Here is a 144,179-nt window from a genome sequence, read left to right as displayed (position 1 = left end):
GACGAATGGAAAGTGAGCCGCCTGGTGCCAATATTGAAGCAGGGCAAATCCCCACTAGAGCTCAGCTCTTACCGCCCGATAGCGTTGGCCAGCTGTGTAGGAAAGATAATGGAACGGATGATCCTTGGCCGCCTGGAATGGTACCTTGAACACTACAAGATTTATCCGAGTTCCATGGCTGGTTTCCGACGTGACCGCTCTTCCATCGACAATGTAGTTGATCTCGTTTCATATGTCCAGCACGAAAGGTCCCGTAAACGTTTATCTGCAGCTTTATTCTTAGATGTGAAAGGGGCATACGATAACGTATTGCATGAGGCTATTCTCGACGCTCTTGTGACGGTTGGCCTAGGTGGCCGAGTATTTTTATGGATTGCAAGTTACCTATCTGCAAGATCATTCTATGTATTAACTGACGATGGCCCAACTACGCGACGCTATACCAGCAAGGGCGTTCCTCAAGGCGGTGCTCTCAGCCCGACGCTATTCAACCTCGCTCTTATTGGGCTTGCTGAACACTTGCCAACTACCACCAAAATTTCAGTATACGCAGACGACATCTGTCTCTGGACTTCGGCAGTCACACGTCCTCAGATACGTGCACGGCTTCAGAGAGCGGCTACTTTGACAGCGAGCTACTTGTGTGAACAAGGTCTCAGCATATCGCCAGAAAAATGCGCCCTAGTGGCGTTTACTCGCAAACCAATGACGCCTTATGTCATCTCAATCAACGGGCGGACCATTTCCTATGTCAGAACCTACAGATTTCTAGGCGTAATTATCGACCGAGACCTCTGTTGGAGCCCGCACGTGGCTTACATGAAACGACGCCTAACAGCAACCTCCCAGTTGTTTAAATACCTGACAGGAAAGACGTGGGGGATGTCAGCAGACGCAATGCTGAGACTCTACAGAGCTCTCTTTCTCGGTTTTTTAAGATACAGTCTACCTGTACTGAACAACACCTGCAAGACAAATATTCGTGTTCTGCAAGCAGCGCAAGCTCAAGCACTCAGAGTTTGTCTTGGTTTGCCGAGATGCACGTCAACTGAGGCAACTATTGCGATTGCTCGGGACCATCCAATGCAGACTCACATCACGGTGGAAACCCTCAGAACGCATATCAGACATTTGGCACGGGCCCCCTATCACCACCTTGCAACACTACCTTCAGACAGGCACCAAGCATCATTCTCAAAAACTATTGTCAAGTACAACGACAAACTTCCCTCGGGCTTCACCGCTGCATGTAAACCATCGATGCCCCCTTGGTGCCTTGTCAGCCCCACAGTCCATCTCAACGTGCCAGGAATCGGGAAAAAGTCTGAGCTGTCGTCGCCTGTGCTGAAACAACTGTCTCTGCTTCTTCTGCACGAGAGGTACGCAGACAGTGCACATATTTATACTGACGGTTCCACAAACATCCAGTGTTCGTCCGGTGCTGCAGTCGTCCCAGAAAGAGGTATTACCATCAGCTTTAGGACTGACCACCCAACGACATCTACATCTGCGGAACTAGCTGCTCTTCGAGCTGCACTTTGTTTTGTCAATCGGGAACCACCTCGACAATGGTCAATTTTCAGCGACTCAAAGGCAGCCCTACAATCTGTACTATCAGCTCTGCGTCGCGGGCCATCTGAACAGCTCGTATTCGATATTAGATGCCTACTTCATACATCACATGAGAAAGGACATCACGTGACGTTTCAGTGGCTGCCAAGTCACTGCGGCGTCATCGGAAATGAAGACGCCGATAAAGCCGCTCGGACAGCTCTTGAAGACACACAGGAAGAGGCCATACCACTTTCACGTTCCGACGCAGCCAGCAGACTTCAAGTGCTTGCACAGGAGATCACGCTCTCTCTATGGAGCACACCAAGCAGCCAGACCAACCGCAGCGATCATCAACACGACCTGCCCTCCTTGATGCATCTCTGTATGCCAACCGGACTCCGCCGAAGTGAGGCCACCCTGCTTTATCGCTTATGGCTAGGGGTGGCCTTCACGAAATCTTACTCGTTTCGCATTGGAATGGCCGACAACGCTCTCTGCAATGCCTGTCTTTGCGAGGAGACGCTGGAACACATTCTGTGCGACTGTCCTGAATATAATGTTCAGAGACAGTCCATGGCGTCCGTTCTAGCGCACCTTGACAGTAGACCATTGTCAGTTGCAACCATTTTCACATATCGCCGACTGAAGACATCGCAGCTGAAGGCGACGAAGGGACTACTTCGGTTTATGAAGGATACGGGCTTGGACAAGCGACTGTGACAGTGATGTCACGTACCACACAAGAGTGACAGACTGTAACCAACGATGTGTGTGCCGTGTTATGTGCCCTCTATCTCTTCTCCCCATCTTTCATCCCCCCCATCCCCCTCCCATGTGTAGGGTAGCAAACCGGTTAGGCAAAACTGGTTAACCTCCCTGCCTTCCTTCTCCACTTTTTCCTTCCTTCCTTAATGCACACAGCAACCTATGGGGTGACTCTCATAGCGATGTGCGAGGTCGACTGATTGAACAGTTTCTCTTTTCATCTGGTGCATGCCTTTTGAATAGTAAGGCACCTACATATTATAATACTGCACATAAGACCTATTCCTCTATAGACCTCAGTATTGCATCTCCCACCCTTTTACCTGATCTTAAATGGAACGTTATTAGAAATCCATACGGGAGCGACCATTTCCCGATAGTATTGTCTACACCGAAGACGAATGAATGTCCCCCACAGTTTCCTCGGTGGAAAACTGATTCAGCCGACTTGGAACAGTTCCGAAAAATTACACTCATATCGTGGGCTGACGTTTCTGCGCTAAGCCTGGAAGCTGCGGTTGAATACTTCACCTTTTTTCTGATTGATGCCGCGTCCAAATGTATCCCAGAAACAAAGGGGTCACCTAACAAGCGCCGTGTTCCATGGTGGAACGAGGAATGTCGTAACGCGCGTAAAAAGCAGAACAAAGCATGGGGGCTGCTCCGCGATTCTCCGACTGCAGAAAACCTTGTTAATTTCAAGCATGTCAAATCACAGGGAAGGAGAACGCGCCGACAAGCTAGAAGAGAGAGCTGGCAAAAATATATATCAGGAATTAACTCTTACACGGATGAGACGAAGGTCTGGAATGGAGTGCACAGAATAAACGGCCGACAACCTTACTCGCTACCCTTAGTAAATACACAGGGAGATAGTATGGAAGACCAGGCGAACAATCTAGGCGCACATTTTGAACGCATAGCCAGTTCGTCACACTATTCTGACTCATTTCAAAGACATAAAATACGAATAGAACGGCAGCCATTAGTACGAAAAAGTGCAAAATGTGAGGCATACAATAGACCATTTGGTATAGCAGAGCTTCAAGCAGCACTAAACGGCTGCAACAAATCTGCCCCAGGCTCTGACCGCATAATATATGAAATGTTAAAGCACCTGCCATCTGAAACACAAAGAACCCTTCTTTTTCTTTACAATGGTATATGGTCTTCCGGCCCGATTCCCTCTGTCTGGAAAGAGGCCATTATAATTCCCATTTTGAAACAGGGTAAGGATCCTTCCTTGGCAAACAGTTATAGACCGATAGCGTTGACAAGCTGCCTATGCAAACTTTTTGAAAAGATGGTGAACAAACGCATGCTCCACTATCTTGAAACCAACAAAATATTGGACCCATACCAATGCGGTTTCAGGGAAGGCAGGTCGACGACAGATCAGCTGGTCCGAATGGAAATGTACATTCGTGAAGCCTTTATCCACAAACAGTTTGTCGTATCTGTATTCCTAGATGTGGAAAAGGCATATGACACTACGTGGCGCTTCGGGATCCTTCGGGATCTTTCTGGAATGGGTATACGCGGCAACTTGCTGACCATTATTGAGAGCTACTTGTCTGACAGAACATCTCGCGTTAGAATTGGCAATGTGCAGTCTCGATCATTCTCACAGGAGACAGGTGTACCGCAGGGTGGAGTGCTGAGCTGTACACTCTTTATTGTGAAAATGAACTCCTTGCATACCATCATACCTCGCACACTCTTTCACTCGGTTTATGTGGACGATGTACAGATAGCTTTTAGGTCGTGCAATCTCAGCATCTGTGAGAGACAGCTACAGCTTGGCCTGAACAAACTCTCAAAGTGGTCAGAAGAAAATGGTTTTAAATTTAACCCTCAAAAAAGCACATGTGTTCTCTTCACAAACAAGAGAGGCATGTCACCGGAACCCGCCATTGACCTTAACGGAGAACGACTATCGGTCAGTCTTGAACATAAATTTTTAGGTATTATTTTGGACAGAAAACTTAATTTCATTCCCCACTTGAAATACCTTAAAGCTAAGTGCCTCAAGACTATGAACCTGCTGAAGCTACTTTCTCGAACAAACTGGGGCAGTGACAGGAGGTGTCTGCTTAGCCTGTATAAAAGCCTTGTACGATCACGCCTCGACTACGGAGCCGTGGTGTACCAATCCGCTTCGGACAGTGCTCTGAAAATTCTCGACCCGGTCCACAATCTAGGTATACGGCTGGCAACAGGAGCATTTAGGACAAGCCCTGTGGAAAGTCTGTATGTTGAAGCGAACGAATGCTCCCTACACCTACGCAGAACATATCTAAACTTTTGCTACTTTTTAAAATGCAAATCGAATGACGAACATCCGTGTTACTCAACTGTACTTGACTTATCTTCTGCAAGACTTTACCGTAACCGCCCATCCGTTCGAGCTCCTCTGTCTGTGCGCTTAGAACAGCTGGCTAATGAAACCGGTATTCAACATCAAGAAACAGTCCTAATGACTCCCACTAACCTTGCACCACCTTGGGAATGGCAGTCTATCCAGTGTGATATGTCTTTCGTCGCAATAACAAAACATGCGCCTGAGGTGCATATACATTCACACTTCCTCGAACTCCAGGCGAAGTACTCCTGCGCAGAGTTTTATACAGACGCTTCAAAGTCTACTCATGGTGTAGCTTATGCAGCGCTCGGACCTTCATTTTCAACGTCCGGTGCATTAAATCCAAACACCAGCATTTTCACAGCGGAGGCATACGCGATCCTCTCTGCTGTGAAACATATAAAACAAACAGGTATAACAAAGGCTGTCATATTCACAGACTCATTAAGCGTTGTTAGTTGCATATCAAGTCTACGAAAACACAAAAACCCCATCCTTAATGAAGTGTATAACCTTCTATGTTCAGCATACATGTCTAACCAAATGATTGTTCTTTGTTGGGTGCCTGGCCATAGAGGCCTAGAGGGCAACGTAGCTGCTGACGAAAGGGCTACATCCGTACCTTTTTCTGATGAAAACATTAATATACCTGTACCCTACACAGACCTTAAGCCATTTTTACAGCATAAACTATGGAAATATTGGCAACGGCAATGGGACACTCAGGTATTCAACAAACTGCACCTAATCAAACCGAAAATAGGAAACTGGATCTCTGAGAAAACTACGAGACAACAGGAAGTACTGCTCTGTAGGGTAAGAATTGGGCACACCTATGGCACTCACTCGTATATTCTAACTGGAACTAACCCTCCGACATGCACTAGGTGTGGAAGCAGACTTACAGTCCTTCATGTTTTCGTTCAGTGCCCATTATTAGAAATAGAGAGAAAAAAGTTCTTCCCTTCCTTATACAGTCATAATATACCTCTGCACCCAGTCTTCTTTTTAGGCAATGACCCTCTATTTAATTTTAAATCAGTGCTCAAGTTCTTAGAAGAAACTAATACCATAGAAATCATTTGGCCAGGCTATTTGTAGCACAGCCTCTGCTTAGAGGCTGTAGCTGCAATGAAATCACTTACACAGCACATGCCTCGCAGCCCTTGCACTGAAGGGCTCTGCAGAGGCACTGGTGCTGCTATAAATTAACATGTTTTAGTATCTTATCGTTCTCAACGTAATTTAACAACCATAGGACTCACTTTTCATTGACCTTATTTTAATAGATACATATTTTACGACATTTACAGCGAATATTTTAGGCCAATATACAGCCATATTCATCGATACTCATTGCCATTCATCACCAAATGTCATGGCGCTCTTTGGCCATTTCTGGCCCTTGCGCCAAGAAACAATATCCATCAATCAATGAAAAACTCGCGGATACGACGCACTTGCACTGTGTTCTACGGTTATATCCACGCATCGCAGCAAACTTATAACTTTTCTTTTTGTACTCGATAGGTTTGTCATTATGGGTGGCTAACCTCGGTGTTACACCGTCGCACGTCAGTGATGTCTGTCGCAATGCAGCAGTTGACAGCTCAAGGCATAAAGTTTTACTTTGTTTCTCACTCGCTACTTGTATCGCAATCGTTAAGTTAAAGAGAATGTCATATCCAGAAAATACTTTCTTAAGGCTGTACTGTTTCATCAGTTCGAAAAGAAAGTATAAGGCAGTATTCACACTGACGATCAGAGGTAAAGTGAACGTTGGCGTGGGAGGGGTAGGGAGGGTTAATCGGGGATATTAAACATAAGAACGTCCACTCGGCAAACTTACTCTGGAGGTGGGTAGTATACCAAATAGCACAAAAGTGACGCAACTCAACCTATACCTATACAGTTACACTGATTAACCGTTGCGTGAAGATGGCTACATTCAACGGTGAATCGCTTCCGTCACATGTTATGGGGGGCCATTTTTGGTGTGTAGTTCGTCCTGTCATACGAATACCACTCCAGTGAAGGAAGTGCATAAAGCTGGGACATGCGAGAAGTGCATGCACAAACGCGATGGAAAGCTGCCGCTGCACCAAGCCTCACAGCACTGGCCCCTGCAAGTCCACCGCTTTGAAGTTCTCTGTCTCAGTCCCTAAGATGGCTCTTCCAAAGAGTGTTCTCTCATTCAGAAGGAAATGGTCACCCTAAAAAATATAAAACGGTGAGGGACCCCTCGGTTCACCGAGAAGCTGATGGTATTGTAAGAAACTCACGGCGACGGCACTCCCAATGCCGACGTTCATCGAGGGCCACTAAAGCTTCTATGACCCGCATGCTATGTCCGTCATAGCCACCTCCTTCACCACCCAGGCCAAGCAGACTTGCCTGTATGGAAGAGGAACGCATCAAAGACAAGGACGCTGCGGAGAGCACTACTGCTGCTTCTTGGCCTGCACTTCTAAGGCGCAATCCGCTCATCCTCCGACTTGCAAGGTTCAGCAACAGCATCGAGCACCTCATCTGTTCTCGTTAAATCGCCAGAACCAGCAGGTTGTTGTCATGCTGTAATCACTGGTCGATGCTCTTTGCATACGCTTAACTAGTCTGCAGACACCATCAGCTCGAGGTGTCTTACAAGTACTGGATGTCCTGCATCTAGCGCTTGCAAGCCTTCGCTTGGCACCGTGGCTCGCCAGTTTTCATTATTTTGGATAGAAATGGAAAGAACATTAATGTTAGCGTATAATGCTAGAGACCTCTGGTCTCGTATATTATCTTTACGCCCGCACACTTTCACAGATCGGTTTCAAACTGAACCTATAAACTTCCGTTAGCTGTGGCTACGAATCCATCAACTCTTCAAAGTGCGGCGAGAGAGAGGTCATAAGGGAATGACAGAGAAGTTAACGAGGCTGAGCCCGGTAAGCTGACCCGAAGTGCAGCGAACGCAGGCAAGCGGTCATATTTATTCGCACGGAACTCACGTGTATTCCTCATGCTGCGCAGCCCATAACGGAAAATATGTCAAGAAGAGAAAGCGACACACAAACTGGTGCGTGCCATTCGAAAAGTTGACATACCTCAGCGACCAACTGTACTCGACGTGTACCTCCTATTACAGCAGCACCCTCACTTTTCTCTCTCCTTGCTTCCTTTGCATTCCTTAACCCCCTTCCCCCTGCATAGCGTAGCAAACCGGACTGGCGTCTGGTTTTTCTCCCGGCATTTCCCTTCGATCCCCTCTCTCTGATTAACAAGAAAGCAGCCACTGAAGAAAAATTGAAGGCAATTAACAACGCGCCTAAAGCGAAATTGCGCCAGGCTCGTGGGGGCTCCACTCAGCACACAAGAACCCGAAGGAAGTAGGCGTGGGGAAAGAAAGCCAAGGGAACTTGTCGAAACCTGAGCTGCGCCGATCGAGAAACCAAAGTCGGATTTAACATACACGGCGACGCCCGTCCATATGTGGGTGTAGCTTCACGTTGATGCCACCAGAAAAACCCACCACGAATGCCCACTCGCAGATTTGGAGCCACTTGGAAGAGAAACCTACATTGCCAACATCTGGACATATATTCTCAGTCTCCCAGAGGTTCAGCTGTTCTTAAAGCATCGCCGAACCGGAATTTCAGGTTACATGACGAGCGGGCGATAGGGAATGGGAAGAGGGAACGGCAGCACCTGTTGCGTATGGTGATCATCTTAATTAAATGCTTTAATTAATAACACCGAACCGCTGAGGGCATATCCATCTCCGTAGCCTTTTGGAGATTGTGTAAGACACTGTGCTCATTTTGTTGCGAGAGAACAGTGCTTTGCCACTTCGTTATCTTTTTCAGAAATCTGCGTCAGTTTGCAGGCTTATGAAGATTGTATAAGTGACCAATTGTGGATTATTTACCGACCACTAGCAAGGATGTTATGTGGGTGTGTATCTTGCGCACAATTTGCCTTTTCTCTCTATCGTTACCCTCAGGCTGGCGGGGTGCTCCGTTTTAAAGTTTCGAAGTAACAGCCGAAATCACGAATGAAACCCGCATAATCGTGCTAACAAGCATAGCGTTGGCTGTGTTTTTGTTACTAAGCGATGGGCAAGCAACCGCTTAGTGAATCATCAGTAAAAACGAGTCACTGGTACACGCTGGCGAGTTATTGATACCGGCCGCCTATAGCGATGTCACAAAGGCAAATCACACGCTCAGATCGTATAGTGACCAGTGTTCAACAGCGGTCCTGCCATCTCGCGAGGCTACAGCAAACTATACGAAGTAACTTCACAGAACTAGCGTGGACAGAAACATCAAGGTGCGCTCGCTTTCAGAACGAACTAGAACTTTCTCTGCATTCTAGTCACAAGTAAACGCATCTTCATTCTTCTACAGTGACAAAAAAACATAAGCGAGCGGTCGTTGTGTCAGCAACCCCTTCAAGGATACTTTCTCGGCCATCAGGCCCACAAAGTGTGTGCGCGTTTTGGAGATGGTGATGGTAGGCTGCATTGAAAGCAAGAACGTAACTCCGCGGCCTCACGAAACTCCAATGCACGTTCGGCCCGTCGGCCTTGGCGAATAGAAAAGCGCTTCTTATTTTCAACTCCGCGGCAGAGAAGTCGTGTTCGGACTGACCGCGCAAAAGAAGAAGAAGAAAAAAAAAAGCGAAACTCCGACCGGCTCAAAAGGAGAGTACATGTGGCACACATTTGACTGCCCTTTCAAGTTGCAGTCACAGCAGCACTTCGGAAGACCACCGAGTAGGCTGGCAGAGGCGCTCGGCCGAGCTACATTTCCCCGAAAAACACAAAAGCTCCCAGAGCGTACCTCCACTGCATTCTATAGCGCGGCAGCGAGAAATTTCGTTTCTTCGCTGCCCAGAGCGTTTCCCCGTGGTGCATATGAAGCCGCGGTCCGACGCGTGCTCTCTTAACAGGCAAGGAACTGCCGCTTCTCTGCCATCCGCGCCCCCGTCGGCTTCAGCGGGATGGCTCACAGGTGCAGTACGAACCTCTCCCTGCCTTCGACGCGTACGGCCGCTCTGCGGTATTTTTAGAGCACGGCGGCACCGGTCAGTCTCCGGGAATGCCGCTGCAACGTTTAGCCTGAGCGACCGGGTCAGTCAACGGCGATTAGCGAGATTAGCGGCGACCTTGAGGTGGGGGAGGCAGGACGGCGAGCCGATCACTCTTCCTGTTCAACCTCCTCGCACGTGTGCCGGGAGAGAATACGGGAGAAAATAAGTAGTTTTCTTTTTTTTTTTGTGTGTGTGTGTGCGGGTGCGTGTGTGCGTGCGTGTGCGCACTGCCACGAAGGTCGGACCGCTTGTTGCGGGTCAGCCACCTGCAGCGGCATCCCATCCCGCTTCAACCCCGCGTTCTAAGCGCGTGCCAGGTGAAAGCGTGAGCGGCACATCCCTGCAGCGGTTCGTGACGCCGCCGCCGAGTCCGCGTACACTTCCTACACACATGCCGATCCTTTTGCCTCGTCTTCTGCTTCTGAGTCAAACGTTGCAGGAAAGGAAGCGCACTCTGCTTCTTCGCTCGACGCAGGCCGCGTTGACACGGGAATAATGGCGGCTGACAGCTGAATGCCGCATGACTGCGCGGCCTTTTAAAGTTCGTCTTCGAACGCAGGATGACATGCTGACTTCGGCGATGCCGGCGCCGTGGCATGGACCGCCGCGGTTCCCCGCTCGAACGATGCCTTTCCTGTCTCCTTTGTTGTTTATTCGCTTCCGAGGTCATAAGTTGGGTAAAAATAGTTGGCAGACACGCGCATGAGGAGAACAAGCAAGCCCAGACGCATAACGGACGCAGAGAAAGAGGGCAAAAAAAAAAACTGTCGCTTCCGTTGCATTTATTTTCTCCTTTCTTTCTGTTTCCTTGAGTGAGTTCGCATTTATCTGTCGTTGCTCTCCGGTATAGCGCTCGTTGAGTCACCCGCTTGTCTCGCTGCAATCCGCACGGAAGACCCTTTGAGTTGCATGATCTACGCATGACATCGAGTTTGCGTGGTTCTCCTAAAAGCACATAAGAGAGTCGAAGGGGGAAACCCGATATCCATATTTCTCCTCTACAAGCGGTCGCTTACGCATGCGTAATAAATGGACCTCCGCTACATAAAACCTGTCTGTCGAGGATATCTCGTTGCACGATCGAGTCAAAATCAACAGCCTCCTTGGGCCCCCACAAGCCGCTCCAAGCGCGAACGGCTGTCACTTGCGTCATCAAAATACCATCTCATTTCCCGCTGTCTTTTACAACACGCAACTGGCTTGCGGCAACATGTCGGCTCGTATACAGAGTTTCGAGAAGAAAGCAATGTTAGCAGAGAAACGTGTTTCGTTCTGTAAACATGTGTGTCTGTCTCTGTTGTTAACGTTGTGTTTTCGAGTGGGCGCGTCCTCAAGCTCAATAATTCGAAAAGAAAGGCTTCCGCAACTTTCAGCAGCCGTTATAGAGATCTAACAGCTGTTACATCCCGCTGGCTGACAATAATTCGGTGATTAATATTTGCATATTTGCGCTTATTTATTTCTAGGTATGAAAAATCGACTGCACTGCATTTACATATGTTAAATAACAATGAAGTTCTTTCCGCTGTATAACTCAGAGGGAAGAATGAAGAAATTTCTTTTGCACAGTGTTGTTGGCATCGATAACGGCTATGCGACACGCGCGAAAGAAACGCTATTCATTTCCTACTGCTTAGACGCTAAGTATATCTGTTAAACCGTAAGGAAAGAAAGTAGCTTCAGCTATGGAATTAACGAACTATGTTTCGCGCCACGTAGAGCGAGGAACGCTCAACCAATTGAAAGACACGATCATAAAGAGTTTTTCCGTGCACTTGTGAGGTGACGTGAGCCCACTCGTTTCTGGGGCGTGAAGCGAGAAATAGAAATCGATAGCAGTCATCCACGTGCCTAATTTCAAACAGATATTTTGATGTCAACCGAGCAATGCGCAGAAATGTCGCTCTAAGAAAATAAAGGGAAGGAGGGTGGATTTGAGTGAAGCAGATGAAAGGAGCGTCAAACCGAAGCAAGTGACAGGCAGTAGTTCACCGCGTTTCGCGTTTTCTATTCTTTTCTATTCGGCTTCTTGTCATTCTTTGTTTTCTCTCTCTCTCTCTATTTCCTTTTGGACGACATGTAGCCTCGCTCCCGCGGACTTCGCGATAAAAAAGCGCGGTGCCTTATATCTTTGCGTGTCAGAGCAAGCACGAAGCAAGAAACAATACAATTCCGCAGCCTCGTTGTCATAGTGAGGGCCAGCCGCCTTTTCCGGAGCTTCGCGTACACTCGATTCGGAGTCGAGAGCGACCGTGGGAATTGGCGGCGCGGGGAAGACCGACCGACTGCGCGCGTCTTTCCGGCCCGGATCGGTGGAAAACGACGCAGCGTTGTCCTCCATCGCTGTCAGACGCAGCCGACCGGGTTCTGGGTGACGCGGCCGCTATAGCCAGCTCCTTTACACGACAATGGACCCCATACGACGTCACCGCGAAGGCACCAGCCTCGCAGGAACCGATCTCGTTTCGGCGATCCGGAACGAATCGCGCAGCTTTCTGTCCACGCTGCTGGCCGAGGCCAGCTTCGTGTTGGAAGTTTCTTCCGGAATGGCCGAGGGAACCGTTCGCCTGCAAAGTGAGCAGCGCGTCGATGAACTTATAAGCTGCCATGAAGATGGGCACTCTTTTCCTGTGTTGGACCCTGAACCTTCTTTTCTTTTCTCTCTATTTCTTACGTGATTTACTGACTTGCTTTGTTAGTGATACTTTTTTTGTTATAGAATTGTTATGACTGCTTCGTAACGTATTTTTTTCCTTGTTGTGTTTATTAGCTAATATATTCGGACAAGTGGTCCTTTCTGTAGCCAAACTTTCCATATTTCTCAACTAATGGAGAAAGAAAAGAAGGTATAAAGAGATCCGAGCTATTCTCGGTTGACTAGCTCACGATCGATTCAGAATGATCGCGTGCTTTTTGTCAGCAACAAGAATAATGTAAAAATGCCCCAGCGGCTCTAGCATACGTATCTTCTTACAGGATGTCGAATATTCGCGCTCCTAGCTCATTGTTTTTAAAAACAAAAACTCTAATGCCAATCAATATGCACGTGTCTGCGGCAGCTTTCAGCGCGTTCAAGATACCAGTATTTCGTGGAGCACAGCAGCACTTCCTAAGCACCTGTCTTAAATTCCTGATGTACAACGCCGGCCTGTGCGGGATAAATCGAGCTCGAGTCTCAAAGCTCGGCACCTTCCAAACTGCACACACGACAGGACTGACGCGTGCGTACCATATGGAGAGTATCGGCGAGAACCCCACCCCACGCCAACGCCACGTGCCTTTCTCGTCACATATTAGGTTCCTTTAGAAGTGACCTAACAACGTTTCTTCTGTGTTTCAATCAGGCACTGTACGTTCGTCCACGTTCCCTTTGTCTTTCTTTCTTTCTTTCTTTCTTTCTTTCTTTCTTTCTTTCTTTCTTTCTTCCTTTCTTTCTTTCTTTCTTCCTTTCTTTCTTTCTTTCTTTCTTTCTTTGTCTCTTTCTTTCTTTCTTTCTTTTTCAACGCGAGCAAGCAACAAAATACGGCTAGACGAACTGCACGAGGGGCGCTTTGTCTCGGAAGTTTATCCACATAAACAAGGAGGTGCTCTCGTCGCCGTTTGTTTGTTGTACAGACACATGAGGAAAACAGTCTGCGGAGAAACGTGCCGGTCTGCGCGTGCTACGGTACCGCAGACGGCAACGAGCGAGTGTCGTCGTTTTTTTTCCTCTCGTCCGGGCGGAGCGCCCACGGCTAGCTGCAGGCGCAGGAAGCGGCAGCGCGTATGCCGCGTTGCAAACGACAGCTACGGAGTCTCGACGTCGTCATCGTGGCTCCGGCGTTTTCGGGGGCACGACAGAAAGCGTGCGCTCACGCGGTGACACTCCTTTCCTCCGGACGCGGATCGCTAGCCCCCTGCAGCGCTCGTAGTATACCTGTCATTGGCGCGTTACGGGAGTGCAAATACGGAGCGTTCGGGCGCGTCAAACCCGCGCAACGGCCCAGAAGAGAAGCAAGCCGTGAGCTCCGACAGCAGCCGCAGCAGCGGTGATCGTCGCTCGACTGGGCGCCTCATGAGCCTCGCAAACCCCTTTTCCCCAACGGTTCATCTCTTCGCGCTCCGGAAAAGACGCTCCTCCCAGCCATCCCAGCCGCAGCGGCAGCGAACCCGGGCGACCGGTGATGGCTTACGCCCTGCGCCAGATCACAGTGATTACGCCGTCTCCCTCCTCTTTCATCCTCTCTCACTCTCTTCTTTCTCTGGGGCTCGTATACGTCGTCGCGTGCGCGCGTGTGTTGCGCGCGGGTAAATAAATCTTCATTGGGCCGTGCGTCCCAAAAACAATGGAACGGTGCGACGACCGGCGCGCGGTTTGCCGGAGCGGACAGAATTGGGCGCTTCGCGTCGGCCGGGGGCAAAGAGGGACCCGGACCGACCGACTTCTGGTGGTTCTTTGTTATCTCGCGCCATCTTTTGCTCTCGTTGCGTCTCGGTGCGGGAGGATCGTGGTGGTCTGCTCGTATAACGAGGGACAGGAGCAAATGTTACGTGGCCTGGGCAATCATCTTTTTCTTCTGTAGTTGATTGCTTCCATTCCTTTTTCGTGACGAGGCTAACGACGGAAGGAGGGCCTATGCGGGGACGCCGTTTGTGTGTGTGTATGCTCGCCCCACTCTCCTACGAAACTGCCGGAGCCCCCCTGTATAGAACGACATAAAGTCTTCGGCGAGCGAACAATGTTCGAGGGCATCTTCTGGTTGTCTTGCTCGTTTTGCTTTACTTGCCGGAGAGGCCGGTCAGTGCCGTTTCTTCATATAACGATATGTTCATGAACGTGGCATGACATCTTAAAGTGCAACAACAGTGCTTGGCCAGAAGTATACGTGGGATTTCTGGCACGGAATGGAAGGTTTTTAAAGGTAAAAGAACTAGCCTGATGCAGCTCCAACTTGCTTCAAACACCCGAAAAATTGCCAGGTGAATCGCTGACAGCGACAGCAAGGTTTAGCTTTGCGTTTGAACACCTCGGAGGTTGTTATAAATATACACGGGTGCGACTAAAATATGTGCCCCACGTAGCCTGTGCCAAAGTAAAAATGTGTGTCACGTAGCTGAACAGAAGCAAGGTAATGTTTTCCGTCGCTCGGAGAAAGTCAGGCTATGCTTTCGTATTTCGCTTAATTACATGTTTAGATATTAATTAATGTACTGCTCGAGTGTTATACTCAGCGCAAAAGTGTCAGCGACGAAATTGTAGACCATCCCAAAAAATTTTCGATCCAGTTTTCTGTTGCTTGATTCGCGCTACATAAAAGTTGTTTAGTTTTTTCCGAAGCCTGAAAGAAATTCCGTGAAACGCAAGAAAATTCGCGCGGCTACGAACTCGAGGCACTTTTTGTCGCACGTGAATTCGCGCCGATTGCGCCACACAGGCCAGATGCATTCAAGAAGCACAGAAAGTGCCTTCAAAGCCTTGTGGGCCGACAAGCGGCGAAGACGGCGTTCCAGCAGCGCCTTCGTGGACAGCGTCCGATCGTCCAGTCGTCGCAATGAGCTGGAGAGTGTTTGTCTATGTGCTTGTTATTGAGGACAGTGGCACACCAAATGCTCGATGTTCTCTTCACTTTCGCAGACGCCGCATGCCGCACTGCCGATCATTCCAAATAACAGTGCATAGCGTTCAATTCACGCAATGCATAGCAATGCAATTCACGCCTTGAAGAAGACAAGTCCACTTGTCCAAACGTTGGCTCCTGCTTTCACCTTGTTCTCGTGTTGCTCATCGTCTTGAATTTCCATCTCCCGCGTTCCCCGTGTTTTCCCTGGAATGCATAGCGTAGGCCTTCGCGAAGGCAGTTGCCAACCACAGCCGACACAAAAGCATGCCTCACGTCGATGAAGTCCGGGCGAAGGTCGGATAATCTGGTGCGCGCTATATTTGGGTTGTTCCACTCCGCTAACGAGTGTGTGCGCGTCAAGTGGCGAAGCTACCTTGCAACGTCTGTCCTGAAAATTGGGTCTTGTTTATGTGACGTTCCAGCAGATTAGTCTGCTCCGTGTTACCGAAAGCACGACATAGCGTTTGTCGGCAAAATTTGTTCAGGAGGAAGTCTGATGACGTAAGATTGCTTCTTCCAGTTCCCGCGTAATGTCTACCCGCCGTGGTTGCGTAGTCGCTTCGGCGTTGCCTTGTTATAGGCCCGAGGGCGCGGGGCCACACCCCGGCCGCGGCGGTCGATGGGGGCGAAATGCCAAAACGTATGCATTACGCGCACGTTAAAGAGCCCCAGGTGGCCGAAATTAATCCAGAGTACCCTCTTTAGGCGTGCCTCATAATCATATCGCGGTTTTGGCACGCAAAACTCCAGAATTTAATTTTCGATCACGCGATGTCTACCATGAGAAAACTCACTATAAGAGCCAGGTCACAAACTTTCACACTTACGCAGTGATCTGCTTTCTGTTTTGGATCTTGACATTCGACATGCACCTGTTACGGAGCTCGGGAAGTGAATGGAAGAACCTGCATGATACCACGAATACCAGCCAATAAAAATGGCCTGCACAAGTTCCTATACATTTCGCGAGCAGCGACCTTCCTTTCGATCTCTCTCTTCGCCGCTAACTCGATGATCAGCATGACCCCAGTACTTGAGGAAACGTTGGATTTAAGCCTGTACACCTAAAGATCAAGAGGCTTTATATACGCCAAGGCAAGATACAAGTGACTTCCGCATAACGAATACGTTATGAAGAAGCAATGGTAAATAAAAACTGTTAGTTTTCATGGTTTTATTTAGTATCGTCTTCTCATATTGGAATTTCCGAAAGCTGAGCAGGTCTATTTTTTATGTAAACATAACGGGAGCACAGAAATGCAGCTTCAGCTGCTTGCTCAAAGATGCATGTCGTAGCTTTTCCGAATACTAGTATTTGCAGTAGAGCTCCTAATAAGAGTGGACACCTTCAGTGCTAAAATTCGAAAGCAGAGTTAAGAGGATGAACGCATAGAGTTCCTGCACTATATAAATGCCTTTTTTTTTTTCGTATGGTTTTGTGCATGCATCTCGGTGCATTACACACGACGGTGACTTTGAACGATTACGTTGATGCCTCCATATGTACATAAACAACCGAAGCAATCATAGCTCCTTCTTGGAGTACTATCACTGCTTTGTGCGCTTCGCAGTGCACACAGAATTGCCTTTCTTTTTCTTCTGATCTTCTATTTTAGGGTTGGCGTCCATCTGCGCGTGCATGCTGGTTGCCTTGGCATGCGTCTAGCAATCTCCGAAGGCACTAATAAAGGAGCCCTTAATGAGCATCCGGATGAAAATGTCCCAACGTCCATTTCTGGCCCCCAAGCGCGTGTCAGTCATCAGCGCCAGATTAAAATTCGGGCAACCCGAAAAGAAAAGAAAAAAGAATCGGGAGAAAAGCGAGTCACTTGTCAAGATAAGATAAAGCTGCCACTCTCTGTCACCTTTGCTTCATGCGCGCCACCCGCGTTCTTACACATCGCCGGCCTTTGCTTCGCGCACACGAGAGAGTTCCCTCTAACTCATCCGAAGCAGCCAACATTCGCAGGCGTAATAAGCCAGCGCGCGCCGGCTCAGCTCGAAAGATAGCATAAACCAGCAGCGGCGGCAGCGCGCAGCGGCCTTTTTCTCGTTCTATCATCCTGGCAGTATCTCTATCCCGACAGCGAGAAAGGCAAAGCAGTACGACATCGCGTACGCTGCCTTTACGAGGCGAAGAAAGAGAGGTCGAAAGGAGGGGACCCAAGGAAGGCAAGCAACAAGCGCGCGGGTTCCTTTTATGCTCAAGAACAGATGCGAGAAACGGGGAGCCGCCCCCCCCCCCCCCCCCCCTCCCCCGTCTTTTCTGCCTTTCGTGTGCACTCGTGTCCAAAAAGATCAATAGCGAGTGTCATTACGTCGACCTCCTTCCTTCCTCCGGCGTTATTATACTGCTCCTCGTCGTCGTCGGCGGCTCGGGCTCGGGCTGAGCCGCCTCCGCGAGCTGAGCCTCCCGACCTCCCTGCAGCGGTGGCTCACTTTTTGTTTCTCGACGGCGCGCCCGTTACCGTGCGAGCGAGGACGATGGCCGTGTGTGTGTGTGCGTGCGTGCGTGCGTGCGTGTGTGTGTGTGTGTGTGTGTGTGTGTGTGTGTGTGTGTGTGTGTGTGTGTGTGTGTGTGTGTGTGTGTGTGCGTGTGCGTGTGCGTGTGTGTGTGTGTGTGTGTGTGTGTGTGTGTGTGTGTGTGTGTGTGTGTGTCATTACTGTGTTATTTTTTGGTTGTTTCGATTTGCTTTCAAGACAAAAGAGCGTCAGTGACGTCGCTGCGCCGTTGTAGTGTGCCAAAAAATCTGAGTGTTTCGGTGTGATAGAGAGTCGCGGCCAGCGTGCTGCGTGAGTAGGCGGTGCACTCTACGAATGTGAATTTTCTGAATAATCGCGAGACCTTTCCCGAACTTCTGAAAGCAGCAGAGCAGCTCCGGTCGTCATTACAGGTGGAGAGGTTTAGGGGAAGGGATTCAAAAGTCCCAGTGCGCACGTCGCGTCAGAGGACACTTCAGCTGAAAACGGTTTGGTCACGTAACTGTCGTTATGACGAGGTAACGAGAGAGATAGCAAAGGAAAAACGGAAAGGCAGCTCCTGTCTTCGATACCCTGTGTGACCGCTATCCAATGATATTTTGTAACCGAGAATAATCTTGAGTCCCGGGCGCGTATTCACAAGAACCTCTTATGCTAGAATTGTTCGTAAGAGCAAGTTCCAGCCAATCCTGTTTCTGGACATACTACTAACGAAGACGACTAGCCAATGACAAAGAGCCCTTAAGAACGAAAAATATTTATGAATTCGGTCCCGATGGTTTATTGTGGTACGCAGATGAAAGCGCTAGTCGTCATATAGCTGGTACAGACGCAAAGGATGCGTTCTATAGACTCCTCACGGGTGCTACTGTCGCAGTATCAAGATGACCAAAACGCTGAGCACCCACTCCAGTTAACATCGCTAACAACCATACCGGAGTTGTGTTCCGTGGCACAGAGAAGCCGCACCTAGCTTGGGGCAGCAAGTGATGCGTCACCGGGTCCATTGAGTGGGAGCCTAACAGTTTGTTTTTCTTCGTGTTATTAATGACAACATTCCCAGCATTGTTCACCGATAAATACACGAAATGAAGCAGACAATAAAAGCCGATTTACATGGCAATGCCGCTGTGTAGAGGGAGCCGCTGAGTAGAGATGAGCAAATAACCACCCTGGTGCCATTCTTTGATAAGAAAGTGCACGTCCTCGCGGTGCCAGAATGTTCAGATTATCCACATTTAACTTGAACTGGGAAATGATTGTATATCCGGCCCATTCATGAGGGGCCGAATTCACACATCTTTTCTTTTGTACGTGTTTTTTGACATATTCAACCAGTCGCATTTGCTAATACTATGTCCAGTGTCAGGACTGACTGGAATTTTTTCTTCTCTTAAGAAACAATTCTACTTCAAGTGCTTTTAGTGAATACGAGCCCAGATGCCTCCTTCACAGATCTACTCCACCTGTTCCTGGCTCTGCCGAAACAAGTGAGTGAAAGAACCTTCAACGACGAAGAAGATGTCCGCAATTTTTATTACTTTCGTGAAACAAAAGCAACATCTTACTTTCTAGGGGGCTATATCAAAGACGTCCTCATACGTTGGGAGAGCATCGCGAACAAGCGGACGAAATGTGTAGATGAATCATTCCGTGAAATAAATTATTCCGTCGCAGTCTATATAAAGATGAACGGAGCCTGCGCCCAAGCACTCCCAGTATTTTCTAATCTTGTGTTGTACCAGACTTTTCTACTCAATAATTAATCTAGAGCCTGTTATAGTGAGATAATTAAAAGCACAAACCGGGCAGCCAACCTAACTACATCTGGTTAACCTTCCCGCTTTTCCTTACCTTCTTTCTTTCTCTCTCTATACTCCTCCTTCGAACGAACAAGCACTGCTCTAGTAGATCTTACACGGCGTGATGCGATTCTCGAGCCTCCGAACAGACGACGTGAGTGAAGTTGAATGGACATAAAGCGTAAGAGCGCGGCGCCATTCGCATGATTGTACTACTTATTGGCTGACGCCACCAGCACATTTCACCCCAGTACTCGACATGAAGCCAATGGCAGTGACGCAAACTTGCGCCCAGTAGATTCCGTTAAGTCGTCGCGCTGCATGGTTTTGTTCAGCTGCCGAACTCTACAGGGGGTATGCACTGACATCACTGAAGTCACCATATTGTTTTACGGGCATCACAGTGAAAAGCTGCGCTCTATTTCGATCCGCTTATCTTCAGTAACTCTACCGAAGCTGTAAACAGAGGCCCTATAATGTAAAACTATTCCAATCTGTTTTTATTCCAATGTCCTGACGTCAAATTTACGTAACCACCGACGCAAGCTTTGAGCGGTGACCCGTAGCATTGCTTAATCAGACCATGCAAACACTTTCCTCGTTTGTAAGAGGTAACTTTCGTTTGCTTTCAGTCCGAATAGCATTGCCTACCTTCACAGGCCTTCCTTATCTAATTGGATTACAAGAGGCTAGGAGCACACTGAAGTAGAGAAGGCTTCGGTGAGGCCGGGCTTGCGTAGTGAAAGCATACGAGCTTGTAGATAAGCAGATGAGGATGGTGGTGCCGGCGTCGGGGATTGGCCCTCATCTCCTTGCTTAACATTTGGTGGCTGGTAGAAAATTGAGGCGGCGAGCAACGGAAGGGTAATAATGCCGCTAAGATGGACCCTCAGCGAAGAATAGTTGGCAAAGTGATCTCATATGCATGCCGAAAGGGTTCGACAACGTTATGCTGCCACACAAAAATTTTTGTGATGTGCGCATAAATCCATTCTCCCCGGCAGCTCCGAGTAACAAGTGCCAGAGTGATCGAAGGGCAGCTTCGGAACTGGGCAGTCTCCGGCTATCCCGAAAAAAAAATGTCCGGCTTATTATTTCACTCTTTAGGCGGACACGTCATTTTGACGTAATGAGTTTTCGTGGTTTCGTGACATCGCTTGACAGACAGGCGAAGTGTATGCAGCTCTCTCTCTCTCTCTCTCTCTCTCTCTCTCTCTCTCTCTCTATATATATATATATATATATATATATATATATATATATATATATATATATATATATATATATATATATATATATATATATAGACGAGAAGAAAGGGGGTTAATGCGAAGGTTGTGGGTTCGGTTCCCACCTGCGGCAAGTTGTTTTTTTCATCCACTTTAATTTCCATTAACTTATCGTTTCTTTATTTCACTTATTAAGCACAAGTAATTTCCCCTATGTTGTCCTTGGTGTCAGTGTTTCTTGACTTCGTATGATATGACTATATATATATATATATATATATATATATATATATATATATATATATATATATATATATATATATATATATATATATATATATATATTGGGGGGCACCCCCACTTCGCTTGTCTTATCGTTCGGCCGAATCATGCATAATCAGTGTGTAAACATCATGTCAGATGAGTTTTCGGGGTTTTTCTGACGTCGCTGACAGACAAGCGAAACGAGGGGTGGCCCAAAAATTTTTTTACCAATCATGGAGGGCTGATTGCAGAAATGTAATAGAAAAGTTTGCAATAGCCTTGCGTTATAGCGCCCCAGGACTACAAAACAGCGTACGGTGACGTCACACGAATACTCCCTCATTCTTCTGTTTCCGAAGTAAGATAAATAAGCGATGCTCGTGGCAATATTGTCACGGCACTGTAGAGAGATGTTTTCGGTCGACCGACGACGCCCTGGACGAATTGGTCAAAGGCTGCAGGCGAACTTGGTATCTCTGTAATACATTTATGAACGCCACTTGATTCTTGGATGATCCCCCTCAGAGGCTATGCGCCACTACCTTTGCGGTCGTCATTAATTGTTGCGTATGGCTGCTATTACCTCGTAAATAATTCAAATGCGCGTTGTGCCCGCAACGTCTGCGATGGAGACAGGGGGTACATGATCCCATAATCCTCGACGTCCAAGACATCAAAGCCACAAAAGGTTCCTATAGGTCCCTTGAGTGCGAAAGGATGGCAGAAGCCATGGTGACTGCTTCGACGTCGTAGCTGCGTTGGTCATCACGAAAAAGGCAGGACAGCGACAGGTTCCGTGTTTTGCTGACAGAGCGGGCAAGCAGGACAGGTAAACAGTACGGTCTGCGTGCAGTGCCGAATTTATTTTCAGCCTGGAAAGGGACCTTACTGTCCAAAACTACGTAAAAATGAGCTAGGACGATGAAATATATGGGCCCCCTCGTCAATAGCGGTAAGCAATTCACACGTTGTGTCTGCATCCAAATCTCGGAAGACTCGTGACACGCGAAGCCGCGTTTGATCACTCGAGACACTCGTGCTCCCGGAAGCTTCATTGAGGCCCACTCAGGCAACCTTTGCGCGCCCATTTACATCGACAGCGATCGCCCGAGGGCGACGCCTGACTCGACTTTTCCTTCCGTTTTGCCCACAAACGCCGTTGACGAGCCCCTCCCTTCGCGTTGTGCAGCTTCTTCTCTCCTCACCTGGCTAGGGCGGCGGACCCAAACAAGCCTCCGATGCGTGATCGCCGCTGTCTACACGAGGAAAGGTCACAAGTCCTGTTCCGTGTACACGAAATATGCAATCACGTACCCGATGTTTATACGCAGACTGCCGCGCGAAGGTATAAGTATAGACACCGCAAACGCACGCACCGGAGCGCGTAAAATGCACGTAAATACAAACCACACGCACGCACGAAAGCACGCGCACTGACACACGCATGCGGGAGACCGAATTAAACGCCTCACATCCTATAGGACCACCGGTGCGGACGCAGTGGCGAACCACTTTCACCCGCCTTCCAACGCACCCGCGACCTCCTGGTTGACCCCCGGCTCGCCTCCTGGCCTGTTCCCCCCGCTTCCAAACACCACCAACGGGCCCTCCCGCGACACCGCATCTCTCCCCCCTCTCTCATCCACCTTCCACTTCCTCGTCCGATGCGGTTGCGGAGATTTCTCCGTCAGCGGCGGAGAGATGAGACGGAGAGGAGGGAGCGTGGAGGGCTACCGCTGCTGACCCGAATCGCGGCTCCTATAAGAGCTCGGCGCGGCCGTGAAAGTGCCCGCGGAGAGCGTGGACAAGCGCATAGAGAGATCAGCGAAAGCGCGCGGAAGAAGCCAAGGGATCTTTACGCGTACACACATGGCTAGAGACGGCGAACACGTGAGTAGCGGCTTGCGCAAGCATCACTTGTCCATTCACTAGTGTAGGCTTCGTTCTCTGATGAAGAGAAGAAAAAAAAGAAAGATGGAAACAAGGTTTGCGTGAAAAGCTCGACAGAACACGGATGCCTCATAATACAGGAAAATTGTAACAGGACTGTAGGGAACGTTCTTTATTCAAGGGATCCGCTAACTCTGCGCTTATGTTGCAGTGAGAGTCAAACAAAAGACAAGAAGCTGCCGACGGCACGGTCTTAACGAGTCGTTTCAGTCCTTCGATCCTATACTCACGGTTTACACTTTGGATAATAAGCTCGCATCGCAGGCTGCAAATCAATACGACAATCACGAATGTACAATGTACTGGAGCAGGCCATGTAAAGGCGTATCAAGTTAGATGGCTGTAAACTGCACTGACAGGAGACTCGTAAAATTGAACTGAGCCACTCCCCCGAGAAAGAAAGAGGGCTCGCTATAAAATCTGCCCTTTCAGTGCGTGCATTAGACATTGTGTTTAACGATTTGGGTTAAGCCTGTTTACAGCAGTAAAGAGATTAAAACAGAACATGCGGCGAGCCCTGAGGCTGGGAATATTTTTTTTCGCGGACACCAAAAATGATGATCCGCAAACCGTGTGTGCGGACGCGCGTCTGTGCTGAGACATCGGCACGCGGGAGGCGCTGAGTGAATGCGGCTGCCACGCCAGTCACACCATGATCTGCAATGCAACTGAAGTAAGGTCACGCATATTGTAATGAAATGATATTATCGGGTTTTACGTGCCAAAACCACGATCTGATTTGAGGCACGCACGTAGTGAGGGACTCCGAAAATTTGGGCCACCTGGGGTTTTCTGACGTGCACCGAAGTACACGCGTGTTTTCGCCCCCACCGAAATGCACCCGCCATGGCCGGGATTCGATCCCGCGACCTCGTGCTTAGCAGCGGAACGCCATAGCCATTATGCAAGCACAGCGATTGTCGCGCAAACTGTAACGACTGTGTAAAGAAATCGCGAAGACAGAATCGTAGTTCAGTGTGGTCCTTTGCATGGGGAACCAACACTTGCCGGGAAGCGCTACGACAGTTTTAGTGGGCAACTAAGATACGCTAACACCGTCCGGCAGGGAGGCTATACGAATATGGCACGACATATTTAACGATGACAGACGCGCGCCTGCATTATGAGTAAAGGCTTTGCCGTTATGTGTAACCCGTACCAACTAGCCCAAGAATCAGCCTCGTTGAATCAGCCTGTATCGACGTTCGCTTCGGTCCGTTGCACGCAGCCAAGTTCTGTCCATGGCCATGCGCGCTGCGTTTGGCGCGTGCGATGCTAAGTCCTGCAGCACGTCGGTCCCCTGTCATGTGAGGAGCCGTGAAAAGTGCGTCTCGAGATCATCGCTGAATTTGCTGACACATAATCACAGTACGTGCTATACTGAAAATTGTGTCCACCGCTCGCTGGGCTGTGTGTCACAGCGACGTTGCAGTTGGCGCGCGAAGCTTCAGCGCTGGTTGCCCATACACAGAGCTTTCAGTTATTGTTTATCTGCACTTCTTTTTTTTACATTAAACGGTCATAGAAGCTTTCATAAGTTGTACAAATCAAAGGTTTAGTTCCCTCACCTTTTACTACACACCCACAAGTAACGGCTTGTTCTATCAGCGGCCCCTGTTTGCTGCCTCGCTTACATATTCGCGCCACTATTGTGTGTCCCCGTAGAACTGACCCGTGAATCAGGCGCCTTTACCCACACGGGCTGTTGGAATCGCACCGCTGGCCCGAGTTGTTGGGGTCTCGGTGCTGACGCCCGTTATTGCCAATGGGTCGCAAGCCCCAAGGGTAGCGTTGGCCTGGCGGCCTGGGGCACTGGAAGCATCCGAAGGTCCCGGCAAAGCATGAGAAGACTGGTAACAGAACAACTGGTTTATTCTAACATAGCAAAAGAGCGGCCGGTCAGGTCGACCGGAGTGGAGAGACGGGAGAGCACGTAACTCAACAGTACAAATCGGAGCCTCTCTCTTGGCGTCCGGGGGCAGCTGCTCTTATACTCCCGGCGTCGCGGTCCAAAAGGGAAGGAGGGAAGGTCACGGGATGAAGGTCACGGGACGGCGCAGCAGGAGCCCACGACGGCGCGAACTGTCGGGCCGAGAGACCTGCTGAACCGAGTGTAGTGACGCATCGCCAACCTTCACCCACACGACGGCGTGAACAGTTGAGCCGAGAGACGTCCAGGCTCCTCATTCGGGGAACTCCGCTCCCCGGCTGCCGCGCTTTGACAAGCGAGGGCACACACACACACACGCACACACGAAGACACGTGGCACTGAAACACGCCGGGACACGCTTGGCGGGTAGGCGTTGCGGCGGCGTCGAACAGGCCAAAATGTCCGCCGTTTTGAACAAAGCCCCGGCGTCCGTTGCATCCGCGCCGGCATTACCGCGCGTTGTAGGCGAAACGTAACAGACCGCCCCGCCGGGGGAAGGAGATCCCGATGGTCAGGGGACTGCATCCGCTGTCCGGAGGGATGTCGCTCGATGATGCTCATAACCGAAGTTGGGCGTCCCTGGGCGTTTCTTGAGCGCAGCGCACAGAGAAGGCCTCGTTCTCACGTTCAGGTGCACACAGGACACTGCAAAGTGACTTCGGGAGAGTTGACATTTTTGTTCTCGTTTCCGGCAAGCGTTAGAACCACGCCAAAAGTCAACCGCTCAGTCAGCAAGCACGGCACAACTCTCACTAAGCCCTGCCAGGCTCTTTCCCCTTTTATACTGCTGCCTAGTTCCTTACAGTAGTTTAGCAGCACTCAGAACGTGTCCACAAATCGGAAAAATTGCACTAAAAAGCACATCATCACTTTGAAACACTACACAAAAGCAATAGGTTAAAAATCCTGCCTCAGGAAGAAAAACATCAGTAACAAGCAATTTTGAGGCTGATTCCCACGTTAGGGGCTTCGACTTAAGCCATCGGCGTTACCGTTGAGACTCCCCTTTTTGTAACGCACCTCAAAGGAATATTGTTGCAAAGCGAGGCTCCAGCGCAGGAGGCGGCCATTTTTGGGAGAGATGGTCTGCAGCCATTGGAGAGGGCAGTGATCCGTTTCAATGATAAACCTCGAGCCGGCTAGGTAACATGACAATTTCTGAACGGCCCACACGATACACGCACACTCTTTCTCGGTGGCGCTATACGCCTGCTCACGACTCGTCAGCTTACGACTAGCATACAGGACGGGGTGTTCTACTTCTCCATTTTCCCGTTGGCACAGTACAACGCCCATGCCTCGCTCACTAGCATCACACTGAACAACGAACCCTTTTGTGTAGTCGGGCGATCGTAGCACAGGCTGGCTTGTTAGGGCGCTCTTTAGGGCGCTAAAAGCTCTTTCCTTCGTCTCATCCCAGACGACTGTTTGCGGCTCTGTCTTTCTTAGAGCATCCGTCCAGGGAGCCGCGATATCAGAGTACCTGGGGATGTACCTCTGATAGTAGCCGGCGACACCTAAGAACGACCGAATATCGGTCTTCGTGCGCGGTTGCGGGAAGTCTCGCACAGCGGCCACCTTTATTTCAGAGGGGCGGCGACGACCCCGACCAATCACGTGTCCGAGGTAGACAACCTCGGCCTGTGCTAACTGGCACTTGGGAGCCTTGACTGTCAAGCCCGCATCGCGCAGGCGGGTTAGCACTGCCCGCAAGTGCGCCATATGCTCAGGCCAGGATGCGGAGAATATCGCTACGTCGTCTAGATACGGTAAAGCGAATTCTTGCTGTCCCCGCAACACTTTATCCATGAGGCTTGAAAAGCAGTATGGCGCGTTCTTCAAACCAAAACTCAAAACTTTAGGACGGAATGTCCCCATTGGTGAAATGAACGCCGCATACCTACTAGCCTCTTCTGTAAGTGGAACCTGCCAATAACCCCTGACAAGATCTAGGGTGGAAATAAACTGAGCGCTACTCACTCTCTCAAGGCGCTCCTCGATGTTAGGGATCGGATAAATTTGATCCTTAGTGATGGAATTAAGCCTGCGGTAGTCGACGCAAGGACGAGGTTCCTTGCCCGGTACCTCAACTAAAATCAAAGGGGAGGTATAATCACTCTCACCCGCTTCAATAACACCGAGCTGTAGCATTTTCTTTACCTCAGCCTCCATAATATCGCTCTGGCGGGGTGACACCCGGTACGCCTTGGATCGTACTGGCTCTGGGGAGGTAAGTTCTATGTCATGAGTAAGGACAGAAGTCCTACCAGGCCTCTCAGAGAACAGACCTTGAAACTCTTGTAAGAGCTGGTGTAGTTCGGTTTTCTGCTCAGGCGACAGCGATGCTTTACTTATTAAGTCACTAATGACTTGATCGGTGTCTTTCCTGTTTGTCACTGAGCCTAGTCCCGGAAGCTCGACCGGAAGCTCTTCTAACTTTCCCGCATCGGGAATTTCCTCTCCAGTATCTGGTGCCTTTAACGCTACAGGCTCAATTTTATCCCGTTCGGGCGTGCTCTGAATACTAGCTTGCTGCGCCTCTGACCCTTTCTCATCGTTCAACAACGTCGGCCCCGCAACTACCGCCTTTGCAGCGAGCTCCCGAACCTTCGATCTGGTTAAGGCCTGAACGCTAGCCTCACCAAACAAAAGCCCCTTCTCGCGCAGGAGGTGATCGGACCTGTTCGAAAATAGGTACGGGTACTGGGGGGGCAGCATAGATGACACTGCGGCCTCCGTCTCAAGTGCTCCGAAAGGTCCTTCAATAAGCACTTTTGCTACCGGCAGACACACGCTATGAGCTTCCACTGCTTGCTTGATCCATGCGCACTCGCCCGTGAACATATCGGGTTCTACGTAAGAGGGGTGAACTACATCCATTGTAGCTGCGGAATCGCGAAGCACTCGGCACTCTTTCCCGTTCACGAGGAGGTCTCGCATGTAAGGCTCGAGAAGCTTGATGTTCTCGTCAGTGCTGCCTAATGAAAAAAACACGACTTTTGGTTTTGTTTCTGGGCACTGCGCCGAAAAGTGACCCGGCTTCTGGCACGTATAACACAGGCGCGCTTGCCTCGCCTCGAACCGCTTTCTGCGTTCGGCTTCGGCTGCCGCCGTCTCCTTACGTTCGGTCGGACACTGTGCCGAAAAGTGACCCGGCTTCTGGCACGTATAACAAACGCGCGCTTGCCTCATCTCGAACCGCTTTCTGCGTTCGGCTTCGGTTGCCGCCGTCTCCGTACGTTCGGTCGGACTGCTTTCACTCGCATCCGAACTACGTGTGTCCCCCTTTGCTCTCATGGGCGTGAACTTTGGCCTCTCAAACTTGGAGCCAAATTCACCCTTTTGACCGTCCTTAGCTCCACGAGCCCGACGCGTCACAAACTCCTCGGCTAACTCAGCGGCTCTAGCCACCGTACTAACGTCTGGCCTATCCAAGACCCAGTACCGCACGTTCTCAGGTAACCGACTATAAAACTGTTCTAGCCCGAAACACTGCAGAACTTTCTCGTGGTCACCAAACGCTTTCTCTTCTTTGAGCCACTCCTGCATGTTTGACATAAGCCTGTACGCAAACTCTGTATATGACTCACTTCTGCCTTTCTCATTTTCCCGAAACTTCCGACGGAACGCCTCCGCTGACAGCCGGTACTTTTTTAGCAGACTCGATTTCACTTTGTCGAAATCCTCTGCCTCCTCTCTCTCCAAGCGAGCGACTACGTCGGCCGCCTCGCCGGGTAGCAAAGTGAGCAAGCGCTGTGGCCACGTTTCCCGAGAGAACCCCTGCTTCTCGCACGTTCGCTCAAAGTTAACCAGGAACAAACCAATGTCCTCTCCAAGCTTAAACGGCCGCATCAGGTCAGTCATTTTGAACAATACTCGTTCTCCTGCACCGTGTGCCTGACTTCCATTACGAGCGCGTTCCATCTCTAACTCGAGACGCTTCATTTCCAAAGCGTGTTCGCGCTCTTCTTTTTCTTTCTGTTCTTTTCGTTCACGCTCATCTTTCTCTTTCTGTTCTTTAAGTTCGCGCTCCTGTTTCTCTTTTTGCTCTTTAAGTTCGCGCTCCTGTCTTTTTGCCGTCTCCCTCTCCTCAATGGTCTCAAGGCATTCCGACAGCTCGTCATCCTCAGCTTCTAACTCAAGAATAGCCCTTAGCAGTTCTGGTTTTCTGAGTTTGTCTGAGACATCCAGACCCAACTCTCTCGCAAGCTCCAGCAATTTCGGTTTGCGCAACGACTTCAAATCCATGGCTGCTCTGAATGCTGCTTTCTCTACTGCCTACTATTGTCTTGCCGCAAACTAACCCGGTAGCAACGACAACCACAATTACCAGCTCTGTTTCTAACACTAACAAAAGCCTGGCAAAACTCAGAAGAAGAAAGTCCCGCACTCACCAAACCTTGCAGCCAAGAATTCCGCGCAGTCGTTCCGCTGCAGGCAACCAGTCATCACACAGGGCTCGTTGCACTGCTCCCGGATGGTCGTTGTGCTGCTCAGCATACAGTCAACCGCATCTCTTCGCTGCTGGCCTCCGTTGTCGCGATCTCACCGCTGGCAACCAGATGTTGGAATCGCACCGCTGGCCCGAGTTGTTGGGGTCTCGGTGCTGACGCCCGTTATTGCCAATGGGTCGCAAGCCCCAAGGGTAGCGTTGGCCTGGCGGCCTGGGGCACTGGAAGCATCCGAAGGTCCCGGCAAAGCATGAGAAGACTGGTAACAGAACAACTGGTTTATTCTAACATAGCAAAAGAGCGGCCGGTCAGGTCGACCGGAGTGGAGAGACGGGAGAGCACGTAACTCAACAGTACAAATCGGAGCCTCTCTCTTGGCGTCCGGGGGCAGCTGCTCTTATACTCCCGGCGTCGCGGTCCAAAAGGGAAGGAGGGAAGGTCACGGGATGAAGGTCACGGGACGGCGCAGCAGGAGCCCACGACGGCGCGAACTGTCGGGCCGAGAGACCTGCTGAACCGAGTGTAGTGACGCATCGCCAACCTTCACCCACACGACGGCGTGAACAGTTGAGCCGAGAGACGTCCAGGCTCCTCATTCGGGGAACTCCGCTCCCCGGCTGCCGCGCTTTGACAAGCGAGGGCACACACACACACACGCACACACGAAGACACGTGGCACTGAAACACGCCGGGACACGCTTGGCGGGTAGGCGTTGCGGCGGCGTCGAACAGGCCAAAATGTCCGCCGTTTTGAACAAAGCCCCGGCGTCCGTTGCATCCGCGCCGGCATTACCGCGCGTTGTAGGCGAAACGTAACAGGGCACACGATAAAGACGTGCGCCACTGTTCGTCGAAAGAACTAAGAATAAAATTAACTAGTAGTTGCAGTTTCCGGCACACCGTAAACTGTAAATACGCCGAGTCTCCATACTGCTGCGGCGGCAAAGCTAATTCGCTCAACGTCGAACAACCTTTATAGGTCCGCTGATAGTTGCATGTGTGTGTGTAATATATATACTGGAGATGTGGAGTCTCTACATGCAAGAGTCAGAGAGTCGCAGAAGGAAGTTGATCATTTGGCCGAAGTTTCCCGAAGAACCGGAAAAAAGCAGACGATGAGCGAGTACTGTATACAAGGAAACCGTAGCCAACTTGAAGAGGAGCTGTCAAAAAGCCCAAAATATGAAGAATTGCGAGAGGCTGAGTTGAGTTGTGCCGCCGTCTCAAGAAAGTGCCTGGTACTTGATTCCACCCTTCGCTCAGCACGAGAGAGGAACCGACACGTTGTGAGAACGTCAGATTCAGCGGTTGAATCTCTCAAAGAGGAGTTGAGCACGGCAAAATCTGAACTGGAGGCCACCAAGGTGGAATTTGAAAACCACAAGGTGCGATTTCACTCGGTGCTCAAGTGCAGCAGAAGGAAAACACAGTTGGCACAAATAGTGACGCGGCAATATATATATATATATATATATATATATATATATATATGTGTGTGTGTGTGTGTGTGTGTGTGTGTGTACCCCGTCCCCCGTCATTTATCCACCACCCGTCCACCCCCCGTCATTTATCATGCACTGTCGGAAAAGATGACGCCAGCTCTTGTTTTACGAGATGTTCATAGACACCGCCGATAGCAAACTTAGCAGCACGCCACGTCGCATACATTTCTCGTTCATTTCTTTTTTTTTTCTTGCCGATGTTGAATCAGAGGTAATTGAGCAACCTGAAATGTCATCGCGTTAACTTCATGCTCTCATTAGCGTGAGCCTGCCCTCCGCTACGACGTATATTGTATATGCGTGTGTGTCCATACGTTTGCTATCCTTTCTTCAGCGCTTTGTTTATCATATGCGTCCTTTTTTTTTATTTCTATCATTTAGACTGGCGCCTATCGATCGGCCCGAAAGCTCAGAACACCGATTTGTTTTACGAGTTAGCTCCCATGTTTTAACTGCCCTCGTCGTATTGGGTGGTGGGGGGATGTTTTTTACGGCAATTATTTCTCTAGGCACCACGAAAACGCGGCTCGTCCGATAAGCGTTTACCGCCTTTTTACCCGCCTTCCTCCGAGCTTTCGTGCAATCGCGTCTGCGGCTATCTCGGCGACCCACCTTGAAATTGGCTATTAAAATGTTTATGTTCTTCACTAACTGCGATAGCCTTCTTCACACGAAGTTCGTAGATAACTATACAGTATGTGCGATTAGCTAAATTCTCGGACTTTATGTGCTAAAACCACCATATGATGACATGACCGACGCCGTAGTGTGGGACTCCGGTTTCATTTTGACCACCTGGGATTCTTTACGGTACGCGGGCGTTCTTGCATTTCGCCCCCATCGAAATGCAGCCGCCGCCGCAGCAGCATTTGGGCAGCGCCTACGCCGAAGCCACAACGCAATCACGGCGGGTATGCGCGATTCGATCGGCCCATCAGCTCGAAAAGTTAGAGGGGTCGTGGAACGCCCCTATATATAAACCCTCTGCCATTATCCATTATCCATTACCCTTATCATTATCATTATAACCATTATCCCTTTTGACTCTTACGCCTCCTAAGGGGTGCACGGAACGTTCTGTGGTACTGGCCAGCCCGTCTCAACACGCAACGTTTTATTTTCAACCACCTGAAGCTAACCTCCTTGCACCTAGCAGTTGTATTGCTGCTACTGTTATTATTGTGTTACATTTCTAATAATATTGTGCTTGTTATTATTGTCCTGGTGCAGTGTTATCCTTAATAATGTTGCGGTACACTTGTATTATAATTGGTGTTTTCTTTGCTGATATCTTGCACTGTGGTTTTACACGAAAAAATGATTTGTGCCATATTTATTTTTGTTAATATTTGTGTAGTGTGGCAGACGTGTTCGCCCTCCCCCCTCCCTCTGTAATTCTGAAAGGCCCTGAGGGTAAAAATAAATGAAATGAAATATATAGTCATCTAAACATCCGACACGTGCATCAAAATTACTAAATTATCCTAAAGATAATCAAATACCGCTTTTATAATAGATTTTAATGTCGAACATTTTGTAGCCAACCTATATGAGAGTAATGTAGCTACAGTACGTCGTCCAGTACATGCAAAAGAAAGAGAAGGAGATAATTTGTGTACAGAAAAGCAGAGTGGTTGGCCTGACGCAGCGTGTTCCAACCATGCTACTATTATATGTACATTGATCGAGGGAGAAAGAAACGAGTGGAAAGAAATGATGTCGAAGGAAAGGGGAGAGGGAGGGGATTATGTACTATATACACTTAGCGTTACGGCATTGTTACAGCATAGTAAGCCTTCACCACGCAGGGTCAGGTAGAAACCTTTAAGTGGTCCTCATAGTCAATGCTACACAGATTATGTGAAGACATTCGCTCAGAGTGAAGTCCCCATCATGACCCTACCAGCGTTATCTTCCTCATTCATTGATCGTGCGGGCAGCTCGTTATGAAAATGGCGTAACGTTTGTTGTTTCATCGATATTTACGCAGTGATATGCGTGTTCTTTGTATATGTCCTCGCCGTTCGCGTAGTCTACGGGATGCAAGCTCCGTGTTTGCTTTATTCGTCCTTGATGTGTGCTGCTTACTCAAGCGCGACACTTTCGTGCTTAGGACGCGTCCTCAATGTTGACTGCAGGACGTATGTCACAAGTTAACTTCGCGCAATCGCTTCCTTTCCAACAACCAAGGAGTTCAACGTGGCGTCTACCCGCCACAAGCTCAACAGGAAGCGCTCGCTTTTCGATATAATCCCATTCTGAGTGACACCTCTTGCCTTCACACCTTTTGAAAATGCAGACTATAGGCACCTGCGCGCCTTCAGCTAACAGCGGGGCTCCCTGGCGGCGCGCTTCCCCGTATTTTCCTAAAGCCACTCAACCTTTAAGGGATGTTACATGTGTATCTTTTTATTATTATTATTTATTATTATTATTAGGTTGTAAAATATTTGCCCACGTTATATTTTCCATCCATGAGTAAATAGTTCAAAACTGATAGTCCGTTTGTCAAGTATTCCTTTATGGCTATACTATACAGAAGTTTGTCCTTCTGCTTCATTTTTCGTTATTTTGACGCCGGCCTGCAAGTCCGACGCGTTCAATCACCGAATACAAATCTGCATGAGCGCTCACACAGAGGGACTGGTCAAGCGCGCGCTCCATTTGTATGCTGACATCTGACTCGCAAGAACGAACCGTTTCACAAAGCCTGCCTGTCAGGACGGCGTTTTCTTGCCGTAAAGAAAATGGAAATTTAAGACTAAAGGAAACCATTTCACCCGTCAGCCACGTGACGGCTACTGTTCGATCAAGTGCTCGTAGAATGGAAAAAAAAGAAAGAGAATAATGAAATAAAGCACGTACATAGGCGACATCACTTGAAGCTCCCGTGTTCCCGAACAGTATAGAGCAAAGCTGTCAAGAAACTGCATGCCGCTCGCTCCCAGCGCTATACGTTTCGTGATCATCAATTTCTCACTTCGAACTGCGTGTCAAAAAAGTCGGGGACGTCCCAAAAAAAGGAGCAGCAGTCTCTATTTATTTTTCCTCTGTCGTTTTTGTTTTCTGTTCTCGAGGAGAAGGGGAACATTTTCAGGCGAGAATACAGACACAAGAGGCGCTGTTTGTACAAGACGTAGCCTGTCAAGTCCATCTAAAAGAGAAACCGGCGGGGCACGAAATGTAGCCTCCTCCCAGCAAACTTGGCTGACGGGCCGCGCAGCGACGCGGTAGGCCCGCTCGGGCGTCAGCCTTCGAAAGCAAAAGCCATGCGGCTGTCTCTCGTCCCCACGTCGTTTCTTTCTTTCTCTTTTTGGCGCGAGACCCAATTCCCCCACTTTCGCCGAACGGCGTACTGTACTCGCTTTTAACGGGCAGCTGCCGATTCATAATGAAGCCTCTCCCTTTCTTTCTTTCTCTTCTTCTCTGTGTTCTTCTTCGGTGAGATGTCGAACCTGTGCACTGTGTGCGCCACTAAGCAAACTCATGAAGAACAACACGCGTGCTCGTTCCTCCTTCACCCACCAACGAGCGCGCGCAAGGCAAAGAGCGAGTCCTTATTGCGTTTCGCCCGATTCACCCTGAAAGGGGAGAGACGGACGTAAAGGAAACAAGGAAGACGTGTGACGAGATCGTCGAGAGATAGGTGGAGGGCGGAGAAACGAAACCCCATTGACCACTGCTGCGTTTGCCGTCCCGCCCACTTGTAGCTTCTTTACGAACGTGCTTATACTTACTGCGGCAGTACTGGAAGGGAAAAAATAAAATAAAGACGCATATAAGGGCCAGAAGCAGGAGAGACAAAAAAACGCAACAAAAATAAATTTATGCCACTCAGTTCAGGAAAGAAAGGCACCGATGAACACAGAAAAAGAGAAAATAATTCAAGCCGGTTTTAATGCAAGCGCTGTGCGCCTTCTAGTTTTCTCACTTTCGGTATACCTATTTACATGGAGTAATAGCTTCAGAAAGCCTATTTCGCGCCTGCAACGTCCGTTGAATGGCTTCTCACATGACAGAATTTCGAAGAGGTGATTTCAAGGTGTTTACGGTACCTCGAGACAGCGAATGGGAAGTTGCGGAAGCGCACCAAGCCTCTCCCTTGCCCCCTTCTGCCCCATACGCGAAATTTATTTCCGTCGCTATAGAAGTTAAGAGACGGCAGATACCAGGTTCGGATCTGATAGCAGTACTGGGTGCCAGCGTCTCAAAGCCTGGTCGCATGTGCGCACAACAGTTACAATAGATCAGCGCGAAAAGTCCCGGCTTGCTGCTTCCTTGACATGAGCGCCATTCAGAATGAGTGAAGGAAAACGCAAGAAAAAAAGAAGAAAGGAAAACAGTAGGAAACGAGGGGTGGGGGGTGCTAATTCTAAGAGCGAATGTAAGGAATCGCACTTACTTTGCTACCTATGGGCGCCGAACTTGAGAGCCTTCGTGACTGGCCTCGCGAGAATCGTTAATTCGCTCTGCTACAGACACTTCTAAAAGGCTGGAGTAACCAGCATCAGACAGGCGCTTGTTCTTGACGTCAAAACTGGAAACTGAAAATGACGAGGAAACGTCATGGCATACAAATTCACCTAGAACCACCACCCTTGTGAATGGTTTGCTGCGTTCCGGCCGGGCGCTTTTCTAGTTCACTTTCTTCCTCTTTCCATATACTCTATCTCTATCTCTCTCTCGCACACACACACACATACACTAATGAGGAATCAGTCTGGAAGCAACGGCACACGAGATGGCATTCCACGTTGCGTGAGCAGAAGACGCTTTGACGAGGAAAGGCACACGGCTCGCTCGGGAACGTGTGTCGCATGATCAGGCTCTTTGCAGTGGCTGACACAGCAGCTACGGCTTCCACTCTGGGCATGGGAATGCAGAACGGACGAATGCCACGTGACAGTTTAATCGAGTGAGTTGGCTCGACGGCTGCCTGTCCAAAAAGGCAAGCAGCTTTTAATGCAGCGATATCTAGGTGTGAGAATACATGTCGTAGTAAGCGCTTTAAACTTCGCTACCTTCCAACTAACTTTCCGTTGATCACTTGGTGCTGTTCGGCCCTTCGAAAAGACGATGCGCGGCGTCTGCATCTCAGTTTAGGTGCGAGAAAGTGTGGCTCGTTGCAGACTTCGTTTCTCCTCAACGTTGCAGTCAGCGCATGCGCTTTGTACCTTATCTTGCGAGTCCGGAGAGCAGGCGAGACCCTGTCCCACGAGGCAAATAAGTGTCGTCGCACTTGAAATTCTAGGCGTGCTTCTCGCCTAGTGAAGTAGTTGCCAACGAAACTGGTGACATTAAGGCACCCTGCAGGCTTCAGATAGTTTGAGCTTATCTTACTTTTTAAGATTATACTTTTCGCTCTTCGCTTGTGGAGATCTCTCGCGTGGCGCTGCGATTTCACACGGCCAGCAGCAGATTCGAGCGAAACGTGTTCCTACAGTCTCTAGAGTAATTTTTTATTTATTTATTTATTTGTTTCTTAAGTTTTCCCGTCGCCTTAAACGAAGCGATGCTTGCTATTCAAGGCAGGCACATCAGCGCGTAAAGCCTTTCGTTGATCGTTGAAATGAGGGTGCTTAAAGTACCATCCACGTGAAATCCCGACTCCGGAACCTTAAGCCCGAGAATCCCGCCCGAAAAGTGAGTGCGAAGTGAGAGTGTTACGGAGTCCTCAGCGCATTTCTGTGAGCACCTTTACATCGAGTACACGCCAGCCTTTAGGCCCCCAAGACTGAGCCTACGTTCAGCATTCAGCAGAAACCACCACGTAAATAGCAAAAGCGTAACAGTTAGATCCTGCTGTATGCCATAGAAGAGCCTCGCCACTTCAGAAAGCAACTTCCCAAACCTTTCGTCTTCTTTCTTCGGGCAGAACGACTGCGAGGACGCAATATATAGGCGTATACGTGAAGCAGTTTGGGACAGCTTCGGAAACAGAGAGCATATTGATCAATGGATCACCCTTCGAAATCACTTTCAGGTCACACCGAACGACAAAAGCTTCAAAACAAAAAACAAGAAAAAAGCTGGAAATGGCGCAAGTGAACAAGGAAAGAAATCCTGTCCTGCGGTGCGCGTTCTTTGTCCTTGTTGCGCTATTTTCAGCTTTCCTTGAGGATGAGATAACTTGCCCTTAACAAGATTAAAAGACACCTGTGGGCGGTGTTGTTCCGATTGCTTACCGTCAGCGTTACTTTCCCACAGCAGAAGCGTTGTGGCCCCACGGGAAGCATTTTGCCAAAGTGAAGCGAACCGGAGCTGGTTGCCACGTTTTATGGAAGTGAAAATGTCGCCAACGCTGAGTGATTGACAATGCAGCTCCTCAAACGGGGCGACATCTTGAAGCGAACTTTTCGGCGGTTAATTCCGTTGTTCCCGCTTTCCTTGTGCAGCGCACACACTCCCAGACAAAGGCACACCCTTTGGATTGTATATCTGCCACACAACAATAATCATTATCTGCCTTGCTTGCGTTTCCTTTCTTGAAAACGCCGTGCCCGCTACTTTTCTGTCGGGAATGCTAGGTCATACTGATAACGCGCACGCCGTTCGTTACTGAGAAGTACCGGGCTCGCAGCGCTAAAGAAAGAAAATGCGGACAATACAGATGAAGTTTATCATTGTGTGGCAAGATACAACCCAAAAGGTGTAATTTCGTTTTATAGTGCATGATTGGACTGCGGTGTACGACTGTCGATGAATACCTGTATACTCCAGAGGCTGCACGTCCCGAAGCGACTAGGCTCATCGCGCCCTTGGCACCCTCCTCAATTTTCTAAAGGATAGTGACTTGGATTCCCGTCTTTTCCTTTTCTTTGTTAGTGAGTGACGAGACCTCACACATTATTTCGTACATTTCTTAACATTCTTTTACTAGCGCGACCGGCTATCATTTAATGCAGTCATTCTTTTCTGTTCCTACTATTCTTTGTCATTGTTTTGTCATTTGTTGTGATTATGACCTGTCATGTTGTTCTTTCTTTCCTCTTTCCTTCCATTTTTCATATCTGCCGTTTTCTATGTCGTTTCCTCTCATCCCCGATGAGTAGGTAGGCGTTGTGTCGCTTCATGTGGCAGTTATCAGCCTGCTCCTTGCCTAACTCTTTTTAGCTTTTTCAATTGTGTATTCAAACCAGATAATAATAACAGTAATAAATAAATAAATAAATAAATAAATAAATAAATAAATAAATGTTTATTATAGCGGCCAGGAACAGCTACGAAGCCGTAGCACTGGTGCACTTAGAAAGAAATACGCAAGACGAAATGTACAAAGAATACATATGTGGTAGGCAAAACAATGCAAGATGGAGAAACAAACAGGGTAACAGAAAACGATGAGGCAGGCGTAAAAGGGAGTTAATCATGCAACATTATTATCTACATTTATACAAAACACAGAAAATTAACTCTGAACTATATAAATACAGGCAGAATACTTATTACGTGTTCTTTGAAGCTGAGTCATAGAACAGTCTTTGATAGAACAAGCTCGGGCAGAAAATGTGGAATGTTGCCTGGCATACTTTTGCGGCATGGAAAATTGCACATGGTTAAGAAGCTTTCAGCAATGTATAATGCCATGGACCACCTTATAGAGGAACAAAAGGCCTGACTTATTACGTCTTGATTTCAGAGGAGTGAGTTGAGGTATATTTGAGAGATCTGGACTATGGTCGCCATGACGGCTAAAGGCATTGCAGGAAAATAGATATCAATTTATTCTGGGCACTTCCAATGAGGTCGGAATTAGATTTGCACTTTCCGCCACAAACTACAGATGAAGACTCTAATAGTGGAAGGCACACAGTAGAATACAACTTCAGAAAGGCAACAGGGGAGTGGAAGTCACGCAATATTTAAAGTGTGTCCTCTATATACTGGCTAAAACATCAGTACAACTTCTCGAAAGAAACGGCTTCACTGGAAACTGCTGTGATTCTGCAAGGTTGCACGAGTGTGCTGCCTTTCTTTCTTTTTTCTTTTTCTTTCGTAAAAGAAAAGAACGGCTACTAGCCCAACTGACATACACTGTTAGCGGAGCTTTCAGTTATAGTAATAATCAAGTCAGCCGTGACTGTAGCGATATCTCTTAGACTTCTAGCCCGCGCGCATTCGCTTCTAATGCAAGCCAGTTCGATCTGCTTCCCGTGACGCACAGTGCAGGAGACATAGTGGGTGGTTGCGAAAGCATTACCACACACATTGGGTGCAGGAAGTCCAAAGTTGGTCGAAACGGGGACCAGAATCGTATCGTGGTGTCCGCGGCCTCTCGGGAATATGCAGCCGGGACAAATAACAGCTCAATACAAGCCGTAAACGGAAGGCATTACCATGGAGACATCCTTGTTCTTTGCTTTCCCGATTTAGCGGTTGCCTAGCGATAAGTGTTGAAAAGCAGCTTTTAAACATGGACAGAAAAGAGTATTCAGGAAGGAAATAATTAAGTTATTTGATGAGTTAAAACACCAAAATATCCACAGAAAGAGAGAAAGCTCTTTAATGAAATGCAGGGAATGCTGACAGCGTATATGTAAGCGCCTACATGCTAGACTGCATAGGGAAGGGGATCGGGGACAGTAAGGCAGTAGGGGAGGAAAAGGGGAACAAAGGCAAGAAACTATATTACTATGGTATGTATAATCATCACAAGCCAACGAACACTGACACCAAGGACAACATAGGGGAAATAACTTGTGCTTAATAAATGAAATAAAGAACTCGCTCTTCTCGTTTATGGTATGTATAAGTAGGATAATGGCGATGGCATTGATGTAAATCGGTTAGAGCTCTTCAATCAGGCCTATGTCTTGAAGAAATGAAAAAAAAATTTAAAGCTTGTCCTTGCTTTGAAGGAGAAGGCATAAGACCTAGTACGGGGGGGGGGGGGGGGGGGGGGCTTTCCTAGATCTAGTAAATTTTGGGAAGCAGGCTCCATTCTACTAAGATAACGTGTTATTTCGTCTCTGTAACCTGGGCATTCCCACAAAGTGAGTTTAACGCCTTTTTTTTTATGCGCCACAGTTACCATAATAAGGGTTGGTGGTCAGTCCAAAGTGACACAGCTGCATTTAAAAGATCCAGAGCTGTGCATGTTGACTGCGAGCAACACTGCATCAGCTTTATCTACGTAGATTTCATTCGTGCTTATTCACTAAGATCATGCTTAACTTTGGCTGAAGCACACTGCATATGAGTGGCGCATCCAGAGGAGGGTCCTGCCCCTCCTTCTCTTTTCCTGCGTGCTTTAAAAGGCGCACCCCCCCCCCCCCCACACACACACACATACACACTTAAGGCTAAGATGGATCCGCTCCTGCTGTTTTCGTTAACGCGATTCCACGTTATTGCGCTTTGAATGTCCTGTTGTCCTGCTAAGAACGTCGAAGAGTGGGCTTTATAACCATAGATTCAAGGTTAGCTTTACAGAATTAGTAAAGGCAAGGCGCAGAAGACCAGGACTCAAGAAGAACACAAACGACAAAACCGGGCGCCTGTCTTTACAGGTACATAGCCTTACAGATACATCATTAAGTTGAGTGAGCTAGTAACTAGCCGATAGAACATTTCTTTTTTTTTTTTTTAAGGCGAAAGCCCTTCCAGGCTCATGGTGAAGTTAGTGTCAGCAGACCTGACCGCCGGAGTGTCCGCCGAAGCGTCATCACGCCATATGAAGACAGAATAAAGACAGATTAGAGAATGAAAATGATTGAGAGTGACAGTTAGTGAATGATAACGTTATAATAGAGATTGGTAGAGGTTAATAATGACTAGTACACTACTAATGACTCCGAAATGACCAATATGTCTAACAACGGCTCGTAATGAGCACAATTTATTACAAATCACTAAGAATGCTTACTAGTGAGCAGTAATAAATAATCATGACTGAAATGACTTGCAATGACTAGTTATGAGTATGAATGGCCAATATGTCTAACGACAACTTGTAACGACTACAATTGATTAGAAATGACTAAATATGCTTAGTAATGACCAGTATGACTAATAATGACTGAAATGACCTGTAATGACTAATGACTACGAAATGACCAATATGTCCAACGATGAATTGTAACGACTACAATGGAGTAGGAATGACTAAGTGTGCTTAGTACTGACCAGTAATGACTAATAATGACTGAAACGACTTGTAACGACTACTGATAACTATGATATCACCAACATGTCTAACGACGGCTTGTAATGACCACACTTGATTACAAATGACTAAAAATGCTTAGTAGTGAGCAGTAATGACTAAAAGAAAGAAGAGAGAAAGAGGAGATGCAAAGAGAAAGGCGAATGATAAGAGGAAAGAGTAGGCTTTCGCCGTTCACCTCTTAAGAGAGATCTTAAGATACCCTGCTTTTTCGTTCAACGAGTAAAACTTTAGTAACCGACGCCTTGGTCAGGTACGCCGCAAAAAGTGGAGATGGTTGCTCCGAATTGTTATATCGAGAAAGAAAGAAAGAAAGAAAGGAAGAAAGTAAGAAAGAAAGAAAGAAAGAAAGGAAGAAAGAAAGAAAGAAAGAAAGAAAGAAAGAAAGAAAGAAAGAAAGAAAGAAAGATGCGCATGTGCGCAAGCATACTATAGGGCCACTGCGCATGTTTTACTACCTCACAAAAGCCGTAACAGATTCTCCAGATTTGTTAAAACACTAGTTGTCCTACTGCGTACGTACCACCTGTTTCATATGCTACTCCGGTACCTTATATCCTATGCATTATTCATAGGATGCTAATGCATGCGCTAGAAAATTACGTTCTCCAAGCGCTATAAAAATATATCACTCTGCAACATCATGTGTGACATCGTGTCTCACATCACGCCTGAAAAGACATCTGTGAACAGCGCGATCTCAGGAGACGAGTCTACAACGCTCTCCGTTAGCAAAAGCAGCTTGTTGGTGAATGACCGCCGCTCATCACTGATATTACGTTCACTATCAGTATATGGACCGGTGCCTATTCTTACGAGCCTCTGTTGCACACGCGATTTGTTGCGACCCGTCTGCGCATACCCCTTCAGGCGCAATACAAAAGTAAAGTTCTAGATGCTTACCTTTTTTTCTTTTCGCGTACTCTTCGTTTCACAAAGTAAATCGGTGCGCGGTAAGAAAATAAGAAGTCTTAACTATATACCCGGTCACGTTTGCTAGCCTCTGCTCGTCGCAAAGAACTTGTTCGCAGACTTGTATTTCCTGCACTCGCTTCCTGCTGCGCCGCACGCGAACGCGCTCTCTTAGGACACTCGAGCACGCGCCTTTTTCGAGCGCCGTTTCCTCCTGCCGGCGGATCCTGCGCGACAAAGCGGTCCTCTTCGTCCAGTCCAGCGGTTGAGCTTCCCGCACGGTTTTACGAGTGCATGCTGCTCCTTCCTCCAGATGTCCGAGTTATGAAAGTATAAACAATAACGACGCAACGATCCCTTTCGTCCTTTCTCATATGCGCCCTCTCAACAATGCCCAGATGTCCCAGTAAGAGCGGGGGTTAAAAAACGCAAGTTTTTCTTCCTATCCTTATTACTAGCCTATCCTTATTTCAAGCTGTCTTTGTCGTCCTTTCTCCATTACACCGCCGTGCGAAAGTGACGGGACGCATCCGCCATCCTCTACACTGCAATTTTCGAAACGGCACAAAAATAATAACAAAGGAAACGAGCAAAGTGGCTAGTAGTTCACTTTGGGCGCGAAGCTCCGCTCGCCTTTCTTCGTGTGTGTGTCCGTGCCGCGGTTATAAATAGGCGCGCCCCATCACCTTCCGCGCGTGCAACTAAACAGCCCGTGCTATTTCAACGAGCGTGGCAGACGTGCGAGCAGGAAGCTGACCTCTAGGGTCCGGCCGGCGGGAGCCAGCCGACCTGACCGGCGGCCGCTGTTCTCCGGAGGCGCTCGAGACTCCTTCACGATGTGCTCCCACGTACAGGACGTCCCGTGGCGCGGTCACTGTCATTCGAAAGAAACGCGCCGTCTATACGGCTCGACCGCCACGACCTCTCCCATGCACAATTGGCCCTCCGGTGAAACCGAGCGCCGGTCGTATCCGGGCCACTCTCTCTGTATACACGCCCCGCTTCGAAAACCACGCGGCACGCGCCCGCCACGAGAGATATATAGAACGCTGCCCGTGTACATGGGGTCAGTCTATTTAAAGTGGGCCCGCGAGCGGTGATCAGAAGCCGAGCGCGTCCGCTCGGATATTGCCGTGATATCGCTCGCGGATTGGCTCTTGTTACGGCTCCCAATGTACTGTGCGCGCTCTCTATACGAAAACTGCGGTATTGTTTCCGTCTTGCCGGTATCGCGGTCGGCACCTGTCGTGTGCGGGCCACGACAAATGGGATACACTGCCCGTGGTGCCCGCCGGGACTCCTATTTAAAGTGCGCTCGTGAATGTTCGTCGGCAGCGGCTTGCCTCCCCTCGGGAATCGCCGTGATGTCTCAAAAATGGACCTTTCAGAAGCAACGACTGAGGAACAGCGAGAACAGCCTGCTGTGCTGTGCTCGTATTAAATTTGGCGATATTTGGTTTGACCGGCTGGGTAGCGCGGGATTGGGACAGAATAAATTCAGCGTCTTTGGTCCGCGTCATGACGCTGACTTCAGGCGTATACGCAAGCGTATAGCGTGTGTATCCTATGTAATGCGTAGGGGAGATAACCGGTGGGCCACTTGAATGGGAGCCAAAGGAAGGAAAGCGCAGTCGACGACGGCAAATAATTATGTGGTGTGATGAAATTAGGATATTTGCAGGCACAATTTGAAATCATCCAACGCAAGACTGTTGGAGATCGTTGGAGGTAATTGCAGACTGTTGGAGGTAATTGCAGACCGCTGGGAGAGGCCTCCGTCCTGAACTGGATGCAAGAGTAGGCTAATTATGATAATGATGATGAAAATCATCGTACGTTTTAGACTCATTACTCTTGACAACTGGCGGTTTGAATTACACCGCTAAGTATGCCACTAAAATAAGGTAACTTATACGGGCACTACACTTGAGGAAGTAACTCTCTACGATCCACAGGCAGTCCTATACAGGCGTCTCCTAGACGACTTTCACTTGCTAGGGACGTAGCCTTACTTCGGTACAAAATTCGTAGAATGTGTGGTTCATGAGGTTCCACTAGGTTAACTTCACCAAGGCGGTAATTAGGGCTAGTTGGAATGTTTACCGCATAGTAATGTCAAGCGGTAGATTACAGGTAGAAAAGCGGAATGTAAAAGCGCTCTTTTACTGTGCACTGGGTGCGCGTTAAGAAAACAGAGGTTATCAATATTAACCCAGAGTCCCCCACCACGGCGTGCCTCGTAATGAGATTCTGGTTTTGACACGTGAAATCGTAGAATCTAATTTTAGTTTAATTTTTTAGCGCTGTTTAGGATGCCACTTCAGTAAGGTTGTTTTAAGGTATTCTATAGGCAAATATTTAAATATATATATATATATATATATATATATATATATATATATATATATATATATATAAATGTCTAAGGTCGTAAATCCACAGTATGCTCAAAGATAGACTGCAGACTTTACAGAAAGCTGTATATCAACTTCCTATACAACGCTGAAATCAGTTTTACTATGAGATGAGTGATGAGCACCGATGTATTTTCATTTACTTCCCAATAAGTTGCCTACAAGAAATGTTTCGTCAAGAAGAAGCGCCTCAGTATCTGCGCCCAATAAGCGTTTCTACGTGGCTTCTTCTTTGTGCACGTGTCTCACTTCACATTGCACCATGTTCCACATATTCACAGAGTTTGGGCTACATGCATGCCGCGGTAACATCTGTGACGCTCACCTCACTTGCACCCGTTGTTTTCCGGAACTGATTGGCTATAACGAACAGGAATACCCACTTTCGTATACACACTGAACATATCTCTCGTAAGATATCATTTATAACAAATGCATTTCGCATCTGCGGAAGTGAAGAAATAAAACAGGTTTCCTTTTCCTCTTATATGGCGTGATGTGCTATTCGCGATCCTGTCCAATAGTCCATTGTCCCGGCGGAACGTGTGGATATTACTAGCTGACACGCACACCTCCGTAACGGTTCGAAAGCATAGCAGAGCCATCTGATACTTTTCCGGCGCTCGTCCGCCTCTTTTCACAGTCGCATGCTGATATCGCTCACCGCTTGTAATAAGCGCGTGCTTGGCCTAGGAGCTGGCGGGGACTATGCTACTTTCTCGTCTTTCTTTTTCATGGCGAAGGATGGCGCTCGCGGTAGCCACCCTACAGACACCCTTGGGGGATCTCGAACAATATATACGTCGACCCAATCAACGCCGCCGCCAACGAGGTGGGGGTACAGTTATATATAGAAGCCAATTTGAGGTCGCACTCCGGGCGTAGCTAGGCTGACCTTCGCCCCCCCCCCTTCCAAACCCCCTCTGCAACCTGCCAACCTACTCGTCCTGTAGCGCTCCACAATGGGCCGAGTGGACGCGGCCCCTCCGTCGCGAGTCACGGCGATCACCTTACCAATGGCCGAGAGCTTGTAAAGGAAAAAAAAAAAAGAAATAATACTTTCACGGTGGGTCAGCGGTGGCTCCCGTTGACCCGCGGACGTGACTTTCCTCCTGGCTTCAAGCCAATCGTGGCCGAAGCCATGCCTGCATGGCCCGGCGTCCTCGTCATTAGAGCTAATGAGTTGCGATAGCATGCAGCTCTCGTACCTCTTTCCCAGCTCCCCTCCACCTCCCCCCCTTTTTTTTTTCTGCCTATGCTGTGGATAAAGCGGAATCGCAGTACTGACCCAGGATTCACTGAATGTAACGTAAGAATGCTAAACTGATGCGCAGATCCTTAATATGCGGGTCGATGCACTGTCGAGACCAATACTGGAGGGTGCGCACTTTCGAAGAAAATAAGAAACATGTATATATGGTACATGCATAATATACTAGGTCGTTTCTGAAACGAACGCATTTGTGATCTGGCTGGCCCGAAACTGAAAAACTCAAATGAGGAACGAGACCAGAGAACTCACGGTGCGCCCGGCAAAGTCGTCTCTGTGCTAAGGCGCGAGTGATAAAGAGGTCATTTCGCATCATCCGCATTCGTACCGCACTTCAAGAGCCCGATCCCTCGACAATGTACTTATAGTGCACAATTAAGAAGAAACGAAATTAATTTGAACCCGAACGCTTCGCCTCCTCAATTCCGCTGAGATATTTGAAAGGCGTTGCAGCTGTATACCGTGCTTAATATATCGTTATTCGGCACATCAACCATATGCTTCTCGTCTCCCGGACGCTGGCTTAAGGGCAATGCCCAAGGTCAGCGTGAGTAAGAATGCCCGAAATTACGGTTGTGTGGTCACATGCTGATGGCACGCATTCGCGTGATGACTGGAACGGAGGTTAGTTAAGTGCACATCATTGAATAAGTTTTCTATACGTAAGCTGAGTAATATAAATATGCTGACAAAGATATAGATGTTGCATCATATGAGCGACCGAAGCACAACGTTTGCGTTAGGGATGTACTCGGCTTACTAAACACGTAGTTGCACTAACGCTCACGCTGCGCAAGGGAAGTGCGCAACAAAGTGGTTGTGTAAACCATACCACACGTAGTGTAGGTGCTGTTTTAATATTATTTTCTTTTGGTCTACACGGCTTGCCACACGGCTTGTCACACGGCTTGCCACACACTAGGTTGCCGCATGCCATATTATTGTTAAATAAATACGTGCAGGCCTTCTTTGTAAAGATCTGTATAAGTGGCCCGTGGAACTTGCTGCTCATAGTTTACCAAACATAGTATGTAAGGTGGTCTGTCCTGTTGCTTTTCTACAGACCACGGCATAACGCGAAGACTAAACATGCAATACAAAAAAAAAAACATCTGCAGAGACCACCGACTTGTCAAGGTAAGTTAATAGCCTGAACGAATGAACGAGAAAATGATCGACCGACCGACCGACCGACCGACCCACCCACCCAACGAACGAACGAACGAACGAACGTTTTTCTTGCTTGTGCGATAACCGACCAACCATAAGAGAGAGAGAGAGAGAGAGACAGAGAGAGAGAGAGAGGCAAAGGAAAGACAGGGAGGTTAACCAGAGATTATCTCCGGTTGGCTATCCTGTACTGGGGGAGGGGCAAGGGGATGCGATAGGTGAGAGAGAGAAGGATTAAAAGAAAGGGGAAAAACCTACACACGACGTACATGCACGTACACACGAACTGTTTTTGTGGGCACTGTCACGCAGCCCGCAAAGACGTTCATAGTCTTACACAGTGTCACCGTACAATCCTACGTCACACAGTGTACAGTCATAATCCGTCAAAAAGTCCCGTGTCTTTCAAGTACCGCAGCAGCGCCTTCATAGCGGATCGCGCTGATGTTCGCGTAGGCCAGTTTCCAAGGATCTTGTGCTCTGTCATTGGGCGCTTGTCCAGTTTGTCTAGGGTGGCTGAGAGGACTGCTCTTTGCGGGTTGAAACGAGAGCACTGACACAGAAGGTGCGCGATTGTTTCATTCCACTTGCAGAAGTCACACAGTGGGCTGTTGGCCATTCCGATAAGAAAAGAGTACGCATTTGAAAATGCTACTCCAAGCCATAGACGTACTAGAAGGGTGCGTCACGTCGTGGTAGCTCGGGCGGAACACGGAGCTGTAAATTAGGGCCCAGGGTATGAAGGCACGCACTTGTGAACTCAGATGAAGTCCACTGAGCTAATGTCAGGTCACGCTTAAGTGTGGGAAGTTTTTTCGCCGAGTCCGCTCTCGAAAGAGGAAGAGCGACGCAGTTGACGCTGTCATAGGCAGATAGGGCAGCTGCGTCTGCTCGATCATTGCCATGTATTCCACAGTGACTAGGCAACCACTGATATAATATATCGTGTCCTTCGACCAACCGTAAGAAACGACATTAAGAAACAACCGAAAAAGTCACAGACAGCTATTCGCTTTAAAAAATCGACAGAACAAGAAAGTGCCGATTGTGACTACAAGATGCAGAACGCCTGCCATGTTCGAAAAGTAAACAAGAACAAGAGAAGGAAAAGCGAAAGAGAATAAATGACAAACGCTGAGCAAAAAGAGAAGCGCTGTTGTCGGAGCGGTATATTTTACATGCACGGACACATAAAAAGGAAAATCGCTTGGAACTGCTTATTATAACGTGGCACGGTGCAGTAAAAAAATAAAACAATACCATCAGCAGACAGAAATGTTTCTATATTGCAGTGCAACGAAACGAATGGCTGCTTCACCTCTGGTCATATGTATAGATTGGTGTAAGCATGAAGTTTTACTTTCTGCGATCTGCTTCACGTAATGCCTTAGATGAAAGAAGCAAAATACGTATTATGTGAATACTTGTAACCTCATTATTTCTCCCTGTTATTCTAGAGTGCATCTTCCTCAATCATTGTCAACATAACACTTCGTAGCCGTGTGTTCAACAGCTAGCTTGCGCAGCCCTGTAGCGGATGCCTAGCATTTTCGTGCTCTTAGCATTGCTTTTCTTTTTCCTCCAGACGTTCTCTTCTTGTGCGTTTAAGCATTAAAAGGGAGACATGCAATGTTATATTTCATGTCTACAGAACTTGTTTTAAGAAAAGCGTGTATCTCACCGGTCATGACTTTGGCACTTTTGTCATTCGGCTTCCTCCCCGTGCTCATCCACCTCTCTCATCATCATCTTCGCCATCACCATCATACTGAAAAACAACAACAGCAACAACAACAACCCCATCACACTCACCGTCAACTACAACTTGTATTACATCTCGCCTTCTAAGCCATGCCTACAAGAATGCCGTAAAACTCGAGCGCACAACTTAAAATATTCATGGTTGCGCTCCCTGGAGTTTACATCGGCAGATGCGGGCTGGAGCATACACGATTATTTTTTATACTCTCCTCTTTATCTATCTCCTTGTTCTATTTGCGGGTTCTTTGCCCTTCTTCATTTTCCAACTCCAATCGAGGAACAACCCGTGAACGGAAGTCGAATGAAGCCAATACCGACAAATTGAACGTGCAGAAAACTTAGTAGACGGATGCGATAAGAACTTTAGGGTGTGAGGACTGGATACAGGTGGTGTCACAGTTTAGAAGACCTAAAAATGTTTTCTTTTTCTTCTTTGGCAACTTACTTGTGCTTTTTCTTAATAAGAATCGAACCATATTCCATTTGAGCGTCCCTTTCTGTCATTTCTTGTTAATCTATCCTTGCTAGGGTTAAACAGGAGCTGTTTACGTTTACGCATCAAAATCTGGCCAGTCCCCCATCGCGGGAACATGTGCAATTTGACCACGTACGAAATGAAAGCAGCAACGGAAGTCGGCGCTATACAGATGACGAACGAACGACTAAGCCTCTCTACCAATCACTGGTGTGAACGACACCCCACCCACTTTGTCAACACCGACTAGCGGTGTCTATACTTTAAACTCCCTGAGAGGCAGTATAGTCTCCTTGATACAGTTTGGTTAGTTTGTATGTTGCGTATTGTGGTGTGTTATGTGCCTGCCACGTGCACTGTGCGTAGCATGTAATTTTGTGATCACTGTCATCTGGAGTAGCATGCTAGACGTTCCGCCAGATCCATTAAAGAGCCCCCCCTCTTGCTATCTTTTTTTTCTCCCTCCCTCTCTCCCTATATATATATATCCACCCATCCACTTTCTTCTTGCTGGGAGGGCGAAAATAATATGCATACAACTGCTCTTCCCAAGCTGATTTCCGAGACGTTCCTCGCAGCGCTGCGTCACCGCGGCACTGGGTGCGTTCCTGTGGCTGACGTTGCTGAGCGGCGTGTGCAGCGGCTACCGGGACTCCTCGTCGTGGCAGGCGCTGGCGCCCGGCGCGGCGCCGGCCGAGCACAAGCTGGCCAGGGCGTTCGTGGTGCACCTCCCCATCCACACGACGCAGCTGGAGCCCGTCGAAGACCAGAGGCAGCCGGCCAGCGTCGCGGCGCCCCCGGGAGGTCAGGCCGGCTTCGAGACGCACGGACAGAACCAGGGTTCGTTGAAGAAGCGCTCGCGCCGGCGCAGGAGACGGAGGAAGTACTACCGCAGGCGCAGTTCCACTGCGCGCAGCCGTGGTACCGCGCTGGTACCTGCTGCCGCGCAGCCGAAGCGCGGCGTCCGAGTGCGAAAGAGGAGGCCGGCAGTGTGACTGTAGTGTACCGGCGCAGCCGTGGTACACAGTGGTATACGCTGCCCTAATATACACCACGCTAATACGCTACATTAACACACTTCACTACTAGGCTACACTAGCGCACTATCGCGTGACTCACGGTGCTGGCTTTTAGAAATGCGAGTCCCCCAAACACTCCGTATAGGCACGAACGCTGCTGACACTACCGGGCGTGAAAATCGTTTCTCGGAGTGCAGCGCAGAGTGCGGATTCTTCGGTAGACGCCGTGTTTCACGAGTTCAGTCACGAGAAGATATATACAGTATACTGTGAATTCCGAAAAAATTGCTCCCCCCAATTAACCGCTATGCACTTTTTCCTGCACGCGTCCTGCACGCGTCCTGCACACTTTCGTCATTTACGTGGCTGCAACAATGCTGACAGCTTTTTCAGTAGCATTCAGAAACAGAGCTATACACAGATAGTTCAATGCTTTCTTTGTCCGTATCAAGGGTTGTCAGGGGTGTTCATATCGTTGAGGGATCTTGCCCCTCAATTTTACGGTAAAGGACGGCATGGATGCCTATAGTATCAGCCGGCGCGTTCGTAACCGATGCCTCTTGAGCGAGGATGGCACCATGTCGGACAACAGTCCGTTCGCGTAGTCAGCAGCCCGTGCCGCAGTTAGCAGAGCTTGGGAATGTCTTTTTGTCAAAGGCGCCGACCGACATTACCGACGGCCGTTCCACTGCTGAAAAGGGTATTGGGTGGTGGAATGCCGATATAAGGGAATGGAAAGTGACAAACTGTCGCGTATGCAGACCGGAAGGGTGTACATAATGTCAGAGTACAAAGAGCGAGCACCATGCCAGCATCTTCCGCGGACGGGCTTTCCTCTGTAACTGCAATAAAAGGCAGGCCGCCGATCCGTATTAAATGGGAGAATTTCACACACGAGACAAACATCCTCGAAGACCTTGAGTTCATCTGTAGTAAGTCGTTCCCATTTCTCGCAATATAAAATCCTATATATATATATATATATATATATATATATATATATATATATATATATATATAATCGGAGGATTCGGCAACCAAGCGTCAGTAGCAAATTTCAAAGCTAAAAACAATATATGGCAAGTAAGTTTGGTGAACATTTTCAAGGAATTTCAAGGAATTCCAGAAATCTTGCTACATTTCATGTTTGACATGACGTTAGGAATTAGCTACACATGTAAAAGTTGCTGGCATGGTTAATTTCTTGAGGCGGATATGAAAATATGGTACAGCTTTAGGTTGCCTCGCATAATCACAGGGTCTAATAGCCGTCCATCACTATATACTCCCTTACGAAGCAACAACGTTATTCCATGCAACTTGTTTCTTATGTGGTTTCATTAAGCTCATTCATGCCTAATTTCTGCGAGTATACCAATGACGACAAACATATCATGTCACGCATTTTTCTGTCATGCACCTATATTACCCATGCTCTATGTGTTTGTTTGTAACTAACATGATCCATATGTGTCACCCAAATATTAAAAATAAGAACAAGGATTCAACAAGAAAAAAGGTCGCAGCACAAATGACATATGTCTATTGATACATTTCTCACTTTGACTATACGTGCGATGACAAAAGACGTAGTTGAAAACTATGTAATCATTCTGACAACCTTGCGCGCACAGAAATATCCGACAGGAGAGTTTCATCTCTCTCCCTGTGAAATTTTCTTGTCGGATATTTCTGTGCGTTCAAGGCTGTCAGAATTATTACATAGTTTTCAACTATGTCTTTTGTCATTGCACGTCTAGTTAAAGCTCCATTGTAGGCCTCTATGAATTTTTGTAAGGCTCTAACGGTAAGGGTGTTACCAGTGCGACAAGAAAACACCCTTAAGGGTGTAGATATTTTTATGACAACACTCCTTGCGCAATAACTAGGATTGTTGCTTCCGATTTCTTTGTTTATTCTGCGTCAAGGCACAATAAAGATCAAGCGGTGATGACACATTTTTCTGTATTTGAAACAGTTTGCCAAATCAATCTGCAGGTTTCTCGTTTACTCGTTTTGACGCACTTGTAAACTCTCCTCAAAGCTTTCCCTCATTATGAAGCGTACGTCGAATGGGAATACGTCGCATATGAGTGTAAAATTACTTTTGGCACCTTTCTTCATGCCACACCCCCTGAGTATTTTTCGCCCATTTTTCTCGCACTGCGGAATGCAAGAGTATGCCGAGTGGTCGAAGAATTGACTTAGAGCTTCTTTCTTGCAAGGAAATGTCGGCAGATGAGAAGTCTAAGCGCAGTAAAGCCTGCGTGGTCTACCTTTGTGCGAATGCGAAGGAAGAAAAGAAAGATAAGCATTAAAATGTGTAGCGTGTGCAGCGAAAATAATCATATAGGTAAGTGATGTACCTCTATCGCTCCATGTGACCGAAGCGGCAGGGATGTTATACCAAACATTAAGGCGGCATTTGGCAAAACAGAACGGGAAAGAAAAAAAGAAGGCACGTTCATATTAAGGGACGCCAGCGTGAAAAACTAAAGGTAATTTTGTACCCGTAGAGTTATTTCAAAATTCTTTAGCATTGATTATTACAGCTATAAAGTATTCCTTCAAAAGTGTTTTTTTTTATATATAACTAAATAGAAACACTGAATCACTTTATTCTAGTATTATTTTAAAACTCTACTTGCACCTCCTTGAGAGAAACAAGGCGATTATGAGGCACGATGAAATCCGATGACACAAGCATGGCACCAATGATTTCGTGGTATTTTTTGCTTATTTTAGCCGTTCCCGCAAGGTAAAAATGAAAAAAAAAAGTGTAACCCATGATAAGGATACTTCCTAATGCGAAATTTGAGCACAGCGCTCGAACGGCAAGGTCCTCTCGGCGACGGCGCTCAGTTTCGGCGGCGCGCACCTCTGGATTTTGGCGTCGGCTGCGGTGAGCCTCTGTTCGGGCAGCTCGTTTAGCATTTCCGCCGGTTGCGTTGCACATTGTTCATAAAGAACAACGTGAACGCAGGAACGCGTGGCTCGCGCGGAGCGCATTCAATAGCGGCGACGGCGCAGGCGATGTTGCACATGCGCAGTAAGTCCGAGGCCCACGCCAGCGCTTTGTTTCCCTCTATGGTATCGGTGGACGCGATCGGTGCATGCCTTAGTAATGAAGTCATCGGCGGCCGAGTGACGGCACACGCCGTCACCCGGCCGCCGATGGCACCATCTCAAAGCGGGTCGCCGCCGTGGAGCGCGTCTCGTGCGGCACTCCGCCTTCCTCCCCACCCTTTCGCCATACTCTCCTCCTTCGCTTTCCTCCTCGCGCTCTCTTCGCTATCGCTATCTCTCAACGCAGGAACGGGCGCCTAAGAGTTGTGCTCTAAATGTTACCAAATTTTGTCACGCCCAGTCCTTGCTTGCTTTAGAACGCAATGTGGTCCCTCCCTATTAATGAACAGTGAACTGGCTGTCCCCGAGCAGATATTTTTCAAAATACACGTCTTCATGGCGAGCCACGGTGCGAGGACTTCGGTACGGCTTCGTGCACCCATTTTCTTTTCATCTACCCATTTTCCTGTTTTCCAAACATCCGCTTACGGTACGAGTGACCTATATGGGTCCCAGGCATGTGATGTATACCAACCCAGTTGGACCTAATATTTCCAATTAGTGTCGATTTTAGAGTTTTCAAAGCAAGAGTAACGAGCTATACGCTCCATAGCTGTATGTCGAAGCTCTGTCCACAAGCGGACGCCCAAAGAGAGTACTAACAGAACCACACAACGCATACCTACAAAGGGGGCAAAGCAGGACGTTTGACTCGCGTAAACTAAACGCTTGGGTGTAAGTTGTTGCCCTTCAGGACCAAAGAGTCGCGTTCCGGCGGCCTGCTGTCCAAAGAACCAGTGGCAGTGGCCTCCTGGTGAGTGGCTGAAAGCGACCATCGAAATGAGTTAATTTATCGACTCAGAAAGAAGTGATTAAAGTGTCAAAAACAATATGCCGTACTCTGCTCCTCTCTGACAGAAATAACGCAGAAAGACGCCGTAGTTGATACACTCCCAGCGATAAACAGGGGGATAAAACCAGGCGAAGCTCACAGCTCCTCTTGACACTCGAAACAGAAGAGGAGGAGGAAAAAAAAGATTTACGAACGATACGTGAAGGCTCAACATATTTGGTTGCTCGCGCTGATTTAGCCAGCGCGATGACACGTGAAGTGAGAATCAACTGTGTAGCTAGAACGCTAAACTAACAGGGAACACGCGTTTGAATTACATGAAAACGAACTTAACCCAGCAGCTTGGGCCGAATAGATGGCGTCATGAAACAGCAGTGTGCATGATCTATCATATATTGGAGTCAAGGAGAAACGAGAGCCGTGCAATAGGCATGGCCAGGGGACAGAGCCGCGCAAGCAGCGACGGGCTGGCGAATGCCGGGACAAAATTGAAGAGGCTAGAATGCCTCACTAGGCTTCCATGTCACCTCCACCCCACCAACAAGCCTCGTGCTTGATTCGCACATAGTCGCAAAGGTAATAAAGTGAGAACTTAAAACAGGTAAAAGTCTGCAATTTGGGCTGATTGGATTCGATTAAGATGAAGGAAATCAAGAGCAAAAGAAACACAAAAGGACTGGGAAGAATACCATATTAAATGTACGAACCAACAACATATAATAAAGAAGGCAAGAAAATCACGCTCGTCACAGCTCGACAGGCACACGATAGCAACATACATTGTTATTGATTCCTGGCTGACAGACTTTTTTCATGATTTCTTATGCTTCTTATAGTCCTTTCGCCTTTGTGTGTCTCCGCCATCACGAAGGCGAACGCCATTTTGTAAATAAAGCCATACGTAACTAAGGCAACCATTTAAAACAGTATAACATCCATCAGCCCGCTAATTGCGATTTGTCTCCTTTCTTTTCTTTTCACTTCACAGTTGGTCGCGAGCAGTTCCACATGTCCGAAGCAGAAGAGCTGAAGAAGTTGGTGATACTTCTTCGGATTCCCCAGGAGCAGCCGGCCGCGTTTCCCCAACATTCGCCGCCGCCACCCGAAGTGAAACGACAGCCCGAGTCCGACAAGGCAGACTACGATGTCCAGGTCGACAACAAGTTGCCCATAATCCTGATAGCGCTCGACAAGCCACTCGCCTCCCACGCCAAAGTGCAATCCGTGTCCGCTTGGAAGGAGCAGTTGCCTAGACCGGCTTCGTCCAAGGAAGACCGAAGTAGCGGCAACAGCAAGGAGTGGAAGCCCATCATCTACCCCAGGAAACAGAGGCAATATAGTACGCCCGCACCGCAGCGCCAGTGGTCCCACTGGAACAAGAACCTGGACCGAAGGACGCTGTGGACCAAGGAACAGCGGCAGTCATCGTGGAAGCCTGCCGCACCTTCTAGCGACAACGTGCAAACCACCGCACCCGCTAAAGAACAGCACAACGATGGTGGCTCCAACGAAGCCAAGCTACTGCTGCTCCTCGTTCACGAGAACAGCGCCGCCAGCGGAGACAGAGGCAAGACCTGGGAGCCTGCCACAGCTCAGCAGAACCTGAACGAACCGACGGCCTCACCTTGGCGGCCAAGCAACAAGCTCTCTCAACCTCGCCAGCCACAGATCATGATAGACGTGATGCAGAAGAGTTGGCGCTCCGCCGGGCCTTCGCGCGGTTGGGCACAAACACAGCAGAGGAGCTGGCAGCAGCAGCAACATCAACAGCAGCCGGAAAATCAGCAGCAGCAGCAGCAGCAGCAGTCCTTTAGGCCTCGTCCGGTGGTCTGGCATTCGGGTGTGCCGAACAGTTCAACCCGCGGTTCCCATTACAACAGCTACGTGCAAAAAAGGAACTACGACCACTACGGCCCCGTTCACCGGTACTGAGCATGCGCGCGGCTAGCGGTGTACCAAGAAGGATTTGTTCCTATCGATTGCAGTATGCAAATCTATGTCGTTATCGTTAAGCAGGAACGTACCTACAGCTGATCAACAGACCCCGAGGTATAACGCGAGACACGAAATGACAGGCCGGTCGCATTGCGCGCGTGGCGCTAATAAGAGCGCGCTTCGGTATTCGAAATAGTGCGCGGACGACCTGCACGCGATGATGTCCAGTTGCGGTGCAAGTTCTTTTGTACATACCGAAATCATCTATCTGGCGGTGCCGGATTCACCGCACGTGGTTACCTGAACGTGTATACTATTATAGCCAGCATCTCTTGTCGCGTATACACTTCATGGCGCGCGAGACATATCCTGTTTTCGCGTGAGGATTTTCATGTCTTTTGTAAATGAGTGTTTCACTGCAATATCCAGCATGTTGTCATTTGAATAAATACAACGAGAACACAAATCTGTGTTGACGTGTGTTTTTATGTTCCAGGCTTCTAGATGTACCCGAAAATTTATTTATTGCTAGCGCAGCAGTACATTTGCACCGTTGCGAGTGAAACAGCGCTTCGACGTGAACATGCTGCGAAAAAAGCCTTCAGGCTTCTTTTCCTCGTGCACACCGATGTCAGTTCTCTTAAGACCGAACCACTTTAACAGGTGAGAATGAATCTACAAGAGTTCAAAATGGCACCCAATCCGCATTATATATCGCAGGATAATTGCGCATTTAATTACATTTTAAGTGCGACTCCAGCGACAGCGAGATCGTGGAACAGGCAATCAGTTTCGAGATAGCGCTACGAGTGTACCCAATACAAAGTGTGCCCCAGCTAACGTTAGCCTATTTGTTTAAAGAAAGCAAAAATAAGATTACGAGAACGCGGTGCAAGATACAAATATAAGACCTCTACGGTGTTTCGTTATCAGACGACCGAATACCGTAGGTCTGAAATTAATAAGGGATCACCGAGAAAGCGACCGCTACAAATCGGCAAACACTTGGCCCTTGATCGCTGTTCCAACTGCATCCTATATTACTAAATTCTGCGCCAGTGAGATGGGACATGATCAGAATTCGGTTCCAGCGAAAAGTGCACTACATTGCGCCAGTGGCGTATTAAGAAGGGGGATGGCACATTTTGCACGTGCATCCCCCTCCCGAGATAAAGAGAGCGAGCGAGAGAAAGGACGGAAGATAAATACAGCCTTCGATTTGCTGTCATACATTGGGGTAAGGAAAAGGGGGAATAGAAAGAGGAAAGAAGGAGAGAGTGAACACTCTGTGTGTACGCAGCACTGTGTATTCTGCGCTAGTATGCGACCTGCCCAGATGTCCCCCCACCCCCTCCATCCATCTAACAGCACCTTCTTATAGTAGGTGTTGATCCAACCCGTCACCCACCTCAACCGCGGTGACGACTGTGCCTCTCCCCCCCCCCCCCCACCCCTTCCCCAAAAAAAATTTCTCGCTACGCCACCGCACTGCACTGATCGAAGATCGCCCATGTCGATGAAAACTGACAAAGATGTCGACACAACCAACCACCGAAACTCGTCGCAAGGTAAAAGTATTTCGAGCCAACTGCTCTAGTCGTTTGACCGGTACATGGGCGAGCGAAAACTTCGCACCGAGAAGTAGTGCTCAAGATTAGTCACAGCGAACTGCAGAAGGAAGCTCAAACAGAATATGGGCAAGATATGGGCGCTTACATATGGTGGCGCCACCTGCCGGTAGCTCCCTGTCGACGTGGTATGAGGGATGCTGGCCCTCAACTGGAACGCCGCGCGGACGCCCTCCTGGACATTTCGGAAGTGCGTTCAAAGCGAGACAATTTGTTCACATGCCATATTAATGGTGCTGAGCAAAAACTGAAAACACAGAATGACTTACAGACGTTCTCTTTTTCAGAAAATACAATGCACGGCCAATATGTGCCTAAACGTCGAAACGTGGAGAGCCTAACCGGCTTTCTGCAGGAAAGAAGCAATCCCCGAGAGAATAAACGACATAAAATACATTTTTGTTCAATGCAGTCTGTACAATCGAAGCCAATGACGACCCAATGAAGAGAACGCACGGACTCGGAGTACGTCACTGCGCGATCGGCCTTGCGTTTCTTTCGGAACGACTTTTTTTTTTTATCGCCTGCGATAGATAACGCGATTGAGTCTGTTCAAGTGGAATAAAACTTAAACATCAAGTGCACGGCAAATTGGAATTCCCACGTATAACTAATAAAAAGTTTGCTAATAAACTTTCTAAATATTGGGCTCAATGGTAATGAGATAGCCGATGCTGCAGCAAGGCGCGCCCTCAGCAATGGCCTGCGAACTGTAGTGCCATTCTCCAGACCGGACATCACATGATTCCTGTCGGAATTAATGAGGAGTGCGACGAGAAGATACTGGGCCCAGCCAGACGCTCGTCACGTCCGCCTTAAAAGGCTGGATCCCGATATGAATTTTCCTGTTCTGCGTGGCATTCCTCGCCCTCATACATGCCTGATACACAGACTGCAATAAGGCGTCGCCTTCACGCTCAAATACTTGCACATTATTGGACGGACAGACTCCCCGGACTGTAGAGACTAGACCATGTGCTCGTAGTATGCCCTGAGTATGCGCGCGAAAGGCTGACAATGGCAGCTACCTTGAGACATTTATAAAATAGACCACTGTCGGAGGACCTCTTGCTAGGCTCATGGCCACAGACATTGGCAGACGATAGAGACAATGCGTGATCTTTTTTCTTAGGCGACACGGGCCTAGACTCACGCTTGTGATAACATTTATGCAATGTGTCCTTCACCTCGTTCCTCCCGTTATCATCCCCCATCGTGACCCTTTTTCTTCCCTCTTCCCCTTCCCTTACGTAGAGTAGCAGGCCAGATGCTCCGTTTTCCGGCCGACCTCTCTACATTTTCTAATTATTAAACTACTTCTTCTTTCTAAATTCTTCCCTTGTTAATGTTCACTTGTCAAAGCTGCCAAATTGAAACCGAGAACTATTAAAGTTGTATCTGCTTAGTAAAAATCCTGAGACTACAGAATAATTTTAAAGATACCCGCCTCCAAAATGTGCTAAAATATGCACTGACGTCGCCGTATCATTTCACTGTTGGAGGGAGGCTTTTAATATACTGTAAACAGGAACACCAATATGTTGCGTTTTTGATCTTGTTGTGTTCCTGCTCTCGTGCGCTTAATTTATTTATGCTGTCATAAAACACTGAGAGTACGCCCTTTCACACTAGAGGCAAGTGCTTACAACGACATGCTTAAGAAGTAGGTATTAACTGCCGAGTTTTGCTGCATAAACATTACACCTCAACATTTCCATTGTTTCAACGTTTTAAAATTCCTCACCTGTCTGCAAGTTTAATGCTACAATCTTACTATTCTTCAGGTATATATGTAGTGAATATTAGCAGGAAAAACACTCCCTGACGCCTTTATCCCTGTAGCACCATGCATTTTTAAGTGGAGCAGACATAAAAATCTGACCAATTCCTTGGATGGTCAAATGCGCACAAAATTCAGAGCTTAACGTCTTGATCTTTATTCCCGTATTTTGTGCTGGGAGACGACTCGAAAAAAGGTAAAGATGTCAAAATGCATAAACAATCTTTATTCATAACTCGTACATAGGAAGCGAACATAGGTGCCAGAATTCCCCGTCTAGCCGTCTATTTTCTAGCCGTCACGAGCTGCTGACATAGCCCACTCAACTACCTATTTCCCTTTTTTTTTTCCTTTTTTGTGAAACTGCCTACATTTAGCTTACCACAGAAGTTCGAACAAATGTAACTCATTCATGGTATTAAAGGGACCCTGAAACGATTTTGACGATATTGTGCAAACGTATTGAATCGTTAGAGTTGGCCCTTCTGATCATTAAGTGACACATTTAAGCGTTAAGCATAGTGCATTTAATTTATTATTAGGTTTTAAAAATGCCCATCGCTACCGATCGCAGCAGGCGACTCCCTTGCGTATTCAGCCGCGCCTGACCAAGAGACACGAGGTGACCATTTGGTGCCATTAGGGAGAGCTGTCCGATTGGCTGTCCAGGGCGCGTCACCGATAATTTTTGCAACCTTATGGCGAACAAATAGTGTTCGTCATAGTTGTAATATTAGTTAATTTGTTTCTATAAAAAAGAAGTAACGAGGAAGAAAATGCACAACGAAAATTTATCACTACACTCAAGCACTACCGGCAGACAGCAAGTGTCGTCTGTGTTGCAACGTGCTGCGTGTTGACGCGAGCTGCGCGGTCTGTGTTGGTCTCGATCTTTTGTTTTCGCGAGCACCATGGTTCGCCTTTGCGCTGTGTACTGCAAACGTAGCGATGGGCGACAAGTCAAGCTGCACATCGAATCCCTCTGCAAGGCAAAGCATACGAGCGGAGTGGCAGCAAAGCTGGTTGTCGGTACCCTATCGTTACCAGCATGTACTCGTTTGCGGCCGTTATTTCGCGTCGAAGGATTACTATATACCACATTAGTGTTTCGCGTATCCGGTATTCGCGTAAATAAATGCAAGCGGACTGCACCTGGGCGTTTTACGGGATGAGCGGAGACGCAAACGTGAAAGACCTGCATGGTGCAGCCACCTGGTGGCACAGAGCTCAACAAAATAGAGAACCAATATAGCAGTAACCTACTGTATTCTACTTTGCTGCTGGTGTAAATTTTTGGCAGGAGCGTAATCGTGAACACGTCTTCTAAATGTTTAAAATGTTTTACACTTGGTTGCAGCAATATCAGCTCTTTTTTGGTTGGTTGAGCTCTGAGCCACCACGTGCCTGCACCATGCAGACAGATCAGGCCGCTCACATAAATCTACGCTAAAGCTCCTTCATCACATCAGTAGTGGTATGGATGGGCTCTAGTTTACGCCTCCGCCCATCCGTCAAAACGTCCAGCTCGCTTGTGGTTACTGGAATACTTGACACGCTCGGCGCGGCGACAGAACGCTCGCAACGCACGTTGCATCGATAGTTCTCGCTTGGGGTCGACTGCCAGGTGACTGACAGAGATGTTGGAGAGGCTTCGCGCGCTGGCTCCATGACATCTGGAAGTAGACGACATGACGGCCCATCCTGACGCAGAGCCAGTGAAGGCGGAGTATATCCCCGATCACTCGGTGAACGAGTTGAAGAGAAAAAGCATGGCTATGGAGGAGGGCAACTTGTAATCGTCCGTAGCTCTCTTAATAGAGACGCTTCACACGAATTGTGGTGCGAATGTTTTACTGTAGCTGTACCCAGCGCGTCTACAAAATTTGTCCGAACCGTTTCAGGGACCCTTTAAAAAGAGAACTCAGTGCCCTTCAACTCTGTGAAGACGGATGACCAGCGAAGCTGTGTATCCGGGCCCCTTAATGGCGAACTCCTTCACCGCGGGTCAGCCCGGCCTTGCACTATCTTTGAGATCGGCTCACATATGAGCCTGCTTCCCTTCCGCCGCGGGACGGCCCGGCATTGCACTATCTTCGGGATTTTTTTCTACACGCGGACATGCTAGTGGCGAAAGTAGCCCTTAACAGCTTCGCTGTAAAAAAGCCCCGCGCGCATCGTATACTGCTTTTGTAAGAAACTAGTATGGCAACCTGGAAGCCACCGGAAACGATGAAAAAGACTGGAATGCGTGTGCTCGAGACGAACGTGCATGGAAGCTCATCTTAAAGGGGTTGGGACACCAAATTTTGAGGCTATAAAAAGCATGTTGTAGGCTGCTTCCGTATGCAAGGACACCCTGCAGAACGAGGTATTGGACGCTGCAAACATTTCAAAATAATTTTAATTCAGCTCCAAAAAGTCATTAAAAACTCCTTCTCGTGGTTGAGACCCATCGCTATCGCGGCAGTTATGACGTCACAGAGGAGGAACGAAAATATTGACGTTATAGCACCCTAGCACAAAAACGTGACGTATGATGAGTAGCGATGGAATGCCGATTACGGAGCCTGCTGAGCCGAGCGACCGAGCATAGACAAGAACGGCACCGAGAGCGGCGCTGCTGCGCCGGCGTTGAGAGCGCCGCATGCGAAGCAAAATTCTATTAGCGGGTGGTACCCCTCTCCCATCTCTCGTTCGTGCCGCCTTGATTGCCTCCTGCACTGCGCGTGTTTTGGCACGTTTCGCGCCGCGCGCGGTGTGTGCCTACGTGTGTGCGCGTGGAGATTTCGTTCGAAGGGCGGTGTACAGTCTGTTTCACATTTAGGGGAAAACTCGCAGCGCATTGCATCGCGATGCGGCGAGCGCTTGAGTCAGGCGGCGGCAGCAGCTCGCGCAGGTGCTCGAGGGGCGGGATCTTGAACGGCGTCGTCTGCTACGGCGGCGCGCACTGGCCGCATTGTCGGGAAACGTTCTACTATCAGTTGCAGGGCGCCGATCTCATCGCTACGGCGTGAAATGAGCCGGTATTCTTTACTATGCGTTGTGCGACGCCAACTGATACGCCTCGAAGGTAAGTTCATCGCTGCAGGGCAGTCATAGACGACGTACTGATTCCATACATTCTTGACGGCCCGTTTCTGGAAGGCGACTATATATTCTAACGCGATAGGTCGCCGATCCACACTGCTCGTGTGGTGCAACAACTGCTAGAAGAGCGCGCAGTCACTCTCTTGGAGTGGCTGCCTCAATCCCCGGGCGCCAACATCATTTAAAATGTCTGGGGCTCGTTGAAAGTATCGCTGGCGCATCGTCCCCTCTATCAGTCGCCCGAAGATAGGCTTCGATCCACCATCGTCAGTGACTGAGACGTGCTGCGAATGAACACATCCCTGATCAAGTCATTCTGCACTTCACTGCCTTCCAGGATGAGCGCTGTCATCGCTGCCGCTGGGGACATGACGAGATACTAACTGAAGTTCCGAGCGTGACGTGTCCAATTCCCCGCCGGCGGGCAGAGTCTGTCTGGTGTAGCGAATGATTGTCGAGAAAAACCATTTCCAGCTCATTGTCTGAACCTAAAACATTCATTTAATCGTATCCGTTTGTTTCATCGTGTTCGACTCCCGTAGTTATCATTGTTGAGTGCTTTGTTTTCCTTTCGAGTCAAACAAAGACTGAACACGTTGCGCGCACATCTTGGTGCGTCTTGTCGCTGCTTATTACGGTAGCACACACAGTGAAGAAATATACGTAGTACACTGCCCCTGACAGTAGCACGCTTCCCGACAATGCGGCCAGCGCGCGCCGCCGTAGCAGACGACGCAGATCACGACTCCGCCCCTCGAGCGTCTGCGCCTGCTCGAGCTGCTGCCACCGCACGACTGCATTGCTTGCCGCATAGCGATGCAATACGTTCCCAGTTTTCCCCTAAGTGTGAAACAGACTGCACACGCTTCTATTTGCCTTTAAGAAGATCGGTAGGCTTGACGATTATTTTTATGGCTGCAATGCGGCGAAAGGGCAGCGTCTGCTTAACCATGTAAGTGACGCTGAGCAGGTGATTGGAAACGACATCGTATGTACCGCCGGAAAAATCGTCAGCACATACGATGCGGCACATACATACGGCACATACATACGGCACATACGAGCTAAACTCATTTTTGCAGTTTCTCACAATATGTTTGCTACAAATCCGTGTTGTCTCTGATGGCGACAACGGTCTTCCATCGACACTGTGCGGAAATAAACAAAATATATCGCTGCATAGCACAAGTACGACATGCGCACACAACTTTAACTAGTGCGTCCCCTACAATATGGAATAGAAGCAGCAATGTAGACAGCTTGGCCATTTTTTAACAGTGCTCAAGAGACGGAAGTTGAAAGTATTAGTAATCATTCCTGCTTCAGCAATGCCGGCGCGACCAAGACGCGGGCCGCGTATCGTCCAGTAACTCGATCGATCGGTGCAGTGGTGAAGCGGAAATGAACTCCGGTCATGTTCAATGCATCGTGCACATATTCAATTTCTCGGCACGCGTGAACTTCGGCCACTGCTAGCGCATACAACAGAAGTGGTTTCCATTCTTGGGCAGCGCACACATAAACGAAACACGAGAAAGAAGACAGGACAAGCGCTCGTCGAACAAAAGTTTTTATATGAATAAAAGGATTATGTACCGAGTAATTATTAAATTCATGTGGGTTACATATAAAAACCGTCATACACTCAGGAGTGATCAATGAACGAGCTCGCTTCGTTTGCCAGTTGTTTACTTCGCTCGGCGCACCGCAGTAATCCATGTGTGTCGTCTGCTTTTTTCGTACCATTTTCTTGTGAATCGGCAGAATTTCACTGGTGGCATCAACCATTTCGTGTTTACATTGCTGTCGTGACAGTTAACAACGCAATAATAATTTCCGGTCATCCGAAGAGGCGCCCTCGCAAACAAGAGACGTTTCGCGCGCAGCGCGAACTGAACGCGGCAAGCGGCGGCGGAAACCTACACCCGTTGGAGATGAAATCGTTCCGCCAGGGGAGAAACGAGCGCTGGCGTCTAGAATGAAACTTGGCGTGCGGTCGTCCATAGCCTCCACTATGACCGAGTTACAGGCATATAGAAATCCTTTCTTAATGCAAAGAAGGGGTAAGGCGTGTAGACACGTACACAAGAGGAGAGAAGTGGACAAGACGAACGCCGCACGGCGGCCCGCGAACCGAAAGGGACCAGGATATGCGGCGTTCGTGTTGTCCGCTTCTCTCCTCGCATAGTCGCATAGTTCGGCAGCTCGGAGTGGTCTCTCGTTCGCTTGGCCTTTCCCAATGTGAGGGCCCGTCCACGTTACCGGCACGGAGACTCGCCGCACGCAGTTTGCCGTTCGCGGGCCCCCGTGCGACGGCGGTTTTGCTCGCGAACGGCGAGATTTCCTTGCCGTAGAGAGGACGGGCCCGGGACCCATTTGTGCGGCAGCCGTACGGCGAAGCGGCCAATCAGCGACCGAGGAGTGGTCACTCTGGCACCGACGGCAGCCTCACCGCCTCCGATCGTTCGGCGCCGCCGATATCGTCGCTAGGCCTTTTCCGGTTCACTTCAAAGCTAAAGCTTATGGCGCTTCGGAATGAATCACCGACTCTCACAAGCCGCAATATATTCTTACCGTTGTTGTCGCTCTTCGCAATAATTATAATAATCGCGACATGCACTTCGAATCGCCAGTTGTTTACCTCTGCTGGGAGAGCAAGCGCACGCGCGAGCAGACGACGCAGCATCGTTTTAAGTCACTATTTCTTGTGGCCCACGTGACCAAGCCATGTTGCGTTTCCTCCTCTGTGACGTCATAGCATCTCCCGGAGCCCAGAAACCGAAACCGAAACCGAAATCGCTCGGTATAATAATGCGATTATTAAATTATTTATCGGATATATATGAATCCCGCTGTGTGTATCGTGCTCCATGAAGCATGACGCAACGTTTGAATAAAGAAACGCATGAACGAAAATTTTGATGTCTCCACCCCTTTAACGAGATAGCCGATTCTTTAGCACGAGCTTCTTTAAAAGGTCCGGTGATACCTGTGTAGCCGGCAACTGCACATATCACTGCAACTGGAGTTTTCTTTGACCGAAGACCTAAAAAGAAAGAAAATAAAAACCTCTCATTAGCAAAATATGTAAAGACTAAATTATTCTTGGAACCAACAATGGTGTCCTAACCGGCAATTCGAAGTATCATCTACAAGGCTGCCGTTGCCGTACTCTGCCACTTAATTTTTACTTGCACAGTTGTGGTCTGGCGTGTCTTCTTTATGCTACCTCTGCAATGTGCCGTCTCCGTCGGAAAGTACGCCAGCTAATGAAGAGGTCAGGAAAGCAGCAGAGCCTGATATGTTTCGCGAGGCAGAATGCAGACAAAGGTTATTGAATGTAAGCCATGACACATAGATTGCTGAACAGGAAAAAGATCCCACCGCTGCCACCAGTTTGTTGCGTACTCCAGGGTAGCGTATCGTACTGCTGCCGTGTTGTAGCGACGCCTGCCTATCGAAGCTCGACCGACGTTACTATGGGGTAGCGTGGCGTTATCGGCGGGCTGCAGGCATCCGGTAGACCTTGGCGACCAAGCAAGGGCGAGACGATTTCTAGTGTGAAACTTGCACGGTTTATTCAAAGGTTGGTAAAAGAAGATGAGAAGAGCATGAAGTGATCTAAAAAGTACATTTCGGAGCCCCTTAAATACGCTCTCTACAATCGTGGGAGGGATCTTGCTTCCGTCGATGTCACGTGACCGGCACAGAAAGTCTGCTGCAAGGAGGAGGGCGTCCCCCTTCCTGAAATTGTATACACGCTTGTCCGTCTCTTTTGCGCGTTGCTGGTTCGTGAAAGTTCTCCTGTAGAGTTTGGCTGTTCGAGGAAAGCGCCCCTCTAAAGTCGCGCGAGCACGCGCGCACACGCGCACACTCACACACGCACACACACAAAAAAAAGAGGCCTGTAAGAACTGCGGGGCTTCCGCCAGACCGACAGACACTCGGAATGGCCATGGCGAATTAGGAAGTCACGATTTCGACGAGGCAAGGTGTGTGAAGGTCGGGTGAGAGAAATTACTTTCTGCACGTGGTGCTGGATGCTGTAGGATTTGGCGGTCGTTCTCGCCGCTGCCACCATATGCAAGATTTGGAGTCGGGCTTGTAGGACGATCGGAGGAACTTGGGGCGACAGGACTAGGCGAGCAGGGTTTATTTACATTATTTACAGTTTAAACAAGACATACGTCGACAGTCTAGTGTGACTCCCAAATGGAGCCCGCAAGACAAAGCATACAGCAAACGAGCACACACTAGCAGCCGACAACAGCCGCTTATAACCGCACCGTTCGACGTCATCGTTCGACGTCATCGTAGAAAGTCCTCGTGGTCGCCTTTGAGAGAAGGGGGTAGGGGTTTTACACACACACGTACCGCACAGGTTTCAGTGCTCTCTCCGAGGGCAGACGACCTTTGCAGCGCAGTCGTCGTGGTATCCATTGTCCCGCGTCCCCGTAGTCAGGTGGTCACGCCCGACCCCAGTCGGCGCCTCTAAATTCCAGAGCGGACCTCGCACAGCGGCCTCCGCCGCCAGGACCGCCGCTGCACATTGTCTGGTGTCTCGAAAAGCGCATGGGGAGGTTCCGCCAATTACCTCCCCTTGAGAACTCCCCTGAGCTGACCCCTCGCCGCGTGGCTTCCGGTTATCCGCAGTTCTCTGAAGTGCGCCACCACCCCGGTTGGATCGAAACACGTGCAGCGGGCTGAAATAACTTGCACGTTGCCACCTTGGCAGGCCATTCCCAGCAATGCCAACCGTAGCAGGAGCAGTCACGCCTCATTTCGACGAGGCATGGCTGCTCTGAAATAAAGGCTGGCCGGTATCTGAAATAAAGAAGTGTACTATGCAAGTTCAAGAAATTGGACATGTACAACTATTGTTTGAGTGCTGCATGTTGGACTACAGGCTTTGTGGCCTCTCAATGGAGAGTTTCAAAATAGGGGCCCCAAGGAAATAGCGACGAAGCCACTGCGCATGCGCGAGACGCAAACTGCGGGTGGCGATTTAGCGGGGTCCAAATAGCGGCCCCAAAAGCTTTGGGTCAGCAAACATGGCGGCACCTGTCGAAGCGACGGCTCTAACCCAATTATATTTATAATTATATTTCAGAAGTTGGTAAATTGAGACTAATTATCCAATGAGGCGGAGTAAACAAAAATAGTTTAAGTACCTCCAAGCGGCGGCAAACAACATTACCTTTGTTCTGTCCAGCTACGTGGCAATTGCATATTTTTAGACTAGCTAAATTTAGCTGGGACACCCTGTAGAGTACGCTACGGTCACTGCATGCACACATCGGTGCTCCATGCATATCGCGATGCACCCACAGTCTGAATTTGCACGCACAAGCTTTGGAATGCGAACTCTTGAACATTAAAATCAGCTACAAAGACCACAAGGCATCAAATTTAGGCCGTGCTATTAACATTAACATGTAGGTTTCAACATATCGAAAAGCACAGACGAGCAGCTAGAAACAAAGAAACGCGGCCTTATGGGCTTCCACAACGCTACAAAGGATAGGCTGTTATAGCGTAAATAATCCGTGCAACTTACCTGTAAATGTGGAGGTCCATAGAAGATGAAAATCCGCAGGCAGGAAATATCCATTTCTCGCAAACAAGAAGCGCAGCACTATAGAAACCTAGCGAAGCTGTGCCGATCAAGCAGCCACTGAACGCTTTTTCCAGCAAAAAGCTCCCCCGAAGAGCCACCATCTACGCGCCCGCCTCTCGCCGGTTCCTTCTAAGTGAATGCTGCCGGATCCAACTGCCGCAGATGGTTGAGCCAGGCGTGCAAGTCCGCGCCGACTAGGTGGCATTAGGCGGTGATTCGGCCACTAGGTACGACACCAACGCTTTCAACACAAATCCTCAAGCAATCCAGATGATGCTGTAACACAAGTTCTCTTTACATCATTGGAACCAACGTTGCTAGATTTGGTAGCCTACAGACTACAGGAGAGACTACTACTGGGGAACCATTCGGGTCCCAGTGCACGGCTCCAACACATGCCAAAGGATACACATAGAAGACTATGAAACAGCAGTCATGTGCTCACCAAAACAAAAATATTTTATTGTTGACGCATTACCCATACACTAAATCTCAACAAAAAAAGGGAGTAGACATAAAAAAGTACAAACAATGTTGGTCTAATAAGTTAGTTACATCACACACGAGAAAAATGTCAAGGCCCGTGAGAATCGTTGAACCTTGCACCAGAAAAAAAAAATGTCTTAATCCAATACCGATTATTCTCAGAGCAGCTCACAGCACTTCCACAGGAGATCCTGCCGACAGCCGACAGAGGGGAAGCGAAATACCAATTTCCCAAAAAGCTGGTGCCCACATTTTATTTTTCTTCTGTGCCTCATTCACATGACATGAGGAAGGCACCAAATTAATATGCATCCATCGAACAGCACTGGGCAGGAACTCGCAGGCGACTACACTGTAGGACACACAAATGAAACAAAACTTCAAAAAACAATGTGTCAAACTCCAGGTGAATGTTTTAACGCTCAGTGAATGATAACACCAACCGAAAGCCCAACCATAAGCACTAACATTTCCGGAAAACATTTTTTTTTTAAAGGGTGCCACTCTGCTTTAACAACTGACTCTGCGTGCGCGAAGTGGTGGACTTCTCTAAACACGCTGTTTACCACACGCTTTACTTTGTTCACCTGCCTAGATGGCATTTTTTTTTTGCATTTTCTATCCGCGCTAAGGCAGTTTCCATATAAATCATTGTGTTCTTGCAGCACCAACATAACAAAACACACAAGGCTTAGAACTGCCGTACTGGTTTATGTCGAAGACCTGCAACTACGCGCCCAATTGATTCGGCTTGCAGCAGGGAGCCTAAAATAGCAACCCCATTTACACAACCCAAGGCTGCTGCTGTTGCAATCGCAGCACCGAAATCTGTTCAGCAGGGCCGCAGCATCAGCAGCCCTGGGGTCACATGCCTGCTGTTTAACACGATAAAGTCGGCTTCCCCCGATATACGATTGTCGCGGTGGTGATGGTGTTTCTTTCGGACTACAACGCCAGAGAGATCTGATTCGGGCAAAGTAGCGGACATGTTTGGCAAACGCCCCCCGCACTGCACCGCTGCAATGTTACCCAACGGACGCAGCCGGCTACAAACAACCAGAATTGTGAAGTGTAGCTCTGCATTCACTGAGAAATGCACTTGCGACACGAACACACAGACCCACACAGTGCAGTCATCCTGGACGATTTACCGGTCGGCCACCACTCGGGAGCGCTTGCGCATAAAAAAATATTAAAAGATGTCAACGTTTACTCTAGAAAACACACGCTAGACACCATTCGTACAGTCAAAAGCAGCTTGTCAGCTGTACACAACACGCAAGTTTTTCTTTCTTCTGAAAGGAAACAAAAAGATGTAGTGAACACTGCACGATATTTTTTTTTATATATACCCCTGCTGGAAAGAGCAACAAATATTGGTGGTGAGCCTGAGCTGGCCCCCGTCACCACATAATGGCTCGAGAGTGCAGTCTGCTATAAAATGTGGGGGGTGGTCTCTGCGGGGCTTGAATACAATGAACAGAAAAGGGGGGAAAAAAGAAAGCTCATGAATGCAACTCAGCTCTGCACGCCACTGGAAAAAGGGGCACATGGGAAAGACGACCACACAAACACTTTACTAGAAAACACACAAACATGATGAAAAATTCACACCATGGAACTCTCAGTAGAAAAACTGCATTAACGTCAATATGGAGTCGCACGTTGGCCTGTAGCCCGTTAACAAAGAACTCAAAACTACTGCCACAGCAGCTTAAAAATGATGAGGAACAAATAAATAACAGCTCTGAACAAGTGTTGAGCACGTCTGCTAGAAACGGAGAAAAGACGCAGAGACAAACAAGATAGAGAGAGAGAGTGACAAACGGGAGTGAGAGAAACACGCAACCTGCAACTAGTCGGAGAAACAGCAGCCGAAAAAACGCAAGTCAAAAACTTGACGGGAATGTACGGGCATCCACACAAAACACGGCCGGACAACACGAACAGCACACAACTCGCACAACTGCTGCCCTACGTTTAAAAAAATATCGGGGAGAGCAGGACAGAGCAATGACACCGCATTGCTTTTTTTTTTCCCTCTCTTCGTAGCACTGGAGCCTTCTTTGACCATGTATGCAATGAAAGCGGCACTTGACTAGGCACATACAACCAGGAGCCAGGGGCAAGACAGGGCAGCACACAATGCACAGCCTGGCCCGCAAGGCTTTAAAAAAAAAAAAGAAACTCCAAGGCCAAAGTTGCACGCCTCAACCAGGCTGTTGCGCAACACCAAACGCAGTGGAGAGAAGTGCCAATGCCAGCTCCCAATGCAACCGCTCCTTAACTGCCCTCGTGTTTGGATGCCAGCCTCCCCGCCGATGCTTGGTAACGCCAACGAACCTGACATGTCTGCGGGGGAAAGGGCTGCTGGCGAGACATCCTCTTGGGCTCTGTGTAGCAGTCAAAAAAAGAGGCTCCAAGAACGTGGGCTCGTCATCGGTGAACTGCTCTAGCAAGTTAGCGACGGGGATGCCAGTGTAACATACGCCTCATAGCATCGTCTGTGCATGGGTGCCTAGAGACTAAGAAATGGCGTCTACCTAGAAGAGGGGAAGTGAGTTCTTTTTTGCAAGAGAATGAGGTGAGCAAGTGAAACACCTTCATAAAAGAGTCTCCGAGACACCCCTCAAAGGGGATGGGTGTTGAGAAAACAGAACACCTGAAGCAACCACCCTCATCCCAAACAGCCCTCCACACTGCAATGATAAATGCACGTTCACACAAAACGTTTTCAACATTTTTCTTCCCACATACACAGTATAAATATACGCACGCATGCACACACGTATATACTATTATATATGTATATGCAGTGAACATGGAGATAATATATTAAGAACGAGAAACTTCATCTCATGGTTTTTTTTTCTTTAAATAATAAACCTTCCAAAAATGTCAACGCAAAACAAAACACGCGCATACAAAACAAAAAAATGCAAATGAAGCTGTGTAACTGCAGTAAAGACATGTGGTTTTGTACTATGAAAAACCTTAAACTCTTCCGACAAGTTGGCATCATAAACTGGAATATGCAATCAACTGTGTTCCTCGACGAACCTAACTTGATAAAATGTTAACGAACCTTGTGGCTTGGTCTAGAGCGATAAGATTCACTCCCAGAGAAAATCTGCAGCATGTGAACAGCATTAGAAGGTGCACAGAAGGTCTGATCTTGTTCTCCCGATGGTATATTGCTCCAGACAGTTCCCACATCTGATCCGAGTGAGCCATTGTGGCGATTTTGCAATTAAGCTTTCTCAAAAGCTTTGGAAGCCCTAGGTGCGCAGCAACTACAAGTACTCAAAGTTGTTAAGGAAGAGAAAAAAAGATTTGCTAGCGTCTGTGGAAACAACTCCGGAATGTGATGGCACCAGAGACCGCTGGATTAGAACACTTAGAAACAAGAAGAGCTAAAGGAGATCACATGGTACACAAAAACTCGAAATGATTAAGTGGCAGAAGGAGAGAAGAAATGGATGAAAGCCAATCAAGCATTGCATCAAGGCACATGCATGTTTGCAAAAGCCTGTATGAGCATAGCTAAATGAATGGTGCTGGCAAAAGACAACCAAAGCAATCAATGGTGGCCACTACAAAAAGTGAAATGTCGTGGTCATTCAGCTTCGTCTTCCCATGCATACTTGCATAGTCTGGAAGGAAGAAAATGGATTGGGTATTTAAGAGCTCTGCTAGGGAAGCCAAGCGACCCAAGAACACACCAGGCCTTTCTTCACACCTCAGCTAGCAACAAACGATGTAGTGGATATGTATAGATGGGGTGGCAGCAGGGGATGGGGCTAGGGAGTAGGGTTGTGTGTGGGGGGGGGGGGGGGGAAACCTCCGCCAATGTTCAGGACAATCACCACGTCACACGAGTCTACGACCACACACACATGCACACACACATACACACATGCACACATACGTGTACAGACAACCAGACGGCACACCGAAATGACAACTTCCACACGCAAACATCACCCACACCACCCAAGCCAAATAGTGTGGCTTGAGAGAAGGAAAAAAAAAAAGGCAAAAGCGCTTCTGTCCACAGCAGCGTGGAACTGGCTAGGAAAAAGCCTGCAGCCTTCATTGCATGCAACGCACCACCAGACCCTGCGTGAAAAGCCAAGAACCAACAGCTTTCAAACAGAAGCAAGAGAGATTCTTCAAAAAACGTGTGCCACTGCAAAACGTGTTTGCATGCTTTTACTTGCCCATGCTGGCATTCACTCACTTATTGCTGAAACAACAAAAATAGTTTATTCAACAGAATACCTCGTGTTTGTGTGCTCGGTGAATCACAACTGCAAATTCTGTGTAGAGAAATGAGTTATATAGGAGTAAACAACATAGCGTTCACATCTGCTGTCGACAAGCAAAAATGCACACTGTTGTAAGGCGGTCGTCGAAACCTTGAGCATTACATGTCGTACCTGCCGTTTTTTTTCACATGCCAAGCAACATTATGCTGCGCGCCTCGCTACAACAGCACTGCCCGCAAGATCCATACATGTGCGTTCGCATATCCACAGTATTACAACAGTCGAAAAATAAAAATTACAACAAAGCAGACAGATGTGAAGTGTCCCACCCAGCCACTTCTAGAATAAATTCGGCTGTGTAGTGCAAGTTATATGAATGGCAGTAACATGTAAATGCAAAGGACAAGGGGGAAAAAAAAGCCTCCAGAACAAATGAAAAGAGAAGCAGTAGTGTGTCAACAGCAAGAAAGGCTTTGCTCCCTTAATATAAAAACAGAATGGCGCAAACTAAAACTTCCTTTTAAACAACACAAACTCAATGAACAAAAAAAACTTAACTCATACAAAAAAAGCTCCAGACCAGACAGCGAAGATAACATCCTCAGCCTTCTTATTTCATCATTCTGTTTGGTTTGGTGGGGCCTCCCACATACAGTGGTAATAGTAACGGCTACATGCATTTCACGAGACCTCAGAATGAAGGTTGGACAGGGAAACTCCTCAGACGACGGCAGCCCCCGATGACTAGCCGCAGAATAAAACTGAGCTGAAGGGAGATATACTCACTGGAAATTTCATCCATGGTATGGAAAATTTCTCCTTCACGTTTAACAAGCTATGACCCCCCGCCTGCAAAAATTGTTAACTGCAGTTGCTACGAGAATCATGTGAAATAAACCGGTGGAGGTGATGCCTTTGGCTGTAACTGCCAGAGCCAGCACCCAAGGGACAATGGCAGTATTAACTGTTTAACAACTTTGGGCGGGAAAAGATAAGGATATACCTCCTCGGACTGTTGATGTAAAGCTTTCCCTCCAAACACATGGAAAGACAAGCGAGTTTTCCACAGATCACACTAAAAGTGCCTGGTAGTTACGCCCACAAAAAAAAAAAAAGGAATAGCCTGGCACACCGGCTTCAGGGAGGGAGTGGTGATAAAAGGGGAAAACCAGGAGGAAGGACATTGACAAACGCTTGGCACAATTGCCTTTGCACATGAGCATCCGAACTCCACAAAATTACTCAAACACATTCAGGTAACAAACTCAATGCCAAACACCACATGGCTCTTCAGAGCGACAAAAAAGAAAAAAAATTAAAATATTGAAACAGGATTAAAAAAAAGAGGAAAGGGAGTAAAATGAGAAGTGATATCGCTTATGACTGGCCCCTCCATGCACACACGGGCATAAAACCAATCACAGCTGCCTCAGAAAGCTGGCTGATGACAGAACTGGCCTAAAATATGGCAGTGAAAACTAACCCACACCCACTTCCTTCGAAGATGCCTGCCCAGGACATCTCTTTGGCATGACTATTGTCTACCTCTTGTTCTGCAGCATTTTCCCCATAATACAGTTTTTTTTTTGTATGTGTACGTGTAAGTGTGTGATCTGTGGGCTCCTAAACAACAGATTACTTTTTTTTTTCCCGCTGCACCACTCACGGTTTATGACTAGGACCGTACACAAAAAAGCTTGTAACCTCAAAAGCTCTCCTAGGCAACCCAAACAAACAAGATCTAACAGAGAGCATATAATAAACATTGAAAACAAAATACTAAAAAGGGGAGAGTGGGGAGGGGGTGTACGGGAAAGGAATAAGAAGCCAACCAAACAAAGAATGCAATAAACAGCAAACAGACTTAACCGGACACGACTAAATAAAGGAGAAGCTCCAAACGAAAGGTAATAATCATATCGGTTGAGGAAATCCCACAAACCAAACAGGGAAAAAAAATTCAGGAAATGTAAAAAAAAAAATGAAGGAAACAACGCTACAACAACTATGCTACTTAACATAACAAGAGCCTCTGTGTGTAGATTATATATGGTTTAAATAAACAATGAAACCATATGCACTAAAAACCCAAATAACTTAAGTAGATCAGATCAAAAAAAAAAAAACATGACACAGGCCACAACACAAGTGACAGCAAGCCTGTCGTTGTAAGAAAAAAAAAATAGGCATGTTTAAAAGGAACAGCAGTGGTGGTGCCTTCTTGATAAAAACTGCCAATCACTGGCTAAACATTGTGAAGTCCCTTCACGGACCATGACGAGAGAAAAGAAGGGGGGAGGGGGTGAGAATACTGGCTTTTTCTCCCTCTTCAACCAGGTGCCTCTTGCTCTTATTAAAAAAAGAAGCTATACACACAATCCTCACAATTACCGAACCACATTAAAAAGAAAAAAAAAAAAAAACAGAGCAAGAGGCATGCGAAAAATGAGGTCATATGATGGTGATAAAAATGTAACGAGGAAGGAGTGCGTGTGAAAGAGGGAGAGAGCCCGTGCAAACAAGGCGCAGCAACAAAGGTGACCCCCAACTCTCCCATCAGAGACAGCCGCCGCTGCCACCCCCGCCGCCACCCCCCGAGCCCGGAGGAGCCGAGGATGATGCGGGAAGCTGCACATAGCGATAGACGTACAGCCGGTAGTCCTTGCTGGCCAGCACCACTGAGCCATCATCCATGAGGGCCACATCAAAGCACTGCGCGTGCTTGACTTTGGACTCTAGAGCGTTCACGAGCTGCCCGTCCTGGGTGAACACAGTCACGTTGAAGTTGTTGTGGTTGTCCGCAACCAGGATCTCGCCCCCCTGGTTCATGCAGACCCCAATGGGATAGTTCGTCAAGCCTTCTCCACCGATCTGTCGCAGGAAAACCCCGTCATAGTTGAACACCTTGACGCAGTGTGCCCGGTTGTCCGAGATGAATATCTCTTGCCGGTCGTTGACCACCACGCCATTGGGAAACTCCAGGTGCTTGGAGCAGCCAAACTTCTGCAGCACGTTGCCACTCTGGTCGAAGATAATGACCCGCATCACCTTGCACTCGACAACGACCACGCGCCCCTTGGGGTCCACGGCAACGCCGCGCGGGTGCTGCAGGATGACGGCGCCAAACTTGCGTACAAACTGCCCATACTGGTTGTAAATCTGGATCTGATGTGTTGGCGAGCGCTCCGTCACTACAATGTCCCCAGATTGGCGCACCACGGCAACTCGGTTTGGGTAAAGGAGCTGTCCATCACGCTTCCCGCATTCACCGAACTGGAACTTGAAGCGACCTTCCCGGTCGAAAATCTGGATGCGGTGGTTGTTCGTGTCAGCCACAACAATGTCATTCTGTGCGTTCACAGCCACGCCTGAGGGCTCCGTGAACTGGCCCTCCATTACACCAAACTCTCCAAACTTGCAATGATAGATCATCTTTTGCCGCTTGATCTGCGACTTGAGCGGATACAGCCCTACTCCTGTGCCGGCTAGGTACTTCGACGACAGTTCAGCCAGGGCATTCTGTGGGGGGGCCGCAGGCGCGTCCTGAGGAGCACCGAAGTCTGAGCCATTGTGGAAAATGTCAGCGCCTCCACTGGACCATTTCTCATAGGGGCTGACATCGGCAAGACTGGTTGAGAACGGTCCGAGACTGTTGGCCGAACTGAATCGCTTTGACAGGAGGTTTGACTCAAAAGGAGACGTTGGAGGCGGTGGAGGGTGGTGCCCGTTCTGATGCAGGGTGGAACTACGCTCAGCTGGGCCGAGGACCACACCATTGGGCCGAGCAATGGGCGGTTGCCGCGGGGCCCCCTCAGGTGCTCCACCCTGCTTGATGTAGCCAAAAGTGTTGCGCACACCCACTTGGATCGCCTGATAGTTGGACACAAATTCAAGGTCCATGCCGTGGAGCCCAGCCTCTGGCCGAAACGACAAAAATCCCTGGAACTTCGCCTCCAGTAGCTGCTTGAAGACTAGAGCCTCGGTGCTTGTAGAGAAGCGAGTCAGCCGCTCGACAAAGGCACACACCTGGTGGATTCGTTCGATGGTATCTTGAACCTGAGGGGAGAAGAGCGAAATGCATTCAACTTTCAATTGAAATGTAAACCAGTTTCTCCTCCACATCTCACACTGCAAGACAGCTCAGTATGTTCTAAAAATGTGGATCAAATAAGTAAAAAGATCAAGAGACGAATTCATAGCTACTGTAACTCAGATACCCTTGAAACCATCTTGACAGATGTAAAGCAACAGTTAACCAGAGTAATTATCGATCTCCTAAAAGGGCCCTGAACCACTTTATCGCATTCGAGAAATACATTTGAAGTTAAATTTCAGAAATACTTTGACATAAAAAGTTCTTTGATGCGTTCAGCAGAAGCAGAGTTATTGGCAACCAAACCTGCCATTTGCAGTGCTTCAGCTCCTTCAATAATTTACACTGCGAAGGCTACGGCGAAGTGGGGTGTGCCCACAATGTTCTGCCTACTGAATGGCACCGTGGCGCACCGTTCAAATGTGATATTGCCGCCTACGATGCACCAAACGTCGCTGTCCTTAGTGAGTGGCAGTGCACTCAGCCAGTGGACTCGTCACAGCACCCTGCGGCGGCCGCAGTATCTACAGTACGTAGCAGACTGCAGCATTTGCTTTGTGCATGACAGGACTACAGCGTGCACTCGCACTCATATGCTCCTGTGTGGCTGTGCTACGCCATGATGACCGGTTTTGTCCTGCACCAGCTTGACCGACGGATAGTAGCAACAACCAACTTGCGCATTCTGAAGCACTATCAATAAGTCTGCCAAGGCGTCTAACCAGGAGCGGCCAGGAGTAAGTGCACGCCGGCAAGCGTGCATGTGGTCTGACCTTGAAGAGACTGACAGCTGGCCAGAAGGTGTTGCGAGACGGTGCAAATGAAATGACCATGATTTATAGCGATAGGATCCAGCACGCTGTTCGGCATTTAAGTAAGAAATATAATCTTAAGTTGACGAAGAAAGTATAATGTTAAGTTGACGAAGAAAGTAAAAAAAATAACAGCAAGTGGGGAGGCCTGGCGGTCAAACCTTGATACTTCGAAATGAAGTCAATAGATTACTGTATGTGAGTCGACTGTCATTAGACAGTTTTAATTTAGCACACGTAACTTGTAGCGTACGCTATACGCTATAGTGTAGCGTACGCTAAGCAGCGCGCATTTTTTACAGTTTTAGTTGGCCGGCGAGATCCCCCAATTTCAGAGGCCATATGCCGCCCTTGCGGCTATTTCCCGACTGTAGCGATAGGTGGCGCTGACATCTCGAACGTTTCTTCCGTTAGGCTTCGATTCGTTCGAAACAAGAAGCAATCTCAAAAACACCACGTAATTATCCATAATACCCTGTCGTCGAAGCAGCCTGAGACTAAGCAAAAGTAGTTTACACAATCATTTGCTACGAACGAAGTGCGTTTTACAAAAGCAAAGCCGAATTCAATTCGAAGCGAGCAGCCGGGACCGCCGCCATGTTTCACGCAAACTCCGCAAACCACACAAAAACGCTAATGCCAACTCGTTTGCGTTGCGTACGCCCGCTATTTCGATTAGCATTCAGCGCATGCGCAGTGACAACCTGCTATTTTTTAGCGTATGCTATACTAAGACCGTCTATTAAGTACAATATAATTATTGCTTAAAAGTGCACTTAGTATATTATTAGACACTTCCACTTTATTCAATGTGTATTAACTAAAAAAGTCTACGCTAACAAGCAGCACTCGCGTTGTGCCACATGCATAGCGGCGCACATGCTGCTGTATGTGTGCGAGTATAGCACGAATTTGCATGTACCCAGAGTTTTATGATCTCCCTGTGATACAAGATGCCATTGACGAGTTGTGCTGTAAGGGGGTGAGTTTTTTACCTTTGTGTTGGCACCGCTGTCACAGTGTACCAATTCCAAGCTCTCTGCCGACAGTCAGCAGATTGTCTGCGTCGGTACAGTGTGATAGACGCGCTGACACGAAGAAAAAAACTCTGCCGCTGGCAGTCTGCAGACCGACATTGGTGTCGGGTCAGCCTAGTATGAGTGAGCATTTACTGATCGGCATTCTTCAGGCGTGCTGCTTGTGGAGGGGACGGTGGTCTATTGTAAAGGTCGGATTCATCGCTTTCGCTGCTGCTTTCGTCCATTGAAGCATGACATTCGGGTGCTACTTTGCAAGGATCTAAATTCTGAGCACGCGTGCGAGCTAAAATCCTTTGTTCCTGCTCGCTTAGTTCTTCGAGAGACGACATCAGAAATCAGAAGCGCATGCTCGGCCACAGCAACACGAACCGCATATCTCGTGTAAAAGAGTCGTTTCGTTTTCAATGTGCTTGGTTTTGTTTTGACTAGGCAAATAAGCAGTTGGACAGGAAACCGCAAGAACACATAGCTATTATCGCAGAAATACTTTAACACTTCGGAAAACATGAATCACAGGAACATTGACTTGATAAACAAAATAATACTTTCTCACACCTACGGCTGCACTTGTCTACCTCCCACTAGTGCTGGCCTATAATGGGAATCGCGTTCACCTATCAGTTTTCAGCATGCTTCCAGTGAACGACTTCATCCTCACTGCAGATAGAAAAATTCAAATAAAAAAATTTTCCACAGCTTTTTCCGCGTTACTGCTTCATAATTAAACCCTCTGGCCGGTAAGCTTTCGATTGCACTGAATAAAGTGGGTACTATGAAAATCGGTTGTTAGTCCCTTTAAGTTTTGCGTGGTTCGAGGCTAGTTGAGTGTTCAAAACTAGTCAAAATTAGCAAGACCCGACGGATATGACATCAATAAGCAGTCATGCCGAACTATATAATTCCTACGTGGGCTGCTGTAGCTGAGCGTCAGCAGACGACAGTCGGCTTCTTCTAGAAGTATGTAATAATTATCAAAATTCGAAAGCAGATTTTTGCTTACTTCAGCCTGTTTATTAAACTGTGTCAATATATATACACGGTAACAGTAGGAAGAAGTGCACTGATACAAACACCCTTCTTTATTGATGTCAGCTATTGGCCAATAGCTTCCACATATGGGAAACTGCTAGGAATAAAGTGTCCAGAAAAGAGTGAAGAGCAGGCTTCTGTTGAAAAGAGCATTTGAGAGAAAGGTGACTTCACGCCCTGCTTGTCAGATCCGTGCACCGCGCACAACTGCAAATATCGGCTGAGATGTTCTAAGCAGCGTGTGCTATCCATGGACAGTGTTTTTTCACCAAGTGCGAGGTGCAGTTCAGGTCCCTTCACACCTTTGGAGATCTATCCGTGCCATGATAGTTCCATGACTAACACTTATACCCACATGATAGGGGAGAGGTGTAAGAGAAGAAAGATTGTGTGACAGCCATTATTTGTCCAGTTAAATGTATTTAGAATGTGAAAGGCACACCTACTTACTTTGTGGGAAAGTTTATGCAAGCCACACACACTACCAAGAATATTTTCTGGTACTACAGGCCCACAACCTGGCCTCTGGAACTGCGACGCGACCTCCAGGCAAGAAGCACCACTAACCACCCGTTGATTCCAGGCACACTACTTAACCTGCAATGGCCTTAACGTTAAGAAAGGTGTAGATTGTGCCTAGTACATATCAGGGTATTGCTTCACAATTGCCCTTCAAAAAAAAATTAATGCATTTTTATGATAAATGCAACTATTTTGCATTCAACTATACCTGTGCCACTCCTGTGTTGGAAGTTGTGGCAGTGGAAAGCAATGAGAGCCTGCCATGATCCTGCTTCGTCACTTACTCACATTTCCATTGTGGTATCATACCACAATGTTTGATGCTTAAACATTCTGCTATCCACTCATGCATTATTATAGCTTTCTCTTCCAACTTTTCTTTACCTATTGTCTCGATAAATTATAGAAATGGACTTATTTATCTCCACAATTACGAACTCTATCAAAAATTAATTTTTTAAACAGACTCAGAAAACTGAACGAGACTATGCCTTGTACTTCAATTTGGTCTAAAAGTAAGTCAGCTAGCTCTAGACACGTCCCCACTTAGCTAGAAGCTGTAGCAACCAAAAAAATATAGAGATACCGTATTTATTCAAATTTAGGCCGACAGCGTTTTTTTCTTCGAAATAATCGTCTACCAAACTCTAGGATTGGCTTAGATTCGAGGATTTAAAAAAAATACGCACCAGTTTTTGATTGAAATAGATAAATATAGTGCATAGCTAGTGCCATCTAGAAAAGTCAGTATCGCAACCGTTACTAGCCGTATCATTAGCCAACAGCAGTACATGAGCAACATTGCCATTTTGACCTTTGTCGTATCCATGTGCGGCATGGCATTATCGTAACGGCAACAAACAGGCGATGCCAATATAATGCCGCTATCAAACGAAAAGTTGTGCTAGCCACTTGCGCATCGTCAAATGTTCAAGCCGAGCAGGAATTCAGCATCGAAAGCAAAACGTCCCGTCGTTGAAGGGGGCAGCACGAGATGCTTTTAGCGTGCGCCACAACGAGGACAGCATTTACCGAACCACAGCAGCGATGATGACATAGAATGAGCTTGGCATGTTCATATTCATTAAATGCTGTTTTCATTCCGTGAACGCTGTCCTCGTTTTTTTGTTCAGCCTACATAAAACCAACATCCTTCTCGGCTCACCCTCACACACTTTCACTTGCGCCCAAACAATAAAACATGCAAGACACAACAGGATCTTAGTAAGTTTGGTCTTTGTGCCGATCAGGACGCTGTGCCGCTTCAGCAGTCACTCTTGGTCGCAATTTGAGAGGTGCATTTGCAAGCAGCCCCTCGTAGATCAATCATTCTACTATCTGCACCCATGGAAGTTTCCATTTATTGTCTCGGTATTCCTTTGCAGCGGCAGTGAAATTTCGTTATATTGAATTTGTGAATAAACACACTTCATTCCATTAAGGTTTTAACTACATGGTGGTCTATGGACAAGAAGTTACAAAAAGTTAAATGCTTCGTTGTATAGAGAATTCCACTATATTGAGGTTCTGAACTGTACTCTGAAGTGCACAGACCCCATGACACCTTTCTGAAATGACACTAACAATACTCTCAAGTTGATCACCTTTGCGCAACTTGCCAGATATGAATACGTCAGTGTGTATGGACAACAGCATCACTGGCAATGTGCCAAAACAGCTTGCATGGCACCAAGTCAGATGACTGATCCTAATGCAAAACTTGAAGTCCATCTGAGGAATTCATAACTGGTTCCAGTCATGCAGAAGTTGATGATGCTAATTTCTGCAGCGTAATGAATTCCAGACAATTTCACATAGAAAACTGAAAGTGCAAACAATACATGGGGGGGGAGGGGGGGGGGGGGCAAAACATGTAACAAGTGTCCAAAACGTGGTGGCCATGACACGTTTTCAGCTCCTGCAATAGATGGTGTCCAAAACCCGACTATAAACCACAGCCAGCTAGCTGCCTTGAGTCTCTCGAGTCTTTCGTGCGAAAGGCATGGGGGGGGGGGGGGGGGGGTTGAACGATGTGCGCCGTTGCCGGTAGCTTCGTGCTTTCAACGTTTAGTTTGCATTGAATCGAGAGACAGCATGAAGGTCAATTCACTTGCTGCTGCTGCTGCTGCTGCGCTTAGCTTGCTTAATTTGCTATCACAAATGAGGCTCCGCCTTTCAAACGAAACTGCAGCTTTTTTTTTTGGCGGGGGCGTTTGTCACTCACTCTTTGCAATAAGTTGTTAGACATTGCGCCGAAAGTTTAGGAAAGTAGTCTCACATATTACGGAATTTGGATAAAATGCACGCTTTTTGTCGGCTTATCAGGGTCTGTTGTAACGTAGTTGGAAACAAGCTGTGATAGCTGTTGTTTTAGTGTAAAGTGAACGGATGTTTTTTTTTTTTTTTTCGTCAAAGCTTATTCTTACAAAAGAGAATTCACAACTGCAGTGCAAATGTTTAAAGGTGCGTTTTGTTTCGTCCAAGTCGCCACGTCTTTCTCTAATGAGTAGAAGGTGAAAATGATGCTTGCCTTGGGAGCTGCAAATGCCGAGAAAAGGAAGGCTGCAAATATATATCAGTGATAGAATTGTGGCAGAAGACCAAACGCGTCGACTGTCACCGGAAATGATGGAAACTTGAGACAAACCGGCACCTTCAAGAAACAGAGGCGTGGGACTTCATCTTTGAGTCCTAGCCTATGCACAGATGTTCTAGCATTTATGGCCTCAAACCCTCATGCTAGCGTGCGGGACGTGGCCGCTCAGGAACCAATTTCCAAGTCGAGAGTTTGGAGGATTCTAAACGACGGCCTTTCACCCATAACACCTTACCCAGCACCAATGCTTGGAAGATATAGACTAGTAGAATCATCTCGGCTTCTCGAATTGGGTTCTCACAAAAGACGATGAGTCAATGAACTTTTTAAGAAACATGATATGCTCAGATGAAGCCAACTTTCACAGAAACGCCAAGGTAAATTTACATAATGCACACTATTGGAGCGATTACAATGCACACTGAGCAAAGCACAATCGGCACCAATACCAGTGGTCGTTCAATGTGGGGGGCGGAATTTACGCCTGTGTTTTAATCAGTCCCATCTTCGATCACGCACTGACTGGACAGCGTTATGTGAATGAAATCCTTGAAGGAGTGGTGGATAAGTTTCTTAGCGAAGTCCCACCAGCACACAACAGCAGCCGAGCACGAAACTGGCTGGATGCGACTTTCACATGCAATAGATTGGACGGCAAGGGCCTGTAAATTAGCCAGCTGGGTCACCTGGCCTCTCTCCACTCAGTTATGTGAAAGATGGTGCTTACATGTTTGTGACGGATGTCAGATTAGCTCAAGACAAGGATAACAGATGTCTGCCATAGAATTCAAGCGTTGGTCATCAGGAAAGCCACTGAAAATGTGATAAAGCGGACTCAGTACTGAGTAGCTGTGGAAGGAGACCTATTGAAACACGTACTCTAGGCAGCAGCTGGTGTTCAACGGCGCTTTTTTCTTTTGTGTAGGTGTCCCGATTGCCAATTCGGGTCATTTAGAAGTGGTTAATTACTTTCTTGAACGCATCGGTTTTGCCTTTTCAAAACACGTAGGTCGCTTCCTGGTCTGTTTATTTCACTTTTATTTTATGCCATGAGCCTGCTTTTCCAGCACGTATACACTCTCATAAAAATTAAAACAGTCACTTTAATTTGGCTTTGGTCCGAAGCAAGTTTCTGGCGCAAGATATAACTGTGCGCGTACTCTGTCGATGTGGTGTGAGCAAAGCCGGGTCTTTGAAACATGCTATGCCTATCACATTGCTTTTCACATTTTGTGCGTAGTCAGAGCAGCGCTTTGGTCGTGTTATCAAGAGGCTTTTGTTATCAATGTGATCAGTCGGCCTTGAGAGACAGATAAAAGTGACGTAGAGAGGAAGGAATAGCTGCAAAGCCGCAAAACCTGCTGTTGGTGCTCCTTCCGTACCATTATCAAGGTGATGCGGTTGTTTGCAACAGGCAATGCAGTTGTTTTAAATCAGCTTATTTGAGGGCGCTGCTCTATGATGCGGGTGGGAGCGTAGTCACATGGTATTTTTCATATTTTGTGGGGTTTGTTTGCCAATCACAAAGAACTGCAAGCAGTTAGTAAGTCCCTGAAAACACAGCAGTTAGATGTCATTTGGGGGTACCTTGGGGTGCCTACAAATGCCTCATTGACACTGATAATTAGGACAGTACTTCTCAAATTAGATAATTAATTGCAATTGTCAAACTAAATTTCAGGAATGAGAGAATTACTGGCGGCTACTCTACTGTACCAGAAACAATGTACACTAGGTTATCTTCCGAGTAATGCAAGTGCTCTTTCTTTCAAGCCTTGGACAATGATAGTTGGGGCACCCTGCTAATTCACTCAGTAACCAAAATGAGGCCAAGCCGTATTCACTAGAAATCAGGATCAATAGCAGTCATGCGCAGGAGCGCTTATACTTGGACTTGCAGGAAAAAAAAAAGGACAGAGGCTGCAATTTCACCGGAACGACAAAGCAGCATTAGTGATAGTGAAGTATACGACAATTACACGAAGGAAGATTACACCGCCAGACTCTTGGTGGTGTGAGGGGACTCGGGCTATGAAATTGAACTGTCTCCCACTATGAGGTCTTGTAAATTCTCTTATAAGGCCATCACTCAGTGAACAACTCTTGAAGGTCACACATTTCTTTAAGTACAAGAAACATATATACGCATATATACCCCACACACTATATATATAAATATATATATATATATATATATATATATATATATATACATATATATATGGGGTTCGGAAAGCTGGTCGGGCTCAAGCCCCACCCGGAAAGATGAAAACTTTCCACCTATGGTGATAGCATTCCTGGCATTGTGCTTAACATAGAGAAATGCTGCTGAAGTAGATGCCAATGCATCTGCTGCCAAGTCATGAAACCTCGTGAAAGTTGTTGAATCCCCAAATATGGTCATTGGACAATACCACCCCCTGTAAGGAATATTTTTGGCTGCCCGAGAACCCTGGTTTTGTAGCAAGTACAAAAGAATTTTGAAGCTTCACTACCACTGGAATGCACGCATTGCAATCATCAAAAAGCGTACCGGTTTTAGCAGCTAAGTGCCACAGCAACTAGGATACAGAGACAGGTTGTTTTGTCCTCTTTGTTTGTCCTGAAGGGTCTCCTACCAAAATCCTTTTTTATACATTAGCAAAGTAAAACATCAACGCACCTTCTGTCCAAGCAGACCTAGGGAGACCATCTTTGCGTTGTATACGTTCTCGAGCTCGCGCAGGGTCTCCTGCCGTCGCTCCTCGAGCATGGAGCGGTAGAAGTGGAAAGTGTCGGCGACCTCCCCTTGGGCTCGCTGGTACTGAGCTTGGAGACGGCTTGACACCTGCTCGAGGGTCTTGAGTGCTGCCCTGAGATCGTGCGACTTGACCCGTCCATCCTCCACCATGTGTGACAGGCCCTCCACGTGACGAGGTGCTGCTTCGCTCAGCGGCTCCAGATCATGCATTGCCTGCAAGTATGGCCAGCACACAATGTACTCACGTCTGTATGTCTGCATGTCTGTATAAACAGAAGGCCCAGCTGCGCTTAGTGTAGGTAAGAGAATATGCTCAACACAAACCACTGGGATTACAAATGTGTGCAAGTAAGATGAGTACTGTTTATTTCTTCCGAATTCCTTGAAAGTAATGCCTTCTTTTATGTGTGAAACAGAGTATAGGACACAAGAAGAGCTACACAACTATCGCTGTCATAGAAGTCCCGATACTGTGCATTTCGCAAGGCAGTTTTTGATCTGCAATGCTCTTTCTGAAAACTATTTTATTTATTTGTGTAAGGCCCACACTTCCTTGGCAGACTTCTTACAGCCTTTACAGCCTTTCAGGCTCACGGCTACTCAGGGAAGCCTCAAACTACACTAGGAGTGCTATGCAGAATAACACAACCACTGGCGGCCAACTACGAACACATTTTCAGTTGCTGGACGATTGTTCAGACACTGACAATACTGTGAAAATGTCCGAATAAACGAGAAGTCTTAAAAAATGAACCGAGAGGACAGAACATATCTTGCTGTCTTTTAGAGAACGAAGACATCAAAAGATTCATTTCAATTCATTTATTTACCCTAAGCGCCCAGAATCGGGCGCTAATTACATAGGGGGGGATAACAACAACAAGAAACTTCAAAAGGGGGTTATAAGCACGAAAATCAAAACGCACGTAAAGAACACAAATATTTTCAGCATTAAGGAGATAGAGTGCATCTAGTAGTAGCATGAAGTAATGATTATATAATGCAATAATACAAGATCGAGCTACAACATTCAGAATAATACAACAAATGCATGACAATGTACAAAAGTAGTAAGGTGTGCAAGCAGGATAGCATGGTTGTTTAGAAAAGATCAGCTGGTATGGCAGTCTTGCTTCTTAGGGTAGGTTAGTGAGCTGATTAGAAAGCAGATAATTTCTTAGTGTTGGCAATGGATTGCAAGAAAGCGTTCCATTCATTTATTGATAAGACTAAAGGTGAGCAAATATTTTTTAGCCCGAGCGAAAAGTGGGCATACCTTGTGTTCGTAGTCAATACAAGTGGAGATGTGGGCAAGCTGGAGGAATGAATTTGCGTAAAAAGGCACTGTCACGGAAATAAATACTCTGAGAAAAAGATAAGTGTGAATATTTTGTGTGTACTACGAGGCAAAACGCCACGTGTTTTTATGGACGACACTGTGGTAACGAGAATATGAGGACGAGATGAATCTAGCAGTTTTACTTCGCATTCCAGCATGTCAGTAAAGCAAGCTTGATGGGGATATATGTTCGAAGCGTACTATAATGATTGTTTAATTAGCGAATTAAATGCTTGAAGTTTAGTGCGAATTAGCGACACATAGGTGATCTTTTAGAACGCCAAGCTTTCCAAATGCTTTGCTAGGGATTAATTCCACATGATCATTCTATTTTAGGTTCTAACTGAACCTAACACCTAGGTGTTTAATCGACCGCAGAATTCCAACTGCAGAATTCTTAGTTGGGTATTCGTTAGGCAATAAATTGAAACTGGGACCAAACCTAATGTGCTGTTTTCTCAATCTTAATTTTCATCTGCCATTTTTTTCACCCTTTAGAAAGTCGTTAAGTCGGACTGTAGTGTTAAAGTGCCCTTCTGGTCGGTTATTTCTTTATATATTATGCAATCATCTCTAGAAAGATGTATGGAAGACTGCATGTTAGTCCATATGTGGTTTATGTAGATTAAAAATAACAGCGGTCGCAAAACTTATCCTTGTGGGATTCCCATCTTGACACGAGTGTGGCGAATTATGTAGTAACCGATCTTAACACTGAAGTTTGTCAGTTAGAAAGACCTTAATCCACATAAATGTTTTGTCATCTAGCTGTAGGCTACATAGTTTTGTTAGTAGACGTTGACGAGGGACGTGATCGAATGCATTAGATAAGCAAATAAAAATTGTATCAATGAAGAATAACCTATTGCTGAAGTTGTTAGATTATTAGATTACAGGGTTTTACATGCCAAAACCACTTTCCGATTATGAGGCACGCGCCGTAGCGAAGGACTCCGGAAATTTCGATCGCCTGGGGTTCTTTAACGTGCACCTAAATCTAAGTACACGGGTGCTTTCGCATTTCGCCTCCATCGAAATGCGGCCGCCGTGGTCTGGATTCGATCCCGCGACCTCGTGCTCAGCAGCCTAACACCATAGCCACTGAGCAACCACGGCGGCTACTGATCAAGTTGTGTAAAGAGTTTTACTCAGTGTTGTACTTCACTAAAATAAAGTGGCTTGAAAGTTTGTGATGATCGAGGCTATGGGTGCGTTTCGCATTCACCAATCCTGCAGCCCGATGAGCATTGCAGGTTGTCGCAAAGTGCAGATATTGCGCATGCAACCTTGACTCCGCGATACTGTCAGTTATAGGGTGTGCTGCACAAAGATGTCAGCTTATGCTGTTCCATCCAATAAGCACACATGCCAACTTGGTAGGCGTCCGCAGTAGTTGCTGGCTGTTTGCCCACGAACCCAAAGTCCACTTAAAGGGCCCCTCACTAGGTCTGGCCATTTCGAATCGTACGTGAATGACAGCAATGCCAGAAGGCTGCATGCCTATTTGTGTCTTTAAAGCCTTTATTCTTGCATTTACCGCCACGCCTAGCACTGCGTCAGCCACATGTTTTCATAACTGTGTAGTGGCCATCCATGATCGCATCGATAGCGACCGCGGTTTTGTCCACAGTTCCAGCAAATGGTAGTTTCTTTTTGACTCAGTGCGTGCGTCAGCCGTGCCCCTTCATAACTGCAAGGCCTCCCTCCATGATCGCGTCGACAACGGCCCTGGTTTTGTCTGCAGTGGTTGCGGCAAATGGTAGCTTAGTTTTTACTGAGTGCAAAGCTGTCTAGGATGAAGAGCACTGTTTACATTGCGATGAGTGGAGACTGGTGAAAAAATAATCAGGATGTACGAGTGGTAGTCAACAGAGTGTCTCAGATGAAAACGCACGGAGCGGCCGCGCTCCCAAGGAAATCAATCACAAGGCCTTCGTCGCTGCCAGCACTAATCAGTTACGAGACGACGAGAATCGCAGGTACCGCAATGTTTTTGTGCAAAATAGAAACGGGATTAGCTGATTCATTTAGTAAATGAAGGCATGTTGACGTAGTAAACCTTTTATTGATTTTTTTCATACCCTCGATAATTCGACATTCAGTTAATTCGGACATTTCTTTTGAAGCCGTGAAATTCGAATTAACAAGGTTTTACTGTACAAACATTTTAAAGGCAAAGTTCCCACAGTGATGTGCTGCCCGTGTTACTTGCCCACTAAACCTAACTAAAGCTGCCTCGTGGCTTCATTGGAATCTGTAACCAAAGTTGCGGTTTGGTGCCAAGTGCACGATACAGTGTTGATGATAATGCCAATGTTGGGAAGGCAACTAGTGTGGTCTAGTAGCAGCTTGCAGAAATTAACCAGCATACAGGTAACGCTTCACGCTGCGTGAAACTTTTTTCAAAGCTCCCTTCCAAAGTGGGGGTGCGGGTCTTACACTAGTAAATACAGTACTTCGGATACAGTCACCAATGGATCATTCAGATTCGATGGGGACCAGCTGAATGTCTGAATAATTGGGAGTCTGAAATATCAGATTGGCCAGAAAATAAGTGACTTAATAAATGGTTTGCTTCACAGTCATTGTGGTCACCATATTGGGGTACTAACATTTCAAGAAGCTGTGAAAAAAGAAAAAAACGTGACAGCACGACAGGAGTGCATTGAGCCGAGCGACAAATCAATAACAGTGATAATCCACTGAAAAATGGTCCCTGTCAAAAAGCAAAACAATGTACGCATGGATAACATGATGCACAGATGTAATCCTGGTTGCCATGTTAGGGTAATAGCACAGTGAGAAGCTGTGTCTGAGGCATCATCTGCACTATTTACAGTATTCCACAAGTTAACAAAGCTTGCCAACTTGTTGCTCCATGTACGTATGCTTGCCTGCAACCTGGCAAGTCGATATTTCGACCATTGTCAGGCTGTTGCTTTATACAGATGAAGTACTATCGCACTCAGTAAAAGTAAAACGCATGAGGCATTTTGCCACACATTTTCGCATTGTAGCTCACACTGAGCGCGATAGAGTGAATGCATACATGAAATCTCATCCCCTGGCATTCAACAGAGGTCGACCACGCTCCGACAGCCAAATTATCGTGGGTTTCCTTGCGAAACTTCTCTGGGACTTGCCTCACATAATCGCAGCCTCTGTCAGCATAGACATTGAAGGTTTAGTCGGCACCACTTGAAGCTGATGATTCTGAGCAATAAAAATTCATAGCATTCAAGGAAGACGGCCGTGTCTGTGTGCCACACTTCTTAAAAGCGAGACATACAAGTTCCTCTGGGATGCTCGCCCATGCGTCCGCAATCCACTTGCACAGCGTGCTGCGTCCGTTTCAGCGCCTCCGGTCGGCGTCACCCCGGGCACACCTTATTGCATCCATTTCATGCAGCAAAACCATTCAGAGCAGACGTTTAGACCACTCACACAGTAGTCTCTTCACAGAGTCAGCCAAATCCCACCGAAACTCATCCAGGACGAGGATGGACATGAACGAACGCAGTGCGCCGGGCTGCCGACACCACATGAACCTGATCCAGTCAAGCACAAGGCCCTCATCCATCCCGCCTTTCTCTTGGCACCTCACGACATTTTCCAATATCTCCTCACCAATCGGAATTGTCTTGCACTTGAAGATGACGGCAGCTTGTGACCACCTGTCATGCAAGACAACATCACGGTAACCCGTGTCTTGGCACTGCTGGACCAAGCACAAATTTGTTTGGAGCATTTTTTGTGCACGGTGAGAGAGGATGGCATGTCCAGATACAGTGCCATTTGATCGGCATTGCCGATCTGCCTTAGCTGGAAGGAAGCTCTTGGACTTCCACAACAAAATAATATGGCTCATGGAATGATTCGGGCAGCTTTTACAAATTCTACATTCACTGTACAATGAAAATCCAGCACAGCACACAAAGCGAGAGAATCGGTGCTGGCTTGCTTTGAAGTCAGAGCGAGGGATTCCTGCAGTAGCTCCATGCTCACAGCTAGGTACGCGGCTTGTTGTTGTCGTACGAACTCTTAATGTGTCAACTTACGCACTCTGTGCACATTAGTCTGTAAAACATAACGCCTGCACCTTGGCATTCGTTTCAAGTGTCACATTGTGCCTGCACAATAGAAATTGAGCTGCACAATTTATGAACTTAATACACTGACGTGAACTGGTTCACAGTGGTGCAGGTGAATCAAACAGACATTGAATTTCTCCTTGCACGTAGCAGGTAGAGGTGCAGAAAGAAGCATGAAAGAAAGAAGAGACATGCGCAGATAGAAGAGCGAAAGGAGGAAGACACCCCTCCGTTGCTAGGAGACACTTGTCTGGGTGGAGTATGTGCTTCACAAAACCTTAGATGTCACCTCTGCAAACATAAAGTCCCCTCCCACATTTTTCTCCTCTAGTGACATCTCGGTTTTTCGATCCCATGAGCAACGGCACCCACTAACTTACTGTTAGGGCTGCCATGAAGGATACACGGAAATAAAAAAATCCCGGTTTAGGAATATTAATTCGTAGTACTCAGGCCTTGACATGTAAAGTGAATAAAGATCATTATTTTGAAAAGTTTGGTATTCTAAGTTGGTAGTACAGAAATCTTTTTACATTGAAACTAAAACCAATCAGCAGGGGATTTCCCAAAAGCTTGTGAATGCGAAAGTTCATTAATACAGTGTTCGTAGTAATGAGGCTTCTGTATATTGAACTTCTGTGAGCAATTTAACGGCTACTGATAACTATTTAGAAAGGCTCTATGTGGTCTATGCGCAGCCAGGGGATTACATTTTCACGAATTCACTTATCTCAAAACTCCATTTACTTAAGCTTTTTTCTTTCTTCATAACTTCGAAACTTTGAGGTAACAAGCTTTTACTGTTATCCCTTTTCAAAGCATCTTTTATACAGACTGGGATGTTATGAACATAAAACGTTTGTTTAAATAGGCTTTTAGATGCTCAAGGCAGCATCTCCATGTATGGGGACATACTGACCATCTCCATATGTTTGTTATGGTAAAGGCCAGTTTTCTTTATCACAACACAGACGAAGGCGCAACATCGCATAGTAGGTAGGCATGTTGATGCTGTATTCTGGATTTTCATGTCAACTCTCAATATTCTGAATGCGCTTTCTGCATTTTTATTCGTGCCTATTTTATCAAAAATTGATGCTAAGAATATAATTAAATCAGTTCGAAGCAGTTCTGAATGCACCTTACTTTGCATCCAGGATGACTATTTTACATAACCACTTGCTAGTTAATGTGGGAAAGGACTGAATGCAATGTCCAAAAATATGTACAAAGGGTCTCGGGAGGTCATAACTGTGAGGCAATTTAAAGGGGCATTTAATCACTTTATCAAAGTCAAGAAATGCATTTGAACTAGATTATTTGAGAAATACCTTGCAGCAAGAAGTACTAGTAAGATTGCCTGTGGTTCCCCATGCTGTGCTCCCGCTCCTTCAACGCATTGCACTATGAAGGCTACGGTGAAGTGGGGAATGCCCACAACGCTCCGCCGACTGAACATCACCATGGCATGCAGTTAAAGTTTGATTTTGGATGTTCACATAGATGCCACCATTTCCGCATTTGACGCCTACGACATGCCAAGCGCAGTTGTCCTCCGCGAGTGGGCTCATCACGGCATTCCACGGTGGCCATGGTATCTATGCTATGTAGCAGACGCAGCTACATGCAAGTGTAGAGAATACATGCAGTATTTGCTCTGTTCACTCGGGCTCATGTGCTCCCAATGCTTCGTGCTACAAGGTGCAGACCAGCTTTGTCCGGCACCAGCTTGACCGACAGATAGTAGCCACATCCAACCTGCACATTTTGAAGCGTTGTAGAAAGCAATGTCTGCCAAGGCGCCTAGTTAGGAGCAGCCAGGACTGAGTGCGTGCTGGCAAGTGTATGTGTGGTCTGATCTTAATTAAGTATTGCGTGGTTTGAGGCCAGCAGAGTTTTTAGAACTAATCGAAATTAGCGAGACCCAACAGCTACGACACCGATAAGCAAAGTGGCAAAGTTTAATTCCTACTCGGGCGGCCATGGCCAAGCGTGAGCAGACGATACGCTTGCTTATTCTGCAAGTATGTAATTACCGAAACTTGAAAGCAGATTTCCGCTTCCTTCAGACTTTATTGAGCTGCGTCAATAAATATACAAAGTAACAGTAGGAAGAAGTGGACTGATCAAACACCCTTCTTGACTTTCATCAGCTATCAGCCAATAGCAGCCATCTATGGGAATCTTGCATATCACATATGCAAGCTGCTGGCAGCCTCAAAACGGTTGAGGAGAAGGCTTCATTTAAACAGAGCAAGAATTATGCGACTTCATGCTCCGCTTGTGACCTCCACATGCTGCACACGACTGCAAAATTTGACCGAGATGTTCCCAGCAGCATATGCTATCCGCGGACCATTTCTTTCACCAAGCCCGAGGGGTGGCTCAGGACCCCTTTGAGACTTACAAATCTGCTGGAAATGTGCAGACTTGTAACTTGACTGGAAATACGCTGGAAACACGCAGACACCGAAACACCAGATCGTCCATTTAGCTTTTTCAAATCTCTAAATTCCCCAAAACATAGCCTAGGTGAAACAGCCAATTGACTATGCATTTATCTGCATTCAAGGTGCAATCACAATCCAAACTCTAGCACTGATGGATGCACGTGCCACGTGAGACATTGATACCCCATAACCTTTGAAATCGACAATTATACTTCTGTGTCGTTTTCATGTATCCACGATGGAGGGAGCATCGTGAACAGTTTTAGATTTGTGTGGCTGATGCGAATGGGCGATCACTTATGGCACAACTGGCCAGCATGTTATGGCTTCATGAATGTCAATTACAGACTGCAGTCAAAACCTGCAGTAACCAAATCGCCGGGGAAAGCGAAAAAATTCACTTTTGCAGGAATTTCGTTGGGGCGGGAGTGAGACAGAAAAGATTGGGAAATGGCTCGCAAAACAAAAATTTGTTGCCAAAAGTAGGCAAGTTTATTTTGCAGAGCCTTGCCTTGCAGCAACTCGACAACTCTGCCTTCCCACTGCAAAATGTGGTCCATTGCCGCGTCGTCATTGCGCTCGTGGAAAAACGAATGAATTGCGTCCAAGGCATCTAACACATCCTGTGGGTTCACCTTCTCTTGATATTTCAGTCCTTAGTGGTCCTCGGCGTCGTCGGCTTTGAAGACTGGTTCTGATGGCCTCATCGGTCAGCATGGCATCGACTCTCGTCCACAACAACGTTTTCATCTGTGCAAACTCAATGATGAGGCCATCTGGAACTTTGTTTTCCATGGCACAAATTTTACCCCATGCATTGGTCAGCAATGGTGGCACTGCGATAGCAGGACTTATCAAGTGTGCCTTCGGGCAAATCTTCCTGCAGTGCCACTGGATCAGTACATGATGCCGGCGAAGTGGCAATGAAGCCAGCATGCTTGAAGCAATTTCTAAACGCCACCAGACACGTCACAACCCGCCCGGCAGCCACCATCTCAAGCACTATGAACACGTCCATGTCAGTGGGACGCTTGACCTAGAGGTACAGCAGTAGATTCTCCCTGTAGGCACACTTGATACAGCGAGTAACGTTTTGGTCGAGCGACTGCAGCAAGGAAGTGCCAATTTGGTGAGAAAAAAAAAAACAAGTGCATGCTTCGAAGTTCCAACCTCGTCAACCATTTTCAAGCGCGCTGAGAGTCAACACCTTGCTTTTCAAGATTCAGGGTGCCTACCAAGTTTACATTTCCAAATTCCCAGAGTTTTCCAGGTTTTCCCTGAGTGCCTTAGCAACATTCCCCGAGTGATGCAGAACTATGTTGTATGTCAAGATGAGCTGAAACCATATCACCCGATGCTGTCACTCTCTAGTAAGCATATGAAAAAAAAATTAAACAAAACTTAATCCAATTTGAACACTAAGGAGTAGTGTTTATGTTATTCAAAATGAGAATAGAAGGGAGGGGTTAGTAAAATGCACAGCAAATAAAATGACTGAAAAAAATTGCAAATCGAGTAGACCATTCTCAAATATCAATAAAAAAGGATGTGCATACAAGAGCAAATATTTTCAAATATGAGCTATTTCTATCAACTGATAACAAGCTCAGTGGTATGAGGCCCGAACTTTGTCACAATTGAGATTCTCTCTCAACAGCTCGTAAGTCAACCTGTGTCCTGACGTACTCTCAGACTGCGCGCGACGCCTCAGAGTTGCGTTTCACTGCTTTAAAGAGTTTATTTTGGTTTGGATGAGGGACACTTGCATCTCGGCATCAGCCAACACTGGTTTTTGAGCTCAAGCTCTTTCAAAACAGCGGCAGTGCGGCTTCCTTTCCCGTTCATTCCTCAATGCATAGGTCTTTTCTGTTTTTGTACTCCTTCCGCCACTCGTTCACCCCACGGACCATTTGAAGCATTTTCTTGGTCAGTTTCACAGTCTACGTCTGAGTTTTTTAACTCCTTAGGGGCCGCGAAAATGTCCGAAAAGTCAGCGAGTTGGTAAAAAATAGATGCATGTCATTTACTGCCCTTAAAGAGGCTCAACCCACCACAGGCACATTCGAAAACACTCTGAAGGCCTGTCGGTACACGTATTAGGCATATCGGTGCTCATACTGTGACAAGAAATACCGGGTGCACGCGTGCATAATTAAGGAATACATACTGCGTCACGTGGCAATAGCCCCGTCCCACGCTTGTTATGCTTCACTGCAATACTTTTGCATATGCTTAACCAAGTAACATTTCTGTATGGAGGCAAAGCTGACTTTCGGCAACCGGCATTATGCAACGCATTGTGCTTCCCAAGATTCTAAGCCAATTGCAATGACCACAAGGCGGTGTCAGTGCCATTGCTGACAGCGGCGAATTCTTTCAATGAAAAACACTGTACAGAATGGCAAGAAGCTTAATACCAAACCTCGAAGCAGCTAGGCCTAGCTCTGCCGCGGTGGTGGCTACGGCTGCCAGTGGATCTGCGTGAGAGTGTGCCGGTTCGAGGCGGCGAGGTTATCAAAATGGCGGCGGTTGTGGCTTTTATTAATGCTGTTTCAGACCTGCGGTCATGGCAAAAAGTCCGGAAAATCAGACGGCAAAGGGTTCTTGCATCCGAAAGTTCAGATGCTATAAATACATTGACCCTATGGGGTACGTAGTGGTGCGGCGAAGCTGTTCAAATTATCTGGCGTCTGGAAAGTCGCTCGTTGACTGTACTCCGGCAACTCCTCCAGCCGACTAGGTGGCGTCAAAGACAATTCGTTACGACTCGGGACAGCGTTACCGTGACTTTGGGTTCCCCTTCAATAAAATTACAGCTAATTTTCCCTGACAGAAGCACAAAGTCCCTGAGTTTGCTCAGTTTTTCCAGAGTACTCAAGATCCCCGAGAATTCCCGGTTTTCCCGGTTGGCGGACACCCTGAAGATTGTAGACAGTGAGCTGCACGCAATTCCAAATTCGTCAGTGTTCTTCTTCCTGCCCTTTTCAACCTGGGCAATAATTGCAGCCTTATCTTTTAGTGTAAACGATTTCTGCTTTTTGGCTGGAGGCAGCATCTTCACAGGCTGGCAAAGCAGACGATCCTATCACCACGCACACGGCTGACACCCTAGGACCAACTGCACACATCAAACATGCTGCATACACACGATCATGCGTGCTACACACAAAGCACAAAGCCTGATAGAGTCATTGGCGTTTTCATGTGTACAAGTGGATTTGGCTAATCAAGGATTATAGATCAGCACGCCACATGTAGTTCCATTCCGCATTAACCCATGCAGTGATGGCACACAGTATATAAATGCGCCTGTCCAGTGCGAGGTTGCCTTTGCTTTATTTTCTCTTTTTCTAGTCTCTTCTTTAATTTATATTACTGGTCAGGACGCTGCAGTACTCCTCTGTCGCAAAGATAAACAACAGTCATCATCATTGCTGTTGCCTGTTGCGGCTCCATCACTGCTGTTTTTTGTAAACGAAAATGGAAGCAGCCATGCAAGCATGCCATGGCAGCAGTTTATGTAATTTAAGGGCACAACCAATGTGTTTGGGCAGTTTTTGGACACTGCTAGCAGTACGTGAGTAGATAACATGCAGACTGCCGTTTCAGAAAAGTTTGCTATTGTGGTATTGCTATGAAAAAAAATTAAGTTTCATTGTTGCGAGATATGAAATGCATTGACTCGTATGGGCATTCACCGGGGATTAGAAAATATTTTGTTGCGCCGAGAGTTTTGTTGCCTCAGGATTACATTATCACGGGTTCTGACTGTATATTAGGTACCCTGTACAGGCCACTGGCTTTACTCATCTATCCCAGCCTACTCTTTTACTGGTTTCTGTGCAAGTGTTGATCAAGGTAAAAAATACAACATAACATTACTGTAAAGTAGCATGCTTAGCATAGCGCTAACCTTTGTGAACTCTCAGCTACATCACCATTTTAGGAAATAACATGAGTAGTAAGGTAAGGGAAAAGCTTACAATATGGTGCTTCAGAATTTTGTAATTCTATGCCCATGGGTGGGCAAAATGCAGCAGAGTTATATTATGGCCTTGCATTAGAGTGCAGGCAGTTATTAAAATAGCAGGATTTACTGGCAAATCCTGTGGAGGGACTGAACGAACAAGTCAACCTAACACAAGTACCCTTGATTGCCTGTTTTATTCAGTCTACTACCACCGAGCAGCTCCGTCTGCAGGTCACCATTCTAGCTTCGTTGAGCAACCAATATCAAAGTAATGGCATCACTCCGGACCCTAGCAGCACGAAGTGGGGCCAAGGCAGGCTCAGAATGGTGCAGCATCAGCCCTACACTGTACCTTCACTGGTTGCTCTTACAGTGCTATTTGGCAGAAGGTGGAGGAGGAAGTACTAAATTTATTGGAAATAAGAAAAAAAAAAAAAACGCAAGTCCGCTGGTCTTCCGGCTTGTGCATGGGTCGGGTTCCTCTTGCCAGGCCTCCTGTGACTTCCACTGCCCTCCCAGTCCCACTACACCAGCTAACTGCAACTCGTTCCACCCGCCACTGCAAAGGATCAGCGACTGCTAGTGTGATTCTCAAAGCTACCACAAGGTGGCATTATGGTGCAATGCCAACGGCCAAGTTTCCTAAAGAAAATATTACTAAAGGGAGGAACCTTGGCGCTAGCATGGGAAGGAACTGTGAATCATGCGGTTCAGCCATCATACAAATGATGGGATAGGTGTACTTAAAGCTTAGTCCTCCTGCCCTCAAATGGCATTGCAACCTGGAAAATTGACCAATGTCAACAAAATACTGCCTTATAAATGCAACAATTCGCAATAATTATGCATGTGAGCATAGGCTTTATGCCCTGCCATGTTTAAAAATCTCATTTGTCGAAAATTTAGAAGGAAAGCGCAAAAAATAAAGCCACAAGAATGTCTGCAAGCCAAAAGCACACAGATTAGACAAGTTCTTTGTAGTACTACCCACCATTCCCGTAGCAACTGGACGATCACAGTGCAAGATATCCCTCCATTCAATTTTGGAAGACACTGATCAAATGGTGGGCATCTCGAAGCAGATATAAGTGCTGAAATCAAACAAACCTTTGGGTGGTCAAGCAAGGCACACTCCTTGCAGACAGGTGTGTCACACGAGCGGCAGAAGTAACGCAAGGCTTCTGATCGGTGGCGCAGGCAGGCAACCGGTTTGTCCTGTGGCGCTCGCAGCCCGTCCCGTGCGCTCTGCAGTTCCCCTAGCGTCAGTACTCTATGGCCCTCAAAGCAGTGCATGAACTGGTGGGCCATCACGCAGTTGGGACACAGGAAGTTGGCACAGTCAAAGCACCGTGCTACTGCGCTGGACTCCTTGCCCTGAAAAGACAGCCGGCAAATGCTGGTAGGCGAGTAGGAGACTGTGGTCCAGTTGTAACAGGCTCCATCGTAGGGGTCGACGAGGCCTTCAGAAGAGTCGAGACAAGCGCACTACAGCTAACAGCTGCTTTATAGGCTAACTGCGACAAAATTTTAAGTCGTGTAAAAAGCCTAGTTTCAGATGGCGGAGATTTACAGCAACCTCTGCGCAGAATTTTGCACTTGAAATATGGATGCATCATGTAAGGCTGGCAAAAGTAGAAGTTTTCGATACTGAAACGCTGCCATTACCACTCACTGGAAGTGGCATATGAAACAATATGCAGCTCCCTGCCATGACCTCAAGGGATTGGTCACCACTTGCGGCTGCCCACGGCGGGCTGAGGAATCTCAGAGGTGAAGTGCTGGTACCTACGTCATATATGTTAGCTCCCAGGTGCACACACTGTATGCTTAGGTACTCGTTAAAGCCTCCTAATAATAACAAAATTAAGGCAATTACCAGCCCTGCAGCTATGCCAAGATTGCTTCAGTAGCAGATGCCACTCATCTATAGCCAATTTAAGAGAAACTTCGTTGTACATAGTTGGTCTTTAACCTTTTCTCAACCGCTGATGAGCTGACATCACCGGAATTTGTACCGATGTACGACGGGCACAGTCATCAAGAGGAAAAATACCTAGCAATGTGAACCGATGATGTCAGTCTACTTATTGTTTCGATTCATCCTACATAATAGTATAGCAATTCTGGGGTTTTATGCACCAAAACCTCAATCAGATTATGAGGCACGCTGTAGTGGGAGACTCCAGATTAATTTTGACCACCAGGCTTTTTAATGTGGACTTAAATCTACATACACAACCATTTTTTGCATTACACCCTCATTGGAATGCATCAGTTCTTTCTAGTTTCAGCTACGACACTAGATGGCGGCACTTGTGAATGTTAGTAGCGCTGGGTGTAGTTTATTCTAATCTGCTTGAACGCTTGCAATGAAAACAATTGTCTGCACCACATTTGTACAAAATTTGGCACACTTCCTGCACTAAAGAAAGGGTTAAAAAAAGCATTTGGTTAAACAAGATTCGTAGATTACCAGTTCTTGAATATTAATTAAGCCTTTGTGCTTTGCATTTTTACAACAATGGAAAAACAAAACCAATAGCGACCTTGCCCTGAAGAGCCTGCACAAGCTCTGCATGGCATCGCAAATTTTGACCTCTTGTCATTGTCAGCTGGCTGTCGGTGAACCTAGATTGAATTGCAGTTTAACCGAAGCAGAGGTTCAGGAGGGTAACTTTTGAATACTTTTTCTGTCCAAAAATGCACAAAACAATGTTGCTTACCCTCCGTGGCCTAACTTTAACATTGTGGTTAGAGTCATAGTCAAGAGTTGTGGGGCATATTCTCAGACAATCACTTTCAGAGATATCGCTGTCAGTGCGTGCCGATCGGCTGGTTGAGCAAAACTGTTTGAATCACCAACGTGCCATGTACCGCATCATGCGAAAGTAGTAGTACTGCCGAAAGTTATCATTTGAGAATACCACCCTTCAACGAAACCTAGCATATTAAAAAAGATGAATTGAAGTCACTGACCAAGTAAAAAAATTTGACGTTTCTGTTTTTCACAATTCAGTGGCCACAGTATCATATATAATTTACACAAATAGTATGTGAGGTTGTGAGCCGAGACAAACTTGGTGCATGGTACCATCTGTACGATCGACAATTTTTAATGCAACCTGTATTAGTGATGTTTCAAGCTAAGTCTCTATGCCACAATTTTCTTTTTCCAATCAACATGTCCAATTTTATGACGTGATTACACTTTGCACATGCTCCACGAGCATGTTAGACACATGACAATCTTTTTTGATGTCACGTTCGTGCTTTAAGTCGTGCGAAATTTCCGGTCTCGTCAAAACGAATTCAATGGGGCATGGAAGGAAATTTACTTTCGCAAGATTTTCTTTGTTGCAAAATGAGACAGCAGAAATACATTAGCATCACAGAACAAAACTTTGCTATTAAAATTCTGTTAGCCTACTTTGGAAAGCTCCGCTCGAGGATATAGAACCGCACTGCCGACAGTACAAAGTGTGCCGCACGCACTGATGAGCAGTGGCAGCACTGCCGTGGAGCAGTATTCTTGGTAAATTGGTTTCAGAGATATGACCACTTCTGCGAGATTTTTGCATAACTCGGCCCCAAACACAGAGCAACAGCGCTCCACGCATGCAGCAACATTACTCCAGCGCACGCTGTCACCCCTAGGCGCCGACGCGTCCGACGCCACGCGCGAAAGTGATCGTATCTCAAATCCCAAGGCAATTAATAGAGATTAAGGTCCCTTAACGTAAATATACGTCTGGCGCCAAATCTGCACATTATGCCTGGCGGGTGGCTTTAAAACCAGTGTTCCTGAAGCAAGAGATGCATACTAGCAGACGACTGCTCAATCACGGCCTGATGCATAGCACTCCACGCTGTGACCGCCATGAACCATTGATTGCCATGAACAATTCCACATTGGTTGGCCATGGATTTCTTTGTTTTTGCAGCATTTTTCCCACCAAGGCAGACATTACGCACTGCACTAGGCACAACAACCGTCGTCACATGCCAGCAGCGACGTGTGTGCTGCTTCAAACGAACAATCAACAAACAAGATGGCGGCCATGACATGTTTCCAGTGCACGTAATCGCTTTCAGCATATGGTTTTTCTTGTAAACAAAAATGGCAGCACTTACTCAATTGTAATGTGGTTATATTTTATGCAATTTTAATGCAAAGCAATTGCATTTGAGCACATTTTGGAGCCTGCTAACCTTGTGCAAGTAGGTGCAGTTAAACCTCACTATAGCGAAGTCGGTAAAATCAGCAATTTACTTTGTTATACAGTTAAACCTCTATATAACGAAGTCAGTAAAATCAGCAATTTTCTTTAGTATATCGAAATTTTGTTCACTGAAATTCAACCTTTTATGCAAATAGGTACAGTCACCGATCAATTTTTCTTGCATGGAAAGGGGCCGCAGAATTTTCTGAATTATTGGGCAATTGAAAAAAAAAAATTTTTGAATGATAAAACAATTCCTTTTGATAAATTTGGGAGTCAAATTTTTGGGAGTCTCAATTTGGACGGTTTCATGCCATGTATGTCGACAATATCTTAACATCGGAGGTACAAATTAAGTGAAGCCAGCCACGCCTTTGCATGCACTCCACCCCAGCGGCCGATAGCGTCGCCCGCACTGCGACCACGCTATCAGAAAAAGCGCCGGCAGCGGGAAGCGAATGGTTCGTCTAGCTCTCGCTTCAACGGGTCACCGAAACTCGACATTATGCAACCTCCAATACCAAATGTGCAGTAAAGACAGCTTACATGGTGCCACGCTGTCTTGGCCCGCCTACTCTTTGCACACGCGGCGGATTACTTCCAACGAGGGTGGGCGGCAGTGTATGTGCTCAGCTGCGCTTACAGCCATGCGCAGCCACGGCCAAGACGTGCGCCACCCAACCCCCGTCCGCCCCGCCTCCTCGCGTGCACTTTATCACGTTACCACAAACTCGCTACCCTCTTCCTCTTTCCCTTTGCTCGTGCCGGAAGGTGGCACTCGTGAAGCCACCATCTTTCTTGTCTCACCCCTGCACATTTCCACTTGCACTTAAAGCACATAGTGCGGGGGAAGTGGGGAACGATAGGATCTTACCGCACACACAGCACACACAGCTACATCCTTTCTTTCGCCTACAGAAACTGCGTCCAAGATGGCCATTTTCTCTTCAAGAGTCAATATTTTATGTTTCTTCTTCGAGGCACTCATCCTTGGAATGATACACTGAAGTGACTGGCAGCGTGGGCACAGGAGCCGACTCGTGCACGCGCACAGCATCAAAAACAAAGAAAGGGACAAAGAGAGGCCACGAGTCCATGAGACACAGAAAGCTACAGTTCTTTTCTTAGTAGTGTCACTTGGTGTCAGGTCAACAAAGTGAAGTGCAGAGACTTCTTGAGCTACCAAAGAGTGCTGCTGCCGACGCGCCTACGGCCGCCGACAACCCGCGAGCTGCTGCAATGTTACTCAGGAAGAACGGCGGGATTTTTCACGGGAGGAGGAAATAAGGACATGGCCGCGGCAGCCCCGTTGCTGGCTGGGTCAAGTGATGCAGGGGGTGCGCCTCAATGCGCGTGCAGACACGCGGGGACACGCATTGTCGGTCCCTACTCTCTGTGCCAGCAGCACTCTGCAAAAGCCTCGCGGGGCTACTACGTGCGCGCCAAGTGCAATGCACCGCTTCGCACTTTATCGTCGGCATGCAACCGCAGGAGATGCATGCGGCTGATGCTAGCGCTAAAATAACAAAATTTGGGATAAAATCACTAAGTGGTCAGCAGGCGGAGCTCGTTATTTCCAGTGCGTCTCCCGCCGCGATGTTGTTACATAAAGGTCACAAATACATGTGCTTCTATGGAGTGACGGCGGGGAAGAGAAGCTTCAGAATATGGAGGAATTCGTTGTATGGAGATTCGTTATAGGCAGGTTTAACTGTATGGAAGTTTGTTATATGGAGGTTTAACTGTAATATGCGGGGTAACATTTCGGCAAGTTTCGTTGATGCGGGATTGTAGTACAGAGACATTTCGTTGTCCAGAGGTACGAAATGCATTGAATCCTACGAAATATTATGTTGCTGCGAGAATCTCGTTATCGTGGGTTCCAACTGTACAGTCAACGAGCAATTTTTGAGAGACCAGATTTTTCGGACATGCCTGATAATTCAGACACCTTCGCGGCACTGCCACGTACATCATAAAGGCAATGTATTAGGACATTTAAAATTTTGGATGCAGAAATCCTTCTCCGTCCGACATTTCCGACGTTTTGCCATGACCGCGGGTCTGAAACGGCATTATGCAAAGCCACCACTACAGCCATTTCGATTATCTCACCACTTCGAACTAACCTCTCGAACAACAATCCGCTGGCGACCGTAGTAATCATTTTACGCTGTCATTAGGCCTAGCTGCGTCAGCCTTAGCTATTGAGCTTCCTGTTGTTTAGAGCCATGTTTTTCACATAAAGGTTGTGCTGCTGTTGGCAATGGCACAAACGCTGCCATCGATGACACCAAAAAATATGGAAAGCATGGCAGAGGGTCTGAAGGGTTGTATTATGCCGATCCTCGAAAGTCAGCTTCGTCACAATACAGCAGTGTACTTTCGCAATGTGCTGCGGTGAAGCATACATACTAAGAGTACAAAAGGCCACAATCCCGGGACATAAAACGTGTTCCTAAATTACACACACGCACCCGCCGCCTTCTGTCACACTTCAAGCAGAGATACCCAATTGTACTGGCATGCCTTTAAAACTATTTCAGATCTAGCTGTGGCGATTGGAGTCCTTAAGGGCAGCTAAAAGCCTGTAGCATTTTTTTTTTGATAGCCCAATTCTACAGACGTTTTTGCAGTTCCTCAAAGTAATGTTTCATTTTGCAGGCCATTTCCCTGTCTATGCTGTCTCATATCACAACGAAATTCTCGCAATACCTTTACTGTATTGCAATTTTGTTACTGCAAAGTAATAGTTATTGCAGGGTTCAACTGTACTAATTCTCTTGCTTCTATATTGGAATCTATCCAGCACCACTCTGCACTGCTTTATGCAGGTAACTATTCCTAACTGCTCATGTTTCATAAATAATCTAGAATCTTCTATACTTATCTCTCTGCACTCATATTTCTAATTTATGTATATCAAAAGCATGCTACAGATCCCATGCACAGTGAGAATGAATGTTATGCGAAACATGCGGTGATGCCAAATTGCTCCATGCATGAGGCACTTGATCTGCATGAGGGGATTTGAGGCAAAACTAGGTGTTCCTTATCTTGTTCAAACGGAGCTACCATGGCTCAGTGTAGACAAATCCCTTGTTCTGCAACTAATGTCACTATTTGCCATTGTTTAGTAATCCTCTACACATGCAGCACACCTCAAAACCAACCACATCCTCCACTGGAAACACATCAGCCAAGCAGGCACATGCTTCACCTGCACACAAGACACATCCAAGCCAAACCACAACCAGTCACAGATGCTACACACCACCCCTACTTGTTAGCCATAGCTGTCTATTAACACAAGCTATTGTGCACAGTGTTCTACATGTCATTGAACCTGGTTCTGCTTGCTAACTCTCAGCTGTGCCAACCACTATTCGCACTCATGCAGGCTCATTTCAGACACTTAATGACTCGTCAGATGTGTTCTTACACCAACAGTCATTACACCAACCTCGGCCCCTGCCTTGGTCGCGCAACAGCGCCGTTCCGCAGCTGTGCAATGCCTCTAGTGCTCTTTAAGTTCACTGACATGAGTTGCCAGCACAATTAGCAGAAACACTCACACCGCATAAAATAGGAGACACATCAGTATTTCATGCAGTTCATTCTCTGCGTGACAGTATGCTTGCCCACATAGTAGCACGCAAGCTCCTCATGGTGGTTTTTATACAGCTGAGCATATGCGAGCGACTATGGCTCAGACACATGTTGCACATTTCTTGGATTGTGCAAGTTGGCATGGATTGGAATTACCTTCTTGTCTGTCACCTGCATTCAGAATGGCACAAAGTTCGACTCCGCAGTTCATACTCGGGTTTTACTAAGCAGCTCACTTCTAACATGTCTACTTGCTTACGCTTTCTCACTGTTATCCACTCCTTTCTATAACAGGTGAATGGTTCTGAAAGCAAATAATAAAGTACCCCACCCACCTTGCAACCTGTACAGCCAAGGCTGGCACCTTCAAGGGCAGCAGTTTCTAGGATATTCGAAACTGCATAGTCGGAAGGAAGGCCAGCTGTGCCCCCTGGTGGCAAGGGGGTGTCATGGTTGCACTGAGGACAGCGAACTTTGTCCCCTGTGCACTCTTTCTCCAGGCATGGCTGACAAAATGTGTGCAGGCAGTTTAACACCTGTAAAGGCAGCAGTGGTGAATTGAATAAGGCATCAGCACACATTGCAAACATGTTAATTATTCAGGAACACTTCACATGAGTGGCAGGTTTGCAGAGTACTATTCAGCAAAGTTCTGACATGCAAGGGTGGTGCGTGTGCGCAGCATTTGCTTTGTGCACATGAGGGCGTGAGTGCACACTCGCGCTCATGTGCTCCAGTTTGGCCGTACCATGTGGTGCGGACCAGCTTTTCCCTGCACAATCTTGACCGACACATAGCAGCCACATCCAATTTACGCATTTTGAAGCGTTGTTAATCACTCAGTAAGAAGCGAAGTCTACCAAGGCCTATAGCCAGGAGTGGCGAGCAGTGAGCGTGCACTGGCAAGCGTGCGTGTGGTCTGGCCTGAATTTCCCCACGGTTTGAGGCTATTTGAGTGTTCAAAACTAATTGACATAAGCGTGACCCGATGGCTATGACGCCAATAAGCAGTCTGGCCCAAGTTTAGACCTCAGTCAATAACAGCCACAGGCAGTAGCCGGCTTCTTCCACAAGCACGTAATTCTTATAGAAACTTGAAAGCAGATTTTCGCTTACTTCAGCCTGTTTATTAAACTGCGACACTGTAACAGTACGAAGAAGCACACTGACACGATTACTCTTTTGATTGATGTAAGCTATTGGCCAATAGTAGCCTCGTATGGGAGTCTCCTATATGACAAAATATAGCAGCAGAAAGAGAGCAAGAAGGCTTTCATTAAAAGGAGAGTGAGAAAAAGGAGACTTAGCACTCTGCCTGCAAGCTCCACAAGCCACGCACGACTGCAATATTTGGCCAAAATGTTTACAGCAACGTATGCTATTTGTGGACTGCGTTTTCTCGCCAAATTCGAAAGGTGGTTCAGGACCCCTTTAAAATTTTTTGTGATCAGAATTTGTAAAATTTGACACATTTGTAAAATTGTAAGACAAATGAAATTTGTAAGCTTTACGGAAAATTAGGAAGAGTTGGCAGGTATGCATATGGGAGTCACCTGTCATACCCGAGTTTCTCAAATTGTGTAGTCTTCTCCAAAAAGAAAGGCAAAGCTAAAAAAATCAGTTTGAAAAACAAATTTGTTTTACGACAAGAGTCCCCTTAGGCAAGTAATTCTGACAACAGTGCGTGACAAAAACAAGCAGACAAAATTTTGTAAGGCTTATTACAGCGAATGCCATATTTAACGGCCATATGTGCACTGTACTTGGCAATTCGTGTACAGGTCAACATAGTGTAGTGGTCACAAGGCACATCATGGCCTTCTCAGCGAAGCACGTTAGGCAATCGACAGGATAATAGAGGAATAGAAGGCGACAAGGGGCACTCCTCTTCTGAAAAATGCGACAGCAAACCAGGCTTGTCCCATGTCAAATGTGGAGACGTGCACCGCAATAAAAAGAATGGCTGAAGTGGCGGCAGTACGAGCTGAACTATGCTTGTGATGGAGAGCATGGGACAATGCTGGCAGCTGGAGCTTCCCTGTAGATAACCTCGAGGACGCTACTGCTAACATTATGAGAGGAAATAGGTAAAGAGGCGAAATGGCCCTAACCAAATCTAACCTAGAATCTTTAGGGGCTAGGGTCATTATTTGCTAACATGCAACGAAGCAAAACTTGGCCGTGACAAGGACATGGCAGTTTTCACAAGAGTGCTTTTTTTATAACAATGGAGCAGTGACACGCCGTCCAGCGTCATGCAGGGAGACAAGTTCTGGAGCTCACCGCCAGAGGGCGCACCGAGGGTAGGAGAGGGGCCCCGCAAGGGTGGTAGCGGACCAATCAGAAGGCACACAAGGGGGCGAGGGAAGTAGACCAATCAGAGCGCGTGCCGAGGGAGAGGGGAGAAGAGCGGTATAGGAGCAGGTCTTTTGCCAGCAATTGCTCTTTCGCTCCATGGATTCCACTCTGTGCTAGTCGAAGCAGGAGCTCGTACGAGAGCAGCAGCACACGCAAAGTGCCAGCAGAGGGAAGCCGCTACCGCCGAGGATTGAGAACAGGAAGCGCCAGCCAAGCACCGGTGGAGGAAAACCAACCCCAACTTTCAAGAGAAGGCAACCCAAGCCAAGCGCTAGCAGAGGCAAGCTAAACCCCAACTTCGAGAGTAGGAGGCCGAGCAGAGACGACGCAGAGAGATTCCTCCCACGGAGGGTGCCGATGGACGCTTCAAGAGAGAATTCCTCGACCGTGAGTGCGGCCACAGCTGCAAGGTGTGTGATAGACTGGTTTGATCACAACCTTGCGCAACCGAAGAGTGTGTACAATTCGGAACCAAAGCTTGAATCTCGCAAAACGACGAGATAAGGGACTCGTAAAAGTCGCGCTAAACACGAGTTCAAACTTCAGAAAATGACCACCAGCTTCGCTGCTTTGACAGCTTTCACTGTGTGGAACTGGCTTTATATATTTTTTTAATATTTCAAATGCTGCCAGCAGCAACCAGACAATGCCATCATTGGCACCGTGCATGCGCATCGTAGGGACTTGTGAGGTGTTGATGCAATTGCAAGAGTGAAAACATATAAAACTCCTTGGGACAGGAGGAACAAACAGAGCTGAGTTGGCACAAGAGTGTTTGAAAGCATTAGCTAGCAGTCTAAAAAGCAGGTATCCCTAGCAGTAACTGGCATTGTGGAAAGGTCTATCACCATGGAGAGTGCAAGCATGCAGTGTCATCGCTGTTACGCAATGGGCAGCTGAACAAGAACCAGCAAAAGCACAGCATGATGTTTAAGTGGAAATTATGCTTGTGAGGAAACAATTTAATGACCAGAATCACCATTCAAAGAGTGACTGCCTTCACACAATGTCTGCAAAAGACATTACTAAAAAAGTCTCGAATTCCAACCATACACATGCATCCGAACAGTATACAGAGACAGTACTAACATAAGGATCTACTACTGCTACTACTACTACTACTGCTACTGCTACTACTACTACTACTACTACTACTACTACTAAATTACCATGAACACAACCATGTGGGGATACTGGCAAGATATCGTAAGTAGTGCATGAGATGCAAGAATACCAGAAGGCTAACTGCCCCAGTACATATCCAATACCCGATCAATTCAACCCTTCTTAACTTAAAAATCTTACCAAATGGTGCTGAGCCACAACATGTTAATCTAAATGTACACTGCTGCAGATCAGTAACTTTGGGGACAGGCCAGGCAATCACAGCCAATGCACTGCGACAGTGACAACGTAAAAATTTCTCCCAAACCATACTTTAGATTAATATTCTACACCTAGAGTGTCTGCTTTACTGCTACTTTTCAATTTCTCATTTTTTTAGCCAATGACAAACCTGGCTGCAAATATGACACACCCGTTCTGTCGAAATGAAGGCACTTGACAGCTTGACGGCACAGGCAACACAATCTAAAAAAATATATATGGGGTTTCACTTGCCAAACGAAGATTTGATTATGAGGCCCGCTGCAGTAGGGGACTCCAGAATAATTCAGACCACCAGATGTTCTTTACCATGCATCTAAATCTAAGTTCAAGGGTGTTTTCATATTTCACCCTCATCAAAACGCGGCCGCCTTGGCAGGACTCAATCCCGCGACCTAATGCTTAGCAGCCCGACACCATAGCCACTAAGCAACCATGGAGGGTGGCACAATAATCAGATACTCACACTCACCCCTATTTTCTCAGGATGTGAACTCCCTCATGCTCAAACTGATGTCAACTCGCACTCACCGGCACTCTCGCGTTTGTACTTGAGTCTAATTCATGCTCTTGATCACACATTCACTCTCACAAATGTGAAACAAATATGAGTGTGTATGAGTGTGTACACCAATCTACGTTGACAATCAAAAAGTTGGTAAAAAATTCACTAAATATTACAATACTCCCTAATGCGAAATTTGAGCACAGCTCTACACGCATTTTCATTCAGCAATATATTGAGGCAAAGAATTTGACAGATACATGTAGCAGAGTCTGCGATCGTTGAAAATCTTATCTGTGGGTCAAGCGCGTCGACTTCTATACATTGCTCATCGAAGGTTCCAGTGTGATCGCTGGAGCCGCGTGGCTTCCAGAAAGCACTACACAAGATTACAAAACAATCGTAAATGATGACAATCGAAACAAGTGTGAGTGAGAGCTGATGCGAGCTGACAAGAGTACGAAATGAGTGGTCTGGCTGAGACCCGACATGAGTATGCATCGAGCGGACAAATGGGTCCGCATGGCACCAGTTTCCCGGGCGCACTTCTTGAAGGGGCTGCATTCATTGGTCTCCACCGTTCGCGGCTCGCGCCTTTCATCTTTCACTGTGCTCATTCACTCGGTTACGCCACCGCTCGCTGCAGGATCAGGCACCCGAGTGCTGCGCTCTAAAACTTCAGTATTGCATTTCAGTGAATAATGCACCTCTTCTGCAGCTCGCCCTACTGTTTTCTTGCAATTTGTTTTAGCAAGCAATGTTACGCAATTTATGTTAAGCTACGCAATTTCAGCAAATCTGGCTCTATATCATGATGTCAATAACACTACCGGCTCAAGACATACCTTTGGGATAGTGAAGGTGTCATGGCAGAGGCTGCACTTTGTGCTCAGCTGAGCTAGCGCTGCGTTGCCCCCGGTGACACCATCGGAAGGGCTGCCCCCGCTGCTGCCTTCCCCACCAGAGCTCGGTGCTGTAAACGCCTCAGGCAGAGATGTAGGCGAGCCCAGTTGGGAGCCTGCCGTCGTACCAGACCCACTGAGAGTCGTAGGTGGGCTGCTGCCCAGGGACAGCTGAACCTGCACAAACAAAGCATAACACAATCAAACTACAAAGGATGGGTGGCCTCATTGATTAGTGCCCCCCCTACATGAACTAGAGGCGATCCCCTCTGCTGACAGGCCAGAAAATGCCAATAGAAATCTTGGATCTCAGTGAAAACTCCAACTGTAGCTTTTTAGTACAAAAATTTTTTACCAACATCATGGTAAAGATTGCTCATTATGTTAAATGAAATGTCAAATGCTTTAGTTGTGTGCCCACATTTATCGGCCAACACCACACTTCATCTGGCATCCACTACAGTATTTATTAACTTAGCATTCATGAGCAACAATAAATTGCCCTCCCAGTTATCTGCCCCAGTCATACCACACATGCATGAGGAGGAAGGAGGAAGGCTTCCCGAACAAAAAGCAATTACCATTTAAATCACAATTTTGACATCAGCAAGGCAAGCCAGCCTCACAACATTTGATATGATCCCTTACAGTGGACATCTTTGTTTTAGAAAGTTGTAAGTAATCATTCATCTTGAAGGATCTGCTTCTGGTTTTGCATCAATAAAGGTTTAGTGTACATTAACTATAGCACTGCAACCTCTGATCAGATAAAGAGCATTTCATGGAAGTCCAGAATGCTGTAGTGTAAAAAAATAATGTACAAAGAATAAAGCAGAACGTTATTTAGCTTTCTTATCAGATAGGACCATTTTGGGTATTTGTTGTTTTCAGGGGTGGGAGTGCCCAAAGTCATTTTGGAGCAGTTTGGAGCAGAATGAATTTTATATTGTAGCAGATAAAATTTTATTTCGGAGCAGGCTAATCTGAATTTTGGTGAAATAGAATATGGAATATGGCAGCACACTTCAACATCACGATGAAACACAGGATAAACCAACACGGAGTGCATAATTGCAGCGTGCTTGGTAGCTATAGTGTACTAGAAACTACAAGAGTGTGTCAAGCAGCAGCATGGTGCATGCTTTCCTGCAGAGCCAACAACATCAGTAACACTACGATGGAACTATATATTCCCTTGTGGACGCTTATGATGACAGCGGAAAACATTCTCAGACTGTGCCGTCCAATCGACGCGGTAACAATTTCTGGGTCACCGTATGTCACCTTAAACCCAGACAGCCACAATCAACTCTGGGCTCATATGACAAAAATACTCTAATCTGTTTTTATTGTGATAGCGATTATATGGACACTACAGGTGCATTTCTGCCTAAGACGTTGCAGTGATGTTCCGGATAAAGTTCATGGGCGACAACATAGTCGCTGCGCACCGTATGCTGTATAGTTAAAGCGTGCGAGGGTGAGCCGATGATGGCGGCTCAATCTCGCGTGCGCAAGGGATGAAAGCGGGGTGGAAGCGCGCCGTCTTCAGTCACGTGCACAGCACTGAGGGTGGGCAGGGAGGGGTTCTACTCCGGCAGCTACTGCATATGGCACGGCCTATCTCGAAAGCAATCTGCAATGGGGACAGAATGCTAGTGCTGATAGCTTCATGTGCACTGTGCTTTTGACATTCAGTTCGCATTGAAGCGAGGCAGCATGAAGGTCAATGCACTCGCTGCTGCTGCCGCACTTCCTCACTCCAGCGTTTTAACACAGAGTTTCCGCGGTCATCAAGCGAGACATGTTCATGTTTGCTGGTCGCGCATCACACCATACTTGTTAAGTGAGTTAGTAAGCGAATGTTTACAAATTTACATGGCCTATGGAACTACTATCCTTCCTTTTTATAGCTGTCTACTAATTTTCTATCGCAGTAGATGCTTTGCCCTTTGGGCTAAACTGGGACTTATTAAGATAGCACTTAACACTTATTATAACAACAGACTGGAATAGTTTTACGTTATACAGGTCCTGGGGACAGAGGCGCCCGCCCACTATGCCCACTGCAGCATGCGCCTCCCTAATATAGATGTATGGATGGATGTTACAAGCGTCCCCTTTGGAACGGAGCGGTGCATTGTGCCACCAAGCTTTTGTTATTTTATTGCCTAATGTCCTACTTACGTTAAAAAAGACAAAAGGAAAAAACGGCCGTGGCTTAGCTTGGTTAAGCCTGGTGATTGCGAAGCAATAGTGTGTTATTCTCGGATCAGCTGGTAGTATGGCTGGTGGTAGTCTTGGGTTATGCTAGTGTTACGGCTTACAGTGAATCATCTAAGCACCAGCACGTCCAGGTGCATCTCGGACTTGAGCACGCCGTTGGCGAACGCCTGCATCGAGCTGAAGGACGAGAGGTCCAAGTAGCGCATGACGACGTTCTCGATGCTCGACACCCGCCGAACGTCGGCGGCTGCGAGGAGGCCGCTGCTGATGTCGCGACACGCAAGGATGACTCGGGCGCCGCGCCGCGCCCCTGGTGAGAGGAGCGGGAGTTAGGCCGCCGTTGGTAGCTACCGCCTCGCCTTGCGACGGCGTGAGATAGGGCCCCGTTTTTACACAGCTGGTGTGACGTCACTCTAGGTCACGTGGTGTGACGTCACGCAGCGAGGTCACGCTAAAGGTCAATGGTGCCTACCACCGCCTCACCACGGAACGGGCTGAAGTGCGACCTAAAGTAGTATTGCTTCGCAATAAAAAATACCCACAATGTATTCCCATAACCAAAGTTTCTAAACCCCTATTGTGAACTTTGTTTTTGTATGCCTCCATTGTTTGTATTTTCTCTACTTTTCTTCCACCAATCATCCAATCGCCTCTTACTAAGCTCCCCCCCTATCGCAGACTTGTTTACTTTCCCCCTTCTCGCACTGAACCCAAGGGCTTCAAGGAGGACAATGATTCCTAAATCGAGTGCTGGGCAGATATCTTCGCATTCTAATACAGCATGCTCCATCGTATGCCTAGCTTTACAGCAGCAAGCACATGCTTCTTCCTTCTTATGTCTCGCTTTAATAAGTGCGTGTTCGAAGGCATCCTGATCTCGCTTAGAGAAGTAATGAGCTTCCCTTTAGGTTATCATAAATTGTTTCTTTTCTGATTTCGTTTTTTCCTCTTAAGTATTTTCTCATGGCAGATTTCTTTTCCACTGCCGCCACCCACGAGATTTTCTTAGCCTCTCCGACTTTCCGCTGGACGTCCTTTGTTGCTGTGTTGCTCACCATACAGGCCGTATACTTGCTGGTAAGCTTCCTAGTTCTTTTCCTCCACGGTGAATCAATGTTATTCCTGTACAAATACCTGAACACTCTCCCAGACCATCTACTTTCTTCTGTATTCCTCAGTTGTTCTTCATGATTAATTTTACTGTGAGCTTCCCTAACTTCAAAACTTGTCCAGCCTATATCACCCTGCACTGCTTCATTTGTAGTCTTCCTGTGAGCGCCCAATGCGAGGCGTGCCACTGACCATTGGTCGCCATCGAGTCCTGATTATACCCCTGATTTCAAGCAAACAACCGCATTTCCAAAGGTAAGTCCAGAAACCATTACACCTCTCTACATACCCTGGAGCACCTCATAGCTATTGTATCCCCATAGCACTCGGTGTTTCATTGTGGCAGCATTTCTCAGCCCCTTTACTGCTATTGTTTCCTCCTGTGTTTCCATATATCTATTGCCTTCGTTTATCCATATACCAAGGTATTTAAGTTCTTTTACGCGAGGTATTTCCTAGCCCTGTATTGTCACTGTCTGTTCACTGTTTTCATTGAATACCATAATACCAGATTTTTTTAATGCTAAATTTCAGACCTAACTTATCACCTTCCTGTCCACAGGTATTAGACAGATGTTGCATATCACCTTGCTTGTTAGCTAGCAACACAATGTCGTCCGCATAAAACAAACTTCGAAGCTGCTGCTCTACTACTGTACCCGCCTGTTTATATGAGAGATTTAACCGGATATTACTTCCTTCTAGCACCCTTTCTATCCTCACCATATACATCACAAACAGCAGTGGGGATAAAGGGCACTCCTGCCTGATGTAAGTTCAGAACTGATGTAAGCTTCTAGTTCTGAGGTAACCAGCCCTACAACAAAGCAACAACCAAGTACCAGTATGACCAATCAGTGTTTTAGCATCACCAATTCATCAATCAACAGACAGCACACATCAGCATAAGGTGCCTTGAAAACAGGTGCACAACAAGCACCCAGCACAAGAAGCATATGACTCAGAAATTTCTGCCATCCAAGTGAGATGGGAACAGGTGGTTGTCATAAGGAGGTGACCACTAGAAGTTGCAGGAGGACGAAACGAAGCATAAAATGTGCCCCTCTCTCTGCATATTACGTTTCACAACTTTGCTCATAATGCTTTTTCATAAGAAAACTACAATTAAACCAGGATATACTGAAAGTGGGAGTACCAAATCAATGCATATATTGAACCGCTGTAACATCCCTTTGGAAATCCCATGCAAAAGTATAGCGCAGTACTATGCTTATATTGAACTCCTGTTCACTGCCACATTCGATATATTGAAAACTTCACTGCACCGCAACCCTGCAAGTGCACTTCTAATGAGACTGCAATCATTTCTTGCATCACATGGAAATATTTATGTGGATGAAACAGCCCTGTTTCGGCATGCTGATGCTGTCAAAGCATTGAATATCAAGGCAGTACATGCCATGGAGGAATATATCGAACTAAATCTCCTTCGAGTTTGATATATCTGGGTTTGACTAATATGTCCCCTTAAAGCACCAATTAAAGATGGGTGGATGGATGGATGGATAGATGGATGGATGGATGGAAAAACTATTGTGGTCCATTAGGTCGCACTAGCTTCCTAGCCCGAAGCGGGCCGCTGCTATGTTGGGACCGAAAGGCCAAGCCTTTCGGCCGCTTCACGGGCCCCTTGGACTGCCCATAGCTGTTCTTCGAATGCGAGACTGCATAGAGCTGCGTCCCATCGCTCTCCAGTGTTGTCCTTGTCGCTGCGTAACGCGGAGAAACACCAGAGCATATGACTAAGATCTATGGTGTCATTACATTTATCACATGTTGTAGGTGTAGAGAACTCCAGATACATCTTGTTGATTAGAAGCGGGTTCGGATAGGTTCTTGTTTGCAAGAGCCTTAGCATAATGTCCCAAGCTCTATTTAGTTTACTGTGCAGAGGGGGGAAGACCCTGTGTCCTAGGTAGAAGTGATTGGTTAGCTCGTTGTACGTGAGCAGGTGGTCCCAGTAATTTGGAACCTCAGCATCTTCTTGCCTTGTGGCTGCACAGTTGGCAAGTGCTCGTGCAGCATTGTGGGCAGATTCGTTGAGGTTTGTGGGAGCACTGGTGATTTCTCCCATATGAGCAGAAAACCAGATGATCATGTGGGGTTTGACGACCTTTCAGTCAAGAATTCCCAGGGCCTGTCTAGAGATGACTCCTTTGGCAAATGCTCGAACGGTTGCCCTAGAATCGCTGTGGATCCTGGACCTCTTTGGGTTTAAAAGTGCCAATGTGATGGCTACCTGTTCTGCAATTTCTGGTTGTGTGGTGTACGTGAAAGCCGAATTGATGATTTCACCTTTGCCGTTCAGAAGGACCGCTGTGAAAGCTCATCTATTTGACATAAAAGCTGCATCGACGAACAAACACTTTAGATTTTTAGCTTTCTCTAGTAGGGCTTTGGCTCTGGCTTGCCTTCAGCCCACATCATGAACGAGGCAAACATTCCTTGGAACAGGCATGCCTGATATTCTTCCCCAGATCTTTGGGGATTTCTCTATGGTTATTATGTAGCGCGGCAATTGGTATACCAATACAATTGGGGATGTGTCCTCCTGATCGCGTGATGAAGAGTAATGAACTGGGCCCTTTCTTGCGCCTTAGCTATTTCATCCAATGTATTGTGCAGCCCTAACTGCACGAGTCTCAGTTTCCATGTACATATGTAGCTCAAGAGCTACCTTGATTACCTTCCTTAACAATGCATTGAGTTTGTCTCTTTCGGATCTCTGCCACTCGTGCATGGCTGCTACACAGGCGAAGTGACATAGCACAAAGGCGTGAACTAATCTGCTTCTTGAGGGTTAGTTACTCTTTTGATGAGCCTGATTGCGTTGTCCACTTTCTTGGCGATACATAGAATAGTTTGATTACTAGCCAATTAAAGATGTCCTTAGAAAATGTAGTTTCACCACATTTCTTGCGTCTTCAGCATCACGGAAAGCGTAGAGGTGCAAATGGATTCAAATTTTTCAGACATTGAACTCCATGCCAGAACTTCGTAGGAGGAATGTTAGATATGTGAACATAAACTAATAATAAGGGCTGTGCTGATATTCAAAACATTCAAATAACGAATCGAATAGTGTCCTATTCAATTCAGTCTTCATGTTGTAGACACTATATATATATATGCAAATATCTTTCTAATATTTTTCAAGTGTTTCTAAATGTCAACTGCACCCAAATGAACATAAAATTGGAGTAAACACATGCTAAATTTTCAACCCCATGGGCATAATATAGGCATGAAATATGAGAGCTCGCATAGTGGAGCAGGCTATGTCACTTACTAGGTAGCCATACTTTACATGCTGTACAGCAATCATTTCACTCTCTGAAGAGCAGTGTGCATGTGAAGAAATATGTTTGCCCCTAATGCTCCTATTTGTGCTTTTAATAAGCAACACTTCGCAATTCATGTAGTGACAGAAACTTGCTGAATTTAAGAATGGAATGTGAACATTTTTTTAATTAATTGTGATAATGACTATTCATTATTAGAAAACTATTCGAAAGTATTTATCGGCGTTAGTAAGCTCCCAGTGAAATGTTAGGCAATGTTAGCTTGACATTTACTGTTCAGATCAGGGCAAACAAACAGCAGCTCCGCAGGAACGCCGATGGACATACAACGGCAGGCATACAATGCTCCTGCCAACATTGAGAGGCAAAATGCTGTCCTTGCTCTGCCAGCAAGGCGATTGAGCACATCGCTGACAGTGGATCTACTTTGCTTCATTGTTTTTGCAGCAAAATGCCTTCATGCGTCGTTTGAAAACCTCTAATGCTCTGTGTGCAAGCCACAGACGTGCCATCAGCGGAACAGCACGACAGCAGTAGCATCGATGGTCATAATGCGCCTTGAACGGTTGTATAATTGCTATCACAATAGTGTTACGTGGAACATCATAAAAGACAATGAAAGTAAAGCCAGCACACAATGACACACTTACAATGAAAGCAAATGCCCAGCGGTCTACGTTCCAACTAGCTTTACTGACACACTATACAGTCAAACTTGCAGTACAAATTCAATCAGGAGAGTTTTAAGATGCTTTAGAAACATGCTTTAAATGTATTTATCAGATCTTTTACTTTTAATCAATCTTCATGAACACAATTGCACACAGAGCACTTGAAGGGCATAGAGCCTGCACTGCCTTAATGCTGTACAGGCTACATTAAAAAAAAAAAAAAAGATTCAATTCTGGGTTTTTCCGTACCAAAACCATATGATGATTATGAGGCACACTGCAAAGGGGACTTTGACCACGTGGAGATCTTTAATATGCACTCAATGCAGGGTACATGGGCGTTTTTGGCATTTCACCCCCATCGAATTGCAGTCGCCAGGGCCGAGATTTGATCCTGCGCCCTCGGGCTTAGCCGCGCACTGCCAAAGCCAATAGTCCATGGGTGGCTATATATCTAAGGCTCTGTACTAAGAGTCCAGAAAGATGTTTCCTGGCTCCCTTGCAATATAACTAATTTCACTTTAAGTTCAGTTACATAGATTTTGCTCAATTACTTGGTTTACACAAGATCTGACACCATGATCTGTTACATGACCTGGAAGGTGGTAGTTGATACCCGAGACCTTATATGCGGCAACTGACAAACATTCATTTCATATTAAATAAATGAATACTGGACTATCACAAAGGGGCCTTATTAGGAGTGTTTAAAGACAAACAAGACAAAGGTGCCGAGTCCATGCAGACATAGGGAAGTGCCTAGGCTCTTCAATTACCACATACATGCAAAGTGAATAAGCAGATTGGAGCAGCAAAGATGGGCTCATCTGCATTCCCTCAGCTCACTTGCAGCATGTGAAGATACAATTAACTTATGTCTGTCAAATCTAACAGGAATACAAAAGGTCATTTACGGAAAAGTAACTGTGCATCTTCAGACAAGGGCAAGCTAAACATTTGCACAACAACTTCAAGATGTAGAAAGGTAGTAAAACAGCAGCAGCTAACCAATGCTGTGCATATAAGCCAACCTGGGCAACACCACGTGCAAGCAGAAGGAAAGGATTTAACCTCATTGGCCTACTTCTCACCAAGCCATCTATCAACAGTGCGCAAAATAACCCCGAATGCAGAGATCTAACTTGGATCGTGCTTGGGCTTGACTCGAAGTCGGCGCGAAGCAAGAAGCAGACTTCAAAAACGCCCAAGTCGGCTTTCGCGTTTCACAGACGCTCAAGCTGACTTGCTTCGTCAAGTCAAGACTGTGCTTCAATGCAAAAGCAGGTTGCTCGTCTGTGTTCGAGGTTACTCATAAATTTATTAGTGTAAGGCATATTGTACAGCAAAAAAGTATGTATCTTTCCAAATTTCTACCAGGGCATAAGTGGTGATGTATAGTTTGGGTAAATTTATTCCATCTGGCGACGTCCACCGCTGCGATGCGCAGCACTGCTTGTGGAAAGTGCCCATTACCGCCGGGTTTAAATGGTCTTCAAGTTTCAGTGTTTTGGCATGCTTTTTGAGTTGCAGGTGTCACCATTTTTTCAATTCGGTGCTCCACTTTTAGGCGACAGCGTATTTGAGTGCAAATTAATTTTATAGTCACATTTATTTTGGTTTTAGCTTCTTTCTAGCTGAGAAGTCTTGTTGCACATTTGTATAACTGGCCGTAGAGAAGCGAACAAAATGGTTGGTTCACATGGTGGTCTTTCAACGGCTTTTGTTCTCGATTGCCGCAAGGCATTCATGCGCCGTCTGGGCCGGCAACCGAATGCAAGAGGCCGAGACAAGGCATACGGTTGGTTTCTGAGGGAGCTTACGTATCCCTTTTCACCTATAGGCATTCCAGCAGGAAGGCGATGGCCCTTCGGTCGGGCTACGCGACCCTTTGGAGAAAAGGCCAACCTATTCGAACACGCTAGGCCGGAGTTATTAACAAGCAAAATACTGCAACATGTGCTGCAAACGAGGAGTACCGAGCACCGTAGAGTCCCCTGTCCGGACCCATATGGGTGACAACACCAGATAAACAAAATAAATAAAATGACATAGGCAAACGATTTGTCTACTTTGCATGGAATCTTTGTCGAGAGTGTGGGACAGTCATAGGGAGAGTGTGGCACAGTCATAGCCATTGCAAATTTGCAGAGTGTCGTCTGGTAGGAAAGTTTCGTCTGTTAGGAAAACAAGTTGTGGGGCTCGAGCGACAGCTGCGCGCCGCATTTGGTACAAAATTGCTGTCCTGTCAACAGGCTTTGATGCTGAAATGTCGCACTCACATACGCTCTCCTCCCAAGAGAATGCGCCGCAACGTAAGACGGCACTCCGTCTTACAGAAGACTAAAAGAGCCTGCTGACGGCACTCGTGAACGAGTACAAGCATATTGTGGAATGCAAAAAAACTGATGTCGCATCGTTGACCAAGAAGAATGAGACATGGAAAGGAATAGCAAAACAATATAATGCCAACCACGGTATTATGCGGCATGGTCACCTGCAACTGAAAAAAATGCTGGAACAACCTGAAGCAAAAGCAGAAAGAGCATGCAGCGAAAGAAAAGCGAGAGCGCCACTAAACTCGTAAGCACACATGTTCTGCATGACTGGCTCATTTGGGTTACTTTTTATTATGCTCATGCGCATGTTTCGTATTCGGTGGATGAGTGCGTGATAGTTCGGCATGCTGAGCGTAAATATGGTCATGAGCGCTAATAACTAGTGATGACATGTGTAATCATTGGAGATGAGAAAATACGCTCGCAATCAGTCTTTCCGCGACTGCGGGAAGCGCACCAGCATCGGGCGCAGGTGATTCGCGATGAGCAGAGTCATCCTTCCAACTGCACGGCACACTGTTGACTGAGGAATGCGGACCAGATCCTCGGTGACTGTTTGAAACAAGCCAGCGCCGTAAAACATCACAGCCATCAGCAAATGCAGCATGGAAGGCACGCAGGCTGTCCTCTGTTGTCCCCGCTTTGCCGGATAGGCAACATAGCGAGAAGCTGTCGCACGGCGTTCTTCGTGAATCTGTAGCGACCGAGGAATTGTTCGTCGTCGTAGAGCTCCATCGGATTCCCTCGGTCACGTAGGGCGGGTCGCGAAATTTTCGGCAAGGGCCGCGCCTCTGAAAATGCTATATCCATGGCGTGGCAAGCAAACTCAAAAGTAGTTAACCTCCGTGCAACGTCCGTTCAGGAGGCTGCCATGTTGGAATAACGCACGAAGTGAGTTTCAAGCTATCCCGGGAGCAGACTCGAAACTTGAGCGGACTTCGAGCCAGCCAAGTCGTTCACAAGTCGTCTGCAAGCTTGAGCACGATTTAGGACGTGCGGCAAAGCTGTCTTGAGACTGCCAGAAGTCAAGTTTGAGCCAAGTTAGATCTCTACATTCGGGTGTAAGAGTCTGGAGCAGGGTCACAAAGTTTAAAAGCCAGCACAAATATCCATCTTGAGGGCCAAATCTAGCTACACAAAAATATTTGCCACACAGTATTTTTTTTTTTCATAATAGCAGAGAATAATCTTTCATGGGGGAACTTTCACCTACCAGACAAACAGTAGTCATGAAAGTGAACAGTTCGCAATTGGTTTCAGAAGACTACAGAGACCATGTTCTAGGTAAATCAATCCCAAAGACAACCTGGCTATACCAGTAGAAGCGAATGTGACTAAGGATTGGCAGAATAAAATTCAGAGCCTCCCTATCAGGATTACTCATATTATAATGTTCTTGAGTATGGTGACAGGATGTGCACTGTATGCTACATCTTATGAATGAAAGTATCAGAAAGGTTACCAAATAAGATTTAGCTTCAGTTAATCACTACATAAGTTATGAATGCTTTTTTACCATTCTATAAGCTATTCACAATAGGCTCATCAATCCAACAAAAGTTAAAAGAACCCAGAAGATCAACCAGAGTTCAAGATTTAACATTCATGAAATTATGGAGTGAAAGGAACCTTGCCTCTCCAGTAATGGTCATGATTCAATTCAGAACATTGCAGGTAGGTGCAGCTGGCAACCCGACGTATGCTAATCACTGGACTAACTCGCACACACTTTAAGGCACTCCTTTATTCTCAATTCTACACCCTCGCCGCTAAACACCCCCTCAGTCGTCGCACCCACCCGCCTTAACCCCACTCCCCTTTAGAAGAATTCTACCTATATATATACTGTGTCGAGGAAAGCATATGTCGCCTTGAAAAAGACAAGTCTACTTGTCGAAACATTGGCTCCCGCTTTTACATTGTTCTTGTTTTGCTCATCATCTTGAATTTCCATCTCCCGCCTTTCCCGTGTTTTCAACATAATAGGCATTACATAAAAAGGAAGAAGGTAGAAAGTAGCATGAGATGCTAAATGTATAACCATATAAATGAATTATGCAAGTATTAATATTGGCATTACATACACAATGTATTCTTCTAATGCATCTCCATGACGTTTTGATACAAGCCACAGCCTGAATGAATGATTGAATGAATGGTTTACTGGCACAATGGCCAGTTATGGCCAAAGAGCCATGCCAGTGTTAGTGACTTCACAGTGGAGTGATGAGTTCTATGAAGTTGATGCGACGTGGCTGTAAAGGGGCCTTAAAAATAGTCGCTGTAAAGTTCATAAAAATTACTGATGACGTGTACTATGACGTGTACCATGCATTGCTAAACAATGGTACGGTATACAAAATATGTAGGATGAAAAACTTGGCTAGAGCACTACTGCCTCACCAGGACCTTTGAAACACAAGGGCCTGGAGGCATGTGCTATACAATACTACTATCGCAGTGGCATCCTCTAAAGAGAGGAAGCGCTACAAACGTATGGGGCTAATAACATGCAAGACAACATCTTTCAGGAAACCTAGGACTGTATTAGTATCAAAAAGCGGTTCTGGACCGAGAAGCGTGATAGGATGAAGATGGATGTGCTACTGCTATGCTAAGGAAAAATGTCTCTTCCTCTCAGATTCGGCTTCCTGACACTCCAGGAGGACATGGAGGACGGTCTGCCTCTCCCCGCATCTACCACAGGTTGGAGGTTAATTTCCAGTGAGTAGAAAATTATGGGTGCCAAATGTTTGTCCTATTCTGAGACGACAGAATAGGACATTTCTTCAGGCATGATTTTGTTGCAGAGGGCAAGAAACCTAATTGTAGCTTTATCACGTGCAGCTTATTATTTCTTTTTGCGTCCCACATACGTCACCAGTGGTTTCGCAGTTTCTTTCGTAAGAAAGGCACCAGATCTGCGACAGGGACAGCAGCAGTAGGATTAACAGCTTGGGATGCAATTGATATAGCTATCTGGTCCGCAAGAACATTACCCTCGATGCATTACCCTATGGCCAGGCACCCAGCATGTAATGACATGCTGGTTAGATATGTATGCTTTATACAAGACTGAATAGAGCTCATTAAGTACGGGATTTTCGTTCTTACAAAGTGACAACAAGGCCTTCATGACGCTTAGGGAGTCAGTACATATGATTGCTTTCTGGAGTTGATTTTCTCACATGCTTCACAGCCAACAATAGAGCATGGGCCTCAGCTGTAAAGATACTTGTTTCCAGATGCAGTATGTCGGATTCCGAGAAGGATTAACCGACGGCTGAACAGGACACTCCGGCATGTGACTTCGATGCGCCTGTGTAGAACTCCGTGTAGGAGTGCTTGTACTGAAGTTCTAGGAAATGTGTTCGGATTTCGATCTCTGGAGCGTGCTTTGTAACTTGTAGAAAAGATAAATCACATTCTATCAGTTGCCAATCCCAGGGTGGTGGTAGCTTAGCTGGAGGCATTAAACGACGTTTGAGGTGTGGGACTTCCATTGCAATGCTAAGCTCCCTCACACGCAGTGAGAAAGGCTGTCTTAAAGAGGAACGATTACGAAAGAGTGTAGCACATGTCATATCATTAACGGTATTAGAACACAGATGTTGATGATTAGAGTGAACTTTCAGAAAACATGTTAAGCTCTCCATGTACCCTGACGTACCACAGCCTGTAAAGGAATATTTGTCCCAAGAATGACCGTTTTTGTTTGTGCCCTCTTTTGCACTCTTTCTGGTGTGAACACACGGACTCATGTAACTTGTTATATCTCATTAAAAGTTGCCAAATGGAATGATGAGCCGTTCTGGTGAAATTTTAACTTGCTACATTCATTATGTACTGTTGGCCTCAAAAGTTTACAGGACACTATCTGTGAAATTACTTAATTTCTACAAGGTCTTCGAGCATAGCCTGAAATACAAAGTTGCAGCAGCAGCTGTATATGAAACGAACACAGTGTTTATTTATTTAGACACTGCATGCCCAAACTAAGTAGGAATTCAACTTTTTGTGGAACCCACGCCCCAAAGAATTGATACTGGCTGTACTACAACCGAAAACTAAATCCGAAAATAAATATATGTAAAATGTATGTACATTATCGTGCATTCACAGACATTTGTGATATTGGCATGGTTCACACTTCTAACAATGAGCTTTCAGATTTATTTAGGAACTGGCTTTTCAACAAGTACAATTTGACACTCCAAAGTTTTTATACAAAGTACTTCCTCATGAGCACATTTCAATGTATGCTGGTGTGCATACCCAAGAGATGGCTATCAGCGGAAATTGTAAGGTCCGAACATTGACGTAATTGCCTTAAGGTGGCATTTACTGCTGGCAAGAAAGTAAAAGTAAAAATATTCGAAGTTTCTAATACACATTGAATACTGCACACTAACAATTCATATTAAAAAAGGAACTATTGAATACTGTTTCTTTTGATATTCAAAACTAACCAAATATTTCACGACCAAATGTTAACGTCCGATTACTGTTTGTGAAAAAAAAAATCAGATTATCATAGGTGAGACAAGAACAAAAGTTTTTAAAAGCAATGTGGAAACGAAATGTGTAATGCAAGCTTTGTCTTTGGTTTCATGGCGGAAGCGTACATAAAAACGTGCGATTTTTGCTTATCTGTCATTTCGTGCTTTTGGCAATCTAGTTCTGTAGTACAGTAAAATCTCCTTGAACTGTACTGGCTTAAACAATAGTTTCGTTTTCAAAGTAGTAAAGTTGGATTACCGACTCAGCGGCCATTGAACATAATGCGTTTTGTATCCCCATAAACTGTACCAGCTCACTGCCTACGTATCGGTTAACACATGGTGTTTGCAATTTCCGTCGCGTAATCACGGCGGTGCGTCGTCCCCGTCGTGCGGCCCGGCAGAAAACAAGCAGCCTCAGATATCTGAACAACGGCCTCCAAGCGCCCTGTGCCGTGAAGCCACACCAACATCAACATCATTCGGCGCCGCGCGAGAGAGCGTTGTGGCGTTGTGCAAACTAGGACTCGCGTCATGCCAAAACTCAGATAAATAAACGCCGGGCGCTCAGCATGGAAGAAGAACGGAACATCGTGCTATCGGAAGTGGCACAAAGAAGTTGGCGCTGGCACGCGCCACGGATCTAACGCTGCCTACGGTGCGTGGCATTTGGAATGCGAAGACGCTACTGCGACCGCGAAGAGATGTCGGCTACGAGGTTCGACTTTTCGCCATCGTTGCATCTGTTCTTACCGTAGTCTCGCCTAACGACAGTGATGAAGACTACATGGAAAGCGACAGCACGGGCGATTCAGACCCGACAGTGGCAGAAGCTGCGCATTAAGTCGGCCTGATGAATGCAATCGTCGCGACGAGAACAGCATCCCGCAATGAAAAAGGCGCCCCGCGACTTGTGCATGGAGAATATGCAATGACAACAAGGAATCTGCCATGCGAGTGTTTGCCGAGAAGAGGGGGCTGGCTGAAAGGCTGGCTGGCAGCTTCAGTAAGTTGGAGGCTGCTGTCGTCGCTGCTAGGCCGCCGCGGCATCAAACGAAAATAACACTTTTGCCGCGCGAAGTGAATAACTGTTTCCGAAAGCCTAGTCACACAGCCAGCAATTTCCTTGAAAAAGCTGATGTGCTGCGAGGCTCTAAATTTGTTTAGAGGAAATTCGTGCAGATTCAGGTGGGAACAGTGCAACTAAAATCAGATGAAGGTAATGACGGAGAACGACACGTCGTTTCCAATGTAGTTTTACATTTGTCTGTGTTCTTGGCACAGTTAACGCCTGAAATGAACAACCAACTAGCCGATGCACTCATGTTAATACTCTTTAAAGACAATTAGTAAAGCTGTGTTTAAAATCATTTTTGTCCTTCAGGACTCTTATTAGTACCGGCGCGATACCCATTTTTACCGAAATAAATAATCCTCCTGCAGATGATATATATGCCTTCGACTATTTTATACTTACAATTCGTATTCAAGGAGTTGATATTCGCACACCTCTACAACATGAATAATACCACTGTCAAGCGGGCAAGTTAACTGCACTTGCGGAGAATGCACTCGGTTTTAAGTGCACTTTTCCAAATCTAAACGTCGCAAGCACTTCTGTGAGTGCACTCCGGTGGGAGCGCGTTCACGGAACGCACTTTGCTGGTCGAGTGCGTAGCCTTGCCGCCAGCGGTTTCAACGATACAAAATGTAATACATAGAAAAAGGACACAGAAGTTCCTTTTAGCTGTTGAACTGCTTTTAACAAACTAATCGGAACTCGCTGACATTCTGCTCTAGCAGGATCAAATGCCGCCTCGTCGCACGCCATCTTGTTCTGGATTGGCTAGGCATTTGTCTTGGCCGGCCTTGACTTGTAAGGCTATTATGATAAAAGCATTTTCTCTATTTGTTGAGTAAATATAGATTAAGATTGTTTTTATGATACAACTAAAGCAATCGCTTTTTCGAAGCTTCTTTTATTTTAATCTACATCTTCAAAAAACATGAGTCTAGTCTGTCGCCTCCCCCCCCCCTTTTTTTTTGTGCGAGTACGCTCTATTTTTACCGCTTAGCACCGCGTAGCCTAAAGTGTCACTCAAGGTGCCGAGGTGGACTCCCCGTAAGTGCACTTAACTTGCCCGCTTGACAGGGGCATCAATAAAACGTCATGTTTTCACAATGCGCACTGTCGACCACTGTGCCCCGACAGAACAGTGGCACCACGAAGTAACCCATCTTCCTGCATATTTCCGCACCCAAAATTTCACCCGAAAGCTTCGAGAAGGGAACGACACGCTGTACTTTCGAAAGGAGCACTTCTCTAGAACTGTCAAACGGAGAGAGCGAAACCGAAACACAACGTGACGCGCCTCTTTCTCGAAGTACAAAGACCCGACCGTACGGCGACGACGGCAGACAGGTGGCGCATCGACTCACGAAGCGACAGCAGGAGACTGCTGTGGGCGGGCAGCTCATGGGAGGCCCCCCGGGCGCGCTGGCAACGCGAACCGGAGGAACCGGGGAGCAAGATCGTCGCGCCGGGCTCGTCGAGCGTGCGCGGGTGCGGCGGCCGTCAGGCGCCGACCGGGCCGTGGCTGCGGCAGTCGGCGAGCGGGCTGGCAGCGCACAAAGGACCGACGTTAAGGTCCTCGTCGATAGGCATGGGAGCTCGGCAGCAGCCGATGTCCTCGCACTGGACCATTTGAACGACGACCCTGATGCGCGCCAGCCCCAGCGGGCATAGCAGCATCGGTAGCGCGAGCTTCCCGGACGACGCTCGAGGTGGAACGCCGCCTGGCGGCTCGCTGAGGGCACAGTTAAAGAACGAGAACGTGGCCGCGAAGAGGTGTACTACTACTACTTTTGATTGCCACTGAGGCTAATGGTCGTCACGGGCTTCCGCGACATACTGCTTTTGCTTGGTTCGCCTGGCTGTCCCGAAAAGGCCACGATTTGACTTCTGTCGCGATAACAGTCAAAGAGGATGAAGACCAACGAAACTTTCGGCCAATGCAATGAGCAACCAAATGGAGAGCAACAATACACACACTATCGTCAGAGAAGTACTGCAAGCGAGTGGCAAGGGGAAACTTAAGTTATGATATTGCTCGGTTAGGAACCGCTTCCGCCGAGGCGAACTTCAACTAAAGGGCACCAAATTAATGACACGGCAACAGTAATAGAAAAGAAAGTAGGTAGTGTAATTACGCATTACCGCATATGCCAAAAAGCGGAACAGTGACAGTTTTTTTTTCTTATGAAAAGCGCGCCAACCATTTCCCGGCGTTTCCCTAGGTTCGAATGTTCCGGGCTGGCTAGGGAAAATCTAGCAGGGTGTCGTCTGTGATGGCGTACTGCGCGATATTCCCCCTTTCGTCTTCAAGCGCTGGTAGAGCAAGGTGAAGCACCGTCAAGCCAGCGTAGTACCTCGGCACCCAACCACGTACGATAGAAAAAAAAATATATTCTTATTCAGGAAAATACAACGAAATTGTACCTTGAACGCGGAGGGGCTTAAAACGCTGAAGAATATATGAACGCTAGGGGTGCAATCAAGCAGGCGGGCGACCACGCATTTCGCGCCATCGGAGGGAGCAATACAAGATGGCAAGGAGGGAGAAAAGGCAAGGCGAGGAGGGAGCCACGCCACGCTCGCCAGCTCCAAGTTCAAGGGCAAGCCGGAAAAAAGAGAGCGCGAAACACGGGAGGGCAAGGAGGCGCAGCCACTCTTCAGAGGAGGAGAGCCCACTCTGAGGAGCGAAAGAAGGGCGGACGCGACGAAGGAGCGCAGGAGAAGGACCGGCGCGGCGGCCAATGCCACTGCCTAGCGGAAGAGAGAGTAGCCAGGAGAAAAAGAATATGTATCCAGCGCGGGGCCAGAGCGATAGAGGGAGTGAGCGAGCGACCACGGGGAACGAGGAGCAGCAGGGACAACGGTGCAAAAGGGAGGAGGGTTAGGACGAGGCGGAGCGCTCCCCAGACCGTCGAAACGCGCGCGCGCTCACTCCGCGCTGCTGTCGGCTCAGCGCCAGACCAGACGCCGATCGATACTCGCCGGTGCCGTCGACCCCGAGGGAGCCGGAGGGCGAGCGAGAACCGCGCGCACACTTAGCGCACACGCGAGGAGGGCAGCGCTCCCGAAGAGAGGGCGGCAGCACCACACAGGAAGAGCGCGCTGCTGGAAAGGCCGCCTTCCAGGCGACCAAGGAAGAACGAACCCTTCGCTGCGCAAGAGAAAATCGCCAAGAAACGGCAGCGGTCGTCAGTGCTGCCGCTTCGCCTCCTCAGGGAGCGACGCAAGCCCAGGAAGCGGGCAAACCGCGAGGCTGCCAACCTGGCCCCTGCGGTCACTGCACGGCCACCAACCCTCGCCCGTTTCGGTGCCATTGTTGCGATATCACGCACACACCCGACGACACAGAGCGCCTAGAGCAACACAAAGAATTTAAACGGGGACCATTACACAACACGCGCGCGAGAGGCGGAAGCGCGCAGCCATGCATTGCCACGCCTCGGTTTGCGACATCGCGGCTGCGCTAACGTGCGCTGTGTCGTTTCCTTTTTTTAACCGCGCGCGGAGAATTGGCAGCGTCGTTGCGTAAGGAAAACAAAGAGGGTGACCAAATTCGTATTACGCCAATGCGCGATACAGTACCATCGGCCGGTTTACTGAAGGGCAGCCGAAAAGCAAATCGACTAAACGCAAGATATCCTGACTGAGCGTTACAATAAGGATGTTTTACTCCCCATCCCAGCACGTCATTCCATTGTTGCCCACATTTGCCAGCATATATGTACAAGTTAGGCGTAGTGCGAAGTCTCCCCCTATTATAGCTCGTAAAACCTTTACGATGGACAACTTGGACGTCCACTTCCCTCCACAGTAGAATGAATAGAGATCGCGCTTTTAAGAGAGGCGCCGAACAAAAAGGCGCGTCCGGAGGTGCCATAAGCGGTGCAGAGGAGAAATGCCCATAGCTGAACGAAAAGGAAGAAAGTATTACATACAAAGGGTACGGAACAAGACGTGCGGAGGAGGAATTCCGCGAAGCAGCGAAAATGGGAAAAAAAAATAAAAACGCGTCCGGGGGTGGGACGCGCAACATTTTGGCAGCTGCGGCGGGGGCAAGAACCTGCCAGAAAAACCTGAAGGGAGAAAGGCCGTAGTCGTCGTCCGGAGCGCAGAAGTGTGTGTGGGGGGGGGGGGGGGGGGGGTAGGAAGGAGAGCGCCAGTTCCCAAAAAAGGTGCACGACCAGCAGAGTGTCAAGGTCATGAGACGCTCCTCCCAGGCCTCGAGGGCAACTCCGGCCGCCGCGGGGCAGGGCTCAGAAGCAGAATCCGCGCGCCTTGCCTGCCTTTGCTCGAGTTCCAGCGATCGCCTCGGCAAGCCGCCGACGATTGCAGAGAGCGACAAAGGGGGCCCCACCGACGGGGCCGTGGGAGGAGGCAGCCGCGCTCCTCTGCACACTCGCCACGATAACGGGCCTGGCTGCTGCTGTTGCAGGGAGGAGGAAACGTCTTCACAGCATGTCAATGCACCTACAGGGAGTCCGGCTTGGACGCAGCCGGCGCCGCTTTGTTTAAACGTTAGCGGGTTATGGCTCGTGAATTCTGCCATCGAGAGGGGCGGTGGCGGATGGAAAGGTGTTCTATTATAGGCGGGCAGGACTAGCCCAGTCAGAGCCCGCTGGCACTTATATGAGTGGTTCACAAACGTTTCCTACAACATAGGTTGCGTGAAGGACAAGCTTGTTAAACTAATGTGATTGATCAATCGGGTTTCACGCCCCGGCGTAACACACCGGCTCAGAGAGACGCCGTATAGAAGTGGAATGTACTGGATTCATTTAGACCACTTGGGGTTCCTTCAACCTGTATGCACAGCTCTGTACACATAGACCAATATGCAACATATGCGACAGCACGTGCACTTGCAAGAATCTAACTTCGTCTACTACTGTAGCAGTATTCTACTGCTACAGCAGTAGACCACTGTAGTCAACTGCTGTAGCAGTTGACAAGTGGTGACACGGTCGACATTTACAGTCGAACTCCTTTATAACGAAGTTTTGGTTGAAACCATTCGTTATACAGGTCACTTCGTTGTAAAGGTCACGCGTCGCACAGCTCACAATCGAGTGGGGTCAGATTTATTAATTCGTTGTACAGTCAGTTCGTTGTAGAGGCGTTAGACTTTACTGTACTGAAGCGGCGCGACTATGCGGTTGCGCTTAGACGTTATCTGCGCCAAATCACGCATATAACGGCACGGAAACGAGTAATGACCTGCTAGTGATTGCTCCATTCGTGCATTGAAACGAGAGATACTGACGCGAACATCACTGTCGGGCGATCCACAATACCCCACATCAAGCCTGTGTGATCATGGACTTATTCGTGAGGAAGCGACGCTGTTGTACCGCAACAGAACCGACTCCGCGAACACCCCGGCTTGGATTTTCCAACACTGGACGTTGCGCTTCCCCACTCTGTACCTCCTGTGGTGATGTCGGCGACATTGAACATTACAGTTTGGTATGCCCGCACTCCGACACCTGCAAAAGAGTGCTCTTACACACAGGACTTTTGAAGACGTCATTTTCCCCGGAGGGCCCTCGGCAATCAGGAAAAGTGTGCAACGACTGCTGATTGCATTCCTGCGAGATACGGGGCTCATCGACACCTGGTGACACACCCCTCATCTCAACTCATAGGAGGCTCAGGCAGAACAATTGCCGGCTATGTATGCTCGGCTAACCTCGCCTACTGCGACATCACCACCACCACCATAATTTGAAGTTGTGTACAAGAAACAAAGTGCGGCAGAGCAGAGCTGGTACAACAATGACTGCAATACTATGAGTACAGTTGGCTGCAGGTGGACTTTAGCTTTGGAAAAGTTGCTGGCAGTAGCTATCGCGGCTATTTCCGAAAGAAAAATATCAATAAGGTAAACGACAATGTTTTCCATCTCATGATTACCTGCCATTATCGCGTGCGGCAATAACGCTTACAGTAAGTCCCATTCTGTCTCTATGCATGTTTCTACCAGATTAGATTAGAGAAAGCAGACGTACAATCGACATCCGACTACCGCACACAAACAGAACACGAGGACAGTTAACGACCCGAAGCGCCTGCTACACAGATATTTCATGTGAGGCCGTCCCTTATCACAACTTTTGTTGTCAAGTTAACGTTCGTTCCGAGTTTGCCCGAGTCGCATTACAATCCTGGTCGGACTGCCCGCACATTCGTATCGTCTACGCGGCTGAAATGAATTAAAACAGTTACTCGGGCTGTATGTCAGTTATCTTTGCAAGCGGAAATGTTTCCAAATTCGCCCGTGTTAACACCGTCCCGTATATCAGTCGTGCATTGAATGCTATATGAAACTTCACTGAAAATACAATCGCGACTTCAACATTCGGGATAATCACGTGCACAGAAACAGAAAAAGCAAACGTGCGGATTTCAGCTCATTTTTGCGAAGAGTTCCGTGATGTCACACTGAGTGTCGACCTAAGTAGCAAATTTGTGACAGCAAACGCCCCGCGTTTCTCTTGAAGCGTAGGAAAGACTCAGAAATATGAAAACTTCATACGAGTCCATTCCCGCAGCCATCACATGTAAGCAAGCTCGTGCGACCGTGTTGCAATCGGAGACAAAGCACCATCACACGACACATGCAAGTGACGGTTGACGCCTGACAATCCACACATGGTGCAGCCGCCCTCTTCCCTCTCTCCCTTTAGGTTCGCGCTGGAAACGCGAACAATCATGCGGCCTAAGAAAGGCCCACGCAATTGGGGGGGGGGGGAGGAGCGTCGACCCCGCAACCAGAGACCACGGCCAGCCAAGGTCACTGTTCCGTACAAGGTCACAATATCCTTGACCCTTGATCGTGCCAGGTCAACACGCGGCTGCCACCAGACGCGTCCAGGGGTGGGAAAGAGCAGCACGGCTTGCCCGCACACCGCCGGCCCACGCAAACACGGCGCGGGACAAGTTCGAACCGGACGCTCCGCGACGGCCCGCGGCTGCTGCGGACAAAGGGCCGTGACCGCCGCCGGAAGCGTCAGCGAGTTCTCGAGCCGCGAGCGCCGCCCAGCACAGCAAAGCACACGTGATGTGCGGTGTGGTGGGCGCGCCAGCACCAGCGCACACTTACCATGAGGTCCACTTCTGAGAGCATGTCCGCGTCCGCGGCCTGGTCGCACAGAACGCACATACAGGGGGTCACGTAGTGAAGAAAGCGCGTCGGCGGCGACAGCAACAAACGGTCTCGTGTGAGCTCGCGGTGGGGTCTGCGCCTGTCGTCGTCACCAATCACCGCATCCGCGACGGGGCCTCCGGGCACGGCGGTGGCGACACATCCTCGTCGACACAAATGAGACTCCTCGATCGGGGGCTGTTGGGCTTCAGCGACAGGCAAGCGAGCGCACGCACATACACCAGCACGCGTCTCTCTCTCGGACAACAACGGCCGCAGCGGCGGTCCGGACAACGACAGCAAGCGCAGGGCTTCCGCGCGGACGTGCACCTTCGAGCGAACTACTCGGCCGGTTTCAACTCCTGCCGAGTGGAGAGGGAGGGGCCAAACGCGAGTGCGCGAAAGAAGGGAGCGCGGGGGGAGAGGGCCACCGCTCCACAACGCACGCCGCTGCGCCAACAGCAGCAGCAAGGCAGCAGCGCCGGTCCTCCCTTCGCAGGGGTCGTTCCCTCTCGCCCTCGTTCAGAGGGCCGCAGCCGCGGCGCCCTCTACCGGAAGCGTCCCTCCAAAACACCGGGCCACGTGATGGGAAGTGACGTCGTACTACTCTCTGTCTTCTCACAATCTGTTGGTGCCCCTCTCTCCACGCGACCAACACACCACACGAGTAACCAAATACTCGAAGTTTTCTTGTTCCCAAATGCGACTACGAAAATTTGTTCCGCAGTCTCGACATGGTTTCACCAAAACGCGTAGCGGCGGCGACTACGATAGCACGACGCAATCTGTGTGCGTATATTCAAAACCACCTGCGCACGCATCCAGTTAGTTGCGTGGAACGTGACCGACGCTGAAATTTATTGCTACCTTCTGCGAGAGGTTTACAACAGGTTACATATATTTATTTTTCTCCGCTCAAGTGGTAGCGGTCGGTAACTTTATTCGAGGCAAAGTGCATGACTAACAGATTAATAGGCACCGAAAGAAATGTAAAATAGTCAAAACAATAAGACTTAAACCACACGAATGAGAAAATTGCACAGTTGCGACACATTCATTCATTTTGATTATCGTTCCTCTTCAGTGCGCACCCTCAGTTAAAAACCTGATGACGTCTGCATGACCAGCGTTTGAGCAAGCAGGTTAGTTTTCTACTCAGCTTCCAGATAGTCCGGTTCTGGCACTTGAGCCAACATAATACCCTAAGAGACGCGTATATATTGACACTATCACGCTCCTGGCCACGCAGTTGCCTTTACCGCAGATAGCTGCCGTCGTTTGTGAGACCGCATTATCTTGAAACAGATCGGAGAAAAGTGTTCAAAACTGCAATAGTTTCAGGTCATCTATACTGCCATGGCGGCTAACACACCTTCGAATAGCAAAAGCAACAACTGGAATATCGATCGATCGCAGCTTTTCCACAAGATTCGCGCCCTTTTTTACGACGTTCAAGTGAGCGCGGAATGCACGTTAAGCAACCACGTCCTTCCTGTGTTACCTCGACACCGCCACGTTCCGAGGGTGAAACGGCGCTGACGATAGCGGTGCAAGCAAAACGGTGTGCGATTTGAATGGCGCAATGTGTTTTCGCACGTTTCTGCCTCAACATGTTTCGTCCCACGGTCATGCATAACGAATCCTTCTCTCCATTTTCTTCCTTTTCTGTATGCCCTATTGCACTCATTTAATGCCAACACAATGCAGAAATCGGCGCCTCCTCCCGGAGATGTCAACCTGTCCAGTGTTTCTTAATATTAACCCATATACTAGTGTCACAATTAATAAGCTTCGGTAGCGACAGATCAACGCAGTACAGGTTAAGGAACTAGCAGGCAGAGCTGCATACAGGAACCTCCACATTCTGCTCAACAGCATGCTGATGACGTCAGAACTCTTCCATTTACGTGTATACAGATATCAATACGTGGAGAAGTGCACGCACCAATAAATGCTGCCGCTGAAGCGCTGTTGCATGGTCCCAATGGGGATGGTGATGGCCGGCATAGAAACGGGTCATCGCTGCCCAGAACAGCTGTTGATGGCGCCCTCCCGACGTCCGCAAAACCGTGCGCTCTTCCCCCGTTGAAAGTTGCGCAGTTACAACGCCAAGCGCAGGTGCGTTTCGAGAAAAAGCACTCCTTTTCCTTTGTTTTTTAAGCACCGCTCATGTAGATGCCCCAGCCACCTATAACAAATGCAGAACAAAAGACAAATGTTCGCACGCTCTGAAGAGCTGATTGCCGGTTACGTTATATGAAGACGTCGCAGGATACATAACAACAAAGGGGCGTTAACGTGTTAACTCACGATATCCCTGGCCACCTCTATCGTCAATGATTTGCACCTTTCACTGCGAACGAAAAAAAGAAATCGCGAATTCGGGGCAGTAAAGCAATAACCGAAATAATTTAGCACTATCCCTGCATTGCTGCCTTTTATCTTAAGTAATGGTAGTAATTAGTAGTAGTAGTAGACTGGGCGGGGGCAAGTTCTTAGTTACGAAGGTAGCACCCGTGCCAACATAGAGGGTTATAGTGCCAATGTTTATAGGTGCCAATGCGCGTCCATCAGAAAGGGTATTGCGTGCACTGCCAGACATACCTTTTATCAGAAAACTTTTGTTTTCGTATCCTAACGCTCAATACTGTTTAAACGAGACTGATCTCAACCAAATGTTTGCTAGGCAATCCCGAGCAGGAATAAGACACCTAGCTCAAACATAATTATCTACTTAGTAATTATCTAGTAGTAATGATCCCTGATGCACGTGAAAGACAAGAGCGCCAGCAACGTCCGCGTTTATCTCACTTCCCTCGACGGTTAGAAAAGAGGAATAGCACCGGGCTTTTATACAAATCGAAACCGGTAGATAGGAAAATGAGAGGATTAAAAAAAAATGCAGTCGAGCTCCAACGACTAACACGCCTTACCTGTCCGCGCAGAGCAACAGCGTTTACTTCCACACGCGTCGTAGTTGCGCGGCAGAGAAGCGCCCAGCACTTCGCGGGCCTACGAAGTCCCCGGACAGGCAACAGAGACGCAGCGAGCGAAACCAACTTAAAAAAAGAAAAAGACGCACACACACACGAACAACGTTCGTCACCGACAGCTGGAAAACGCGCACGCCTTTCCGAGTCTTTGAGCACGCGGTGCGCGACGGCGAGCGAGCTTCCCGCGCTTTTCGTTGAGTGAACGCAAGACAGAAGCGCGCGCGCAAGGCGTCAAGAGTCGAGTTGTGCGCGCCGCGCCGTTCGGACCCCCCTAGCGGCGACAGCGACGCCAGAGCCGATGACGAGCGTTTCGGCCCGTCCGGCGAATGCACGCGGGCTCTGAATCACTCGCTGCCGCAGCCCGCGGCCCGCGCGAGTTTTTTCCCGGCGTCACCCACGCCTGGGGCCCCGGCCCACCCGATCGAAGGCGCCCGGCGGCCGCGCTTCTGCCCCTGTCGGCGCGTGCGAGCCGCATATGCGGAAACTCGTCAACAACCCCGCGCGACACGCCCGGTGCTTCGGCCGCGCGTATGGCGCCGGAAGCGAGCGCATTCTAGGCGTATACTAATACTGCGTCGTGCAAGGCATTCGTCTTGTCGTGCTGTAACTAAAATCAGCGTACAGTATCCGCCTTACTTAACCATAACACGCCTTGGGCACCTTCTTGCTTCTCCTGCGGACGGTGCTATAGATTTCCGGCCGGGGGTGCCTTGAATGCGATAGCTCATATGCCTTGCTTTCAAAGCATACGATGCTTGATCCTTGCAGCCACGTTTGTTAAGTTTAATCTGCTGGAAATGTCTTCGTTGTTCGGTTTAAGTCTGACGGCGGCTGTACCTGGTTTGTTCAGCATGCGGTGGTAATGTACACAGTAATGTCGACTGTTAAATGTGTGTTAGTATTCCGCCACCGGTTTGATATAGCACTATGACCTGCAGACTGCTTTTCGTGCATTGGTGTCCGCCTTACGCGGCGTCACATCAGCCGCATTTTGAAGTAAACTTGTACGTGTCCTTCTTTCTTCTTTTATTGTTGTTAAGGTTGCTGTTGCACCGCCTTCGGCGATTATGTCACTGACTACTGTGTGCAGCAAGGGCCTAAGCGAGAGAAAGTATAAACTCCATACAAGCGATCTTGCGCGCGACAAGCGACAAGCAACGCGATGGAGATGGCGGTTGCGTTCGCTCGTCGCCTACAAGTAGTACCCAGTGTTGCCACGACACAAAAAAATTGTAGTAGATTTTTTTCGCGAAAAATCAGTAGAAATCAGTAAATTTTTAATTTCGATTTTTGCACTCAGTTTATGAGCCCACGAATTCAGCACTTATATTAGTACTCTGTTGTAGTATTGTAGCTTCTAAGAAATAGTACAAAAATTGACCCCGAGATTCTTGGCGACACTTTTGAAAAACCCGGGGATCCAGAGAGAGATTGTCAAACACGAATTTAAAAACAGTGAAGCCCTCCGATGGCCTATTCAAAGGCGTCAGATGGTAGTTAGTACCTGAAAGCTTTAGAGTATAGTATCTTTCAGACAGGAGTAATTGGAGATCGCTGGGAGAGGCCTCCGTGCTGCAGTGGACATAAAAATAGCTTGATCATGATGATGATGACGGTGGTTTCATAGCTATGGGGTACGGTAGTGCACCCACTTTCACGAGTTCACCGCCTCACCTTTTCCCATAGAGTTTCATATTGTTTATTTAGAAACTCTATGCCTTTTCCCCACTTTGCTCAAAGACAGAGGTAGCGCCACGATTGAGTCTGGAAACGCAAGAATGTATGTTAACCTCGGAGCCTACCACGTTTTTTTTTTTTTTTTCGCTCTCTAGGTGGCATCACATTAATATAAACTCTTTACTGAAAAAGTAGCAGCTTTTGCTTTCGTTTCAGTAGAAAAGCAAGAAAATCAGTAGATTCAAGCGCTTTATCACTGAATCAGCAGAAAAATGTAAAAATCAGTAGATCTACTGATAAATCAGCAGCCGTGGCATCACTGGTAGTACCCCATGCGAGCGATGACTTCGAGCGACATCTCCCCAGTGTTGCCGGTATGAGGGCAGCAATATAGGCTGCCGAAACTAGCGTGACGCGTGCTTTACTAGTTGATGTGTTTTACTGTAAAAAGCAGCATAAAATATTTCTGAAGGTCTTCCAGTAGGTTCTTTTCCTTGCACTATAAAAATTCAACCGTTTGCTCGTTCCGTGCTACGATCGGTAGTACTTGAGTGATGTACGTCCAGTTCCGGCTTCGCGCTATTGGCTAGTCGCTCGTAGCACTTCCGGGCGACGAGCGACGAATTCTAGATTTGCAGAACCGAGCGGTCATGCGACAAGACCGAGCGATCTGTTCAAGCGACGGCCCGATCCGTCGCTCGTCGCTGTCGTGCACAAAATCGCGCTCATGGGGTTCAGACTTAACCCACGGTGCAATAATTATCTAGCAATGATATTCACAACAGGAAAAGCGAGAAAAACGAACGCTAGGATCAGACTTGTACACGTTACCGAAATATAGTAACCGATTAAAATTAAAAGTTCTTCTTTCAAAACTGCTTTAGATTACAGTGACCAGTTACTAAAAAGATTACGGCAAAACTCGTCTTACGATTACTGTCGAGGGTAAAGCGATTAGCATTCGAGCAATGTAGTGACACATCGTATTCCTGAGCTCACGTTTATTTAACACATGTAGTAGTAATTCTGAAACTCGTTGCTTCGGTTATGTGCCACATCCACCGATATCGTCCCACTTTGCTATGGCACTTCGTTGCCAAGGTCACCCATGAGCATGGAGGCATGACGACTGTATGATGTTGACGCAGTGATGACGATGGAATGACAAAGGAATGGCGTCCATGAAAGGGATACAATCTGTATAATGACGACGGCATGACGACAATAAGATGTCGATTCTTAAATGATGATGGTATAACGACGACATGGGGAAAATGAGATGTCGATGAGCCTATGACAACAATGGCGTGATGTTGACGGCATGACAAGCGGATGACGAAGCTGCATTGGCGACGATGGCATGACGACAACGGTATGACAATGGCTGCATATTAGCGACTGTCTGACGGCGACGCAAAGGCCACGATTGCACGACAACGGCGGCATGATTACGATATAATGACGAACAAGGAATATGGATCAACGAAAGTAGTATGACGATGATGGCATGACAATATGGGATGTGAAGACGATGGTAAAAGACGATGAAATGAAGACGATGGTAAAAGGACAGCGTGACGACGACCTGATGACGAGAGTCGGATGTCGAAGTTGGAATGACAACAATGGAATGACCGTCACCACTTAATGACAACAGTGGGGTTACAGAATAAATGACGAAGAAAGGTTGACATCTATGGAACGGCGAAGTCGGTATAACGACGAAGGCATGGCGTTATGGTATGACGTTATTGAAGTGATGACAATTATAGAACGACAGCGTGACGACGATGGCTTGACGAAGACAGCATCACAACAGTCGGATGACGACACTGGAACGACCACGAAGGCACCACGAGCGCATACCTAGTGGCCCAAGCTATTACACAGCTTGGATCACTGGGTTGGAGTAGAAGGGGTGACGACGACGGCATGACGATGATGGTATGACAACGATGGCTTGACGAAGACAGCACCACGACAGTCGGATGACGACATTGGAACGACCACGAAGGCATCACGACCACGAGCACATACATATTGGCCCAAGCTATTACACAGCTTGAATCACTGGGTTGGAGTAGAAGGGGTGACGGCGACGGCATGACGAGTAAGATCACGAAGCTACAATGACACTTGAACGACCACGACAGCATTCATATTGGCCAAAGCAGGTAGAAAACTTGGGCTACTGGGTCGGCGTAAGAGAGAGAAAAGGGTGGGTGGATGGGTGGGCAGGCGGATGGATGGATAGGCTCGATACGGTTGAAGTAGACAAATAATGCTAATCGCATTTAAAAAGAATGACTGCTCGTACGTTACTTCCCTCCCAACTTTTATTAGCATTTACTAATACAGCTCAACGTATTGTTTTCTCTTTATTGTTTATTGACCCGCTAAGTTTCAGTTTCCGCCCCCGCTGACCGCCCGGCAAGGGCTCACCGAGGTCGCCGGCTGTTCAGAAGCCTCGAAATCCGACTGACTTCAGGGAAGAGTGCGAGCTTTACGGATATTGAGAGACAAGCTATAAATCTAACGCCTGCAGAACTTATGCGTAGTGTCTAAAACACAGCGTTCATGAGCTGTTTCTGGCTCCTGCAGGCGCATCCGCTGCATGCAACTAGCAAAACCATAGCCTTCAAGATCTGCATCTTATCCAGAGGGCGCATTGGTTTGGAAACCACATATATCCCATGCCCCAGAAACGGTTGGCCTCTGAGAAACAGAAGCAGATCGCACGGGCTACAGTCTTGCGCATTGTTGCATGATATCGCAGCTTGAGTGGCGCGGTACAATTTTTTTTTTCTTTTGTCATTTTCGATCGAGAAGAGAGGTGAGAAGGCGGGTGGGTGGGTAATTCATACTAATGCGGAACGTGAATTGATCTGCACGTATGCGACCGACTGGCACCGTCGCACGAACACTGCGCAATGCCTAAATTGTTTAATGTCAAAATGGTGAACTATTAAACGTATCTGCTACCATACCTTGGCCGTAGCTTGGCTGGCATACGTAAACTATAAAGTACCCGTGAGCATCGTACGGACGGGAAAAATCACGCGCGGCACCTGAGGGCACTGCTGACAACCGTGACAGTTGCGCAAACGCGATGGCCGACTTAATCCTGCGAGCGAACGGTCTCTGGCAAGTAGACAGGGCCCAGAATTCACCACGCCCCTGGCGAAATGCGCTGCCGATAGAGCTTAGGGATTATTGTGCCTGACTGCGTGCCTATGATCGAGGCGACGGGCGCTCTGCCCCTTCCTCCCTGCCCCGACCCAAAGACAGACAGACACACCTAGACTCCGCGCGTCCTTCTGAGGTGCTTGCCCTTGTGCTATGCTTCTTCAAACATCAACGGACTGCTTGCCCCCTCGATGGCCTTGCCTCTATGCCACTATTCGGGCCTCCAAAGTTCCTTTGAACTGCTGACCCCTTCCAGGTGGTCAAAGTAAGGGGTCCCGTATCACTTAGCACCAGCAATCCCAACACCTCCCGCGACATGAAGGAATGTGACGCGAGAGACATTAGCATCCGATCAGCGCCGTTCCTCCCGACGATGGGTCGGCAAGGAGATTTAAGGTCAGACCAGCCCATTGTTCGGAGAAAGAGTCGCTACCAGTCACCCAGTCGGTCTGGTGCGCTCTTACCGCTACACATACGCTATTTTATGCTACCTTTGTACATATTGCATAGAGTTTCTCGTTTCCTCTTCATTTGCTCAGAGCCCGTCTCTCATTCTGCGCCACGAAGTCACAACAGTGATGCGACCAGATCACTACCGTCAGTCCGCTCAAGTCCATAAGCACGACCAATGTTTCCTCTTACAGGCCCAAAAACCAATATCTTAATGGAATACAATTGCTGCTTAAAGCGCGCAATGGAGGCTGGCGCGTGCTGAAAGATGTGCCTCTTAGTGACCTGTATAAAGAAGCACGATTGATTGATCGATCGATCGACTGATTGATTGATTGATTGATTGATTGATTGATTGATTGATTGATTGATTGATTGATTGATTGATTGATTGATTGATTGCGACATCGGGGCTATCTATGAGAGGCGTCGTGTGGAAAGCTCCGGAATAATTTCGAGCATTTCCGATCCTTTAACGCGCATATAATCTCAACACACAAGGTTTTGCACTTCGCCTTTGTAAGAATGCAGCCGGGAAGTGAATCCGCGACGCCGTACGACGCAGCAAATGGGTGCGGCTTTAGAGGCACCATGGCGCGGGCAGAGCATGAAGCAGCAACATGTTAGGAATTGTGCAACACAGTCACTGGGCAACTGCGCAGCGTTTAGTATAATTCATTCTAAAAGGAAACACGCGGACGATAACTGTTCTTACTACAGCCAAGCCGATAAAAAAAAAAAGAAGCACGCTATTCCGACCGCTGACCATTTTATTTTATTTCTCACAAGCCGATCGAAGTACAGCCTAGATGGCGAATCCGACGGCGTTGAGATATTCAGGACGGGGCTCCGTGGATTCCGTCTGACCTAGGACCTTCCTATACGCCACAAAGCAACACGTCGCGAACGCCCGCTGCGTCAACTTTGGAGACGCGCGTGCGATGGCGCCACGCAAACGCATTTTGTCCGACGCGGACTAGGCGACAAAAGGCGCCGGACTGCGAGTCATGCTCCAAATGCGCTGGCTCCGCAGCGGGCGCTAACGGGGCCAGGCCATCTACCCGGAGCTTACTAGCCTAGACGTCGCCAGTTTGGCTGCACGTAGCCACGATTAATAGCGAAATATATTAATTAGTCTTTGTGCTTTACGAGCCCTCTATACGAGTCACGGCTGGGATTGTTGGTTATGGCCCGGTGTTCGCCGGCGGTACGTTGCAAAGCACTCCAATGAAGTGTTGTACTTCGTTCGCTGTGCACACCAATTCAAAAACAAATAGAAAAGCAACAGGCCAGCCTGCCGTTCGCGGCTAAGGCCGGCTGACCTGTACGTTTGTGCGATACAGCGCAATTCAGTTTGCATACACGTCGTGAGACATCAAACAAGGAAACGACAGCTTATCAGAAGTCAAAGGATGCAGCGGCAAAGAACGAGGGGGTGTACGTGAGCCCGCACCAAGGGAACTTTTCTGTCAGCCTCCTCGCATTCCGTTTATTGGGTTCCGTGAAGTGACGCAGGAATCAATGGCTCAGCCCCTACGGCGGAACCCTGCACAACACTCTTTATTATAAAATTCAAATGTTTATGTGAAACCTTGCAAAGCTGTTGACTTACGAGCTGTGATAAATGAAGTCCGCGGCCCGAATGGCGGCGCACAAAATGCATCCCCAATAATCGGCACGGCCGGCCTACGAGCACAACGCGGAAAAGATCCGTACAGCGGCGTTAGCAACAGTTCGGATGGGCGTGCGATAAAGCGCTACAAATACTAACCGATATGCTTCGCAGTCAGGAACGGCCGGCGCCTAGTATCACCTTGCCGATAACCCTATCGTATCCTAGACGTACGCGTGAGAGTGTGGGCATCAATGAGAAGAAAATATGGCAGAAAAAGAAAGTGTGACCAGCTGGCGGCTTGTTCTTGACAAGTCATTTGGTGAAGAGCGCGCGCCAAAAAGAAAGGCACGGAGCAAAAGGCCGACGAGGACACCCGCTGGCTTATCCTTGGATGCTTTCCCTGCGGCAAGACTCGGCCGCGGTCGCCCTTGACCCTTCGCCGCAGGGCAGGCCGCGCTAACAATTTGATGGCAAAATATGGGGGATATAAATGCACGCATATACACATACGGCGCGCGTGCTGAGCATTAACAGGCAGCACAGCGGCGAAGCCCACCTCGCGGGAGGGCTCCAGCAACGCCTCCATGAGGATGTCGCTGGGACGGGAACCCTTGGCGCCACCGCCTCCACCTCCTCCTCCAAGCTCGACGAGCTCTCCTACGTCCAGGGTTCCCGCTGTTCTGCAGCCGGCGCTCACATTGGAACCTGCGGGAACACAGACGAAACACAAACGCAAAAGCGTCAACATGACGTGGAAGCATATCGCGATAGGAATGCTTTTTATTATGGAGTGCCAGCTACCTTGCGGACGCCCCACTAATGCAGACGTATTGGTTAGACACAACGCGACAATATCTTGTCACCAGCTCAGTCGCCAATGTCTGGCTGATCCACAGCGGCAGGATAAATGTTACGATACCTCGCCACAGCGAGACGTAGCTGGGAGCAATAGCATCACTTGCGACGTCTGGTAAATCAGTTGTCAACGTAATTGTGCATAACAGGAATGCATTGTGCTTGTCTGCTAGCAGAGAGGCACCGGTATGCACTTGAGTTAATTACTGTTCGCGTCCCCTCTCGCCCTTGACCCTTCGCCGTAGGGCAGGCCGTGCTAACAATTTGATGGCAAGACCAGAGCCGTTCAATGACATTAATACACTCCTTTGCGTGTGATTACGAAAACCTCTAAAGCTGACGCCGCTAGAGCTAGGGCTTCTGACCATGTCTTGGCGTCACGGTAAACGGGTAAAACCGCAAGAGTCAAAAGCGGATCTCATAGGGAACTTCACGCTTGCTTGCATGAAACGTCTTCTTACCTCCTTAGCACACTCAGTGGAACAAG

General features: G+C 47.5%; 2 protein-coding genes across 5 annotated transcripts; one reads left to right on the top strand and one right to left on the bottom strand.

Annotated features, from left to right (window-relative positions):
* The first annotated feature begins 22,907 nt into the window (after positions 1-22,907).
* On the top strand, positions 22,908-56,473 carry LOC126536676 (uncharacterized). Its single transcript, XM_055073771.2, has 3 exons — positions 22,908-23,023; positions 49,713-49,974; positions 55,061-56,473. Exons 1-3 carry the CDS (start codon positions 23,003-23,005, stop codon positions 56,002-56,004), a joined length of 1,227 nt encoding a protein of 408 aa, XP_054929746.1. The 5' UTR covers positions 22,908-23,002; the 3' UTR covers positions 56,005-56,473.
* Positions 56,474-68,560: 12,087 nt separating this feature from the next.
* Positions 68,561-143,609, bottom strand: LOC126537164 (protein brain tumor-like). 4 transcript variants are annotated; one of them, XM_050184342.3, is made up of 6 exons: positions 143,394-143,609; positions 110,479-110,712; positions 105,720-105,920; positions 98,663-98,929; positions 85,628-85,918; positions 68,561-76,929 (listed from the first exon to the last, which is right to left on the bottom strand). In XM_050184342.3, the coding sequence occupies exons 1-6, from the start codon at positions 143,583-143,585 to the stop codon at positions 75,430-75,432; spliced, it is 2,685 nt and encodes an 894-aa protein (XP_050040299.2). In that variant the 5' UTR covers positions 143,586-143,609; the 3' UTR covers positions 68,561-75,429. The 4 variants fall into 4 exon arrangements, with proteins under 4 accessions (XP_050040299.2, XP_054929745.1, XP_050040297.1 ...); XM_055073770.1 differs by lacking the exon at positions 143,394-143,609 and adding an exon at positions 134,862-135,246; XM_050184340.2 differs by lacking the exon at positions 143,394-143,609 and adding an exon at positions 132,875-133,262.
* Between the last annotated feature and the right edge of the window lie 570 nt (positions 143,610-144,179).

This window comes from Dermacentor andersoni, chromosome 4 (assembly GCF_023375885.2).
Source record: "Dermacentor andersoni chromosome 4, qqDerAnde1_hic_scaffold, whole genome shotgun sequence".
NCBI lineage: Eukaryota > Metazoa > Arthropoda > Arachnida > Ixodida > Ixodidae > Dermacentor > Dermacentor andersoni.
This window is presented reverse-complemented; position numbering and strand designations above follow the sequence as displayed.

Coding starts and splice junctions, on each gene's coding strand:
- LOC126536676 (XM_055073771.2), top strand. CDS start 23,003: ATGGCTAGAGACGGCGAACAC. Junction 23,024..49,712: donor TGGCTAGAGACGGCGAACAC/GTGAGTAGCGGC, acceptor CGTTCCTCGCAG/CGCTGCGTCACCGCGGCACT. Junction 49,975..55,060: donor GACGCACGGACAGAACCAGG/GTTCGTTGAAGA, acceptor TTCACTTCACAG/TTGGTCGCGAGCAGTTCCAC.
- LOC126537164 (XM_050184342.3), bottom strand. CDS start 143,585: ATGTTGACGCTTTTGCGTTTGTGTTTCGTCTGTGTTCCCGCAGGTTCC. Junction 105,921..110,478: donor ACACCTTCACTATCCCAAAG/GTATGTCTTGAG, acceptor CTGCCTTTACAG/GTGTTAAACTGCCTGCACAC. Junction 98,930..105,719: donor TTGGCTGTACAGGTTGCAAG/GTGGGTGGGGTA, acceptor CTGTCTTTTCAG/GGCAAGGAGTCCAGCGCAGT.